Raw genomic sequence first — 144,179 nt, forward strand, 5'->3', positions numbered from 1 at the left:
ACCAGAGTGTGTCCTGTCAGAGAAAAACACACACAGACACACGCACATGCGCACACACACACATACATTCACATGCAGGTAAACCCATGCACATACAATACAGACATGCCAAATCATTATTGTGTAGTATGTGTGTATACACACCTTGTTTCTTTGGGTGAGGTACACACCACATCCATATTCCTTTGGTTTTGGACTCGATGGTGCTGCCCAGAGCAAAGCCTGTGGGGACAGAAGCAGCATAGTTTAGGAGCTGAGTTATCACACACATCTATGTGTTCATTACACGTCCATCATGAATATGAAAGCCCACCTGGGAAACTGCCATTGTCATTGTGACACAGCACGCAGTTTATGCGTAAGGGAGCAGTGCGGCGGGACAGTACCATGCTCAGGACACCTCAGTCATGGAGGACGATGGAGGAGAGCACTGGTTAATTACTCCCAGCACCAACCAGGCGAGTTGGGAGTCAAACTAGCAACCTTTGGGCTACAAGTCTAACGTCCTAACCTCTTACCCATGACTACCCTATGTGAGTGCTTTATTGTGTGTGTGTGTGTGTGTGTGTGTGTGTGTGTGTGTGTGTGTGTGTGTGTGTGTGTGTGTGTGTGTGTGTGTGTGTGTGTGTGTGTGTGTGTGTACCTGACTGTTGTCCGGCCAGTCGGTTCATGAGGTAAGACTTCCCCGTGCGGTAGAGCCCCACCACAGCCACCACCACCACCGGCTGCTGGATCTGCTGCAGGATCTGCAGTGCCCCCTGCTGGACACTCATGCGTCCTTCGGGCCCATTGTCCACCAGGCACACAGGAGCTTGCATTGTTACCATCCTACACACACACACACACACACACACACACACACACACACACACACACACACACACACACACACACACACACACACACACAGGCGAGTGAATTCCTAGAGAATCTTGACTCTCAATGTGAAGAGTCTATTGTTCAACCAGTTTTCAAAAGGGTGCATTGTGGATCAGAGCTTGATCCAAGAGATGAGGACGCCAGGAGGTGTGTGTGTGTGTATGTATGTGTGTGTGCGTGAGTTAGGGATGCAAACGATTAATTGATTAATAGATTTTAATCGATTAATGCATTAACCGATTAAAAAGCGTTAATCACAATTAATCTCCAATTCAACTGACAAGAGACACAGGTAAAATGGGCATGTGAAGAGTATGTGTGAAGAGGGGTGTGAATAGTGGTAATATATAAATCGCCTTTGGATGAAAGAATGTAAATAGAATTAATTTAGATGTAGTATTTTATCTATTTTTTTTAAATTTCAGTATTTATGTTTAGTAGTTTTATTTTCCAGAAACATTGAGATTTCGGGAGAAAATGCCGCTTATCCAGTAATCGTAAGTCGATCGAGAACGCAATCAACTAACGATTAATGAATTAATCGATCATTTGCATCCCTAGCGTGCGTGTGTGTGTGCGCGCGTTCGTGTGTCTATGTGTGTGTATGTGTTTGTGAGTGTGTGTTAAGATATTAACATTTGTGTGTGTGTTTGTGTGCTTGCCCCCGCACGACGGGAGGCTCTGGATTTTCGTATCCCCATGGCCTTTCGTCGCCGCCCCCATCGTGGGCCAACTTGAACACTCCATATCGTCATGATTCATGGACAAAAAAAACCTTCCATTGCCGTTATATGTTTTTGTTTGAGTCTCTGTATGACTTTGAGTGTTCATGTTTTTGTTTCATGCCATATGGTAAAGCGTCATTGATTGTTTAGAAAAGTGGTATACAAAACTGATGTATTATTTTTATTACTTATTGTTAAGATGTTAAGATGCGTGTTAAAATGTGTAGGAATGCGGCACTGAAAAGTCTACACTACAGCAACACACATAGTGTTCCTCAAATAGATTATCACGGGTCTACATTTCTGCTTTTGTTTTGTCGTCAAGTTGCGTGAGCCGGTTGGTTGGAAACCGGTTTGCTCTTTGGATGGTTGGCACGCAAGACCTATTGGCCAGGCCTTGTTTGTGTTTGTTGTTCGCATCTTTAACATTACATTACATTGCACTTAGCTGACGCTTTCATTTATTTAAAGCGACTTACAGTTATTATTTTTCAGGTTATTGGATACAGTCCCTGGAACAATGTGGGGTTAGGTGCCTTGCTCAAGGGCACTTCAGCCATGGATGGAGATGTAGGGAGAGGTCAGGGGGGATTTGAAACTGCAACCCCTAGATTGAAAGACCAACTATCTAACCACTAGGCCACGGCTGCCCCATCTTCTCTCAATCAACATGAAATCAATCAACATTGTGAAAAGAGGTAGGTCTGCACACAACCAATTGTCTGGCACGGCACCCTGCAAAAAGTCTCTTGGGATGTGCTCACCCTGCTGAATATGAATCAATCAACATAGCACATAAACTTGCCTGTAACATACACATTTAGCCTGCATATCAGCCTTTTATATCTGAAAACTCCAAGGTACTACCAATTTAATTTGGTTGGCCTATGTGTAACTTCCCAGCTAGAGGGCAGCAGGCTACAATATGTTGCTCTCTTGCTTTCTCTTTCTTTCTCTTTCTATGTCTGTCACTCTCTCACACGCACGCGCGCACACGCACGCACACACACACACACACACACACACACACACACACACACACACACACACACACACACACACACACACACACACACACACACACACACACACACACACACACACACACACACACACACAAGAACCCACCATTGTGATCTGTACTCTAAAGTCCAATGGCCATCCTTGTATTTAAGGCGTAAATTGCATATGTTACTTTTTATTGCAAAGGTACTGTTGGGCAAACTTCCCTATTATATCTGTAATGTATTGACTTTTTGTACTTTATCTTATGGTACACGTTCCTCACACAAGTTACTATACAGTCTTGTACCCCTCGCACTGAATTAAGGAAAACAGGCTTTTCTTTTTATGCCCCATATCTATGGAATGAGTTGCAGAAGATATTATGTATGGACTGCCCTCATTAGAGACTTTTAAGAGGGGAATTCATACAGTATACACAGAGGAGTGTCATTGTTTCTGACTATGCAGCATATAGGCTACTTTTTATCTCATAATACGTTTTATGTAAACTTNTTAATGTGTTTGTTGTACATTTATTTTCCTTTTTGTCTATGTGTTTGTCTGTGTCTGTAACTATATGTATGCTGCCATTTTGACCAGGAATCCCCGGCAGAAGAGACTCTAGTCTCAATGGGACAATCCTGGCTAAATAAAGCCTAAATGAAAAAAAAAAAACACACACACACACACACACACACACACAATCAGAGACATTGTACAGTTAGGCTATAGCTGGTCCTAGCTAGGTGGCCTAAATTACAGCAGACATTGCTCCATCATCAGCTGACATCTCAGATGACCCCAATAGAACACAGTGGCGGCAGATTTGGCTAAAGATTATTAAGGTAATGTGAAATCTAATAGGTGTGTGTGTGTGTGTGTGTGTGTGTGTGTGTGTTCTCACTTAGTTTTGGTAGAGCACATATTGTTCTGCCCAGTCTAGGCAGGTGTGTCTTATCTTAGCCTAGGCCTACTTGTTGATGATGCAGGAACGAATAAACAGAAATAAGGTAATAACGAACCGAGCCTGTTAATGTCAACGCATACACACTAGTAGGCCTACTACTAGTGTGGGCATACAACGCCAACAGATGTTCTATCACGTGTGGGCCTATAGCTAGTTGCATAGATTCTATTATGGAACATTTCAACCGTGTGTGCAAATGTACTTACCCGCCGTGAGACGCTTGATCAGCCTTGGGAAGTTCGGACACACACAGTCACGTCGGAGTTCTCGGTGCTAGAGTGAAGTTGGTGTGTTGCTGTAGCCTATTTCCTTTACAGACTAGAAATGCAGCTGAGCTAAAAGAAGAACGCAGATTTCTCGGAATCCCCGCTCGCCGGCTACTTTCACTTTCGACTCGTACCTCACTGCGCCGTGGGGTGGGGCGGAGACAGGTCGATGTTTACACGTGATGATTACACAAATGATCTGCCAGATAGGCCTACTTATCTTGTGATTGCCACATTTCTTGCTTTCGTTGCCAGGGCAGCATGCTCTCTATTCTATCATCGGCGAGCACATCCATGCAGAAAAATGCAGAGGAGGAAACGATCCGACGTGGGAAATCTGGGAATCCCCGTAAAGTGTCAGGACGCTCCGATCACTTTTGAAACACTCAAAACTTGACTTGATGCCTGCTTGTGTAACTGTGTCCCTTGTCCACATCACTGGTCACTTAATTAAGTCCGATTGTAGGCTATTTGGAGGCCAGCCAGTAGCCCAAGTTGATAGGCCTATAGCCTATAGTAGGATACACTAGGCCTACAGTAGGCCTAGGCCTATATGGGCTATATATTTTAAAATGTATTTTATTGTTTTATTATTTTAATATATTTTACGTGTTCCATACTGTAGCTAGTATGGAAAATGTTAATTGACTGGAGTTGAGCTCATGGAGGCAAGGCCAGACGAAGATGAATGGGGATTTGTGACACGTGTGTGTGTGTGTGTGTGTGTGTGTGTGAGAGAGAGAGAGAGAGAGAGAGAGAGAGAGAGAGAGAGAGAGAGAGAGAGAGAGAGAGAGAGAGAGAGAGAGAGAGAGAGAGAGAGAGAGAGAGAGTATGTGTCTGTTGGAATTCAATAATCACTCAAATGATGCAAGTATTGTGTGTGTGTGTGTGTGTGTTTCTGTGTGCGTGCAAAGCTCTTTAACTCTTTTATCTGGCCAACATCTTTACAGCAGGTGGGGACTGAGGAGGACCTTTATCAGACCTCACATCATCTAATCTGGCACGTCATGACATTTTTTAAAAATCCACTCAGCAGCTTTATGGCTTTTAAGGGCACAGGGTCCAGACAGACACATGACATTTGTTTACCCAATCATTATGTAACTGTGCCAAAGTTACTTTCGATATTACCTTACCCAAGCCGTCTCTGATTGTGTGTGTGTGTGTGTGTGTGTGTGTGAGAGAGAGAGAGAGAGAGAGAGAGAGAGAGGGAGAGAGAGAGAAAGAGAAAGAGAGAGGGTGGGGGTGGCAAGAGAGAGATAAAGAGGGAGAAGGAGGGGGAACTAGAGAGATAGAGTATGTGACTCAGTTAGGGAAGGCCGAGATGGAAGTTTAGGGGCTTTCACCCGCGTACACAGATAGGTTGGGCCCAAGCATTTGCCCCTTTTGCTCTACTGGACAAAAATGCCCTTTTGAAAGTTCGGGGGCTTTTATGTAGCCTACATTTGAATGTAAATTTCTTTCCCCACAATGTAGGACTGTGGTCCATATGAACATCATCAGTTAGAAATGCTTGTCAATTAAAAGCGTATGATAGTGCCTAGGAGCCACAACAATATTGCATGACAGGAATATTGCGTTCCATCCAAAGACGGTTTTAGTAATGACGGGGGAAAAAATAACTGCTTGGCTGTCTGCATCATCACACAGACAAGTTGGTTTCGGAACATAAACCAGGCCTTAGGCCCCACCAAAGTCTACTCTCCGTAGGGGCCGGCAGTAGTAATGCCCGTCATGGTAAATTCCAGCAACATTCATTCAATGGTGCCTCATGTCTGTATTTCGCCTAGGGCCCCAAAATGGGTAGAGCTACTGCTGGTTTCATCCTCCACCCCATACACAGTATGGACCATGGAGAAGATCCCCTTTTTTTATGTACGAAAAGTGCAATTTTCCCAATACTATTACCAGAATTTGATGGTGGAGGTAAGGATTTGTGAAAAAGGTAACATTAGTGAATGGGTAACATGAATTCTGGAAATAAACAACTAAAAATCTAACATCTAAAAATCACAGTGTACCTTTAAAGGAGAAGTCCACTTTTTTGAACATTAAGGCCATTTTCTGAGTGGTCTGCAATGTTTTAGAGTCCCCCTCACCGTTTATTTCATGTTTGCTGCAGTCTCTGTTATTTGGCTGATTTGGATTTCATCTCAACCAGCTTTAGAATGGCCATCTATGGGCACCTGCAACTCTGTTCTTAAAATCACCTTAAACATTTGTTTTTGAAAGTCTACAGCTCCCAAAGTGGTTAGGGGTCTTCACTAGCAGTCCCTAACAAGTTTCAAGGCGAAATATGGCTTCTGTCATTTTTTATTTGCCATTTTGTGAAAGAAAGTGAAAGTGAAGGTGAAACTTAACTTACAAATTGCTACATAAAACACACATAAAACATGACAGATGCCATATTTTGCTACAAAAATTGTTAAGGAACACCAGTGGATACTGCTGAACACTTGGTGAGTTGCATATTCTTGAAAACAAATGTTAAAGGTGATTTTAAGAACAGAGTTGCAGGTGCCCATAGACGGCTATTCTAGAGCTGGTTGAGATCAAATCCAAATAAGTCAAATAACAGAGACTGCAGCAAACATGAGACAAACGGTGAGGGGACTCTAAAACATTGCAGACCACTCAGAAAATGGCCTTAATGTTCAAAAAAGTGGACTTCTCCTTTAACACATTGTGTCCTGGAGACACACATACACTGCATTCAGGTTCTTGAGATTAGAGCTGTTTTTATTAAAAATGTGGCTAAGTTACAGCTGAATGAACACATTGTAAACTAACAAAACTGCTCCCCAAAACTACTTCCCCCCCCCCGCAAAACAAGATAGGTGACGCCGTGTTCGTTTGCTATGCGCCCAAGAGATGGAACGCCCTCCCCATCGACATCCGATCAGCCAGCTCCGTCAACTCCTTCAAGAAGCAGCTGAAGACCCACCTTTTCATTCTTGCCCACTCCTAGCTGCCAAGGCGTCACAGTGGAGAAGGGTCCAGCTGCGGCGTCCTTACTGTTCACAACCAGCCCTGGCAGGGGGCTCCCCTAGGTGGCCGCTGGTCTCTGCCTGAGGTTTCTTCCTGGCTATAGGTTTTTTTTCTCAGACCTCATTGAGCTTTTCCCCCCTACAAACTTTGAATCAAGCGAAAGGGAGTTTTTCCTCACCCCTGATGCCACCAGGGGCCGCATCTGAGCGCCCAAATTCAGTGTGACTATCTATGACTTAGGCTAGACCCAGCCACTATGGACCTTACGCCTCTAAGAATCCTGGTCCTAACCTACGTTGACCTTATGACTCTACAATCTCTATCTATCTCTTCTTCCTCTGCCTCCCTGCTATTTCTGCCTCTCCTCTCTACCCGTCCTTTTAAATCCATCTCTAACAATGATGTTTTTTTCCCATTTGTTAAGCACTTTGAGTTGCATGCCTTGTATGATACAATGCTATACAAATACAATTATTATTATTAATAATTATTATTAAAACGAGGGTCCTAGCTTTCAAATGCAACTCATTCCATGTTTGTATGTGCTTCGGAGGCTGAGATATTTAGGATTTAATAGGCAGAGGGCACCCTGTCCCAAAAAGGGCTTAGGACAAAATGGGTTAAGAGACAGACATACTACTACAGAGGAAAAGGCCCTCGATCCACTCACTCAGACACTGGGCTAAAGCTGCTCTTCCGACTAAGGAAACCGATGCCCATATACCACACGGTAAAAAAATACTTGTAACATGATTATGTTAATGTTAATGGGCTATTAGTCATAGAGAGTTGAAATTAACTCCATTCAGATAACATTTGGTTCCCACTCAAAAGTGTTAATTTCACTGTTTAGTCATTACAACATTTTCAGAGTCAGACCAACTCGATATTGTGTAAAAAATTTAGAGCTGCAGAGATGAAGTAACACTGGTAACCAGCAGAATTTTAACATTGACTTCTGACCACTTGTAAATGGAGTTGGTAAACGCCGGGCTAGAGAGGAAGCCACAAGTTCAGTGCTCTCTGTAAATGTGTCATTGTGTTGCTGCAGGATGCTACATTGGTAAATAATCAATTTTCACTTGTAAACTAGACTGCCTGTGCAGTCGCCTTCGACTGCTTAAGGTATATCCCCGAAACGCGACGCTTCCAGTCCCCCATCATTCCTACCACTCCCGTCCACCATTTCGTAAACGTATATGATACATACAGACGTGACATGATATGCATAGGCTTAAAACCAAACGACTATTGTGAAAATGAAGCAAAAAATGGGGCAAATGGTAATACTGTTTTAATGGTTCAGTGGATATACCACATTAGGTACAGTGTAATAACCAGTGTAACAATGTTTAATACAATGTAATACCAGTGTAACACCGCCATTTTTTTTTACTTACATCATGTGTTTGTGCGTAAGTGGTATTACATGGTATTGCATATTGTTACACTGGTATTACACTATATTACATGGTATTGCATACTGTTACACTCGTTATTACACTGTACCTGATATTGCATATTGTTACACTGGTATTACACTAGTATTACATGGTATTAAATATTGTTACATTGGTTATTATACTGTACCTAATATGGTAGATTCACTGAGATGGTGAACCATTAAAATAAGGTGTTACCAGGCAAATCAATCCACCCAGTCAGACGTTATGGGCCAAATGAAAATTCCGCCATTTTGAAAGTGTAGTCTTCCAAACTCGAATCAGTTCATGAACCTACCCTAGAGCATTCACACACAAAATCTGGGACAAATCCATCCACCCGGTCAGTAGTTATGAGCCAAACAATAATTCGGCCATCTTGAATTCAGCCATCTTGAAAGTGTTGACCTCCAAACTCGAATCAGTTCATGAACCTGCCCTAGAGCATTCACCCAAAAAATCTGGGACAAATCCAAATATCCGTTCAAAAGTTATCGCGTCAACACGAAAGACCTTACGCGGCGGCGGCGGCGGCGGACGCAGCGGCGGCGGCAGCGGCGGCAGCGGTGCAGGCAAAACCATTACATCCCCGACGCTCCGCGTTTCGGGGATATAATAATCAATCTCAATTTTCTGTGGATTAGTTTGCTCTCAAATACTGACACCCCATTTGTTTAACTGTGCACTATTCAGCATCTATTCTGATGAATGTACTGACAGACGAATGATACACAGACAGAAGCTGAGAAAGATTGTATTAGTTTTATTACATAAATAAGAGTTTAATCACAGCTTCCTGTGAAAGATAACAGTGAAAGTATATGTTGAGAATGTCTTGGTTTTTGGAGTGAATGCAGCTATGTATTTGCATGTTATTACAATATATCAAACTTGGCTAACACTGACAATAAAAATAATTGGGTTTCATTACATGAAACTGGGTATCATTCATCGGTATTGAATCATGAAGATGAGAAGCTTTAATTACACCATTAAGATGAGAATAACTTGCTGACATTGCATTACACCAAGAACTAAAGGAAAATAACATGGGTAAATTGCAAGAACAATCTCTGTAAACATAAGACTACATGCACCGTATAATGCAGGTGTAACCTCTACGCCTACCCCTACCAATGACACAGAACTCACATGGACTAAAGCAGAAAAAAATACCTTCATCTGATGACATTTGTTCACCAACTAATTATGTAAGTGTCTGTGTGTGTGTGTGTGTGTGTGTGTGTGTGTGTGTGTGTGTGTGTGTGTGTGTGTGCGTGCGTGCGTGTGTGTGTGTGTGTGTATGTGAGTGAGGGGGGGGGGATAGAGAGAGATAGCTGACCCCTTTGTCCCCGCCTGTCAGCATCCTTGATCAGGGCCGCTGCCACTTGTATGTATCACTATTATTACTTTTATTATTGTTATTATTTTCAATGTCTTTCCATTTTATTTTATTATTTTATTTTATTTATTTATGTTAAATGTTAAATGTTCAGTTGTTATTTATTAATTAATCACTTCATTGTTGCTAGTTTATCACTTTTACTTGTCCTGTCTCAGGCCCGTAGCCAGGGGGGTTTGAGGGGTTCGTTTGAACCCCCCCTCCCATCCCCCACCCCCACTTGAACCCCCCAACTACGTTGCATCCCCACTGTGACTGGAGGGCCATTTCATCCCCCTCACTAAACTAAGCCTTTGAAATAAAATATTAAAGGTTTGCCTGTTAAAGTAAGGAAATTAAAAATGGTTGTTGCTGTTGTCAGCCTTGAAACCAATGAATAAAATATGTCTAAATTCAAATATTTGAAGTGTGCTCGTGTATTTGGGGGACATTGGAGTAGGGAGCCAAATGAAGTCCACTTTCGGGGGAAAAAGATCCCCCCTACCCTACTACGGGCCTGTGTCTTGCACTTTAATGTCAGTCTGTAAATTCCTATGCATGTCCTGGCATGGTATAGAGAGAGAGAGACGTAATCTAATTTTCCTTGTATGACTTGTGCATACAAAGACAGAGACAATAAAAGCTGACTTGATTTGACACCTCTTGGAGCCCGCCCTGTATCACTATGGTCAGAGCCGTTGAGTGGCAGCATTATATATAAAATATATCACACAAAACCCCACACCTCTTCATCTGCCTTTCCTCTCCTCTTCTCTTGTCTCCTCTCCTCTCCTCTTCTTTTCTCCTATCTACAGATACTCCTCCTGGATGGAGGGGTGGGGGGGTTTCTGGTGGTATCCCTGTGTATATCTCTCCTCTCCCCGCTCCTCTTCTCCTCCTCTCCTCCTCTCCTTTCCTCCTCCTCTCCTCCTCTACTGTATACTACATCCACCCTCCTTGGGGGAGGTCTGGCGGCCTCCCTGCGTATTCTTCTCCTTCTCTCCCCGCTCCTTTCTTCTCTCCTTCTCTCCTCTTCCTCCTCTCCCCCTCTACTGTATACTACATCCACCTCTCCTGGGGGGAGGTCTGGCTGCCTCCCTGCATATTCTTCTCCTTCTCTCCCCGCTCCTTTCTTCTCTCCTCCTCTCCTCTCCTCTCCTCTTCCTCTCCTCCTCTACTGTATACTACATTTACTCCTCCTGGGGGGAGGTCTGGCGGCCTCCCTGCGTATCTGCTCCTGCTGTTCCCTGAGGGAGTTCAGGCTCTGCTGGTGTCTGTTCTCCTGCTGCTGCAGCTGCTGCTGGAACGTGTTCTGCCTCCTCTGCGCCGCCTCCTCCCACCTCCTCCTGCTCGCCTCCATCTCTCGTTGCATGTCCCCGGCCTTCGCATCGAAGCCCATTTTTAGCAGGCGCTCCTGGAGACACACACACACACATAACAAACACACATTATACACACACGTGCACACACACACACACACACACACGGAGAGGTGTTCAGGTGGTCATGCATTCTAGACCACACACACACACACACAGACACAGACACACACACACACCTGTTCCCGTAGCTTGGCATCCACACACACGCACGCGCACGCACACACACACCTGTTCGCGTAGCTTGGCGTCCATGGCGCGCTGGTTCTCTCTCTGCTGCTGTGCCATGTCCTCCTCCATCTTGACCAGGAGCAGTCTGACGCGCTCCTCATTACTCCTCTTCTCCGCCTCCATCCTCTCCGCCAGCCGACGCTGACGCTCCTCCCCAGCACGCACCTCCTGCTCAAGGAGGACGCCACGCTCTCGCTCCTCTACACACACACACACACACACACACACACACACATACACACACACACACACACACACACACACACACACACACACACACACACACACACACACACACACACACACACACACACACACGCACACACACACACAGCACCCCTTAATATCTTTGTGGGGCCCTCCCATTGACTTCCATTCATATTAACCCTAACAAAACTGTGCCAAAAACCAAAACAATCCCTAACCTGAACCTGTCAGTGAGGAAATGTTTTTACATTTCTACTTTTACCAGTAACAACAAAACCACCCCAAAAAGGACAAAAGGGGTCAAAACATGTGGGGTCCAGGACTTGGTCCCCACATGGCACGAGGGCCCCACCTTGATGGTGTGCTCCAATAGCAGTGGCCTCATGAGGGTAGATTGGGGCACACACAAACACACAGACACACACACACACAGACACAATATACATTCCTCCCCGGCACACATGCTCAATGCTCACCCCAGATCTCTCGGTCCCTCTCTCCCAGTGTCTGATCTGTATGCAGGATAAAAGCTGACTCCTCTTTCCTCTGCTGCAGAAACCCATCCAGCACCTCCTCTGCCTGGAACATGAAAACACACACACATAATAAGCGCATGCACAGCACGCACACACACACGCACGCACACACACACACACACACAATAAGCGCATGCACAGCACACACACACACACACACACACACACACACACACACACACACACACACACACACACACACACACACACACACACACACACACACACACACACTTTTATGCAGGCCCACCCCCTTTTTAAACTTTTGGAGTATAAAGTTGGGTTTGTGCATGCTTGTGTGATTCCAGATTCATTGTTTGAGTGCATTGTGGATGTGTGTTGGTGCTTGTGTGACTCTAGTTAATTGAAGGTCAAGGGAGTGTTTGCTCAAAAAAGGTTGAGAACCACTGTCTGCTCTAGAGATTATTTGTGTGGGTCTGCTTGACTCCTGTGTGTCACATTACCTTGACTCCCCCACGGGTTTGGCTGTTGTATTTGCGCACAATCTCCTCCACGTCCTGGCTGAAGAGCTGGTAGCCGCCCACTGCGGTGTAGACACCCTGCTGCAGCTTTTTCCTCAAGTCCTCAGACAGCCCACTCAGGATCTCCTCACACAGACGCGCTGACGTCTGCTCATTCTGCTGCACGAAACTGCCAAACACATTGTTGATAGACTCCTGAAACACACACGCAGACACAGACACACACACACACACCCACACACACAGTAGTTTTTAAAGTGTACAACATAGCAGGGGGCGTTTCCCGAATAACAATGTTTGTTAGCATTGAACCAACGTGGTACGATGTAAGTTCAAGCTAAACATCATGCCCAAAACAACTCTTTCTCGAAAATCTCAAACCAACGTTGTCCGGTGTAAATCTGATGTACAGTTGTCAGCAAAGCCAACTTTGCTGTAAGGCAATGGAGCCATGTGTCAATCTCCCTATTTAACCTCCCTTCCTCGCCTGATGCTTGGCAATGATTTGCTGACACACATGCCTCCATGGAGAAAGCAATGTTTCCCCACAGTCAGCCTAAAGGCACAACAACGCTTGGGGGACAATTCACCATTCACCATACCAATTACAATTACCTCTAGATTCTTGAGGTGTTCTCCCTGGTCGTCTTTGAAGCAGCGCTTCATGAAGATCTCCACAGCGAGGCTGTTGAGGCGCTCGTGCTCCGTGTTGAGGTCTTTGAGGTAGACGGGGAAGTAGATCCTCAGCTGCTCCATGCCCGACTCGTACATCTCCAGGCCCTCGCGCACCGCCGCCTCGTTCTCGATCTGCGCCATGGCGACCACTGCGTTCTCCAGACACGGGATGCCCCCGCTGGAAATGGTGTCCACGTACGACCTCACCAGATGGCTGAAGACTACAGGAAGCCCAGAGGGACAAACACAGCATACAAATTCACCAGATGACAAAAGACTACAAGTAGCTAAGAGGGACAAACCCAGCATGCTACTACAGCTGTTACTATTATTATTGCTAAAACTACTGGTACTCCTACTACAACTACTACTGCTACTACTACAACTGAATAACACTTTCGGCAAAAAAGTGTCTTTGTAATATGGACATGTTGATGAAAGTTCAAGCAAGACAGTGCACTCTTTTTGTACTCCATGTGATGACTTTTATTGGAGGCGTCCCCCAACATCAAGCCAAAATCAGTTTATCTAGGTGGACATCATCCCCGGAGAGGAAAGAAGTGATCTGATTCTAGTGCAGTTGTCTTGGCAGTTGCCACACCTCTGCGGCCGCTATTTGTGGTCTTTTGAAGGCAATCTAACATATGTAGCCTACTTTAAATATCTAGCCTATTCATACACGGAAGATAGTTTCAAACGGGAGATATGCGGGACAACGGACACTTTTTGACACAGAGTCAGCAAGGCTATGTCAGTCTCCTGCAGTGTGTGAGAACCGCTATAATCGGATCTCATTTGCGCTGCGGGAGAGGGAAGGACGAGGAAGAGATGCCCTTAAAAATATACCAGCAACAAGCTTGCCGTCCACCACGTGCAAATTAGTGAATAGTAGGCTAGCCTAGGCTACAAAGTGGGCATCTGGAAGCAAGATATGCTACCGGGTGTCATGCAATTTAAAATGATGGCCGCTTGGAACTGGAATGAGTTGCCTTTTAGTTTATTGGGAGGGAAAACGCAAACCCCTTTCTCGGATTCGCACCCACATCAGACGTTTGCCTGAGAAAGAGTTTCAGCAGCAACGCTGTAGCTTATAGCAGTGGCCTAAAGCAGGCATAAAGGTATCATAGGCCTACAAGGGATTGATTTGTGTGAGGACAGCGCTCGGATCTCATGCAGCACTGGAGAGGGAAAGACGAGGGAGGTGTCTTTACGCACCTATCAGCAAGTTTGCGGTCCACAAAAATGGGAAAATCAATGTCGGCAAAAAAGGCTTATGAAAGTAGGCATCTAACTAAAATGTTGAAGTTGCACAGTGTTCACATTTATCATGCATCATTTTAGTAGGCCTAAGCGAAGCCCAGTCGCAATACACACAGAAATGCACAAATCACACCGTTTCATGCAACGTTGCGCGCTGGCGCTGTCAGCTCGTCATTGCATAGCAACCACAATCAATTCGGAACTATTTTGCTTAGCGGAGCAGGCAAACAAAGTATTATGAAGGCAACTAATAAACACTGGTATTTTGTTACCAATTGAACTATTGTATAAAAGCAATATGACCCTCATGGTCGGGATGATGTGCACTGACATCCTCCCTGGTGTGATTGCCGACGGCTTCAGCCTTCAGCCTTCGGCTTCGTGCCTATGGCCGAACCACACCACAATAATTTCTTTGAAAATATGAGTACATGAAGCAGCAGGAATAAGCTGTGGGACCAATAGGCTGTGGGACCAATAGGCTGTGGGACCAATAGGCTGTGGGACCAATAGGCTGTGGGACCAATGGGCTGTGGGACCAATTAGGCTGTGGGACCAATGGGCTGTGGGACCAATGGGCTGTGGGAGCATAGAGCTGACCCCACTAACCCTGAGATGGAGTGTGTCTACGACTGAAAACTTTACCTCTGCCATCCACTGTGTATCCGTCCTTCAGCTGCTTGGCATGGCTTTGCTCAAACACGTAGGAGCAGAACCGGTCTGTGACCTCCAGGAAAGTGGGTTTCAGGTCGGACAGGGCCAGCGTCTCCAGGTGGATCACATTATCCGGGTCGGTTGGGAACGGGAAGGTGAAACACTTCCGGGACGGGAAGTACTTCCGGATGCACTCTCGAGGTAGATTGTAGTCTTCCACTTTTTTACTGCTGCCTTTAGAAGGGGACAACACAGCTTTGAGCTATTACAGGACAGGAAAAGTATTTGGTTGGAAGTCTAAATCCATGAGTTTATGGATGATATTTTGTTATTGTATCACACCATTTTCACACCAATGGGATTTCAGACATACAATATACACACACTGTAATCACTCTCATTTATTCACTTTTCCATTACCAAGTTTCAGCTTGAGAGCGAAGTCTAAGTATTCGTCTTCTGTTGCATCCTGCCCGTCAATCTTTCGCTCCAAAGTGAAGTCCCTCACTGCCCAGATGAACGAAGGAAAAATCTTAACAAACTCGGAATCATCGCCACGTTTATCCGATGCCTTCACTTTGATGTGCTCCGCCAGTTCTGTGACGTATCTGCAGTAGGTTAAGGTGAACAACACCACCAAATCCCACTAGATGATGCTAGAGTGCTATGCGGTGATTACGCTAACTATGCGTGTACACCAGAAACGACCAAAGCTACCAAATAGCTGAGGTCATTAACGCCCAGCAACGTCTTTTACTTCCTGAGCAAGCTAAGGGGCTACCACATACCCAGACCGCTGCTGGTGAACTTTTATAATTGTGCAATCAGCAGCATTCTGATGTATGGGTCTTTGGTGTGGTTTTCAAACTCCACAAAAGCAGACCAGCAGACCAGCAGCCACTCCAGCGGGTGAAAACAGCAGAAAGAATCACTGGGACACCTCTCCCAGAGATAGGTATCATCTACATCACACCCTGTCTGCGAAGAGTTCAAAACACTTTGTAGGATTGTCACCACCCTGCTTACCACCTGCTCCAACTGCTGCCCTCAGGCAAAAGATACAGGTCCTTACAGGCATGAACTACAAGACTGTGTAATAGCCTGTACGCTTAATTCTAGTGCTCTTACATAGGTCTCCGGACTGATGAACTGTGCTTATTTTAAGGGATAGCACCTAAGATCCTATTGATTTGTTAATTCATACACGGAAGTGTGTGTGTGTGTGTGTGTGTGTGTGTGTGTGTGTGTGTGTGTCTGTGTGTGTGTCTGTGTGTGTGTGTTTTGTGTGTGATTGATTACTTTATTAATTTATTATTACGCATAGGCTAGTATTACTATTATTTACTTAATGTATTATACTTCATGTATGGTGTTATAATCGGGACAAAACATCCACGAGCGCCACTTACGGCACACGCGAGGTATTTTATTCTGCTCGCGCGCGTAGACACTGTCGCGCGCGCGAGTTTGCTCTGCGCGCGCGCGCAAACGCTGCCACGCGCGCGCAAACACCGTCTCACGCGCGAGAGGTGACATGAATTTCCTCACGCGCGCGAGCAGAAATATGAATATTTAAATTATCTCCTCCCACTGGTTAGCATAACAAATGAAGCGGAAGTTTGTTTAGTCCATAATAGTCAAACACAGAGAGCTCAGATCTCAATTGTTGATAGACTATCGTTGCTACGGTGACTGCAACCGACCACCTTTGAAACACAACTGAAACGCAACTCGCGGCTGCTGCTGACAAGGGCATTCACATATTTATTCGTAAAACCATTTTATTTTTGGTGGATGAAAACATTGTGTCAATATGCTATGTCTATGTTCGCCTTATTCACCCGGAACTTTCTAAAGACGTTGAGGGGTACACTTCAGGGGTACATTCGGCAACGCACCAGCTGTCATGGCGCCTCACTTGCTGTGTTGTGTGCCCAAATGTTCGTCCTCAAAGAGAAAAAAAATCCTACCGTGGACAGACTTTCCACCGTTTCCCCAAAGAGCAGGCACTTCGCAGTGGATGTATAAATCACATCTAGAGGGGTCCTGGTCCATATTTCAAGGTAAGATGCAAAATTATGTTCAATCATACGCATTAGCTAGCACAAATAAGCTAGCTCGTCAAACTTGTCATGACTCATGTAACCTAATGACGCGAATGCCTCGGTGAAATAAAAAAATATGAATGTGTAATTACACAACGCTACATTTATATGATATTTCCAGATCGCTATTTCAAGATTAGGCTTTTAATTGTGTGGTAAGCGATCCGATGGCCACTGATTTTGTGCTACCAGAACCAGTAGCATAGGCCTACTTGTGCCAAAATCAAGTTGTTTTGCTAACGAACTAAAATGCATACCCTGGTATTTATGGTTACAGATCAACGCTGAGACCAAGGTTTGCTCTGAGCACTTTGAGAAGCAGTGTTTTGTAAAGACCACCCGTGTTATCACAAAGCTTATAAAGGATGCTGTGCCAACTTTCGCCTGGACTTCAGAGAGGCCAAAGAGGAGAATCATCATTCGCAGACCGAGGTTAGTTTGTTCAGTCAATATTCAACTGACATGTGTTTAGCAACCCTCTAATAATAATAATAATAATAATAATAATAAACTGAGAATAGTTCGCCATAGGAATAGCCTACATTTAAATTTAGACAAGACTGGAGAATTAATGTATGTGCTGGAGATAATTGCACCGTTCCGCGGTGTCTCCTTCAAATGAATGGCAAAGTAGCATGCTAGCTTTGGCTGTGGGGAGGGTTTTGAACAGGACTGGCCTGCTCCTCCCTCCGAGTCCAGTGACTTTTTAATAACTCACTTTTCTAAAGTTTTAACTTGGATTTCTGTCACGTTTAAACGCCACCGCTCCTGGATCTCTCTCTATGCTGTGCCCTGCCTAGTATTTCTGAGTCCCCTGAAATAGGCTGTCTGCATTCTCTTTTTAAATGCACTGGGCCCTTTCTTTCAAATTAGTCAGTTCGTTTCAGATCTTGTCATTTCTGCTATAGGTGACTGCTCAAGATGTGGCTTCCTGTAGTTCAGAGATAGTTTTCAAAACTGCCTCAAGCTTATGTAGTAGTGTTAACAATAAACAGGTGTGGAACACATGGCCTATATTTGAATAGTTGTGGGAATAACTGTGGGAACATGGAGCAGCAAGAATAAGCTGTGGGACCAATGGGCTGTGGGAAACATAGAGCAGCTGACCCCCAACAGGGTCTTCATGGTTGTATGACCTGAATACATTTTCAAAGCGGAGCCACAGGATGCGGACTTCTACTCTTTTCCACTATTAGACGCGCCTTTGTCCTGCACCTGGCCTCAGCGAGGTGGGATGTGCATACTCTTACTTTTATAAAAATGTTGTATATTGACCACTAATTCTGTGCATGCTGTCATACAGAGATGATGACCCATTCCTGAAGTTGGACGCCAGAATGCAGGAAGGTGCTGTTTAAGAGCCTAGGTAGGTATTTGCTCTCAAGACACTTGTTTGCCACAATTTAGGAAACACTGTCAAAGTGTGTGAATGACAAAGACCAGCTTACAATGATTTATCTTCTCTTTTCTTTTCTTTCTGTGCTGTGTGGGACATGTTTGACATGTAAATAGACCACTAGGCTAGTTCAGTTGTTGGCGGTGGATTTATGTTGATTATAAATACAAGTCCTTTAGTAGGCTAGTAGGCTAACTAATTAATGCGAGCATGACCTACTGTGTCATGCTAAACAAGCAGGAAGCTGGGCATTCTTGGCGACTCTGAGAACTACAAACCCCAACTCCGATGAGGTTGGGACGTTTGGTAAACAGTGAATAAAATCAAAATGCTATCATTTTCAAAACATTCAATCCATTCATTAGATGGAGAATAGTGAAAAGACAACATATTAAGTGTTAAAACCGAGAAAAAATATTGTTTTGGGGGACATATGTACTCATTTCTAATTTGATAAATCCAACACGTCTCAAAAGAGTTGGGACGGGGATCAGTGAAAATTAGTAAACATCCAAATAAGATAAAACAGCAAAGAAGAACATTTCAAAATGAATTGTACTGACGGACAATATAGGTGTCCAGGTATAAGATCATCACAGAGAGGCTGAGTCACTCAGAATTAAAGATGCAAAGGGAATAATTACCATAGTGATTACATACATTTTTGAATTCCCTTGGATTTACCACGATTGAGTGTATATAAGACATATTTTTGTTAATAAAATCGTTGTATAGGTTCATGACATCATGAAATATATATTGGCTGTAGTCTCACTCTAGCACACCAGGAATTAGAGCTATTGAAAATTGACCATATTAAGAATGCTTAATGCATGAAAATGATACAGGGGTGTAACATTCTCCTAAGCACCTGAGCTCACTTGAAATAGACCCAGAAGACATGGGAAACTGTCCTTTGCTTACAGAAGTCAGCAGAAGTTGTAGAAGTCCATTCTTTTTGACAATAATAGAGCATTGCACATCCTGTGCTACAGTAAAAATGGACCATCCAACTTGTATTAGTGCTAGCTTCAAAAGTCAGCCTCCATGATGGCATGTGGGTGCAGTAGTGCATTGGTTAAGATGTTCTCACTCATCTGTAGAGTTAAATACAGTGCTGAATGGTATAAATGGGTTTTAAACAGCATGAAAAGCCACTCATGCATTATATTTTTAAGGGAGATCTTCGATTACTGCCACATAGTAAGGTCAAATTGCATTCTCTACTATGTTTTAACAGTTTGGCTCCATCATAAGGACCAGCAGGTGATAAAATGGTGGGTTTTTGGTCAAGACCTGTCACACTGTAAGCACTACAGAAAGGAAAACATTGCAAAACATGACAAGGAATACACCCACCATTTAAGCTGGTGAAATCATGTCCAAGATAGGAATTAACACTGTTTTTTATATAAAATCATCTCATCGGTTAATGTATTTAACTGTTAATTGTTGTCTTTTGTTTTGTTTTTAGTTTTCCTCGACATTTGCTGCCATTTATTGTCCCCGTCCCAACTCTTTTGAGACGTGTTGGATTTATCAAATTAGAAATGAGTACATATGTCCCCCAAAACAATATTTTTTCTCAGTTTTAACACTTAATATGTTGTCTTTTTACTATTCTCCGTCTAATGAATAGATTGAGTGTTTTGAAAATGATAGCATTTTGATTTTATTCACTGTTTACCAAACGTCCCAACTTCATCGGAGTTGGGGTTTGTATAATACAGGCCAAGTCGTCATTGTTATAAGATGGTAATAACATCATCAAATATTTGCCCTGTTGAATGGATGTACGTTTTTGCGTCACATCCTGTTGATGCTAAAATTACGTGCACTGTTACATCAAGATTCATGAACTTGTCAGCAGTGCAGCCAGCCTTGTTTCTATGGCCGCAATGTAATCGTTTACAGCTTTCGAAATGAGCAGACAGCTCAGCTGCTTGGTGCATACTCTTACCAATCGGTCTATATTATTCCCTCTTGCATTATTTATTTTCAGGCGGTGGAAGAAGCACTTGCAGGTATGCTACCGACCAGGCTCCTCAACATCAATCCGAGACGGAAGATGAAACGGGATGAAGCAGTTAGATTGAGGTAAACATCTACACACCCCTGTTCAAATTCCAGGTTTTTGTTACGTAAAAAATGACAGAAAACAAACTTAAAGCTTTAAAAGGGAAGAATAGAAAATAAAACTTCTATTAACATTGTTGCATAAATATGCACACCCTTAAACTAATACCTTGTTGCAGCACCTTTGGCTTCTATCACCGCACTCAGTCTTTTGGGTAAGAGTCTATCAGCATGGCAAACATAGAAGTGACAATATTTGTACACGTATCTTTGCAAAAAGTACTCCAAATCTGACAGATTGCGAATGCATCTCATCTGCACAGTCCTGCTCAGATTGCCCAACAGATGTTCCGTGTCATACAGGAATGAACTCTCCCACTCCCAGTCCAGGTCTCTGCGGTCTTCTGAAAAGGACAATCTCATCATCCCCCGAGCCAGACTCCGTACTGTTGGTGACAGAGCTTTTTGTGTTGCTGCCCCCACGCTCTGGAACAGTCTACCTCCCAACATACGCCAGGCCCCCACACTGGCTACGTTGAAATCACATCTATTCACAGAGGCATATGGACTTTAACTTCACTGGCCCATCCCCTCCCCCTTTATGCCACTACAATGGCCACTGTGGAACTTTTCTAAATTCCAACCTCCATGACTTAAGCCCCGGTTACAACTGAAGAACGATAATCACATAGCATGATGCTGTCACCTTCATGCTTCACTTTACGCTTGGTGTTACCTTGGCAATGAGGTGTTGTTACCTTTTGTAATTATGTCCAAAATGTTAAACCTCGGTTTCACCTGACCATAATACATCTTCCCACATGCATTTGGGAGATTACAGAAGTATTTTTTGCAAAATGTACTCCACCGAGATTTAACTTTTTGGTCATAATTCGAAAGGGTATATTTGGCACAAAACATCACCCCAACAACACCATACTTTAAGTGAAGGGAGCCTTGTTGGGTGATCTGAAGAGGACTGACTTTGGGAGATTGCACTCGCAGTCTTTCTGATTTGGAGGGCTTTGCAAAGAGGGGTGAACGAATATTGCCATATTAATGTGCCATGCTGAGACTCTTACCCACAAAAGACTGTGCTGTAATGAAGGCCAAAGGTGCTGCAACTAAGTATTAATTTAAGGGCGTGTACATTTTTGCATTGCATTGCATTGATTAATAGTTTCGATTGAAGGAGGGAAAAGCTGTGAATTTATTTGTCTTTCTATTTTTTTTACATCACAAAAACCTGACATTTGAAGAGGGGTGTGTAGACTTTTGGGAGCCACTGTACATGTAGAAATTATGTGTTCATATCTCTAACCCTCTTGGTTTAGCATGATAATGAAAAGAACTGTGAGCAAAAATGTGGCAAGCAGAAAACCAGAGTGGCTAGTGACTTGGGAAAACCCAACTGTGGCCGGAGAGCAAAACATTAATGTCAAACCCTTGTCTGTACCCAGACATGGGTTCCTACCAGGTGTACGGATACCCAAACACAACCACATCGTATGTAAAGCGCAAGTCTGAATTAAATTTTCTACACACATGTACCTAAAAAGTGTACCACAGTCACCGTGTAGTTTGAATACTTTTACTTGAAGGAGAGGATTGTGCACACAGGTGCAGTACGAAGGTCAACTGTAGTTTTCAGAGTGAGGAGTCTGCACACTTAGAATCGTTTTTGTTGCGTTTTATTTTTTCATGGCAGGATAACGTACCTCAACAGTCTTCTTCAGATTCTCTACAAACACAGTCTGAGTGGTGATTAGAACATGCCTGGCATCCAAGGGTGTGGCCAGTTTGTTAACCCTTTACACTCTACACTTTACAATTAGAATTATTGTACACTGTCTGGACAAGATGTAGAATACTACTGAGCGACAGTGATATGTCATGTTCTTAATACTGTTATATCCTGTCATTACAGACAAGGCGGCCGGAAACGTTGATGACCTCAATGACACTGGCTAGGTGAAGGACATCAACAAAATGGCATCAGGTCACCAGACATCAGCTCATAATCCACAACATCATCAACCATTTTGCGCCAAAAATGAAGCCGTTCACATACCATGGCATCCTAAGCAGGTAATTTCATACCTCTCAGTAACCTCAGAATGTATTAACAGAATAAACAAAATTATCACTTCCCATAATTTCTACCACATGTTTCAATAGGCAGCACTACACTACTGTGCAACAGTGAGAGAGCGGGCAAGGACAAGTAAAGCGGACCTACACTACAGCAAGACTTTGACACTTCTCCACGTTAGAGGCAACCATCACCCCCACCGTTGAGCAGCGGCTATGTGTAACCCCCAAAAGAGGAGATGATCCGACGATGTGTGTGTGGTGTGTGCGTGTGTGTGTGTGATGTATGATATTGTAACACTTCAGTCCTTCTTTTATACTATACAGTGTATACATATACATTTGTGGGTTTGTTTAAAAACCATAGCTGAGGTTAAGAAATGCATTATGACAAATACATCTGATTCAGGTGTACTGTCTTTTATTTGCCACAAATAAATCACATCCTGGAAACCTGTACGATGTGTGGATTTAAATATCTGCCAGATCTTTGTGACGGCATAGGATGGCAGTGGAACCCAAACATAGCCTACGAACTCCCACGCCATCTCACCAACTGCCGATATGCAGTATGCCTGATTTTTCCTGTACAGCAAAGAAATGTAGAGATTGTGCCTTCATCAAGAATAGGTCATTTGGAATCACAAAAATTATTCAATTTACTTTGTGCGTGTGGTGTTGCTATTGCTGTTATTATTATGTTACTAGTGACCCCTTTAGTTGAGTTCCATAGTCTACATGAAATCTCTGCACTTGTGTTACCACTATTGGGATTGGCAGCTCCCTAAATGAAAATGAGAAAAACTTGCCTGGATGAAATGTTATGAACTGTATGCGTTGTGCTGCTTGCTGAAGTAACATGACACCCACATCACCTTCCAGAAATAAAGTGTATACAGGCTACCTAACCAGAGTCCTAGAGACCTATTGCTGCTGTGTGATGAAATCCAGGCAAAGGCCCAAAAGCTTTGGCAATTGCTGCAACATGTAAATAAGGTAGACAGATTAGGCCCCTGCAGATATGGCATGTGTAGATGGATTCACTAAATTCTTTAACCACTTAAATGGCTTGGGTCAGACAAGCTGGGCTGCACACTGACCTCTTCCATGTTGCCCATGTGGTTTTGTTGGCTGTGTGTGACAACCTCCGTACAAGGGCCGCCGATCAGCAACTGAAGGCAGATTTATTTATTTATTTTTTTAAATGTCTGCACCTTTTTTATTAAATGTATTGCATTGCACTGGTATCACATTGCATTAAATGTACTAGCCAAGTGACACAGAGAGCAGGTAAATACAGTGTATTGATCTGTACCATTTATGTCACTTCTTAAAGATTCAATTATTCAACTCTATATTCGAAGAGGCCGGTATTGCTCTACCATTTTCCACGAACCAGTCAACTTCCTGGGAGTAATTGCAGTACTTTGAGAAAGTGATCTTTCTAGCCTAATCATTAATTGTGCTTGTGTCAGTATTGTAGTGTCATTGTTTATTTACAGTGTGTCGACGCCATCTACTGGATACTCAGCGCACGGTTCATTTTCTAGCCACTTCATCATTTCATTCCAAAGCACAGAGTGAGCTCTTTGATGCAATGTAGGCTAAATTCACCTAGTTGTGTATATCCAATGACTTATGTAGACCTCCTTGTGTATACCCGTTGTGGATCGCTGAATACATAGCTTACAAAATCCATATTTCGGTCTCCGGTCTCAAGTCAACTGCGGCCGTCTTGCCTACTGTCGTCACCAGCTATGGAGAACACGACAGTGGCAAAATGAATGATTGTTCCAACCGATTTCAATAAAGGTTCTCTGATCTGACCGCTTGAATTGACTATCCGGCTCCCTCTTTTATTGCAATGCTTACCAGCAAAAGTATCAAACACACTTGAATCCTTATAGCCTACATTACAAATATCTGACTGGACCATCGTAGGAAACAGGTTTGTACCGGTATGTCTCTCAGTCATGCAGCACACGGAGCTGGATTTCAGTGAAACATTGCACTTACAACATGTTAACTTAAGGTCTCTGTAAACGTGCATTTTGGTCTTCTTTGCAAAACAACTTTGTCATCATGCCAAATGCCTAGCCTGCTAACTTTAAGCTCTTAAAACGCACTCGTCGTGAGCAAAATGAAGCTTGACAGGACACGAACCATAGCATTTGATGAAATGTCTACTCACTTTATTCCTCATCTGCTGTCTGCGAATCTCAACAAGTTCGCCCATGAAATAAACAATTAAAAAACAATGTTTTCATAAAAATGGGTAAGCAATAGAGGTGCAACCTTCAGTCATTCCACTCGTCAGTAAACGCCAGCTGCAGTTACCGTAGCAACGATATCAACAATTGCTCTTGAGATCTGTGTCTGATTATTTCAGACTAAACAAACTTCCGCCTCGTTGGTTATGCTAATCAGTGGGAGGAGATTATTTAAATATTCATATTTCTGCTCGCGCGCGTGAGGAAATTCATGTCACCTCTCGCGCGTGAGACGGTGTTTGCGCGCGCGTGGCAGCGTTTGCGCGCGCGCGCAGAGCAAAATCGCGCGCGCGAGAGTGTCTACACGCGCGCGCAGAATAAAATACCTCGCGTGGGCAGTAAGTGGCGCTCGTGGACCTTTTGTCCACATAATGACGCCATATTCATGATATACTTCATTCATTTAGACTTTTTTTGACTTCTACTTTTCTTTGGCTACTTTTATAATTGAAACGACGCAGTGTTGTTGCTCCACCGACAATTTTGTTGCCTTCATTGACAATGACAATAAAAAATCCTTGAACCTTGAACCTTGATTAAGAAGTTTTGCCATGAATTTGCTGTATTCAATCTGGGCGTGACATTGACACGTTTCATTTAGCTGATCACATAATGGCTCTGGCTTGTCAGCCTGGGACAGTTGAAGATATGAACATCCGAATTGGTTTTGGGCGAACCATGCCATAGAATCTATGGCATAGATCAGGGGTATTCAATTAAATGTCAACGAGGGCCAGTTTTTCAAATTCCTCACAGTACAAGAGCCGAAGTGTACATATGTATTAAAGTTGCCGACTGTCAATAAAAAAAATATGTGAGACTTCATTGAAGTGGGGGGGTCTGGGGGTTCTCCCCTCGAAAAAATTTGCATTTCCTGCATTTTAACATCCCGTGTCCCGTTTCAGCTCTATACAGAACCCATACTTTGATCTCTAAATTCTGAAAAACGATTCTGTATTTCAAGGGACTTGTGGGGGGCCAGAATCTTGCTGTCCAAGGGCCGCATCTGGCCCCAGGGCCGCCATTTTGAATAGCCCTGGCATAGATCATTACCATAGCTGACCTTTTTTCGCTCTGGTTGCCCAGGTCCCTTCATTCCTGGCAAATTTGCTTTGGTCGCTCAATTCGCTGGCCCTTCACAATATAGCACGAAACGTAGTTAAATAGTCACATTTTGAGTTGTACCAATTTTGAAACCATAGCACTTAGTTCTTCAGAGGATACAAGGTTCTTGTTGTTTCCTTAAAAGTAGCCGTTTTTTTACATACGAGGTTTCCGGCCGACAGTGACAATATAGAACATGAGATGTAGTATGTGGCATGCGTCAATTATAGTATTCAGTGCTGCCATCTTCGTATGATGTTTCAGCATCAGCAAATATATTGTTTCACCCCCACCTGGCAGATGAAGTACGCATTACCTTGTCACCAACTGATATCCACTCAATCAAGGTTAAGCTTATCCCGTACAAAGATGGTGGTGATCAAATTGGAGACAACATATAATTCCCATAGATGTGGGATAAACGATACATTTTTATGATGATGATGATGATGGTGTGTGTGTGTGTGTGTGTGTGTGTGTGTGTGTGTGTGTGTGTGTGTGTGTGTGTGTGTGTGTGTGTGTGTGTGTGTAAGGATACTGCAGCTCCTCCACTGCTCTGTTGTCGATGGTTCCTCTGCTGTTGTAGACCAGAGTGCTGCTCAGCAGAACTGACAGGGAGAAGACCTGAGTGTCGTGCTTAGAGTCCCCCTGACATAAGAAACATAGACACATATAAAAATGCAAAATAAGCTGACAAAACAAGTCTCAAAATCACAAACAAAACAAACGTGTACTAGTGTGTGAATATTTGAGAGACGTAAGTAAGTGTGTAAGTAGAAGTAGTGTGTGTGTGTGTGTGTGTGTGTGTGTGTGTGTGTGTGTGTGTGTGTGTGTGTGTGTGTGTGTGTGTGTGTGTGTGTGTGTGTGTGTGTGTGTGTGTGTGGTCACCTTGTCCACGTCCCCCAGCCCCTCAGTGTCCAGCAGCACCAGAGTGTGTCCTGTCAGAGAAAACGTACACACACACACACACACACACACACACACACACACACACACACACACACACACACACACACACACACACACACACACACGTGCAATTTAGGAGGGTGAGCTGTGTGTGCACGTTCTGTGGGAGAGAAAATAAAGACGTGTGTGTGTGCGTCCATGCGTGCGTGCAATCCGTGCATACCTTGTTTCTCTGGGTGAGGTACACACCACATCCATATTCCTTTGGTTTTGGACTCGATGGTGCTGCCCAGAGCAAAGCCTGAGGGATAAGGAGGAGCATGTTGAGCTCTCACAAGCACTTTCTGCATATGTTCCTAACAAGTCAGGAGTGTGTGTGTGTGTGTGTGTGTGTGTGTGTGTGTGTGTGTGTGTGTGTGTGTGTGTGTGTGTGTGTGTGTGTGTGTGTGTGTGTTGCTACCTGTCTGTTCCCCGGCCAGTCGGTTCATGAGGTAAGACTTCCCCGTGCGGTAGAGCCCCACCACAGCCACCACCACCACCGGCTGCTGGATCTGCTCCAGGATCTGCAGTGCCCCCTGCTGGACACTCATGCTCCCATCAGGCCCATTGTCCACCAGACACACCGGCTCCTGCATGTCCCACGGCATCCTTCACATATAAAGGCAGAGGTGTCAAAAGTAAAAGTACTTTGTGGTGTAATTACAACACTAGCACATGGCATTACATAGCTGTTACACCATTAACTCCATTGTACCTGATTGTAGATAGACTTTGTTGTTACTGAAAACACTGAAAACCTAATAGGACCCACCACAAACTTGATCTAACCAGTGCAGAGTTAGCTGATCGTAAGACAAATATGCGGGTCTACTCGTTACTCAGATAAGTTGTGTTGGAAGGAAACTGTTTCTTTTTTTGTTTTACTTTTACTTTTGACACCTCTGTATAAAGGATATGAGAGATGAGGTAAGATATGACAAAAGAATAAAGATAGTCAATCACCCAAGCCAATTAGTCTTTGGTCAACATGTATGCTGGCCATTCACAAATCTTTGATCTTTTAATGAATATTTAGTCAGTAATAAACTAAAATGTCAGTCAAAATGGTCATAGACACATCCCTCCGGGCTTAATATCCTCAAACTTTCACAGTGGGGCGGTAATTACCCCCCTTACCAGGCACGTGCACTCCAATACGGCAGGGGAGGCACGGCCTCACCAGCCAGATCTGAGAATGATGAGCTGCAGTAAATGTGAATAATAATAACAATAACAGCTATTGTTTTCGAGCATCTGCACCATAACTACCATTTGAGCAGTATTTAAACAGTTTCACTCATTTTCAATCATTTCCGTGGCCAAAATCATAATATTTGCCCATTTCATGTCAAATTGCTCCGAATACGGTGAATTTGGGGCAACTCTGAACTGGCCTCACCCCGGATTGCGCAATCCCTCCTTAACAAGCTTCAGCGCATGCGCCATTTTGCTCGTTCTGTGAATGCAACCTGGTAATATTGTATTAAACGTTTTTATACACTTAATAGAAGTATGTATGGTGTGCCCTCAATTCCTGATAATGTTCTACTATTTTCTACGTGTGATTATCATTTCTTTACTCTGAACGCTTTGGCATAACGCCCACTGAAATATACAGTGGTGAGGCCAGCAGTAGCCTGGCCGCAGACTCCTTCTGGCATTGAGAGTAGTTCTATTGCTGGCCAGTTACGTCATAGCGAATCTGAAGTTCACAGCCAGTCGGTGTTGTTGGCTAGCTTGTTCACTTTGTCTGCTACAAGTGGATTTCATAACGAAACTAAGAGCATTCTCAAAGTTGGATTTCCAAGAGGAAAATATGTGATAAAGAATGGAGGACCGACAGAGCTGAAGGGTTTGCTACTGCAGGTGGTCAGAAGGTTATAACTACCCGATCATTTCAAAGTGAGTTCTACAACAGAAACTATTTTTGTTTCCCCTGTGTCCCGTTTGCAACCGGCGAGAATGTGTGGAAGACCATTCGCATGGAATTGTACGACTTAACAATTTACTAAGGACTAAGGAGCCTCACGAAACACAAATCCTCGCGGCTACTCATATTCATATTCAATGCCAAATTGCTTTGGACGTTTGGGGCGTCTCGAATAGATGTGGTTTTGGATGGACAGCACAGGCTAAAGCAACGTTAGCATGCGCAACGCCAAAGTGGAAAAGAGCGGCGCATGGACCTGATGTACGAGATAAAGGTAAGATCAGTGTTTCCTATGTGTGTGAAGCCTGTGTTTGTGAGACCCGTGGTGGTAGCTTTTGTGATCTGAACAGGATTCTCATGTGCCCTAACTGTTTGTAAAGTTGAGTAGGCTACAGGGTGCCGTTGAGGTAAATCAAATATACCCGTGTAACTACAAGACTCTGATCTAATTCCAAAGTGTAGGCATAACATAAAGGACAGTCCCAAAATATTTGGTGACCATATCGAAGCTTGTGTAGTAATCTATGTTTAAATGTTGACATTCGCTTCCTGCCACACCTTTGTCCCACATCGTTTGCCATAGCCTCGTACAAGTAGATGTAGGCCTACATTTGCACGAGAATCCGGTGCTTATCACAAACGCTATCACACCAGTTTGTTCGCCGTGGTGCTCAGCGGTCTATATGACACCATGTTTTGAATCCTGTGTGTGTGTGTGTGTGTCTTCCATTGAGCATCCGCCGTGATGTGGTTTATGTGAGACCACTGTTTGAATCCTGTGTGTGTGAGAGCAGTGGGCTGTGAAGGAGCGTACACTCTTCACTCCTCTCCTCTCCTCTCCTCTCCTCTCCTCTCCTCTCTTTTCCCATCTCCTCTCCTCTCCTCTCCTCTCTTTTCCCATCTCCTCTCCTCTCCTCTCCTCTCTTTTCCCATCTCCTCTCCTCTCATCTTCCCTCTTCTCCTCTCCTCTCTTCTCCTCCTCTTCTCTCTTCTCCTCTCCTATCCTCTTCTCTCTTCTCCTCTCCTCTCCTCTCCTCTCCTCTCCTCTCCTCTCCTCTCTTCACCTCTCTTCCCCTCTCTCCTCTCCTCTCCTCCGCACTACTCTCTTCTCCTCTCCTCTCCTCTCCTCTCCTCTCCTCTCCTCTCCTCCTCTCTCCTCTCCTCTCCTCTCCTCTTCTCTCCTCTCCACTACTCTCCTCTCCTCTGCTCTGCTCTCCAGCTCTCTCAGCCGTGATGCTGCTGTTTGTCCACATTACTGCTGTGTGGTTTATGTGAGACCACTGTTTGAATCGTGTGTGTGTGTGTGTGTGTGTGTGTGTGTGTGTGTGTGTGTGTGTGTGTGTGTGTGTGTGTGTGTGTGTGAGAGAGAGAGGGAGAGATCTAATAGCATTTTCTCTACGGAAATGCAGCATGTTTTATTTTGTAGGCCTGCCTTATGTTAAGAAAGCTATGACATACGAAACTTATCGGTAGGCCTATTTGGTAAATTTACTAAAATGTACTTATACTGTAGCTGTAGTATTATATATTTGCCTCACCAGCCATAAAGCTGACCGCACCTCACTGCTCCTTACATAATGCAGTATACACTCACCGGCCACTACATTAGGAACACCTGTTGCAACTGATCATTGAGGCAAATTTCTGATCAGCCAATCACATGGTGGCAACTCGAAGCAATTGTGCATGTAGACATGGTCGAGATAATCTGATAGAGTTCAAACCGAGCATCATAATGGCGAAGAACAGTTATTTAAATGACTTTTAACATGGCATGGCTGTGGGTGCCGAAAGGGCCTGATTTTAGTATTTCAGAAAAGACTGATCTACTGGGATATTCACACACAACCATCTCTAGGGTTTACAAAGACTGGTACGAAAAAGAAAAAAAAATGCAGTGAACAGCGATTCTGTGGACAAAAATGCCTGGTTTATGGCAGAGGTCAAAGGAGAATGGCCAGACTGGTTTGAGCTGATACAAAGGCATTGTTAAGTCAGATAACCCCTCATTACAACCGAGGTATGCATAAGAGAATCTCTGATCACACAGCACATCAACTCTTGAGGTATTTGGTGCCTCTCCTGTCAGCTAAGAACAGGAAAATGAGGCCACCATTTGCACAGCCTCACCATAAACGACAGTAGAAGATCGGAAAAATGTTGTCTGGTCTGATGAGTCTTGATATCTAATGCAACACTCAGGTGGAATGGTCAGAAATTGGTGTCAACAACATGAAAACATGGGTCAACACTGCTTTACATCAACATTTCAGGCTGGGGATATAATGGCATAAGGATATTTTCTTAGCACAATTTGGGCCAATTGGTAGGCTACCAAATTATATTAAAGGGACACTGTGTGAGATTTGTAGTTGTTTATCTCCAGAATTCATGCTGCCCATTCACAAATGTCATCTTTTTCATGAATACTTACCACCACCATCAAATTCTAAGTATTCATTATGACTGAAAAATTGCATTTTTCATAGGCCTACATGAAAAGGGGGATCTTCTCCATGGTCGGCCATTTTGAATTTCCAAAAATAGCCATTTTTAGCTGCAAAAATGACTCTACTTGGACCATACTTGTAAATACTTACATGTAAATATCAAATTTGGCAGTAGGCAGCCCAGTTTCAATGAGCAGCATAGTTGCAGTACCTTTTTTGACCATTTCCTGCACAGTGTACCTTTAATGGAATGGCACAGCCTACTACCCTATACCCGAGTAGGCTATTGTGGCAGCTCAGGCAGCTCTGAAGGCAAAAGTGGGTCCAACCCAGCACTACAGAGGTGTTCCTAATGAAGTGGTCGGTGAGTGTGGATACAGCAGTTAAAGACCAATAGGATCACACAGAAGAAACCCGCAATGAAACAATCTTCAGCGAAATAAACTAAAACACACAGTTAGAGGGGGGTAGGCCTATCGTTTCTTTACGTTAACAAGTCAACTCCCGTAGGCTACACAGTCTAAAAAGACAGTAGGCCTATTATACCAAGCCGCCTGACACTTTTAGCCTACAACTAGTGAGCACACGCTGTAGGCTACTAGCCTACCTTTCAAACGCCTGTCAGGTTGCCTGCGCCGTGCCGCGGGAGTAAATTGCCGGTCACCTCTGTATCTTCCTCGATAGTGGAAGAGCTCCGACAATGAAGGTATAGCCTAGTTCTTTTCAGTTTTTAGGTGTTGCGTGTAATAAAGGTGTCCCGAGTCCGGCGTATTGATGAAGTGAGAGGAAGAACGCTGACTTCTCAGAAACAGCTGTTTACTTTCACTTTCGGGTAGGCATAGGCCTACTCGTCATGCGCTCTTGGTCGCGGGGGTGTTGGTTAGGTCAGGGGTGCAGTCGGCTATCAGACTGACACAATCAGAGCGTTGTCACTTTGAACACCAAACAGATTAAATGGAGGGGTATTCTAGACGCTGATTCGGAGGTAAACCAGATTTAACTTTGAGGTAGCTATCGGTAAATCATAATGGAAGCCGGGAGTCCTCGTTTTCATATTAGGCCTAACCCATTTTATCCTACGCCTTTTTTGGGAAAGGGCACCCTCTGCCTATTAAATCCTAAATATCCCAGCCTCCGAAGCACAAACATGAAATAAGTTGCATTTAAAAGTCAGGACACTCATTTTGCATTAAAATGTGTTCATTCAGCTCTAATCTACCCACATGTTTAATAATAGCCTAATAATAATAAAAAAAATATATAATAGAAAGAGCCTGAATGCAGCGCATATGTGTCCAGGCTGGAATGGGTTAAATGACGCCTGTAGGATATCTTTTACTTGGGTTTACCACTTCTTTATCACGTAATCGCGTTCTTGCGTTCTCCAGCAGCGAGGCTGGTTCAATCACTCTGAAGCCTGGCTCAAACTACACGACTATCGCGCCGATTCTCGACTGAAAACCCCCCTTACGACAATCGCTGGAACTTTACCCCCCAGGACCATCGCAAGCGATTGTCGGGAAAGATTTCCTCGTCGTGAGCGACGTTCTAAGATAGAACTTTGACAGCTCAAAGAGTCGCCGATCGCAAATCGTATCAAACAGTGTTTGATATTTGCGACTGGAAATAGAACGTCAGGCATTGTCTCGGTGGCTGCGAGCAGCGACAAGATTGACAGTTGCGATTCTCTTCTAGTGTGCGGTGCACCCCGACGCCAAAATCGGACACACAATCGCTAGTCGTGTAGTTTGAGCCTGGCTTGACACATCGCCTTACAAACAGAAAGTGTAACGCTCCCGTCAGGAGAGAGACATTAATGGGAAACTCCAAACTCGGAAATCCCCCAGCAGAGCCACCCGCTGGCTCCTCTGCACTAAAGGCATAGGACACGTGACCACACACACACACACACACACACACACACACACACACACACACACACACACACACACACACACACACACACACACACACACACACACACACACACACACACACACACACACACAAATAGGGATAGTAATCCCTGCCATTTGTCAGTGTATATGATTGCTTTTCCTACCTGGTCTGAATTGAAATGATAAGTAAGTAATGTATTCATTAGCCTTGTTGAATAATTGAATATATCAAAATGTGATGTGTGTTGGTGTGCAGTGACGAAGCCATCTAATAGCTGAATGTCTTTTGCACTGACTGCTGAATCCTGTGTGCAGGTGTAGGTGGGCCATGTGACAAAGTCCAGGGAGAAAGTACAGGTTTATCAGCTCCGTGGGTTTTGTGTCAATTTGATAACTTTGTCATTGTAAAGTAGAATTCCAGCCAATTACATCATGCTTTCTTTGACTCGAAGATGCTACTTTTTTTCTTTTTTTCTTTTTAGCCCTTTAGGAGTGTGGTTTGTAGATAGTATAGTTTGAAACGCATCTGGTCATTAGATGGTTCAAGTCACTGCACAACACTCATTTTCTTTTTATTTCATTCATTCATTTTCATCTTCACATTTTCTTTTCTTTTCTCTGTGTGTATGTACATGTGTGTTACAGAGAGAGAGACTGGGGTGGGGTAGATAGAGAGATACACTGTAGAAGAGATGGAGAGAGAGAGGCTATGTATGTGTCAAAGTGAACCAGAGTGTGTATGGAGAGGGAGACCGTGTGTGTGTGTGTGTGTTTGTGTGTGACTGTCTGTCTGTAAGAGAGAGAGCAAGGGAGAGCGTAATGAATGCAAACACAATTTCAGGAATAAGTTAAAAAGTCATTGGATTGTTTTTATTTTAAAAAAGCTTTATTGTATTGAGACTGTGTCTAACTTTAAAATATATATAGTTTTTTTTCTCTAAAACACAGACCATACAAAACATTACAATATTACAACAAAATATTACAGCATGTTCACTATGTCAGTCACATGTTCACTATGCCCAGCCAGACAGTCTGACACGCCACACACCCTCTAATTGTTTCACCAGCTACCTATGGAAATAAAGAGGGTCGGGGGGCAACCGCCATTCCGACATACCACCATTCCGACAACATTTGATTGTCATTCCGAGCCATTTGAACATTGTTGCAAGTACGTAAAAGCTCGTGAACAACGTTTTAGCTCAATTGACATTTGCAACAATGTTGCTACATGGAGCGTAAGTGGAGAGAGTGACAGCGCAATTACAGGATTAGTGTATCATTTAGTGTCTAATTTTGTCATGGTCCAAATGCCCTTACAGGTAGGGTCTGAAAACAGTTCCTGCAAGCTGGAAAAAATGGTCAATGGTCAATGTCGGAATGGCGGTATGTCTGAATGGCAGTATGTAACCGAGAGGGTCTGGCTTGTCAGGTTACCTGCCCGTAGATTTTAAGTCAGATCCCACCAATAAATTCATGTTCCTTAAAACTATGAGCTCTTACCCTCAAACTCCACAAGCATGTGTGTGTCCACTCCTTACTTCACATAAATCTTCAGTTCATGATATAAACACAAACACAAACACAAGCCTCTGAACAGTGAATCATGCAAATTCACCTAATCACAACCTGCACCAGCATGAAGCTTTTCATCAGCCCCAGACAACTCTAGTGACAAAACAACAAAGACAAGCAAGAAGCAAGTGTGCAGCAAGAAAATCTTTGGTACCGTAGAATCCACCACCCAAATTGGTGCTGTTGCCCCGTTGACTGTCAGGAAATTGGCCTATTGAAAATGTCCCATTTTTTGGCGTAAAATCTGGGAATTATCCAGATTTTTTGAAGTTCAAGGTATGGTGTGTGCGTGCATGCGTTTGAGTGTGTGTGTCAGCGCAATAGTCTTCCCACTCCAGGCAGGAGGAAGTCAACAGGGTTTTTGAAGGTTTCCATGACGACGGAGAGGGCGGATCTCTGCGTCTCCGTCTGCCGGTGCGCCTCCCCACGCAAGGCCTCCAACTCCCTCTCCAGCTCACGCACACGCTCCTCACTCTGCTCCTCTGTGGCCTGCTTATGCTCCTACACACACACACACACACACACACATTCACACATACACACAAAAAAATGCACACCGGCAAACACACACTCACACCATTACCACACACTCAGATGCAAACAGGTAAACAAACACATGAAGACACCATAAGCACTTATCAAACATGCAAACACACACACACGCGCGTGCGCGCACACAAGCACACACACACACAGTAAGGTGCCATCAACTCTGCTGATTTGATTATTAGGATGGAGTGATTTCTACTGTATATCTTTCTGTGTTGCCTTACACTTTGTGTTTCAAAAGACAATTTGGTCTATTATGAAAACAAGTGGTGTGTTGAATGAATGGTGTGTAGTTAGGCACTATAAATGACTCATTATTCACATGGATTGTTCACCTGTACATTTTTTATTTATAAGAGACATTGTATGAGTAAAAGACTCACCTGTAGCTTGGCACCAAGACTATAAATGACTCGCAACCTACTAGTAGCATAAGTGAATTGTGTAAGAGTCTCAACTCCCCTTACCTATAGCTTGGCGCCGATGACTTGTATACAAGACTCATGAGTCACCTGTAGCTTGCCAGCGATTACTCATATAAAAGAATCAGGACTGATGGTGATGTCTCATACAAATGACTTATGACTAACCTGTAGCTTGGTGATGATGACTTGTGACTTGTACGGTTGTTCACGTTGACTCGTATGAAAGACTCATTACTCACCTGTATTTTGGTGGTGATGACGCGTATAAGTCATGACTCACCTTTATCTTGGAGCAGATAAGTTGTTTAATTGACTCATGCCTCACCTGTACCATAAACAAGTGATCCCATGACCTGCTCTGTGTCACTGGCGAATTGTTAAAATTACTTACAGCATATGACTCACCTGTGGCTTGGTGCCCATGGCTCATATAAATCACTCATGACTCATCTGTAGCTTGGTGGCAATAAGTCTAATACAAGACTATTGTCTCACCTGTACCTTGGTGGTGATAAGTTTACATGTACATGACTCAAGTCTTAGCTGTAGCTCGGTGGTGATAATTTGCATAAAATACTATTCTCACTATACACACTATACTATACTACACTACTATACTGTCTCACCTGTAGCTCAGCACTGATGACCCACCTGTACCCTGGCGGCAATGACCCACCTGTAACTTGGCATCAATGACCCACGTGTAACTTGGCAGCAATGACCCACCTGTAACTTGGCATCAATGACCCACCTGTAACTTGGCATCAATGACCCACCTGTAACTTGGCAGCAATGACCCACCTGTAACTTGGCGGCAATGACTCGTTGCTGCTGCTCCTTTGCTCTCTCGTGCTCCCTCTCCATCTTGATCAGCAGCTGCTCCATGTGTGTTTTGAAGCTCTGCTCTTGAGTCTTCCGCTCCTCCTCGCGCCTCCCCAGCTCCTCCTCCTCACGACGCACACGCCGCTCCTCTTCCTCGGCCAACCGCTGCTCGTCTGCGCACACACACACACACACACACACACACACACACACACACACACACACACACACACACACAAATGTTTATAATACAAACACATGCATGATGTAAATAAATAAAAAAAATGCATGAAATAAAAAATAAAAATAAATAATCGGCTTAATATAGACACACTCACATACTATAAAAAAGCAAAAAACCATACTGCGCTCCTCCTCCTCAGTCACCTGCTGGATCTCTGCAGAAGCATGCACACACACACACACACACACACACACACACACACACACACACACACACACACACACACACACACACACACACACACACACACACAGCAACATTTACCCATGAGCTTTTTCTGAGTATCTTCAATGCTGTTGCTGGCCAATAGAATACTCCGAACTATCTCCTCCTTCTTACTCAGGTACTCTCCCAAGACCTCTTCGCTCTAACACACACACACACACACACACACACACACACACACACACACACACACACACACACACACACACACACACACACACACACACACACACACACACACACACACACACACATAATTTAAGCATGGCATTCATAGACACACACAGACATTATATGATTTACATACGTACCTACACACACACAGTCACACACACACATACACCCACACTGACTCACCATAAGGCCTTTGCGTTTCTCCTTCCTGTAGTTGCATACTCCAGCCTGTAGGGCGTCAGTGAGGCGCTGGTATCCTCCGGCACGCCAGAAGCTGCAGCTCTCCTTCTTCTTCCTGAGCTCATGCTCCAGTTTTGCAAACAAGCGCTCCAACAGCCTTTCACACACACGTCGAGACTCGACACGGTTGTCCTTACACCACTGCTCAAACTTCTTACACACACTTGTCTGCACACGTGTGTGCGCGTACATGTAAACACACACACACACACACACACACACACACACACTAGATGCATAAGTATGATTCAATATTACATCTATTTTCATATTACATTGTTATACCTTTTATTTTAGAATATCATTAAAAGGTGTTAATATAAGGTTTTGAGATATGTTTGTGTATGAAAGTGTGTGTACCATCAGTTGGAGCTGGTGCTTGTGTTCCTGGTCGTTAAAGGACGCATTGGTGAAGATGCAGATGGCCTCTGTGCTGGCCTGTGTGTGGATCTTGGACAGCGCCTCCTGTGTCTCGGAGGGCAATCGCACCCAGCGCTGCATCTCCCTCTGGTAGTGGGCCAGAGCCTCTGCCACGGCTCGCCCATTCTGAATCAGTGCCAGCGACTCCACAGCGCTCTCCAGACACGGCACCTTCCCACTGCGGATCGCCTCCACATACGTCTCTGCCAAGCAGCCCAGCACTGCAATACACACACACACACACACACACACACACACACACACACACACACACACACACACACACACACACACGATGGAGATTCACTTAACTCAGAGGAGATCAACATTAGCTGTTCTTCCTCTAACCCAGTGCACCCCTTGCACATCTAGAGGCAGAAAACGCTGATTGTTAAAAAGTAACTTTTTACTTTTATTCAAAGTACATTTTAAATTATTTACTTTTTACTTTTACTTGAGTAGATTTTTTTGACTAGTAAATTTACTCGTACTTGACAACAGTACTTGTACTTGAGTACAATATTTTAGTACTCTTTCCACCTCTGGTGATTGATGTATTATTGATGGGGTATTAGCAATGTTATATTAGTATATTAGCAATGGGATAATGATAATACCCACTCCTGCCAGTGACTCCAAGGCCGCCCCTCATGGTTTTGGGCTGGGCCTCACTGAAGATGTAGCTGCAGAACTTGTTGGCCTCCTCAACGAAGCCCTCCTCAAGGTCATTGTCTGTCAGCTGCTCCATCATCTTCATCTTTTTTTTGTTGGCCGGCCGCTCAAAGACAAAGCAGTGCCGCACTGCGAAGAAATCCCTCAGGCCCTGACGCACCTGGTTGAACCTCCGATCCTCTGGTTTCTCATCTAAAGAACACACATGGAGAAAAAACAAAGCGGTTACGGTGTAGGACTGGTATCCCAGAGATTTCTGGTTTGGTTCCCGACCTCCCAGATCAGTGAAGGCATTAATTAACTGAGGCACTGAGGTACACTGAGTATAGTAAAATCCCGCTGCTCAGCTCCCTTTGCAGCTTCCCCCTGGCACAGGCATTTTGTTGTGTACGGTGTGCACTTGTGTGCTGTGGAGTGCTGTGCCACAATGGCAATGGGACTTTCACCTGGTTTGAGCTTGAGTGCGTTCTCCAGGTACTCATCAGCAGTGATGGGTTTGCCTTTCAGCTCCAGCTCCAGACTGAAGTCTCTGACGGTCCACACGAAGGAGGGGAAGACGCGCATCATCTCCGTGCTCTTGCTGTGTTCGCTGCTCTTCACCTGGATGTGCTTCGTCAACTCTGTTACGTACCTGAGGGGGGCGCTGTTGAGGAGCACAATACACTAGCACAGGGGTTCCCAACCTTTTCCAACATGGGGCCCACTTGAAATTTTCACAAATGTTCGGGGCCCACCTCTGACCCAATTAACAATAAAACTCAAATAAATGAAGAGCAACGCACACAAAAACATGACTTTGTTTTTTCAGAAAATGATTTCAAGGCCCACTAGGAATACCTTCAGGGCCCACAGTTTGAAAATCACTGCACTAGCACAACACTACGGCTGCATTCGAAAGGAAATTCAGTGGTTCGATGACTCCCTCCCTATATAAACAGGTGTCTGATCAGATATTACTTTTATCGTGAAGGTATTTGCTTAGGAGGGCGTTACGAATGGCACTAACAAGAAAGCTGCCCTGCGGCGTCGGTGTGTATTTGATGTTACGGGGATTCAATGGCTGCAGTTACGTTCTTCACGTTAACGCTTAGCTTACGTATGGTAGTTGACCGGTGTGAACCCAACAGGCTATAAATAGATCTAGCAACATCGTATTTAGATAATGCAATGTGGATTTGGCGCTTCAGTCTGTCAGAATAAAAAATATTTTAAGGTAGTGGATTGGGTGGCAGCCATGTTTGTTTTCAGGTTCCACGTTGAGAGAGAGGTGGCACACAGCATTTCGGGTAGCAGGCAGCAGTAAGTAGGCATCTGATGTTGCCCTCAAATATCTCCGTTATGACCAGAAATTCAGGCAAAAAAAATGTGAGATGAGGAAATAAACCAATTTTTCGCTTGGTATTACACTTGATGACTCCATGTCCAGTTAGCCAACTGGAAGGACAGCAACGTTACCCATTTCGAATGTGGCCTACAGCACACTCACAGCTACTGCTAGCAAACACCTCAACACTACAACACACTTACAGCTTATGATCACTAACCGGATTTAATGTCAAACTGTCAACTGTTGGTATTGGAGCATTTTCCAAGCAGAGTATGAACGGCACATTTAAAAGCTGTGTGTGTGTGTGCGTGTACGTGTACAAGGATACTGTAGTTTCTCCAGGGCATTGTTGTCAATGGTGCCCATGCTGTTGTAGACCAGAGTGCTGCTGAGGAGAACAGCCAGACAGAAGATCCACGTGTCATGTTTCTCATCGCCCTGGAAAACACACAGCACACATTATATAGTAAACACACACACACACACACACACACACACACACACACACCTTTTCCACGTCCCCCAGTCCTTCAGTATCCAGCAATACCAGAGTGTGTCCTGTGTGAGGAAACAAGAACAAGTTCATGAGGAACTGAAAGTGTGTATGTGTGTGTGTGCGTGTGTGCATGCGTGCGTGCATACACACCTGGTTTCTTTGGGTGAGGCACACACCACATCCATATTCCTTTGGTTTTGGACTCGATGGTGCTGCCCAGAGCAAAGCCTGTGGGGGGTCAGAAGGAGCATTGTCTAGACCAGGAATGACAAATCTGGCCTGCAATGTCACTTTATTTTGCCCCAAGATCATTTGAAATGTGTATGACAGTTGGCCCACATACAACATTAATATGTAGTAAAAAAGAATTTAAAACATATTTGTGTGTGCATGTGTATGTGTTGCTACCTGACTGTTTCCCAGCCAGTCGGTTCATGAGGTAAGACTTCCCCGTGCGGTAGAGCCCCACCACAGCCACCACCACCACCGGCTGCTGGATCTGCTCCAGGATCTGCAGAGCCCCCTGCTGGACACTCATCTTCCCATCAGGCCCATTGTCCACCAGACACACCGGCTCCTGCATTGCCACCACTGATGCCATATTGCACACACACATATGAAAAACAAATTAACACACACAAAATACATACATACTGTACACTCACACAAACACACACACACCTATAAATACACAAACAGCACAAACATAAACACACACACACACACACTTACTGAAACTATTTGTCCACCAAAATGGCCAAGCCCCTTGTGCATACAGATCTGCTGCTGGCATTGAGACACGTCTATGATTGATGTCTAGGCTACAGCATGTAATTCAAGCACACACACGTAGGCCTATTGCACGGGCGAACACGCAGAGCCTCTGACAGCTTTGGCTGGGCCCAGGACAAAGTAATCTGAAAGGTCCCCCTACTATGAGGACCCCCCCCCAGACAGCAATTAGATTTGGGCCGGGTCCGTTTTCAAGTCAGCAGATCCGCATAGCAGTCACAGTCATTTTGCCGATCAGCGGCAGCTCCGATCCGGACCAGTAGTTTGACAGTCAGTTTTGAAGGCTCCTGGCGGATGCGGGCCAGATAAGCAATCCGGACGCGCCATAATAAAATAATTCAGTCCGATTTGAAGGCGCGTGGCGGGTGCGGGCCACATAAGCAATCCGGACGCGCCAAAACTGAATTTGTTCCCCAACTGTCACTTTCCCGGAACCCTCAGAGAGAGACCGTTCTTCAGTTTACCTCAGCTGAACTCAACTATCCGCCTGTGTCGCGTCTCGTCCAACACTGCACTGTCGTGACTTGATCATGGTAAGTAATTATTTAACTTAATACCAGAGGTGTAGGTTTAGCTTGGAAAATGGTGGGGACATTGCCATGGCAAATTGTCTGGGTATGCTGTTTTTACATTATATTTGTGAAAAAATGGTAGTGACAAGCTAGGTTTATCTCAAAAGTGGTATGGATATGTCCCCACCGTCCACACCTAAAATTACGCCCATGCTTAATACTATGGTAGAGTAAAATACACTGGCTCGCCGCCGTCGCCACCTTCTCTTTCAGCTTTTAGTCCAGTGAGTTAATTACCTCCTCTGTTATGTCGTGAAATGGCTTGGCCGACCACTGAATCATAACACCGCAGCATCGCGCTAACTTGCTGTTGTCTTTGTGGCTGGCGGGCTGTGGCATCATAAGCTTTTGATGAACCCACTCAAAATGTGCCATAATCGGGCTATTTGAGTCCATTTTAGCGGCATTAGCAGTAATGGTGATAATCTTTTATGAAGCTAACATCCCAAACATACCCTATCAACACGGGACAAAGGTAGGGTAGTTTCTAGTCGACTAGCACTACTAGTTCTGTAACTAGGACCGCTGTGATTTGTATAACATTCGCCAAAAAAGCTAGGTAGGCCTACAGGTGCGAATGTGATGTACATGATATGTTCGATTATTTTCAATCAATTTCTGATGGCTTAATCACCGTATCCATGTTGTGCCGCCGGCAGCAAACATTCTGTGTTGTGCTATTCTCACCTTGAGCTGAATTCATTTGACATCACGCAGTTTGTAAAGATTGTTGTAGCCCATTTACACAAATCCTAAATGGTTGTATTGTTATCTTAATAACTGCATTGTGATATAGGCTATAACCTGGATTAGGCTTCATCAAAATACTGTGCATTAAAGCTCATGCATGTTGTATGCAAAACGTTCAAACTTTTTTTTGTCTTTCTTTTCCTCTATGCTTTGGGTTGGGTAGAATTGTACGGTAGGTACAACCATTCCTTGATCGACCCGACACCAACATTAGGCCTACTCGATGTGTATGAAGCAAGCTGCCTCTGCATCAAGTGAGAGAAGAAGCCGCCACTGAAAAGCTTTTTGGACTGTCATTTGAAGGTATGAGCCGAGAGTTGTAAACATGGATGCCAATTGTACAATATATTTTCACAGTGAAATCCCAATAACTATTATTCATAATTATTTATTCTTTTTCTGCTACAGGACACAAATGAAAGGACAGGAATTCTGCTCTGCGGCGTTGGCCTCACTATTTATTCAAGAAGCCCTCGGACACCACCAGAATGTATGAAGTAAGTAGTCTTTACTGTATGTTATGCATTAAAGCCCATGCATGCTGGTGTGCCCCCCCCCCTCTCACTCACACACACACACACACACACTTGTTGTACAGCACTCAATAAGAGCTTGCCTGATGCTGTTGTTTGGTGGCCTGAATGTGCATAGAATACCTACTGTCTACTTGAATAGATTCATTGTATGTTCTATGTATTTCTATGACAAACTTTCAAACTTTTTGTGTTTCTTTTTCTCTTTGCTTTGGGTAGAATTGTAAACAGTAGGCACAGTCATTCCTTCATCGACCTGGCATCAACATCGCTCGATGTGTATGAAGCTGCAAGTGAGAGAAGAAGCCGCCACTGAACACCTTTTTGGACTGTCATGTGAGTGTATGAGCTGACAATTTAACTTCTTTAACTGTTGATTCTGCTAAGACCTATGTAAGTGGCATGATAATGTCTCATTTACACTAATGTATGTCAAGCTGGTCTCAGGCTAACAAGACTACCATGAAATCTTAAAGTTTTGGACAGACGTCCGTCTCAATTTCACCATTGTGTTGTGCCATACTGGACAAGTATTACTTGCTCAGTTTTGACAACCTAATTATTCTATATTCTTCTGCTCCACCACCTCTGAAAACTTTTATCCATCCTTGCTCTGAACATATTAGCAGAACAACTAGATCTACCACCAGAGGAAATAGTAGCCTCCCAAGCCGGGTAACAGCATACATTTGCACAATCTGTGTTTGCAGAGCAACTAAATAATGGAATGCCCTTCCCACCCACATTGCACAGCAATAATGAGTACACCCCTGTTGAAAAGTAACATTTTGAACACACAAGTTATTCCCAAAAACGCTCATAGAGTAAGTGTAATACAACATCTTTTGAGCTTACATAAGAAAATTAAGGCCAATTGTATAACACATTTTTGTGAAATTATGCTGGTGCAAAAGTGAGTACCCGCCTATCATAGTGTCTGAGAAGGGGCCGTGTTGGCCTGAATTGTCTCGAAATTTAAAGGGATTAAAAGGGAGGTCATTGTTGTGCGTTTTATCCTTGCCTTGCATTTAACTTGTACATTTTGAGTCTGCACCTGACTATAATTGATGTGTGTGAGATTCGAATGAAATCCTATAGGGAGTATCATGATCTGTTTCAGTAGTTACAGTACATGTTGACAAGCATATTTCTTTTGGTGAAATTCAGCTTCCTACTGTTGATGGCACCCACACAGCTCCAAGCCATGCCACTCCCACTACCATACACATCGCTTTTTACCACCACACATGTTTGACACCATCTAAAGCCAATTCGTTTATCTTGATGTCATTAGATCAGAGGACATGGTTCCAGTAACCCATATCCTTAGTTTGTTTGACTCTGATGAGACCATGATAAACAAATTTGCATTTGATGCTGTCAAGCATGTGTGCCATTGACTGAAATGTTAAATACATCATTGCCGCGAATACATTTCTAACCAAATATTAAACATTGACATGTTATTTAGAAAGTCGAGAATTTTAACTGATTTGATATGATGATATGACCTGTTTCTTTTTTTCTGAAGAGAATGGTGATTTCATCACAATCTTCTAATTTTGTGAGTTACTTAATTCATGGTTTCTTGAAGCCAAAAATATGCAAGAATAAACAAATTATTGGCATAGTTTAAAATGTGGGTCGTGAATCTATAATCTATGAAAGTGTAAATAAATAAACATTTTCATGATAGTCTAATTTTTTGGCCAGCACCTGTAAGCTTATGTGTCAGTTCATTCACAATCGTATGTAATTTGTGCCTGCACATACATCTGCATATTAAGTCTAACGTTTCCCTTCTGCTTTGTGTGCTTTTTAATATGGGTCATTTCACGTGAAATCAGACGCTTTGGGACCCGACCGATCCGGATTTCAATCATACTTGGTGTTCCTTTTTAGTAGCAAGGTAGCACCCCAGAACTGCATTGGTTTGAATCTGACAGTAATATTAAGGGAGAAACAGACTAGGAAAGGTTCACATTTTAGGGTAGGACACTATACATTCAGCCTTGAATATGTCAGTCAGTGTTAGTCACAAAAAGATGCCTGTGGTATTGTTTGAAAGCTCTTTTCTGGCTCTACATATTACACAATCAGCTTGGAATACAACAACTCTCAGAATATGAATTATGATAAATTGAAAAATTAAAAATTGAATATCTAAAAAAACTATATTTTTAAATGGCCAGTTCCTTGTCCAAACGTAGCCGGCAATGTCATTAGCAACACCTCAAATGCTGGTGTTCGGTTCTTTATTCATTTCAGAGAGAATTTGACTCACAAATATGGCATCATACAGACCACTTACTAATAATATGGTAATACCATAGTAGCATCACATGACAAAACAAAACAAAACAAAAATGGTCAGTTTCCATGGTCCCAGGTTTCAGAAACTGAGGCAGATGTCCATTTATACACACCAAATGATGATATGTGAATGTTTGAACATTCCTTCTCTGTGTACCTGTGTCATCTTCCCTTTACCGTACTTTAAAGAGATAATCAATGGCTACACTCTCATGTTGTACTCTACCAGTGCATTTGAAGCAGCAGCTGTGTCTTTTGTAGATAATGTATAAGTACGTCCCGTTGCAGTTAGGTTCCACTACCATGATGATCCATGACAAGTCTATCTGGTCTGAAGGGAAAAGTGAAGGATGGAGATGGTCCATGAGGATGCAAGAAGTTCAGTTTCACCTCTCCAGTGCTCGGCATACATTCCTCAACACATGCTAGCCACCAGTTGCCATCATATACAGCTACAACATACCCTTTGATGCTTGAAAATGTAACACATTCCTTTACTGAGCTCACTCTTTCAACTCCTTCTCTGAATGCGGAAAATGGCCTAATGTCCATTGACAATGGGCAGAAGCTGTGTAGTTTTTGAGTACCTGGAATAGTTCTTGCCGATTCAAACCTCTTCAACAGGTTCTCAGCTTCATGATGGTGCATCTCTCTCAAGAACATCCATTGCCAGTTTGCCACAACAGAGATGTACCATCATGAAGCTGAGAACCTGTTGAAAAGTTTGGAATCTGCAAGAACTATTGCAGGTACTCAAAAACTACACAGCTTCTGCCCATTGTCAATGGACACAGTGGAAGTTAGGCCATTTTCAGCATTCAGAGAAGGCAGAGTTGAAAGAGTGAGCTCATGGATCATCAGGATGTGCTTCTGGTAGTGGAACCTGTAACTGCAACGGGACGTACTTACAGGTATACATTATCTACAAAAGACACAGCTGCTGCTTCAAATGCACTGGTAGAGTACAAAATGAGAGTGTAGCCATTGATTATCTCTTTAAAGTACGGTAAAGGGAAGATGACACAGGTACACAGAGAAGGAATGTTCAAACATTCACATATCATCATTTGGTGTGTATAAATGGACATCTGCCTTAGTTTCTGAAACCTGGGACCATGGTTATTGTTTTGTTTTTGTTTTGTCATGTGATGCTACTATGGTATTACCATATTATTAGTAAGTGGTCTGTATGATGCCATATTTGTGAGTCAAATTCTCTCTGAAATGAATAAAGAACCGAACACCAGCATTTGAGGTGTTGCTAATGACATTGCCGGCTACGTTTGGACAAGGAACTGGCCATTTTAAAATATAGTTTTTTTTAGATATTCAATTTTTAATTTTTCAATTTATCATAATTCATATTCTGAGAGTTGTTGTATTCCAAGCTGATTGTGTAATATGTAGAGCCAGAAAAGAGCTTTCAAACAATACCACAGGCATCTTTTTGTGACTAACACTGACTGATATATTCAAGGCTGAATGTATAGTGTCCTACCCTCACATGTGAACCTTTCCTAGTCTGTGTCTCCCTTAATATTAGTGTCAGATTCAAACCAATGCAGTTCTGGGGTGCTACCTTGCTACTAAAAAGGCACACCAAGTATGATTGAAATCCGGGTCGGTCGGGTCCCAAAGTGTCTGATTTCATGTGAAATGACCCATATCTTACAGTGTGAAGAGGCAACAAGGGAGAGATGAACGCTATCAAAAATGTGGAGATGGATCTGGCAGCCGACCGCTTTGGCACACACCCAACAAGAAACAAAACAATAAAGAATACTAAAATGCATAATTTGTAACCAGCTCATTTTTTAAAAACATTGTTTGCTCTTGCTTGAAGGTGCACTGTGTAAAATTGTGGCCAGAGTAGGTATTGCATCTATGGTGCTCATTGAAACTGTGCTGTCTACTGCTAATTTAGATTTTTGCATGAATACCAAAGTATAGTGAGTTTTGCAGCTAAATTAGTCCAGCGGATTGGTGAATTGATCATGCACTTTTGAGTAAAAGCATGAAAATTGGTACACATATACCTCTTCCTATGCTTATTAATATAAGCGTTGGAGGCGTCGCGAAAAATGAAGAATTTTCAAGATGGCCGCCAAATCCAATATGGCCAACCCAAATTAATAAAACTACTTGACACGTTGTTGTAAAAGCATGAAAATTGGTACATATATCCTTCTTGATATGCTGATTAATATTAGCATTGGAGGCGTAGCGAAAAATTATGAATTTTCAAGATGGCCGCCAAATCCAATATGGCCAACCCAAATTAATGAAACTACTTGACACGTTGTTGTAAAAGCATGAAAATTGGTACATATATCCTTCTTGATATGCTGATTAATATTAGCATTGGAGGCGTAGCGAAAAATTATTAATTTTCAAGATGGCCGCCAAATCCAATATGGCCAACCCATATTAACGAAACTACCTTTGTAGTAAAGGCCTGAAAATTGGTACACATGTCCTTCTTAAAATGCTGATCAATGTTATTGTTGGAGGCGTCGCGAAAAATGCTGTATTTTCAAGATGGCCGCCAAATCCAATATGGCCAACCCATATTAGTGAGAAACCATCATGCACTGCGTCATAAATGCCTGAAATTTGGTAAATACATACTCTATGATGTATTAATGTTAGAAATGGAATTGTTGCGTAAAACCAAAATTGAAATGTTCAAAATGGCCACCAAATGAAATATGGCCGACCCATATAAGTTAACAGGAATTGTATAGCAGATGAGTGAATCCATTATGCACGTAGTAAAAGCATGAAAATGGTTACACATTTCCTTCTTTTTCAGCTGATTAATATTAGATGTGTAAAACACAGAATTTTCAAAATGGCCAACCCACACTTTGTGGTAAAAGCATGATAATTGGTAGCCTACACAGTTACATCTTTATGTGCATATTAATATTAGGAATAGAGGTATGAAAAAAAATATCAGAATAATCCGAATTTTCAAGACAAATCAAACATGTTTGACCCATATTAGTGTAACCACCATGCACTTTGTGGCAGGAGCATGCAATCATCACACATATACTTATTGATATGTATAATAATGTAGAAGGGTTCACGTGAGAAGTGCGTGCATGCACACAGACACACACACACACACAAGTCATAGTCCTAAAAAAGATGACTCTGGAAGTGATCCTAACATAGCCTAATTTCGAAACATCAAACCCTAGCCTACTAATGTTATATAGGCCTATATATATATGTAGTGTTACATATTGTGTTACAGTACATTAGTGAAACCAGGGCACAATTTGCAGCGAAAGCATGAAAACACATGTATCTTTTTATTGTATTAACATCATGAAAAAATAAAAAGAATTTTCAAGATGGCCCCACATCAAATATGGCCAACCCATAGATGTATAAATGGGCATAAAATAACAAAACAAAATCTTGGGGTTAATTCAAATCTTATCAACTTCACCTTGCATATGATGCATAGTTTGCATACCTTGAACTACACATAACTTACAGAAATGGGGGTTCACCATAAGCCAAATCTTGCACACCATTATTATAGCCAAAAAATGAATCCTAATACTGTCCAAGTAAAATTTCACTCAAGGTTCCTCAAATTTACATACCCAGAGTTGACTTAGCACCAACTGTGCCATTCACCATTTATTCAAAGTTTATGTGTATCTTTAAATTAGGCATTGTTGGCAGTTTGATTGATGTTGGCCATAGGATATACCACAACCTGGGGAATCCCATGCTGCTTTGCACAATCGTTCTGATCTGAAAGACAGCATGGATTCCATCCCTCAGCAAAGTACTAGATCTTGGTCTCCATTCAGAGGGCAGGGAAGGGTGGCAAGGCGACGACTGCAGTTTGTTTGAAAAGATACAACTGACACGATTGGCTTTGGGCTATGCATATGCCAAATGAAACATTCGTAACACCCAATTAACGTCCATGGGCAATTTTAAACCACACCTTTCCTATGAGAAATTGCATATGTAACCTTCAGAGTATCTCACTTGTGAGATCAACTAGTGTTAACCAGGCAAGACATACCCATACAAAATGCATGGGACAGGATTGCAGTTCGTTTGAAAACCTTGAAGTACAGCTAGAAGTAGTAATTAATTATTGGTTTCTTTTTTTAACCATGTCTTAACCATGTCCATCAATTGAACTTCCTAGCAACCTTGAAATCTTGACCCCTTTGAATTTGTAGTCATGAGAGGCATATTAAACACAAGGCCTATGCAGTCGTCACTAACTTCTAGAGGTAATGTATATCCCACAATGTGCCTGGAGGATTAATTAATATGGGTTGGCTATATTTGATTTGGTGGCCATCTGGAAAATTCTGGTTTTATTTGCCATGCCTTCAAATATTAATCAGCATATCAAGAGGTAAATGTGTACCATTTTTCATGCTTTTACTACAAAGTGGGTGTTAAATTCATCAATGGTTTCATTAATATGGGTTGGCCAGATTTGATTTGGCGGCCATTTTGAAAATTAAACTTTCTTGCAATGCCACCATTTCTTTTATTAATCAGAATATAAAGAAGTAACTGGGCACCCATTTTCATGTTTTTACAACAAAGTATCAGGTAGTTTCATTAATATGGGTTGGCCATATTGGATGTGGCGGCCATCTTGAAAATACAGCATTTTTCACGGCGCCTCCAACGATAACATTGATCAGCATATTAAGAAGGACATGTGTACCAATTTTCAGGCCTTTACTACAAAGTATCAGGTAGTTTCATTAATATGGGTTGGCCACATAGGATATGGCGGCCATCTTGAAAATTCATAATTTTTCGCAACGCCTCCAATGCCAATATTAATCAGCATATAAAGAAGTATATATGTACCAATTTTCATGCTTTTACAACAACGTGTCAGGTAGTTTCATTAATTTGGGTTGGCCATATTGGATTTGGCGGCCATCTTGAAAATTCTTCATTTTTCGCGACGCCTCCAACGCTAATATTAATCAGCATAAGGAGAAGGATATGTGTACCAATTTTCATGCTTTTACTCAAAAGTGCACGATCAGGCCCTTTTGTGTGTCTAATCCGCCGGACTAAAATGTCTATTTCTGGAAATTCAAAATGGCGGACCATGGAGAAAATCCCCCTTTTCATGTATGAAAAGTGCAAATTTCCCAGTCATGTTGAATACTTTGGTGGTGGTAAATATCTGTTAAAAAGTTAACATTTGTGAATGGGCATAATGAATTCTGGAAATGAATAACTAACAATATTACACGGTCCACCTTTAAATACAGATCTGGCCCAGGTCCAACCACAAATTCCAAACATGTGGATTGGACCTGGGCCAGATCCATTCCGGATCCATAATCCGGACCTGTTCCAGCTCAGCGCCATTGTAAAATAAGAAACCGGGCCAGACCAGAATTGCGGACTTGGCCCAAATGCCTGCCAACATCTGTCACAGATCTGGGCCAGACCCATTTTGCTATCTGGACCCCTCTCCCTGAGCCAGAGATGACTCTTTGCTGACAAGACAACTGACTCTTGGTTTCGGGTCAAACAACCAAAGACACATGCAGATGTAACCTAGATATCTAGACGCCTCTATTGGCCACAAATGCAGGGGCTTAGCTCGCTATAGGCTAATAATGCAGATGGCTAGAATTGCACAACAGCTGTAGCTGTAGCCTACCTCTCACAGCGCGATCCACCTCTCTCCCTCGGCTGCACTCCCTGACCCGCCTTTCGCGGACTAAAGGTCTACACACTATTTATAACTATAGCCAACAGTATGCTCACACTGGCGCCCCTCTAACAGGAAAACGCCCCATTTACTGTAAGTCAGCCGGGCCCGTGAGCAGTGCACTAGCGTCGGGGTCGCCGTGCAGAAACCTTGTTTTACTTTCGCTTTCGAAACGCACAGAGGAGCCGCAAGCAAGGCAGCCTCGCGCGTGTCGTTGCAGCTGTTGGAAAGGTGAATATTGTCCCTTGTTTGTAAAACGTTTAATTTGTGTTGTATTTTAAAACCTTAACATCGATACTGTTGCTGGAGTTAGATGTTAGATTGTGTTAAAGATGTTTGTTCTTATGAGAACTGTGGGGCGGTGTGTGCAGGGCAGTTGAACACTGCGTGCCACAGTTACAACCCTCTGCGACTTTATTCATTTTGCCTGAGAGACAAATGTGGGCAACTTCTTGGTATGCGAACCTTTTCCTTTCACTTTCAGAAAATCGTATAGGTACAGAAAATACAGGGTATAAACAACGTCTGTACGGTTTGCTTGCATGAGAAACATGCATTTCATTCGCCTAGTCCCACTGAATAAAACAGTTGAAAGTAGTTGATTGACAATAGTTTTTGAATGAGAGATAGAAGAGATAGTAGAGACTACTTACGGTAGTTTTTAAGTGTCGCATTGACTACAGAAACGTTGCTGCACCTCTGCGGTGTGCCTCGGCTTTTCTGCCTGGGATCGTTTATGTTTGCGTCCCGAGGAACACGCCGCCGGCCACGAGCATGACAACCCCACCCTGCACAGTTCACGCAGAGGCCAGGGGCGCGTGTTGTGGTATAGGGGCAATATTATGACCTTGGCAGGTTGTATGGGGGCCCTATCTAATTGCACGGGGGCCCTGTGTGCAATTGTTCTGAAACTGTGACTTGGGCGGCTTGGCTTAGCCATTCTTGATGCAAGTAATTTGACTTGTGAATTTTTGATGCACAATACAACAGAGAAGAAGGTTTGGTTGATTCATTTAAGTATCTGGTGAGAGGGTTTTTTTTAAGCCTTTTCTGATACTAAATTTCAGTGAATTGCTACGTGTACATGATGTTTTTGAATCGGATCTAATAGATCGGATTTAAGTAGATCGGATTAAGAGTTATTTTGCGACGTGTATACATGGCAATTTCACTTAAATGCGATTAAACGTCTGGGGAAAATAAAGTATTGCGATTGGACTGAGGACGCACGTGCTGAGTGAGCCAAATAAGGCGTGGGGGCGTGGTCGCCAAACCTCCAGGGAACTACTGGGACACAAGCTTATCTTCAGCCCGAAAATGAATTCCCTCAGTGGACTCAAGGCTGGTAAAATCCCCTTTGGGTCTGGTTCTTTCAAATGCTAGTTAGCACCCTCCTAGCTTAGAAAAACGAACTGGTGAAAGGGTGATGTGGAGTAACTTTGTTGTGCTTAATTACTTCGTGGGGCACTTTTACATCAATATATGGAAGCCACAACATTTATAGTCGCTTAGGGACTTTAAATCAAGCAAAACTTTCATGTGAAAATCAACAGGAAGTGCCGCCATCTTTTTCTCACTGACAAAGAGCACGGCATAGCACGGGCTCTTGGCGCCATCGTGTGGTCAACGAGCATGCGTGGAACGACCGGATTAATAGTAATTCTGATTAAAAGGTTACATGACAGAGGAACGTGTTTAATCGGATTCAAAAAAGGAATAAACCACCCACTTTAATCGGACTTAAGTTTAAATCGGAATAAACTTAAATCCTGTTCGGTAAGTGTTTACATGATGTTGTTAAAGTGGAATTAAGTTTTAATGAGATTTAAAGTGAGTTAAATCGGATTTAAATGCCTCATGTAAACGTAGCAAATGAAGATTATGGCCATGTGTTAAAACATGTTGTTCATGTGTTGTTCTCGTTATTATAAGGTTTAAATCTTGGAATTAAGTGATGGAAGGGAGTATGATTGAATTATCTTCCTTTGAAAGACATCTTGTAACATTACTAACTATTTTGTTTGGAGCAGCCAGATATTTATTGAGGGCTATTGAGACCCAATCCTTAGTATGAGAATTTCTTGTTGTAAACATCTGTTTGTGCTTCCACTTATGAGATTTTTCCAGAAGCTCACATGGGAAGATTACATTACTTGTGTAACACGACTGCTCTGTACACAGAGTGGAATGTCTAGTAGTAGCAGCAGTATAGAAACTCAGCAGTGGCCCTATACCATGCTCTGGATATCTGTGGAGGAGTGGGACGGGGGCTCAGACGCAATCAAGCAGGAATTTGCTCGATCACAATGAGATCTGCTTGGTCTAATAAAGATGGGGTTGAATGCTTGGCAAACAAGATGGACAGTTTTATGTAATGTGATTTCCCACAAACGCTGCTTCCTACTTGAAGCAGCCAGTGAACTGCCTGACAAGCATGTGGGCTACACCTGCAATTCTCGTCAGACAGATGAATGCCAATCAGGGTAGATTATCGACGGCATGGAGGAGGTCCCAAGCCAGAGCAGTTGCTCTGAGGTGACTGCGCCGCTGCTTAGCAAATATTTTGTTCCCGTGATGACTTGACACTAGGGCTGCACAATTAATCGAAAATAATCGAAAATCGTTATATAATCGTGATGTCGAAATCGTGATTTCAATCGTAATTTAATCGTGGCAATAGTGACCTACAGTATATCACGAAAGTGAATACACCCCTCACAGTTTTGCAGATTTTTGAGTATATCTTTTCATAGGAAAGCATTACAGAAATGTAACTTTGACACAATGATTAGTGACCTTTTAACAACATATTTAACCGCTTAAATTTCTTTTTCTCTCAGAAAAAAACAAAATACAGCCATTAATCTTTGAACATGTACTCACAAAAATGAGTACACCCCAAATTATAATCCGGTAGAGAAGGGGCTATGTTGGCTCGAATCGTCTCGAAATGAAAAGGGATGACAAGGGAGGTCATCAGTGTGCGTTTCAACCTTTCTTTGCATTGAACTATTTTTAAATTTTGAGTCTGCATCTGGCTTAAATAGATTGGTGTGAGATTTGAATGCAATCCTATGGAGAATATCATTATCTGCTTCAGTAGTCACAGTGCATGTTGACATGCATGTTTCTTTTAGGTGTATTTCAGATTGCCAATGTTGACAGCATTCATGCATCCCCAAACCATGTCAGTCCCACTACCATGCTTGACTTATGAGAGGATACACCTTTTTTGTAAAACTCACTTGTTTACCACCACACATGCTTGACACCATCTAAAGCAAATTTGTTTATATTGTTCTCTTCAGATCACACGACATGGTTCCAGTGATCCATATCCTTGGTCTGTTCATCTCTCTTGAGACCAAGATAAACAAATGAATGCTGTCAACATTGGCAATCTGAAATACACCAAAAAGAAACATACATGTCAACATGCACTGTGACTACTGAAGCAGATCATGATATTCTCCATAGGGTTGCATTCAAATCTCACACCAATCTATTTAAGCCAGATGCAGACTCAAAATGTAAAAGTTCAATGCAAAGAAAGGTTGAAACGCACACTGATGACCTCCCTTGTCATCCCTTTTCATTTCGTTTCATTTCGAGACGATTCGAGCCAACATAGCCCCTTCTCTACCGAATTTTAATCTGGGGTGTACTCACTTTTGTGAGTACATGTTCAAACATTAATGTTTGTATTTTGTTTTTTCCTGAGTGAACAAGAAATTTAAGCGGCTAAATATGTTGTTAAAAGGTCACTAATCATTGTGTCAAAGATATATTTCTGTAATGCTTTCCTATGAAAAGATATACTCAAAAATCTGCAAAACTGTGAGGGGTGTATTCACTTTCGTGATATACTGTACCTTCAAGAGCGTCCTTGAAGCCAGAACATACTGACAGGCTGGTGTTTCCATCCAGAAATGCTATTGCCCTGCTATTGCCTTTTACACAATTATTATAATTAATTTTATTTTGCTCATCCCGGATATAATTCATTCTTGATTATGTTTCATTTTGTTATCATTTTTAAATAATTCAGCATAGGTCAATAATCATGATTAATAATCGTGATTATGATTTTGACCCAAATAATCGTGATTATGATTTTTTTTCCATAATCGTGCAGCCCTGCTTGACACCATATGACATGACTGCCGCACAGAGGTCACTTCCATATGCCGCATCATGGACAGAAATTCTAAACAGGATGCTTCATGCGGCTCACAGTGGGCATGCTCGCTGCCTAGCAAAGTTTCTGCCTGACAAAAAAAAAACCTCCATCATGAACGACCTTATTGTCTCTGTCTTGGAGGAGGTTCAGGGGTGGAACAGTGGTATATGTAGGCAGGCACTGCAATGCTTCCTGTGGATATAGTGAAGGACAGATCCTTTACTGCAAGGAGTAATGAGCACTTTATCATTATATACATTGTGTGTGCATAGGCACAAGCAGACAGACATGTAAATAAGACCGATATAATCAGATAGACATAATGCATAGACACACAGGCATGTAGATATAGACACAGACATACATCTGTCAAACAAGCGCTCGCGCGCACACACACACACACACACACGTCAGACAGCTGAACATGCGTGTATTTACAAACAGGAAAAAGACAGGAAGGTCTATGTGAGGTACTATGTTCATGTGCATGTGTATTTGTGTGTGTGTGTGTGTGTGTGTGTGTGTGTGTGTGTGTGTGTGTGTGTGTGTGTACGTGTATGTGACAGATGACATCAGTGCCCATGGAGGGACCAGTGTGCCTGGTGGACAATGGACCAGACGGGAAGATGAGTGTCCAGCAGGGGGCTCTGCAGATCCTGGAGCAGATCCAGCAGCCGGTGGTGGTGGTGGCTGTGGTGGGGCTCTACCGCACGGGGAAGTCTTACCTCATGAACCGACTGGCTGGGAAACAGTCAGGTAAAAACACACACACACACACACACACACACACACACACACACACACACACACACACACACACACACATGTAATGGAGGCCAACTAGCAGAGTGTGGCCCTCCCGAACGAAGCCTGATACAGTATCGGTAGCGCTGGGCTATCAGACTGGTCCTTAAAGTGATACTGTCCCATTTTTGGAAATAAGCTTATTTTACACCTCTCCTGGAGTTAGATAAAAGGGTTTTACCGTTCTCCTGTACTTTCAACCGTTCTCTGGGTATGGCAGTGCAAATTTTACCTCCAAGCTAGCAGTTAACATAGAGTCCTATGAGACCAGCTGGCGGCTAACTGGTCTCATAGGACTCAATGTTTATTGCTAGCTTGGAGGTAAAATTTGCACTGCCATACCCAGAGAACGGTTGAAAGTATAGGGGAACGGGAAAACCCTATTATTTAACTCAAGGGGAGGTGTAAAATAGGCTTATTTCTAAAAATGGGACAGTAGTTGCAACGTGCTGTGACTCCCATTGACGTGGTGGCGAGTTCAAGACCCTGAGGGGGACGGACTACACGGTAATACGTCGGGTTACACACACACACACTTCCACCACTGCACACACACACTTACACATCCCTGACAAATGTATGATAACAGGTGGCAGGTGTGTGTGAGAGTGCTCAGCTCTTGTTATGTGTGTATATTGATGGTCTTCCTTACCCATCAGGCTTTGCTCTGGGCAGCACCATCGAGTCCAAAACCAAAGGAATATGGATGTGGTGTGTACCTCACCCAAAGAAACCAGGTATGTATCACTGTTCACACACACATACACACACACACACACACACACACACACACACACACACACACACACACACACACACACACACACACACACACACACACACACACACACACTTCTCTTTATGGACTGTTTCTTGTTTCATCACACAGGACACACACTGGTCTTGCTAGACACTGAAGGTTTGGGGGACGTGGAAAAGGTGAGTAGCCTACAGTGTGTGTGTGTGTGTGCTAGTGTGTATGCGTGTGCGCTAGTGTGTGTGCGCTAGCGTGTATGCGCGCACACGTGTGTGTGTGTGTGCGCTAGTGTGTATGCGAGTGTGTGTGTGTGTGTTTACTATATAATGTGTGCTGTGTGTTTTCCAGGGCGATGAGAAACATGACACGTGGATCTTCTGTCTGGCTGTTCTCCTCAGCAGCACTCTGGTCTACAACAGCATGGGTACCATTGACAACAATGCCCTGGAGAAACTACAGTATCCTATATATACACGCACACACACACACACACACACACATGCTCACACACACATGCACACACACTGCCCTGGAGAAACTAGAGTATTCTTACAAACTCTCTCACACACACACACACACACACACACACTCTGTAGAATGGAGGCGTTAGCAATGATCTATGGTAGTCTTAACTGTGAAGTAGACAGAGATGCAGAGAATAACAGGCAGAGAATAACTCATTCATCAATTTGGGACGGCACGAAGGGCGTGGTCGCCAAGCTCCAGAAGCTCCCTGTACTACCGGGACAGCTGGTAATCTTCAGCCCCAAATTGGTATCCCCAGCCTGGTTAAAAACTTTGGACCAAACCCCCTGGCCTGGATCAGAAAACATGCTAGCATTAGCTTACCCGGGTAACTTAAAACATCGAGTAGTCAAATAGTAATGTGGAGTCAATTTTTTGTGCAACATCAGTTAGTGGTGTATTTTTACATCAATATATGGTAGCCACAACATGTATAGTCACATAGGGTCTTTAAATTAAGCAAAAAACTTTCATGGAAGAAGTCGTGCAGAGATCTGCCATTTTTTTTGCCTGGAAGTGCTTTGCTGGGTCTTGCGTCAGCACGTGCCCGACCAGCATGCGTGGAACGACCGGAATTTTTGTTAAAGCGGAATATGGCAGAGGAATACGCTTATTCGGAATTAAGAGGAATGAACCACCCACTTTATATAAGTTTAATTCCAAATAAACTTAATTCCGGTTCAGGAAGTGTTGACATGATGTTTTTAAAGCGGAATTAAGTTTTATTTGGAATTAAATGGAGTTAGTGTTAGGGCTGGTGTTGTGCTAGTGCATTGTGCTCCTCAACAGCGCCCCCCTCAGGTACGTGACAGAGTTGACGGAACACATCCAGGTGAAGAGCAGCGAACACAGCAAGAGCACGGAGATGATGCGCATCTTCCCCTCCTTCGTGTGGACCGTCAGAGACTTCACTCTGGAGCTGGAGCTGAAAGGCAAACCCATCACTGCTGATGAGTACCTGGAGAACGCACTCAAGCTCAAACCAGGTCACACACACACACACACACACACACACACACACACACACACACACACACACACACACACACACACACACACACACACACACAAAAGCCATTTCATGTTCACATCATATAATGGATGAGTTTTTTTCCACTTGTGTTGAACAGGAACACAAATGGCGAGGTTCAACCAGGTGCGTCAGGGCCTGAGGGATTTCTTCGCAGTGCGGCGCTGCTTCGTGTTTGAACGGCCGGCCAACAACAAAAAGATGAAGATTATGGAGCAGCTGACAGACGATGACTTAGAGGAGGGCTTCGTTGAGGAGGCCAACACGTTCTGCAGCTACATCTTCAGCGAGGCCCAGCCCAAAACCATGAGGGGTGGCCTCGGAGTCACTGGCAGGAGTGGGTATTGTTATTACTACCCCATAGCTAATATACTAATATCACATCGCTAATACCCCATCAATAATACACTAACAGGCCCTACAATAATATAATATAATTATTACCGGTACACCATCACTACACATTTCCCTGCCACTTAATACCCAATCACTATTGCTCCATCTAATACAAAATCACTAATACACCATCATTATTATTCCTTCCCCATTATTACTGCATCACTACTACACTACTACACTATCACTACACTGCTCCGTCACTAGTGGGCTTTACCATCACTATTGCCCCATCACTATTACCCCATCAATAATACGCCATATGACATTGGCCATAACAACTACCCCCACGAGCCAGAAGATGAAGTGAATATGTACTGTATTGGACTGTCAGGGATCAGTAGTGGTTATTGTGAAAATTTAAAATAAAGTCTGCAGACCAGGCTCCCGTTTCTGTTCATTTAATATGACGTCATATTAAATTAAAAGAAACGGGAGCCTGGTGTGCGGACTTTATTTTCAATTTTCATGTGACTTTGCTAGTCCTGCACCCAAAATATTTGAGACTGATGTGCGTGTTTTCTTTCTTTACTGAGTAGTGGTTATTGTCCCACTGAAATATGCATTGTATCATTTGTGTGTAGCATTTTAGCATGTGTGTTTCACTGCTGTTTGTGCACGTGGGTTGCAGGTCTGGGCTTTCTGGCAGAGACATACGTGGAGGCGATCCGCAGTGGGAAGGTGCCGTGTTTGGAGAGCGCTGTGGAGTCGCTGGCACTGATTCAGAATGGGCGAGCCGTGGCAGAGGCTCTGGCCCACTACGAGAAGGAGATGCAGCGCTGGGTGCGATTGCCCTCCGAGACACAGGAGGCGCTGTCCCAAATCCACTCTGAAGCCAGCACACAGGCCATCAGCATCTTCACCAATGCCTCCTTCAACGACAATCAACAAACCTACCAGGACGAGCTTATGGTACACGCACTTAAGGCCCAGTCATACGCTATGTGATAGACAAAAACAGACATTGTTTAACACATTCTAACCGCTGATTTTGTGCATAGTTTGACACAAAAACACGAAAAAGAGCTTAATATTACAGAAGAATTGGATGAAAACCTTGCAACTCTTAAAAAAAAAGCTGTAAAAAGCTAGCGGAAATGCAACGATATTGATGATTTTACATACAGTAGCTCGTCTTCATTCTGTATGTGTGCCGTTCACTTGTATAGGGCTCCCTAACGTTCGTACGTCTTGTATTTATGAATAATGGACTTATGAACTCAATATCATACCGCTGCACATGGCAACAGACTTTTGGCCGATAATTCTTGTGTTTCGTATCACTCCACAAGGAGTTCGATCACTTCCCGTTGAAAATCGGTAAATTTTGCTGAGCAACACAATTTCACATGCTGTTCCAGAATGGCTAACCAAATTATCCTGACAGTTTCAGTGAGCCATCACGATAACATGCCTGCCTGTAACTTAGCAACCACACTAGTCCAGAAAAGATCAGAAAGCTCCTGGGAGGCAAGGAAAGCTGTCTGTGCCACAAACGCGTCTTGTGGGAGCAGGCCCCAAACTCCCTCTCTCTCGCCCCCTGGACTGTCATGCAGGAATAACACCTTCCCTCTTTGCCCCCCCCAGAGGAAGATGGCGGAGGTGTACGACGACTGGTGCCTGCGTAACGCGGAGGAGTCTCGTCGTGTGTGTGGGGAGGTGCTGGCGCGTGTGTTCGGGCCCCTGGAGGCCGGTGTCTTGCGCGGGGCCTACATGAAGCCGGGGGGCTACAAGGAGTACAAGGCCGCCCTTGACGAGGCCACCGCACAGTACAAACGAGAACAAGCCAGCGAACTCATGGTGAGGAGACAAGAATGCTGTGTGTGTGTGTGTGTGTGTGTGTGTATTGGTGCATGTGTGAGAATGTAATCTTGCTATAACGTGTGTGTGTGTGTGTGTGTGTATTGGTGCATGTGTGAGAATGTAATCTTGCTGTAACCTGTGTGGGTGACTGAAGTGTTGCTATAAATGTGTGTGTCTGTGTGTTTGTGTGAGAATATAGTCTCACTGTAACCTTTGTGTGTGTGTGTGTGTGTGTGTGTGTGTGTGTGTGTGTGTGTGTGTGTGTGTGTGTGTGTGTGTGTGTGTGTGTGTGTGTAGAGAGAGGAGGTACTGTTGTGCTATCTGAAGGACAAGATGAGTATTGGACAGAGCATCCTGGCAACAGACAAGTCACTCTCAAAAGCAGAACAACAGGCAAAGGGTAACACACACACACACACAAGAGATTATCATAAACATTCTCTCTCCTCTCTCTCTCTCTCTCTCTCTCTCTCTCTCTCTCTCTCTCTCTCTCTCTCTCTCGCGTGCTCTCTCTGTCATATGAAGGGCTGAGTACCGATCAGAACGTTTCGGTTCCGGTTTCATGACCTTTGTTTCGGTGCCAATTTCGGTTCCTATTTTATAAATACTCAGGATGACGAAATGTTTAAAAATCATAACCGACCACCGAGCCCCCCTCATTATCCGGTTGAAGTTTAAAAGTTGTTTTAAATCAAGAACTATGATCTGCAATCTAAACCCAACCCTATCCATTTCGTGCTGCACGTCTCTGGTGAAAGATGTTCTCCCAGTGATGGGGAGCTACATGAGAAATCAGAATAATGTGCTAAGCTGAATCTCTGCCTCACAGAACTGGCAGCTAGAACAAGAATCAGTAACAGAGGTGATGTGAAATATTTTTCAATCTCTTAGTGATGCTTTATCCCACTCGCTCCCCTTCAGGGCCCGCTGCTAGAAAGACGAAATCACCCAGCTAAGAAAATTAGTAGTTCGCTAGGTCAAAAAAAGTGTCGGTCCATAATTTTATCCTCACGGCTGTCAGTTACCCTGACAAGCCTGCCACACCCCCTCTAGTTATTCCACGAGTTCAGAGCCGTATGGGGCTCTGCCAGAGATTTTTTCTAAAGGAAAAGGATCCCCTTAGCAACAGTATCTCTGGCTCTGCATCAGCTAGAAGGTCTTGCTTATCAAACTACCTGCCAGTACATTTTATGCCAGATACCGCCAAGAATACATGTCCCTGGGAAATACGAGCTCTCATTCTCGAGCTCCGAACCGTAGACGTGGGTGTGCCTTCTCTTTGCATCGCAGCGTCAGTTCATACAAATGATGTTCATGGTAAACACAGCGAATCGTATGAATATACCTCATATTAATATAACTCATATTTAATTTTTATACTGTACACACGCTCCTTTTAAAACATGTGTTGTGGGGGTCTTGCGCACGCGGACTATCAGTGTTAAATGGAAAAGCATGATGTACTGTCTGACCGGTGACGACTGTCCCATTGACGGTCAGGACTTGGATAGTTGAAAATGTTCCGATTTATGGCTTAAAATAAGGGATTTTTTGCCGTTTGTTGTAGCTCGAAGTTGAGTAGGCGGACTATGCTGTTCTAGCAAAACCTTTTTTTAAACAATAGAAGCTTGTTACGCACGCAGTGAAGCTGGGCGAGCACTATTTAGATTAGGCTATATTCCTTCCAAAAATGTCCGAATGTCACAAGAATCAATTCTATGCACTGTCCATAATTATACCAAACAGACCAAGTATCCACATAGAAGAACTAGACTTCAGTTTTGATAACCCACGTAACAAATCTGCAAGCCGTGGTATCAATGTAGGCCTTCCAAAACAGCTCCAAACAAAGTCTCTCATGACTGAGCTCACCTGATGCAGCTGGTGTGAGTTTCTTTATTATTGAGATGAAGTCGAAACTTTGTTATGATTCACTGTGTAATCAAAAAAGTCGGCGAATGCGCGCATATCAATAGCACGCGTGCTGGACCAAACAAAGATAGGCTAACTAAAGGAAAGTAATGGTCCGCGATGCTTCATGATGGAGTGAGAGTCCGAAATGTGCCATTCCATTTTTGGGAGCATCAAACTGTTTTGCGGACCTTTACTTTCCTGCACGACGATGTAACCATCTGCGTGAGAACCATGCAATTAGGCCGGGAGCTACGTATACCCCTCAGGATGTTTTTTGCTTACTTTTTTTCACTATGATTTCCTGTTAGTATATACCCTGGGCCATAATGAGTTGATAGGGTGCACTCCCAACTCGGCCCCGTTTGGTCTCAGGGCCCAAAAAAACATCTTTTAAGGAAAAGCTGCAGGCGAAATTATATACTTGTAAATATTAAGGTACTGCAACTGCAGAAATGGTCCTAGAACCCTGTAAATTGTCATGGGTCATCCTGTCACATAGGGGAACCAACCTGAAAAACGTTTCAGAGCTTGGGGCTTTTCTTCTGTCAAATATCATCTTCAACATACCCAAAAAGCCCCAAAAATGCTTGTCCGCCTGACAAATTGTCTTCAAATTTGATCATTTTCAACTCTGTTATGATATGCATTAGTCCCTCAAATGTGAATGAAAAACTACCCAAGTTCATGAGCTTCAATTTAAGTCCAAGAGGACCTTTCTAGCTAGAGTAAAACAGCTGCTATGTCCAAAGTTATTCACAATAACCTATCCGAAAATAGTAGCCTACTGGCCTGGCAGGTCACTTTCATTACCAATTTGTATGGGACTTTGAACAACAATATTACATAAACCATACCTTGACTTGAGAATTGCAGGAATGAAAGTATTAAGTGAATAGCTTCAACTATTGGTGGACTGTGAACAGGATGCAACACGTGGTACTATCACACAAAATGAATGAATAAAATGACAAATTTATTTAAGGAATGGTTTGTACAGCAGTAGTTTAGAATGTGAAAAATAACTTTTAATGATCATTTAATAATCCTCATCATCCTGTTCCTAATAAATCCACATTTGTATGACTTTCATATGTCATGTCTTGTTCATCCGTGTCCTCTGCCAATACATCAATCAGAGCTTTTGGGATTACATCACCCTCAAACCATAGTGGTTCAAGCTTCCCAGTTTGTTTATGCGAAAACCATGGTCAAGTGGACTTGGGATCTCTGGGTAATGCTCATGGGCCCTATCCCCTGACCTATCCCTTAATTCTGACACCATACTCCATCTCAAAAATGGATGTTTAGTGGTGCATAAAAACAACAACAAAGTGAAAGGCATGAACCACATGATCAAAGATGCTGAGAATGTGCAACTTCCTCCTCCAGGCCAATATGCTCTCATTCAGGATGAGAGCACATTTACAAGTCTACCCGCATGAGTTGAAACAATATTTAGCACAGACACGTACGTGAACTGTCTTCATTAACCAAAATCAACTGACAGATCGCAGACGTTGTGGTGAACGTTTTATTATGAACGGGCTGAAAGCCTTTCTCACAAACGATGAAAACAAGAAGGCACTCATTCATTTACTACTGGTAAGTGTTGCACTGATACCATGTTTTGGCCCCAATACCGATATCTGATACCTGGCTTTGAAGTATCGACCAATAACATACCCGATACCACTCGGCGAATGAGAACAAGAGAAAGAAGCCACATGCACTTGATGAATACTTTGTCTGAACGTAGTGAGCAGCGGTTTCACTGGAGCTGGTTGAAAGAGCTTTAGGTGTGGCAGTTTACGAACGTATGCTTACTCAAAATTAATTGTGTTAATTTGTGTTAAAGTGTGAAGTTCAAGGCTGCGTTCAAGTGTCATACAATCATCGGTAAATGGTATCGTGCCCTACTTGTTGGTACTCACCAGATTTTTTGCAGGAACACATTGCCACTGTTCTGGCTCTACATACCTTCAATGGTGTTGACTGCATGTCAGCATTCAAAAGCAAAGGAAAAGTGTGACCAATGAAGTTATTGAATCAAACATCAAATTTCCTCGAAGTCTTTGCAGAAGGAGGAAACTCATTTGATCTTGATAAACAGCTCGTCAATGATGTTAAGGAGTTCACCTACTTACTGTATGGATTTAGTCAGCGAGTGAAAATCATTGATCGAAGCAAGAGAAATTAAACTAAAGAAGATGTCTGGGTCAAACCTTCAAGCTCACCAGGGTCTCTTAATTGACCTATCAACTTTCCCACCGTGCAAGAAGGTCCCTCAACGGTGCTTTCCCTGGTGCTGTTCACCCTGTAAACCACAGACTTCAACTACAACTCAAAGACCTGCCATATGCAAAAGTTCTCAGATGACTCCGCTATTGTTGGATGCATTAAAGATGGACAGGAGGGGAAGTAGAGAGGTCAGGAGGAGAACTTTGTCAGATGGTGAAGAATCAACCAGCTGCAGCTGAACACCACCAAAACCAAATAAATGGTGGTTGACCTCAGGCAAAACACCCCGCCCCTGGTGACTGTCTCTATCGAGGGGAGACAGAAGCGACAGTCTGCACATATAAGTACCTGGGTGTACACCTGGACAATAAACTGGACTGGTCTGCTAACTCAAAAGCACTGTACAGGAAACAGAGCAACAGACTACGGCAGATGTTCTATCAGCCTGTCATGGACAGTTGTGGCATGCTGGGGTGGTAGCATTAGGAGAGCAGATGCTGGGCGCCTTGACAGGCTGGTGAGGAAAGCTGTGTCTGTTGTAGGCACAGAACTGGAGGCTCTCACTATCACAGCTGAGAATAGGACACTAAGCAGACTCTACTCTATAATGGACAAATGGACAATCACCCCCTGTACCCAGTCTTTGACCGCCAGAGAAGCCTGTTCAGTTACAGATTTCACACCATCTCCTGCAGGACAGACAGGCTACGGAGGTCCTTTGTCCCCAGGGCCATCCAATTATTCAACACCACATAGACGGACTCACAGAGATCATCATAGGTGACTGGACCGCATAAACCAACCTGCACATTTTATCTTTATGTCCAGAGCTCTGCTGCCAGGATCTTGTCTTTATGTCCAGAACTCTGCTGCCAGGATCCTCACAGGCACTAGACCCTGGCAGCACATCACCCCCATACTCAAGCAGCTTCACTGGCTCCCCATCAAGTCACGCATTACCTATAAAGTCCTCCTAACCTTCAAGTCCCTCCATGGTCTGACACCCCACTACCTCATTGACCTCCTCCATCCCTATGACCCCTCAAGATCCCTGCAGTCCTCTTCCAAGGGCCAGCTGGTCGTCCCTAGTACCAGGCTCAAGACCACCAGTGACAGAGCCTTCCATGTAGCTGCTCCTATTCTTTGGAACAATCTGCCCGACCACATCCAGAATACCCCCTCACTGACCATGTTTAAGCAACGCCTTAAGACACATCTCTTCCTGGAGGCTTATGGCTGCTAGTTCCACAAGCACATTCTTTACATGCACTCACACACACACACGCCCTGACGCGCACACACTCACACTTCCTATACAATACCTTGTGAAGCGACCTTGGGTGTTTTGAAAGTCACTATATATAAAACGAAAGTATTATTATTATCATTATCATCATTATATATATGCCTCCGTGCTTCTACCTGAACTCCTATCCTACGCCTGGGTGTAACCGATTATTATTTTTTTGGGACTATGCAGTATGCACAGTGACGTCTGACACTCCAGGACAATTTTTTGGGCTCCTCTGTGCCACTTAGCTAAGGCACATGTGATAAATCCCTGGTACACTTTTTTTGGACACTAAATGACTAAATGTTTTTTTTTTTTTTTTTTTTGCTGCTCCGTACCACAGAGAGAGAGAGATCTACTTGTGTGTGTGTGTGTGTGTGTGTGTGTTTGTGTGTGTGTGTGTGTGTGTGTGTGAGAGAGAGAGAGAGCGAGAGAGAGAGGAAGTGACATCTGCCTTGGGCTGAATGTATGTATGTAAGAGTGAGCTATATGGTTAATATGTAACGATGTGTGTGTCATGTGTGTGTAATGGGTTTTTGTATTTATGTATGTGACACTTTCATTTCCCCCTGGGATTACTAAATGATACTCTACTCTACTCAAACAACACTTCATACTACAAACTTTCATGTGTGCATCTGAAAGAGAGCCCATGAGCATTACCCAGAGATCCCAAGTGCACTTGACCATGAGTTTCACCTAAACACATATGGGAAGCTTGAACCACTATGGTTTGAGGGCGATGTAATCCCAAAAGCTCTAATGTCTTGGCAGAGGAGGACAGAGATTAATATGACATGACTGATGAAATCCATACAATTGTGGATGAAAATGAGGAAGAGACGGATAATGATAATAAAGATTATAAATTCTGATTAAAAGTTCTTATCTACATTCTAAACTACTGCTGTACAATACAAATCAGCCATTAAATACATTTCACATTTGAGTCATTCCTTTTGTGTAATAGTATGTGTTGCATCCTGTTCACAGTCCACCAATAGGTGGTAACATTAGTTACTTTTGATGCTATTCACTTAATACTTTCATTCATGCAATTTTCAAGTCAAGGTCAAACACTTCAAAAATATGGTTTATGTCATATGTTCAAAGTACCAAACGAATTGGTAATGCCTGAAAGTGACTGAATGCCTGCCAGTAGGCTACTATTTTCGGATAGGCTATTGTGAATAACTTTGGACATAGCAGCTGTTGTACTCTAGCTAGAAAGGTCCTCTTGGACTTAAATTGAAGCTCATGAACTTGGGTAGTTTTTCATTTACATTTGAGGGACTAATGCATAGCATAACAGAGTTGAAAATGATCAAATTTGAAGACAATTTGTCAGGCGGACAAGCATTTTTGGGGCTTTTTGGGCATGTTGAAGATGATATTTGACAGAAGAAAAGCCCCAAGCCCTGAAACGTTTTTCAGGTTGGTTCACCTATGTGACAGGATGACCCATGACAATTTACAGGGTTCTAGGACCATTTTTGCAGTTGCAGTACCTTAATATTTACAAGTATATAATTTCGCCTGCAGCTTTTCCTTAAAAGATGGTTTTTTGGGCCCTGAGACCAAACGGGGCCGAGTTGGGAGTGCACCCTATCAACTCGTTATGGCCCAGGGTATATACTAACAGGAAATCATAGTGAAAAAAAGTAAGCAAAAAACATCCTGAGGGGTATTCGTGGCTCCCGGCCTAAATGCTTTGTTTGTACACCCTGTCTTGCTGTGTCTTGGCTCGTAGTGGCTGTATCGAAGACAAAGTTTTAATTCTGTGCCATCTAAAAACGAACTCGGCTACTCTTCTCTTCTCGGCAGGCCTATACAAAGTAAAGATGGGCTGATGGTAATTTCCCTCGTAACAGCGTTAATATCCACAGATGATTTGACCACCTTTTTAAAAGGGGATGTAGCCTGCCAGCAGTCTCTGCAAGCCCGAATGTGACCACAATTAGTGTTGACATATGCTTAATGATAAATAAGCGACAGCCGTTCTGACTGCGTTAACGTTCCGGGGTTTTAAATGCGAAATGATAACTGACGTGACACATCTGGGAACCGAAATGTGGAACTGACAGACAAGGCACGTTTCGATGCCAAATAGAACCTTAGTCTTTCATTCGGTTCCTTCAAGGAATCGAATTTCGGTACCCAGTCCTACTCATATGTGTTCTTGCATGCACATGTGTGTGTAATTATTTTTGTGTGCTTAAGAAAAAAATTGTCTGCTAAATGCAATGTAGTGTAATGATATCTACTGCAGTTATTTCAATCCCAAACGGGGAGTTTATTGTGCGTGCGTGTGCGTTTGCGTTTGCGTGTGTGTGTAGAGGAGGCTCTGCGGAGAGAGGAGGCTGAGAGGAAACGCGAGCTGCTGGAGGAGCAGGCTGCCTTGCAGGAGGAGGCCCTGAGGTACAAGTGTAGTGTGTGTGCGTGTTAATAATGTGTGTGTGCGCTCCAATTATGTGTGTGTGGAGCCCTATCTCACGCCTTTCGTAAAGTCTTCACGAAAATAATAGATTCATTTTCGTGGTGCATTCACGAAATTGCCCGTTTTTCGTGGTAGGGCAACGAAACGCTGCCTATTCACTTGAATTGCCCCACTGCTGCTATGGTTATCCAAGCGTCTGCAGGGGCGGGGAGGGGGTGCTGACAGAACACAGCTGAACTCACTAATTCGACGCCCTTTCGGTACTTACGCCTTATGTCCCCTAAACCTAAACCTAAACCTAAACCTAACCCTACAGTACTTAACCCTAAACCTAACCCTAACCTTAACCTTAACCCTAACTTTAACCCTAACCTTGACCCTAACCTTGACCCTAAACCTAACCCTAAATTGCTTGTTTGAAATGTTTGATTACCATGTGACGGTAGGCTACCGAAAGGGCATCAAACTAGTGGGTCACTAGGCAACAGTCGGGCAATTCAAGTGAATAGGCAGCGTTTCGTTGCCCTACCACGAAAAACGGGCAATTTCGTGAATGCACCACGAAAATTAATCTATTATTTTCGTGAATACTTCACGAAATGAGTGAGATACGGTTGGTGTGTGTGTGTTATTAATGTGTGTGTGTTTCTGCGTGTGTTAATTGTGTGTATCAGGGCGGTCCAGAAGAGTCATGAGGAGGCGGTGAGGCGGATGCAGGAGAAGATGGAAGAGGAGACGAGACGCAACAAGGAGGAGCTGGACCGCGTGCTCACGGCCAAACTCAAAGTGAGAGAGAGAGAGAGAGAGAGACAGAGACAGAGACAGAGACAGAGCTTGTGTAGGGATGTCGTGGCATGCAAATTCAACCTCACAGTCATTGTGACCAAAATGACAACAGTTTTCAGGTTTTTTTTCAGTTATCACAGTGTGCTGAATATGTTCACACTGATAGTCCTACTCAAACTGAAATAGTTTCAACATATGCTTGTCACTGTGTTGAGCAATGAAGACGAAATTGCCACAGACTGTACTGTTAATTGTACAAAGGAACTGGTATAGCAGTTCACCAGCTTTGCCAACAGTAGGCCCTACACTGTAAAGTGTGACTTTGCTGGTCCCGTTACGGTACGGTTATCCACAGTGATAATCTATTTTTTGAAATCCAAACAGTAATTATTGTCAAAAATGTATCACTGTTTATAATAGGCCTGGGCAAGAATCGTGAATCGAGTTTTTTATGGGAAAAAAATAGGATTTTGAAGGTGAATCAGGATGTGTCAAGGAGGTGTTGAAAATGATTCACCTAGCTCTAACTTATACAATGTATATCTTGTGTAAGAGTAAATCTTGTGAGTAGATAAACAAATTTACTTTAGATGGTGTCAAGCATGTGTGGTGGTAAACAAGTGAGTTTTACAAAAAAGTTTATCCTCTCAATAGCCAAGCATGGTAGTGGGACCAACATGGTTTGGGGATGCATGAATGCTGTCAACATTGGCAATCTGAATTACACCTAAAAGAAACATGCACGTCAACATGCACTGTGACTACTGAAGTAGATCATGATATTTTTCATAGGATTGCATTCAAATCTCACATCAATCTATTTAAGCCAGGCGCACACTCAAAATGTAAAAGTTCAATGCAAAGAAAGGTTGAAACGCACACCGATGACCTCCCTATTAATCCCTTTTCATTTCGAGACGATTCAAGCTAACACAGCCCCTTCTCTACCGGATTTTAATCTGGGGTGTACTCACTTTTGTGGGTACATGTTCAAACATTAATGGCTGTATTTTGGTTTTTTTTCTGAGTGAACAAGAAATGTAAGCGGTTATATATGTTGTTAAAATGTTAATCATTGTGTCAAAGTGAAATTTCTTTAATGCTCTCCTATGAAAATATATACTCACAAATCTGCAAAAATGTGAGGGGTGTACTCACTTACGTGATATACTGTATGTATGTATGTACCATGAAAGTCAAACAGAAGACAAACTTTGTATGTGTGTGTGTATGTGTGCGTGTCTGTCTGTCTGTCTCAGGAGCAGGAGGCGGCCATAATGGAGCAGTCAGAAAAGCGTGTGAAGGAGCTACAGGAGGAGGTGTCGCGACTGCGTGATGAGGAGAAGAGGGTGGCGCAGCAGCAGCAGCAGCAGGGTGGAGGTTTCTTGGACACCACTGCTGATCTCCTGACGAACGCCGGAAATGTAGCTTTATGGGTAGCTCCTGGTCCCTGGAAGGTAGCAGGGGGTGCAGCCATGTTAGCAGGTGGTTTTTTACGCAGCTTCAGCAGATAACTCACGTGCTGCACAGCATTGTAACGCCACTCCACATGTAGTTTATAATTTAGATAAATTAGAGTAGGATAGAATATGTCACCATGCAGGACACATGCAATGTACACTTTTGCAATCTGTTTCAGTGGCCCGACTGAGCGCGATCAAAGACACAGATTGCTGTAGGCCTACAATTGTTAGTTATTAGCTGCTTATCATCGTGTATTCCGTCATAGCTAATGGTTAATAGCAAATGGCTAGCAGTGTGAATCAAAGCCTCATTCTTCTCTACCATCTCTCTGCCGTTTGTAGCGCTGTACGTTTACATGTCCAACAGGGGGAACCCTAACAACATTACAGTCAGAGCCTTATATAAAGAGAGTCTGGCCAACTATGGGTTCGAACGTTCAAGCTATCCCGCTATTTTGATTGGTTCTGGGCTGGTCACATGTTTCATGGATGCCGTTTTCGTTCCCCACGCTCCCATTAATGAGCATTATCAGATATAAAACATAAGGCTTCACTATAATATTATTACATAATTATTATGACAAACTGTTGTGCATAAAACAGCATCGTTTAACTCGTGACAGAAACGGAGGATTTGGGACATACACGGATATAAACTCCCCTTTATGGAATATAAAGGTCAGAATTAATAACCGGAAAGCAGGAGATTTCTCCGTGTTGTGTGAGGTAAATGTATTTTTCCCCCTTCGACTTTTGTTAACAATTACTTTTGAAAGAAATAGTCATGATGATGGCATGCTCTCAAAAACTCCTGTCCGCACTTTGAAAACGAATGAAGTTAGGTTTCTGTCATAACTTGAAATTAGCTTGTCAAATCTCAATTGCCACCTGTAAGGATGGTAAACTGTGAAAACATAACTTTGCCCACCAAGTTATTATTTCTGTCCATTTCCCCTGCAATTTAAACTCACCTATGAATATCCAGACTCATCCTACGAGCATCCCGACTCATCCTACAGTTCTACTGTCTGCAATCGCGATTATGCACTGCTGAGCACATCGTTATTTTTAAACTACTAAATCTCAACACAACTTTGGTGCAAGTATCACCAGGGTCCCTGTACATGAACTTGACCATTGTTGTGAATATTATTTCTGTACATTACTTAAATATCTACTTTGACGTTGGCCCTACCTGGGCAACAACAACACGAAGTAACGCTTGAATGCACTGCTGAGCACATCAAAACTATGCTGACAAAACCCTCTTTTAAGCAAACCCCTTCTATACGAACAAACTTGTTAACTTTTGTTTTCATACCTTGGGATCTTGATAATACTGCAATCCAAGTTTGATGGTCTATGAAGCCTTATTTGTATTTTAAATCCAGCTGCCCATAGGGTTACACTGTAGAATCCTCGCCGTGGGGAACGAAAATGGCGTCCATGATTCGAGTTGGCTCTCTTTATATAGGGCTCTGATTACAGTAATTCAAACCATTTTTATTCAAACTGGAAGCCTAGCCGTTAGTTATAATTAATTTCCGTGTTGCGTTAAGGTTAGTAGGATTTAGTATTCATTATTTATATTTACCTCACATCATGTCAATGAAGTATGAATGTTAGGGATGGTGGTGTGTCACTAAAAGAGTGTGCCATGGAAAGTTACTCAGCAATTCTTTTTCCTTTATATTTTCTTTAATATTTTACTAGATAGCCCTAACTAAGCGTAGCTACTGTGATATTTTGCTCTCACTATCATGCTTAAGCCCAATTGTAAGTGCCAATGTATACTCTGGCCCTGTGTAATGTTTGGCACCGTGCACCTTAGTCTAGGGTAATAGTGGGCAGTGCCTCCTTGCTGAAAAGCTTTTGGTCGGAGACTGCAGCGTGCACATACAGTACACACGAGGAGCTGTGTGACTAGGTCCGGTGACAGCTTTGGTCTGGGCCAGGGCCAATATCATCTGTACTCAATTCAGGGTCCTGCCTCTCTCCCTGGGCCCAGGACAACTGACCCGTTTGCCCAAGTCAGTGCCTCCTTTGTATTGCAAGCCTCAGGTGAGACTGCAGTGACAGCCGTGGGTACTAGGGGGAGCTGTGACCACTTTGACCACTTCCCTGCTGCTGGAACTGCTGAGCTCACTCCATAGATATGACCATGAGGTAACTGACCACACACACAAGGTAATTGACCATTACAATGAATCCCTCAAGTCAGATTGCTGCCATTTCTTGTCAGGATATTGGTGCCATCAATCGGTGATAATGCAATATGCGCATTATCCTCCATGTGGCGATACCATGTATGGAAAATATCAATATACCACCCCAAGAGAGGGCGGCGCCCAGAGCGAGGCAGGCCACGCCAGAAGGCTGAACATGGCATCTTGTGTTCATATCAATGAGCTCACTCAAGTTCTCACATGTACTGTTTGAAATAAAATAAATCTAAAGACAATTTGTTTCTCCTTTTTTATTGTGGGTTCACTTGTCTGACAATGGCACACACACACAGGTTCTTTGAGGATGGGGTTAGTGAGTGTCACACTATGTGTTCTGGGAGTAAGGAGAACGAGGTCGAAAGGCCAATGTATTCACTACGTGTCAGGCAGTTACGGATACGTGTTGAGTGTTTCACACATTTCCATTTCATGTGTATATTGATACAAAATCGAGGCATGTAAAGGTTCAGTCAATTTCAACATGCAGTTGTAATGCTCACACTACCCTGGACTTGTGAGTACCTGAGGATTTTTTTCCTTCTTCTTCAGCCTTTTCCAAGATCCTGGTAATTGTAATGGGGGCAGCGCTTTGTTTACATTTCAAAAAAACATTTTTATTTATTCCCAAAAACATCCGAAAGGTTATACAACATCAGCAGACAACTAGCAAACAGCAGTACCTTTTGGGAAAATATTTGGAGTAGGCCTATATTAATTAAAAAAAGAATGTAAACAAACGCTGCCCCAATTAGAATAGCTCATATCTCGAAAGGGCTGAGCCGAAAAATGTGGCATCACCGGGTACTGACAAGTCAAGGGTAGCGTGAGCAATACAACAGCATATTGAAATTGACCGAAGTGGTCCTTTAACTTACATGTGTAACAGGTCAAAGCCAGACAGAAGTATGAACGCAATGATGTTTAGAACGTACTGTATGAAGTATGAAAACCAATGTACAGATAGTTGACAAAATGTAGGATATGCGATTTAGTGTGAATGGGGAGGTTAGCCCCCCCCCATAACATCATGCCATATTCATGCAGGAAAAAAACATGCTGATTAGTGGGTGGGGACAGCCTGAGAAAGAAATGGAGCAGGAGAGGACAAGAAGACCCTTTGGCAAATAAAGCTATACATAACTTGAGGTCAGTGGAGTAGAAAATAAATATTCAGAAAATGTATGTTGGACAACGATACTGCACTGTTTTCAGAGCATTTGAATGAATTTTATTATGACAACAAACGACTAAACAAAACATGTCCAGATACCCAGAACATTTTGCAGTAAAATTCACAATAGTTTGTATTGGTAGGCACTGCAGGAAAAAGGAACTGAAGCAGTCAAAGCAAAAAGTTAAGATGATGGAATATGCATACATGTAAACATTTATATTAAGAATTTAAACTATGTATAGGGTATCCCAAAATGTATGCACACTTTAAAAATACAAAACGTGTGCTTATTAACATGACAGAACAACAACACAAAAGGTAATTTAATTTGCAAACATCATTATACTCCAATCAACAACACTACAACCTGAACCATTAGCTAACCAGTCAACAATTAAGCTTGAATAGAAACGTTTTAGAATACAGTATATACTGTAGATATGGTTTCTTTCTTTCTTTCATTCATTCTATCCATTCCTTCTTGCAAGCCCTTTCATAAATCTGTGTGCCGGCTCACACATTTCTCATGAAGGGTGAAACTAGACCCTCAGTCCAACATGAAACAAAATGTATATGTTTAACTGGTTTGCCACCTGTAATGGAAAAGAGTGGTCCAGTCCCAACCATAAATGAATATCCACAAGGAAGGTGCCCTTTCTATTTGACCAAAGGCCTAACATACTGCATGACAAGACATTGATGTTTAGATTGACAGAACTGGACATTGTACAAGAATTCAGGATTTTACCTGAAGTCTCTGGGAGAAATCAAACAGTACAAGTAGTCACAGGGAACCAATGCAAAAAAAAACATGTTAATAGTGCATTAACATTATACATGCAGTGTATTTTCAGATTCCTGGTACACCAGAGTAAATTTAGCTTTACTGCCACACTGTAACAGCAGCTTTGGATTGCAAGATCTTAAAAGATGAGCCACAAAAATACGGGAACACTCTCTCTGTGAATGCGTGTAAGGATGCGTGTATGTGTTTGTTATTGTCGGGGTCGGAGAAGGTCAGCTTTCTTCTGTCCAAGTCCAGCTGCACTCTGATCCTCTGTGGTCTCTGTCTCACTACGAGATCCGTTTTATGGGATGCAGCATACATTCCACACTTGTTCTTTCCATAGAACATCACCCATAAGCCTTTTAAGTCCATGTGCCCCTTTCTCTGGTTCGACTCCGTTATCACCCCAAGGGACCAGGGCTCCGCCTCTCCAACCTGGACATCCCAGCAGTGTCTCCCGGAGGTGAAGCCCTCAGAGCCCAGCACGGCAGGTAGCCAGCCGAATCTCTCAGGGTTGTCAGGAAGCAGGGGGAGTGCCAGCTTTCCCTTAACATCGCCCAGGTCCTCGGACAACAGGAGCTTCGGGTGTGCAGTGTTGGGATCCAGAATCACCGGGGCTGCACAGAGAAATGTACACACGCTCAGGCAAATCAATTTAAGGCGACTTTCAACCGATTCTGGAAATGAGCTCATTGGGCAGTGATGTGTAATTAGTTAGGGCACCTTTAAAGGTTTTGAACTTTTTAGAATGTTTTGATGTTTAAAAAAAACACATCTAATCTCTTTATTTATATGGTTGTTAGTTTTGTAAATGTGATATTTTTTTCTATCTGTATTGGCCATGACATAGCCATAGCTGCTGAAATGGCAATAAATGTAAACAATCAATCAATCATGGAATTGGTTAGGGCATCAGACTAGTAGAACCAAGGTTGCCAGTTCGACTCCTGACCTGGGGTCCGTATCTCGAAAGCGTCTTTGCTAACGACGGTAGCAACGTCCTTCGTAAGAGCGACTCAACTCTCTCGACAGCGACGCTCACCACTGAATCCAAGGGAATGGTAAGACGGTCTTAAGACGGTTAGCAACGACAAGAATCAAGAAACGGACCCCTGCTAGACTGGTGGGTGGAGTACATCACCAGTGCTCTCCCCCATCCTCCTCCATGACTGAGGTACCCTGAGCATGGTACCGTCCCACCGCACTGCTCCCTTTAAGTCTGGCAACACAATTTCTATCTCCAAGATAGCATGTACTGTATAATACAAATCTGAATACAGCAACATCCAGCCAATTCTGCAAATAAGTTTATTTTACAAATTCTACCTCCAAACTAGCATGTAGTAGGCCTACTTGCCTATTATCACCAGACCTAATCACAAGTGAGATATGTTCTGGAGACCTGACTACTGTAAGTCCCGTAGATGGAGTGTAGTATACGATTGGCAACGGCTGTTTATTGGGTGTTACGAATGTGTATCATTTGGCATACGTAGCCATAGCCAATCGTGTCCGTTGTATCTCCTCTAACAAACTGCAGTCATCGCCTTTCCACGCCTCCCTGCTCTCTGATTGGGACCTTGATCTTGTCCGTTCTCTGGGTGGACTCCACGCTGTCTTTGAGATCAGAACGGTTGTGCAAAGCAGCATGGGATTTCCCAGACTAAGCATGTACTGTATAAGTGACTCATTTTGCGGCCACCTATGGTATGTCAGTCAACGTACTGGTTTCCACCATTGAAATTAAATGAAACCAGGGTATTCTTTGCCATATTTCATTGGTACTTAGTTATTCTTTGCAATATATGTCTGAAAAGTAGGCACATATCAGAGTAGTGGGCAAAAGGGCTGTAGTATACTGGTATGCATTTAAAAGCCACATACTGTACATGGCATAACTTTTAATGTCATGAATTGAGAACGCACATGGGAAGGCATCTCTATTGAAGAGACAATTTCACATGCACATACTGTACATGCACATGCTGTACATGCACATACGGTATGGGAACTTCTATGGACATGGTATGATAACGAACTGTGCCCTATGGGAGTGTGGACCCACGCACTGGTTATGTGGAAATGTTTATAACTAACCTTCATGGGTGTTGTAGCTAGCGGTTCCCATTGGAATATAATTACACAATTGTTACCTTGGAACTAGAGGTGTGTGTGTGTGTGTGTGTGTGTGTGTGTATGTATGCGCGTGCGTGCGTGCGTGTACTCACTATATTGAACCAAGTCCTTCATCTTCTCCCAGACTCTGAACTTCAGGTTGCCCAGGTGCTTTGCCACATTGACCAGAGCTCCTTGTGGAAGCTTCTCTGGATCCTGCAGTGTGCACTGGGCTCTGGAATAAAATTCATTACATTGTATTACACTTTTTTAAAAATCCAAAGCGACTTACAGTTATTTTAAGTACAGAGCATTGTTTACAGTCTCTGGAGCAGCGTGGGGTTATGTGGCCTGCTCAAGGGCACCTCAACCATGGAATGTGGGTAGGGAGTGCAAGTGTGGGGTTCGAACCTGCAACCCTGCTGTGCTGCTGTGGCTTTTGGTTAAGAACCATAGACAAGGTCCTGCCGTGGCCTAACGGGCACTGGGCTACTAGGCTGGTGACCACCTGGGTTTGATTCCTGCCCGGGTCATTTGCCGAACCTTCCCCGTCTCCCTCTCCCCACTCATTTCCTGTCCCTCTGTAACTCTCCTGTCACAATAAAGGCATAAAAAGCCCCAAACAAATCTTCTTTTGAAAAAAGAACCGCAGACAAGATAGACTGACAGACAGGAGGGACATCACTCACCTTTCCACTGTGCTCCTGTAGTTCTACAGGGATGAAAAAAAGAGAGGTTATATAGACAACTGGTAGTTTTCCTGCAAGTACATCTGCTGTACATAATAATAATAATAATAATAATAATAATAATAATAATAAAGCCATCACACCATCACACATGTCATGAAGTGACAGACAGACAGACATGTGCTGTATAGTGGTGAATTGGTGTGTGTGTGTGCATCCGTAGCTCACGGCTTTCGTGAAGTATTCACAAAAAAAATATGGGGCAAATAACCACAAAGTACGTGGTGCATTCACGTTATTGCCCGTTTTTCGTGGTTGGACAACGCTTCCGCTGCCTATTCATTTGAATTGACCGACTGCTGCCTAGCGTGCCTAGCGACTCGTGGTCGATTTACGATTGAGCCTCGTGGTTGATTTACGCTATGCATGCGTTTGTCATTGACACCGACTCGACAGACAGTTGGTTCGATTTGTGTGTGTGTGTGTGTGTTTTGGGCTTTGTGAATACCTGTAAGAAACTGACGTCATCACTTCCCGTCTCCTCTATGGCCTTAATGCTGTCTGAAAGACTTGCAAGGTCTTTGTCCATCTGTTTGATCTTCTCCTTCATCGTCTGACTTTTCTGCTCCTCTTCCTCCTTCAGTGCAGCTATCCTGACTGCCTCTTCGTCTCGTAGAAACTAGTGAAGCTTCTCAAACTCCTGCTTGATCTGCTTCTCCGTGTGTTGGAACTGGACCTGTAATATAACACGTCTTGAAGAAGGTTTTCTGCAATACGAGGCATCACCACATCATGGGGTCTATCTTACACAGTGTGTCAGTTAGGGGCAAAAAAATCTTCATGACAATGCATCGCGATACTTATTTTCACGATATACTGTATCGAGTCATGACAATCGATTATTTAATAATAATAAAATTGAATTTGCAACCGGTTCATTTTGTTCAGTAGAGAGTAGGTAATATTTATGTTGTAATGGAAGCTCTCTCCCTTCCTGATTTTGTTGGTTTGCCTACTAACAAAGACATGATCTGTCAGTAAATGTTATGATAATATGTATTCTAATATGGAGAGACCATTGACAGTAAATAGAATGGACGTCAAATCAACGCTATTTGCCATTCAACGCTTTGAAGCCAGATTTGGGAACATTCCAACTTACATTCCACCTTAGCAACGCCAAACGCAGGTGCTGATTGGACAACAACAAGACTTCTAACGGTCAATCAAACCATGTTCTGATGCTCATTGGTCAATTTAACTTTTAATATCTCTCTAAAATAAAACATCACCACAAAAAATCACCACCCTGGTAAGTTGGAGAGCAAGGGGACCTACTAGTTGAGCGAAAAATGATCCCCCTGGAGTGGCATTTAAGGGAGATACAGGGTTTTATGTCTCTCATAGGAATGAATGGGATTTGGCCATTTTTTGGTCTTTTTGGGTCCAACCTTGGCTCCAACTTGGCTTCAACAATGAAATAGAATTTTGGCCTCCATTCTATTTACTCTCAATGGGAGAGACAGAATATCAAAAAGAAAATCCAGAAATTAACTTAAAAGAATAAATATTAATTTATTTCCATTTCATCGAGCAAAATAAGTATTTGATCCCCTGCCAACTGATTACAGTTCCGGGCCCACACACAGATTCGTGATAGAATCGCATCGTGGCCATGTGTATCTTGATGTGCATTGAATCGTGAACTCTTTGCCAATACCCACCCCTTGTGTCAGTGGCATTAGTCCCCTTAGACCAGGGGTGCTCAACTGGCGGACCCAGGTCCGGATGCGGACCCAAACGCAATGTCATCTGGACCAAGACAAAATCCATCTGTATTTAATATGTATAAATTATACATGAGATTTCGCTGCCATGCGATCTGTATTTCTGCGAAGCCAGTCTTATGACAAATAAAAGTATCATCACTATGACAACTCAGTGAGTGAGCAAGAGGCCAGTGCGGCCAGCGAGTGAGGCTATTTTCTGCATCGGTCTGTAGCGACTTTTTTGGACCCTGGAAACATACGAAATTTGGCGAGTGGACCTTTTCAGTTTCTAGTTGAGTACCCCTGCCTTAGACTCTGTTCCATCACCACCACTTCCATTTGTTTTTAGCCCCAATGCAGGGGACACATGCAGGCAAAACGAGTGCAAAGTGAAGAGGGGGGAAATTCATTGTTCCGTTCTGACAACTGAATGGTCATCAGTTGCATTGTGGCTAGGCATGCAAATGATTAATCGACTTTAGATTAGTTGTCGAGCAAGAGGTTGCTCGATTAAAATGTATTAATCGCGATTAACCGCTAGAGGGCGCTAGAGACTGTTGAGTGGTTCTAGTTCTAGTCCTACTCAAATCCATGGTGCGCAGATTTTATCTATTAAATTGTCATTGCAACTTCTAGAGTTCTTATGGGTCTTTTGGAGATGTGTACTTGAATCTGTGATTATGCCAAGTCCAATGGTGTAAGTTGTTACTGCTTGAATTATGAGAAAAACGATCTTTCAAGACAGGCAAATGTCACTGCAAGCAGCATTTTACTGTAGGGTTAAGCTTGCTAGGTTAGCTTAGCGTGCTAGCTAGCGAAATCACAAACGTAGTCATTTCAAATTGTGAGCTGTAATTTTAACCACTACACCCTGTCAGATATCAAGACTAGTATTAGCTGAACTGGGCATGAATATATATGACCATGCATGAAGTGGAGCACCATCTGTTCAATTTCAGGTGAATCCATGTTAGCTGTAAGTGTTGTTGTCACAGCTCCATTCATTCTCAATGGAGCCTGTTAGCTTATTAGCTCTCCTTACAGACACAGGAAATAACTTTTTTTTTGTTCAGAAACGAACTTTGTTGACATTACTATCCATTATGGACAACAACACACTACCCAACATATAGCATTTCTTTATTTTGAAGCGTATTAAATTAAAATGCTTGTGGTTGGCTGACACATATGCAGACAAGTCAGTCTGATCACGTTTCACTCAACGTTGTCTGTCATATAGGCAAGGCGACAGAGGGGGGCATGGGGCTACTAGTTCACTCCTGGGTGAAATCAATGCCTCCCCAAAGGTGGTGTGGAGATGCCATAGAAAACAGCTTTCTTTTCCTAATGGATAATTATAATTATATTATAATAATATAATATAACATCATACAATAAAATACAATATGGGCTTAATGATCATAATATAATTCTCATAATATAATTTAATATAACAATACTTTTTGAACTCAGTGTTTTAACTATTTAGCTGATATTTTAAAAGGCCCTATGAAATTTAGGTGAAAAAACGCCGCTTATCAATTAATCGAAAGTCGATCGATAACACTATCAACTAATGATTAATGAATGAATCGATAATTTGCATCCCTAATTGTGGCGTATCAAATGGAATCAAACGTTGATTTTGTCGACGAGATTGGCCACCGCAGGCGAAATTCGCTCCTCATTTGCATAATACTAAACTTGGCCAAATGTTTTCCCTTGGCTTCACTCCTGTTCGCTTGCCTTCTCCTCCCTCATAGGAATGAATGGCGACGTTTGCTTCGCTGGGCCAAATTTGCGTGTATGTTATGTGTCCTTGGCCTAACACTTTTTTTTTGCAGGTCTATGTGAAAGTGTAGTGTGTCACAATACTTTTGAGAGGAAAGGTAAGTGCTTGAAATCCCTTGAAACTTCCCCGCTTGAATCGGAGTAAAAGGGTGACACAAAAGTGTTGCCACTTAAAATCACAACTACAGAAGTGGCTCGTGATATCATTGATTTTTTTGCTTTTATTACTAGGACAGTAAAGTGGCCATTAGGACAGTAGTACAGGCCATGATAGGGCCAGTAGTCTGTAGTATAGTCATTACTCCTACCTTAATGTGCCCGGCAGAGTTTGCAAAGGTGAGTTTTGTTGCAAAGAAATGGCCCAGTTTCTTCTGCAATTGTGTCAGAGTGAGTTGTAGTTGCTCCTGAAATGAAGCCACAAGAGATGTAAATCACACACACACACACTTCTGGCAGTGAAAAAAATTCCAATCCACTCCAATCCAATAACATATCAGGGTGGCCGGGGGGTGGGAAGGGATGGGTACAAACAGGTCACTTGTCCTGGGCCCAGGAGGGGAGGTAGAATTACCTAACCAGCTGGTGAAATTTCAGTTTGGCTGGTAGAAAAGAAAACTTAGGCCTAGTAGCCACTTTGAGCCATTATTTATTAGTGACTGTGTTTGGCTAGTACAATAGCTATTTTGGCTGGTGGGATTTTTTTTTTTTTAAATGGCCCTGACTGTATGAAGGGGGGGGTATTTCAGATGACTTTGTCCTGGGACCATAACATGAACACAATCAAGAAGGTCACGTTTTCATGTTTAGTTACACCACCTGCATAGCCTACCTTATGCTCCTGTGCGGCTTCACTGATGGGGCTGCAGTTGTGGTTTTTATGGAGTTTGGAGTCCCGACACACCAAACACACAAGCTGTTTGTCATTTTCACAGTAGAGCTTCAGCTCTGATTGGTGTAAATCACAGATTGGTTCTCTTCTGCTTCTCTGTCTGAGGAAAGCTTCACACAAGTTCTTGAGGTGTCGATTGAGAGGGGGATCGTGGTTAGAGAGTCTCTCTCTACAGACGGGGCATTCTTCTGATCCTTTGCTCTTCCAAAACTGCTGCAGGCAAGACTGACACACGCTATGGGTACAGGAGAGGATGACAGGATCCTTGAAGACTTCACAGCACACAGGACAGGAGAAATTGTCTTCTGAGAAAGTGCTACGACCTCTAGAATCCATCCTCTGAAACACTTGCAGTTCACTTAGGCCTACCCTTGTAAACACACGACACACTCCGACCCAATCTTGACTAAATGTGGACTTAATATCCCACGATAGATATCCAGTACCTACTGCTTTTTAACTTTCGTCTTTTGAAAACAAAATCCTATGTATTAAAATCGTGTGGGAGCTGTATGCTACGTCTGTAGCCTACATTTTCCCTCCTTCAGCGCCTTCTTTCTGCAAGTACGTCTCGCTGCGAGCCGGGGGAAGGCGTGGCCTGACATCAGTCCCCGCCCATCAGTCACAGGTGCATTCTGGGATTGTATGCATTTTGATCGTTAAACGCATAGAGGGCTTTGGCTAAACTACTTTCTCTGACTACTCATTCATTATCAAGCCCTTCACATCCAAGACAAGGTCACTAGTATCGTAGGTATTTTGATCGCTATAACCACACTGAAATCACAGCACATATCACGTTTTTGTGCTTTTATTAAAGCATCGCACAACGTTGCACGCATTTAACGTACAGTATGCGTTTTAATAAAAGGAAACTTAATCCAGTATGACATTTGATTTTAGGCTATATGACAAGCATTGGTAAAAGCAACTTAGAAGTAGGCCTATGGTTAGCTACCAATGCCATGCTTTCTTCCCCATTAAAAACACATTTTACACCATTACCCAATTAATTGTTACAAAAATAATTTAAATGTGCAGTGTTTGATATTCTTAGTACTTCATTCCATAATTTATGCTTCCCTTTGTTCCCCTTTTCACTTACCAACACCATCAAATTCTTCAGTTCCTTATGACTGGGAAAAATGCACTTATAGTTTTGAGAGGACCATGATCCACTTCACAGTGCATGTTGACAAGCGTGTTCCTCTATGGGAGTATAACAGGGGGCGTAGCCATACTGACTAGATTGTGCCATTATAATTTCACAAAAACACTTAAAACACATGTCATTCAAATTATATTATTAACAAAAAAATTCTGTTTTAAGATTAACAGATGCTCTATCAAACTTACTCTGAGCACATTTTGGAAATTACTTAAGTGCTTATTGAAATATTGTTTCAAATGTGCTTTTCAACAGACGTAGGCTATACTGCAGAGCATTAGATTTAGCAGTACATTTCATCTATTGCCCTGTACTGTATCGTGTGTCGATGGACATTTTCACATTATTAAGTCATGTTTTGACAAAGAAACCCCCTGTTCCTTCCATTCACATCGTATCAGGTCTCCCTAAAAATAATGGCTGCCATTATTGTTGTGAAAATGGGGCCGGTCGCCTCTAGTCTAATGTTCTGACATGAGCACACAGCACTTCTAGTGCTGTTACTGGAAAGGCAGTCAGACATGGGCATATTCCGCTGGAGTAAGGTGATGTCACAACACTACTGCACTCTAGTGGTGATAAGGAACAAGGGCATCGCCACACACTTTTCTGTGAAGATATGAGGAAGATTTCCTGTAGGCCTCGCTTATGTCGTTCATGTACATTATCATTGCTATTCACCCTGGTCCAAAGTTATCTCAGCATAACAAGCCATGCAGCTAGGCCTATGCCACATCATGGCATTAGGTGGAGGTTGTTGTTTGGGTTATTGTGTTCAAATGGTACCCCGCACTGTGTGAGATGTTATCTGCACCTGGTGGTAATGAATGGATGAATGAATGAATGAATGAATGAATGAATGAATGAATGAATGAATGAATGAATGAATGGGCCAAAATGTAGTGGGCGAGACCGTTACAGGAAGTAGTTCGACTACGCCACCCCCGGGGGTGGAGCCCCCGGAGGAAATGAATTAGGGGTAGTTACAGATACCCCGGACCAACACACAATGTACCCGCACAATAGATTACCAGGCAAACACAGGTTCGTGCACAATGGAGGCAGAGACAGTGGTGACAATTAATAATTCAAATCTTTATTATTCTTTGCGTTATAAAAATATATTTTTCTCACTCTTTGTAATAAAATATAAAAAGGTACTCACAATTCACAAAGTGCAGTGGGGTGGGTGTGCTGTCGCAATCACCCGCAGATAGATAAACACTTGCCCCAAAGTATATTCACGGTAACAGTAAAGTGCAGGGGTGGGTGTGCTGCCACCACACCCGCGGATCTGTAAACACCTGCCCCAAAGTATGTTCCTTAATTCACAATAAACAACACACCTGGTAGGCCTAAGGCCTTAGAACCTACACTCAGGTTGTCAGACTTTGCCACTAGGGGCTGGCACGGCTAACCTATAGGGCGAAGCCTTCAGAGCAGGAGACGTAGCTGGCCTAAAGACAGCAAGGGCTAACCTGTCCCAGGGCATCAGGAAAGCAAAAAAGGAATACTCAGACAAAATAACAACACACTTCAAAGACAGCAGAGATGCACAGAGCCTGTGGCAGGGCATACAGGCCATCACGGACTATAAGTCTGCACCACGAAGCTGTGACAACAACACCTCTCTGCTAAACGACCTGAACAGTTTCTTTGCCCGCTTTGAAGCACAAAATGACACTCACCCACAGAAAACTCCCCCTCCCCCCCATGATCAACCCCTTTACCTGTCCTCTGCCAGTGTTAAGAGGACACTGGCCACCATCAACCCACGCAAAGCAGCTGGCCCAGACAACATACCAGGCCGAGTGTTGAAGGATTGTGCAGAAGAGCTGAAGGATGTCTTCACAGACATCTTTAACATCTCTCTGGAGCAAGCAGTCATCCCATCACTTTTCAAAGCTGCTACCACCTGTGCCGAAGAAATCATCACCATCATGCTTCAATGACTACCGTCCTGTAGCACTGACGCCCATAATCATGAAGTGCTTCGAACGGCTAGTCCTGTCACACATCAAAGCCACCCTACCCCCCACCCTAGACCCCTACCAGTTCGCATACCGAGCCAAGCGATCCACGGAGGATGCAATTTGCTCTGCCCTCCATCCAGCCCTCACCCACTTGGACAATAAAGACTCATATGTGAGAATGCTGTTCATTGACTTCAGCTCAGCATTCAATACCATAATACCACAACAACTCATCAGAAAACTGGACAAACTAGGTTTCAGCACCTCCCTCTGCAACTGGCTGCTGGACTTCCTGATGCAAAGACCACAAGCAGTACGGGTAGGGAACAACACCTCGAGCACCCTGACCCTGAGCACGGGGGCCCCGCAAGGTTGTGTTCTCAGCCCCCTGCTGTTCACGCTGCTGACACACGACTGCACAACGACCCACAGCACTAACCATCTAGTGAAGTTTGCGGATGATACAACACTGGTGGGCCTCATCACCAAGGGGCGATGAGACTCACTACAGAGAAGAAGTAGACCTGCTGGCCAGATGGTGCAAAGACAACAACCTCCTGCTGAATGTCAACAAGACCAAGGAGATTATTGTCAACTTCCAAAGGGTCCAAAAACAACTGCCACCACTGACCATCGACGGCGATGCTGTGGAGAGAGTGAGCAGCACCAAGTTCCTTGGAGTGCACATCAGCGACGACCTCTCTTGGACCACCAACACTACAATCACTGGCGAAGAAGGCCCATCAGCGTCTCTACTTCCCTGCGCAAACTAAAGAAGGCAAGTGCTACACCCTCCATCATGACAACATTCTACAGAGGAACCATAGAGAGCGTCGTGTCCAACTGCATCACAGTGTGGGGAGGAAGCTGCACGGAGAAAAACAGGAAGACACTCCAGCGTGTTGTGAACACAGCGAAGAAGATCATTGGAGTACCACTCCCCTACCTGCAGGACATTTACACCACACGCCTCACCCGGAAAGCACTGATGATCATCAAAGACACAAGCCACCCTGCACACAAACTGTTCAGCCTCCTGCCCTCTGGAAAGAGGTACAGGCGCCTCCGTTCCCGTACCACCAGGCTGGCGAGCAGCACAATGCACCAAGCGATCAAGATGCTGAACACTCAACCCACTCTCCCTCGACTGTCAGCCTCTAGCCAGCAAGGCCACTGACAACCCCCCCCCCATCCCCCACCACCATATCTGCGACTGAACATTCCACCTGCACTACTATACTTGTGACTGAACTTTTCAACCTGCACTAACTCAAAACATGCACACACACACACACACACACACACACACACACACCACAACACACACACACACACACACACACACACACACAAGCACACTGCACTTTCTGCACTAAACCCAAACATACACACACTGACACACACACACACCACACACACACACACACACAGACACACGAACACACACACAAGACGCACACCGCCCTTCTACCTGCACTAAACACATACACACACACACACACACACACCACACACACACACACACACACACACACACACACACACACACACACACACACACACACACACTGCTGCTGGTGTACTTGACAGACCTTTTTTAATATTTATTTTCTTCAAAATGCTACTATTACCATGTCAGAACGCTATAAAGGACTTTTTTTTTTAGGAAAAGCACAAAAGCACAACAAATACCTCTTAATGTATGTCCTCTACAAGTCTTCTGTTGTCCAGTCTTGCACTTTAAATGTCTGTATGAGCACTGTCTATGTCCATACTGTCTTAAGTCCATGTATAAGTACTGTCTATGTCTATACTGTCTATGTCCTTACCTAGATTAGTCTATGTCTGTATGGGGAAGCAAGAAATGTAATTTCAAATTCTTTGTATGACCAGTGCATGTAAAGAAATTGACAATAAAACCTACTTGACTTGACTTGACTTGAATGAATGAATGGATGAATGGATGGATGGATGGATGGATGGATGGATGGATGGATGGATGGATGGATGGATGGATGGATGGATGGATGGATGGATGGATGGATGGATTGATTCATTGATTCATTGATTCATTGATGACTTTGCCATTTCATTTGGCATGAACAACACTGGGTGGAACATGTGAGCAGACACAGACCAACTTGATGACTCCACCTGGTAGATGAGGTAGACTTTGATTTGATTTGATTTATTTATTTAAACTAAAAAAAATCTAGACTAATAGCCATGTCAGACATATAGCCAGGGGTCAGTTGTCCCAGGCACAGGGAGAAGGGGGCCCACAATTCCTCATTATATTATATTGCATGTATTGAGTGAGGGGGGCTCTTTCAGATGGCATTGTCCCGGACCTAGCCAAAGCTGTCAGTGACCCTGCCTACCTGTACTTAAACATCTGTAGGCTACTTTGGGTAGACATGTCTATTACCAAATGTAAAATTGTACTTTTCAACAGGCATGTACTCATTATTGCACAGTTCTGTATTTAGCAGCGCATTTCATCTATTGTCCTTGTATTGTGTATCGATGGACATTTTCACATTATTAAACCATGTTTGATAAAGAAGCCCCCTGTTCCTTCCATTCACATTGCTCAGGTCTCCCTACAAATAATGGCTGCCAGAATTGCTGTGAAAATGAATATACGGCTCTGAGGGTTACACTACACTACTGCACTCTAGTGGTGATAACGAATAAAAGCATCGCCACTCACTTTTCTGTGAAGATATGAGGAAGATTTCTTGTAATCATGCTGGTCCAAATACATTAGGTGGAGGTTGTTGTTTGGGTTATTGTCAGGGGTGAAAGTAGTTTTCGTTTCTTACCAGTGCTACCCCCCACCACCACCCGTAAACAAACAATAAACAAACAAAAGAAACATGAGCACTACATATCTATAATTGCTGCATGACTATCTCGTTTGTCTCTTCATGTTAGAACACTCGTCTCCAATGGCATAGTGTGGTTGTATGGGTTTTCCACTGAAACAGCAGACCTTACCTTTTTCAAATGTGGGATTTTGGACAACATCAAACCTACAGGTATTCTCTTACCGGTACTGCGCACACCTGTACATTTTATACTGGTGCTGCGCACCTTTGCGCACCCATACTTTCAGCACTTAATGTGCTCAATGGCTCAAATTGTGTCCTGCACTGTGTGAGATGTTATCTGCACCTGGTGGTAATGAATGAATGTGTGAATGAATGAACGAACGAACGAACGAACGAACGGACTGATTGATTGATTGATTGATTGATTGATTGATTGATTGATTGATTGACTGACTGACTGACTGACTGACTGACTGACTGACTGACTGACTTTGCCATTTGACATAAACAACACTGTGTGGAACATGTGAGCAGACACAGAGCAACGTGATGACTCCACCTGGCAGATGAGGTACACTAGCCATGTCTCTATATTAGAATTAACAATGAACATGAAAATACTGGTAAGATATTGGATATAGACCTACTCTGACTCTGACTATTACCAAATGTAATGTAATGCAATATCAGACAGAGAACAGGTAATAATAACAATGAAATATTTGATAGTTAAAACAGGGAGTGATTATCCATATCACAGAATGAGGAGGTCTAAATGGCTTGTCTCAACCTTGCATCCAACCTTACAGTAACTGGAGGTGAACACTGAGTAGGCCTATTTTAAGAATTTGGGTATTTTTTGCTTCCTTGTTGGCTTCTAAAAGCTTGTTCCTTTGGCCATACAAGTTATTCCAGTTGCTCCGTATCAAGCAGGGCAAAAAATGCTCACAGTCAGTGCTCAGTGCTTGTGCTGTGTCACGCACATCGCACAACCAAAATACTGCTGGACTAACAACAGTATCCGCATTGCATACGACATCGTGCAGTAGCCGGTTGGCCTGAATAGTTTTGCTGTTCACAGCTTGGATTGGATATCTTATCACAGAAGGACCTCCCTTCCTGATACACCAGTTTTCCCTTCAACATGGACAACCTGAGCCACTTTCCACTTTTCTCCAGGAGGTCAAAGGCAGATTTGGCCCTCAATGGATTCTTCCTTTTCCTCTTTCTTCAGTACCCCTTCCTGTGCCCTTGCCAGTCGGACCGCAGCGTTTACATGCTCTACTGTGTCTTCCACATGCTGTTGCCTGCGCTGCTGTGTTTCTTCTTCTCGGTCGTACTAAACGGGCTGCGCGGGGGTAAGTATTGTCTTGTTGCTACATTAGTAATCTTTCATGGAAGCAGGGTTGCCAGATTGGTCTGTTTAGGATGAAACGGGTACAAAAAAGAGTGGGTTTCTGTAGATTTGTGTCCATAGAATTTAATAGAATTTTACTCACAGCGGGTGTGATTGGGTGTGATAGAACCTCCAGACAGTTTTTGAGCATTTATTTGGCTGGAAAAAATGAATTACATCTGGCAACCCACCATCTTGAACAGAGAACAGAAGGATGCCGGTTTGAATCCAACCATAAACCCAGTTGGTATAGTCGGTAATGGCTGAAGTGCTCTCGAACAAAACCCCACATTTCTCTAAGAACAGTAAACACAATAGGACACTGTATACGAAAGTTTACATGGTTTCCCACAGAACAGTCATGGTGGTGGGGGGAAGCCTGTGTCAGAGACATGTGACTGGCATCGTTGGGAAGGCCATTTTATGCAGTTTCCTATGAAATATGATATGAAAAGCTCCATAAACAAATGTGACATCTCTATCTTTTCTGGTTGCTGACCAAGGTAGTTGGTGATTGTTGTGAAGGTGCTAGGGGAAACCCTGAAGTTTTAAGTCCAATATGGTGTGTAGGCTAATGTATTGTAATGTCCCCATGCAGGTTGTGGCAGTGCGAAGCTGTGTTGTGCTGTTTTCCTGAGGGCCTTCTGCATGGGTCTTGTCTGGGTGATTTTGGTGTTCTATGATGGAGACTGGTATGTGTGTTTGATGACGCGCACTGACAAGCCAGATGACCAGCAACTGGCCTGCAAAAAGGAGACCGACTTGAGCCAGAAGGAAAAGAGTGACGTCAGGTATTACGTCAATGTGTCACGAGTAAGTAGCTGACTCAGCAATTCACTTATAATTGTGGTATATGCGGATAAAGACAGTGTGCAGCGTACTGACATACACATATGTGCTGTAGATTTTTTAATGTATTTTTGGGAGATTTTTGGCCTTTATTATTATAGGACAGTGTGAGAGTAGACAGGAAATGACTGGGAGAGAGAGATGGGGCAGGGTCGGGAAATTACCCCGACCGGACTCAAACCGGGGTCCTCGTGGGCAATGTAAGCCCAAATATAGGGGGCTTAGCACGCTGCGCTGCAGCGCCTCCCTATGTGCTGTAGATTTTGTGTAGTTTCAGGATGAGACTTTGTTTGATATTACGATTAATAAAAGCAAAGTAAGCGAATGGTTTTCAAGTTGTTTTATGTATTCAGGGTGTGCCATGCAAGGCCAAATTTTCATTTGCTATTTTTTCCCACTTCCAGAGCCATGCCCTTATGTGGGCTTTGCAACAATAAAGCTGATGTATTACTGACACCAGTTACTCCACCCTTATTTCATCATCTGCAGGTCATCGCCATGGTTTTAACCCTGGTAATGGTGACAGTATGGCTGTGCTGCACGGCAACACAACCCAAGGCTTCCAGGAGACGCAATCATAAGGAAGAGGACGAGGAAGAAAATCAGTTCCTTTAACAACTTCCTTTTCCTTTGTATGTGCACAGATGTGTGTAATATGACTGATTGCAAATAAGTCCTTGAGTCTTGTATGATATCAATATAAACTGTCAGAGGATAGATATTTTCATACATATCTGCATTGCAAATGAAGGAGAGGAGGCACTTGCTTTCAGTGACCTTTTTTGTGTCCTGACCCATTCCCTTTTCTAACTAGAAAAGTATACATAAACTGCCAAAAGCATTCAGGCATGTCATCATTGTACTGTATATCCTCTTGAGCTGTGTTCTCTGTATACCTGAATTATGTATTAATCTCAAAATATGGGGCATGACTATGTGAATGAAAGCCCACCTGGGAAACTAGCTAACAAGTCTGATTACAGTGATGCAAGAGAAATACTTCACAAAGTTCACAAAATGTTTTTATTAGGAGTGCGTCCTGGAGTCAGAAGTGATTTGTGTGAGGTGCTCATTGTATGGTGAAAATTTAGAAGAAAACAGAAAAATTCCAAGGCACTCTCACCAAAATTAAAGGAAAGCTTTCATTTACTTTAAAAGCCCTTCTAGGGACGTTCATTGTAAATTAGTTTCAAATGCTATGGTCTTTGCTGTTGGGCTGTTTCACAATTTTCATGCTATACTGTAGATCTATCCCTACTCAAATAAAAGAACTAACTAACTGAATTGCATTGGCATGGTTACACTAACCTTATTATAAGATGTAATATACAGGGGTTAAACAAAATAACTGAGACACCTGTCATTTTAGTGTGGGAAGTTTCATGTCTCAAGTGGACCAGCCTGTTGGCCAATCTTCATTAATGGCACATTGCAAAAATAAAGTGAAGTGTGAAGGTTCAATTAGCAGGGCAAGAGCACAGTTTTGCTCAAAAATTTACAATGCACACAATATTATGGGTGACATGTCAGAGTTCAAAAAGGTGAAATTCTTGGTACATGTGTAACTGTTGCATCTTTGACCGATACAGCAAGTCTTTGTGATGTATCAAGAGTCACAGTATCCAAGGTAATGTCTGGACACCACCAAGAAGGATAAACCACATCCAACAGGATTAGCCGTGGACGCAGGAGGAACTAAATGACACTAAAATGACAGGTGTCTCAGTTTTTTTTGTCCAACCCCTGTACATTATAACACGTTTAAACTTTTTTTAATGCGTTTTAATATGCGACCTTGCCTCCTCCACTTGCCTCCTCCACTTGCTTCTCGTCATGATGACATCACTGACAACAGCATTATATTTCAATATCTTGCAAAAGCTCAATTGTAAAGTCTTTTTCTCATTTGCAATTGGGATGGTGAATGAAAAACAGTCCCTCAAAAGTTGTTGTGGCGAGGCTGACAGCTGGGAAACTTTATCGTTTTCTACACGGAGGAGGGGCCAGGAGGCGGAACGAGGAGACAAGCACAAGTGGAGGAGGCAAGGTCACATATTGGGATGCACCCTTAAAGTCAAATGGTTCCTCCTAATATCCTAACTCCCATCATCCCTTGCTCAATGGTCTGCTTGTGGCCTCGTGATGACAAAATTTGAAACCAGTCCTAAAAAGAACTAATTTGAGTATTTTTTTAAATAGCTTTTTGCACCTGTAGATCATTATAGTCAGCAAGCCGTGCTGGTGTTAGGCCATTAGAATACTAGCCAGTAGATCGAAATCTTCTGCTCTGAACTTGACAAAACCTTTTCTTAAATAATACCAACCCTACAGGAAATTTGTTTTCATGAGGTTGGTGACTGAAAATTAGAGTAGAATATTTTTTTCATTTAGCCGAATTGACTTAATTCAGGTTTCCCAGTCATCACTTGCATGCAGTCACAATTTAGGTCAGCCTTCTCAGATATTCTACAGGAGTTGGACAAAATAATGGAAACACCTGTCATTTTAGAGTGGGAAGCTATACCTCTTGCGTCCACAGTTAATCCTGCTGGATGTGGTTCATCCTTCTTGGTGGTATGCAGACATTACCTTGGAGACTGTGGCCCTGAATAAATCACAAAGACTTGCTGTCTAGGTCAAAGATGCAACAGTTACTGTACATGCGCACCAAGAATTTCTCCTTTTTGAACTTTGATATGTCACCCATAATGTTGTGTGCATTGCAAAATTTTCAGTAAAACTATGCTCTTACCCTGCTAATTGAATCTTCACACTTCACCTTACTGGTGCAATGTGCTATTAATTATGATTAGCCAACAGGTTGGTCCACTTGAGCCATGAAACTTCCCACTCTAAAATGACAGGTGTTTTCATTATTTTGTACAACCCCTGTAGTTTCTCTGGTAGTGGTAATTCCATGTGGTCACACCCCAAACCTGTGGATGGCAGCAGTGCACCAAGTTTGCCAACAGCCATACAAACTTGCCGAAAAAGTCGAAGAAACACATGTGACTAGGAACACACCACTATTTAAGCTGAAACAAAATTTGTCACAGATTTCTTCATGGTTGTACGATAGCTGTGCAGGCAGGTAACTGTTACAATGGCAAGTTTGTCCGTGTTTAAGGATATATTGAGCTGTTCTGTTTGTCTAGATTTACTAAAGGAACCAGTGAGTCTACCATGTGGACACAGTTTTTGTTTAAAGTGTATTACTGAGTGTTGGGACCAAGAGGACCATAAGGGTGTTTACAGCTGCCCACAGTGCAGAGAAACCTTCACATCTAGACCAGCGCTTCACAGAAACGCAATGCTGGTGGAAGTTGTCGAAAAGCTGAGGAAAACTGAACTCCAGTCTGATGCTGAAACTCCTCGCTATGCTGGACCAGCTGATGTTGAGTGTGATTTCTGCACTGGGAAAAAGTATAAAGCCATCAAGTCGTGTCTGACATGTCTTGTGTCATATTGTGAAGTTCACATCCAGCCTCACTATGAAGTGCCTCGCCTAAGCAAGCACAAGCTGGTGAATGTTATTTCACAGCTTCAAGAGAAGATCTGTTCTCAGCACGACAGGATCATTGAGGTGTTCTGTCGCACAGACCAGAAGCTCATCTGTGTGCTCTGCTCAATGGACAACCACAAGGGTCATGACACTGTCTCAGCTGCAACAGAGCGGACTGACAAACAGGTGGTTAAATATTGACAATCTGTTAAACTATTTGCAATTGTGATGATTAAATGTGCTTTAATGTATTTGTTTTCATAAATGACAAGTGTGGCTCAATGTGTTCTTGTTTTGTGTCTGTGTCCAGAAATGGTTGGTGCAAAGGAAGAGGTTTAGCGAGAACCAACTCCAGCAGAAAGAGAAGGAGCTGCAACAGGTCCAACAGACCCTACACACTCTACAGGTGAATGATTAATGCTTTTTGTATGATTGTTTAGTCATTATATAAATGCCTAGTAAAATAGTAAAGAAATTACATTGTCATTAATCACCATTTTCTAAATTAAACTTAAGTTACTTGTTTTTAAATTACATTCTCCTTTTCTGTTACCAGGTATCTGCAACGAAGGCTGTTGATGAATATGAGAAGATCTTCACTGAGTTGATCAAGTTCATGGAGCAGAAACGCTCTGAGGTGACGGAGTCCATCAGGGCCCAGGAGAGGAAAGAAGTGAGTCGAGCAGAAGGACTCCTGGAGCAGCTGGAGATGGAGATCGCTAAATTGAAGAGCAGAGATGCTGAGATGGAGCAACTGCTACAGACTGAGGATCATATTGATTTCCTCAAGGTAAAACATCCACGTTCGGTCATTTTAAATATGTACATTGTTACTCAATGATTTTGCATTACATTATCTTTCTCTGTCTCTCTCTTTCTCTGTATCTCTCTCTCTGTTCCAACAGAGCTTTGAATCCTGCTGCCCTGCTCCTGTGTCTGACACCTACAGCATAGCTTTCACTCCAAATTTATCCTCAAACGACAGCATCACACCCGCACTCAAGGAAATTGAGAAGATGTTGCTGAAGTTACGTCCAGGTCAGCCATTTTAAAATGCTTTCATCATCTTGCTCTGCTGGGCGGTGCAGGGTTTGTTATTAATTACTAATTTCAGTGACTGATTGTGAAATAAATTTGACATGTTTTTTACAGAATATTGTATTTGCAGACTGTATTATTATTATTATTCTAATTGCAGATCGCAAAGTTGCCCTGGTCTCCAAGTCTGGTGGCAGCACGGCTCCCTTTGCTAAGAGAGGTTTGTGCCCCCACAAAATGTACTGTACATTACGATTCATTCATCTTTCCTTAATTATTTTCATTTGGGGTGTGTAATGCTTGCAAAAATGAACTATTAATCATCATACCAAGAAGAGTGAAGAAATAATCCTACCAACTTGGCACAGTAGGTCATTGCTGGGATTTCCCTCAGAATTAGTGTGCGAACTGAATTCTTCCCTCAAATGAACTTTCGACTACACAGAAACTTCAAAATGGTACCAAACCTATGGTCTCTCTAAAGTTTTGAGGACTTTAAGTAAGTGATGGTCCTTGTCTCGTTACTCATCACTCATATTCTCTGGGAAAACTCCAAGAAAACTTTAATTCTGTATTCTGAGAATGTTGCCATTTGAGCAGGACTGTTGCTTGATATTTTTTTTCAGGCTGGGAATGAAATGCATGGGTCTGATACCTAATCATTTAGTCTTAGGTTCCGAAATCTTTTTTTGTCTATGTTATTATTAAGCTCACTTCATTTTATTTTTTAAGTTTTGAGACCATGATGTACAGTATGGTGATACTGGAATTTGAAACAATAAATACTATAATTATATTATTCGTGTGGAATAACGGTTCTAATCTGATGTTTTCCTGTTTCCAGAGATCTTGAAGGGGGACAGAGTGCGATATACGTCTTCTGCTAAAGTGCCAGCGTATTTGGCAGGGCTGGGCGTCTCTCACAGTAGTGTGGGTGTGGTGATAGGTGAGACTCCCATACTGTCATTGAAATGTATACCCATTTTTCAATATATAGTCAGGCTAATGCTATTATGCAACCATGTTTCTTGGAGAAAGCTGGAAAAATATTGGTGCTGTTGTTTTCTACTTTTTTAATGGTGAAATCCAAGCGTGAATGTACTGTTCAATTACTCGCCACATTTTTAAGAGCTATGATCACTTCGAAGTGATGAATAAGTAACTAAACAGCAGATCTGCAAAATATCCTTGTCCACCTGATGTATTTACATTTTCCACTCAAAATTGGTAATATTAATCATAGCTCTTAAAAATTTGATAAGTAATTGTACGCTCATGCTTGTATTTCACCATAAAAAGTAGAAAGCAACAGCACCAATATTTTTCCTTTTTTCTCCCCCTAAAAAAACTCGATTGCATAGTGTTCGCCTGACTTTAGTTCATGTTAAATGCACACAAATGTAAATAGAAGGGACCTACTTAATGAATATACTCATACACCATCTGTTTAATGTTTGTGTGCACCATCATTTCAACTGAATGAACTGAATGCATGAATCTCACGTTGTAATCTAAAATCAGTGCTACCAATGTGTAGTTTCTAACCTGTGATGCAGCTCCCAACTCTGTGCTGTACCCACAGGTGAAAACACGTTCTTCAGGGGCACGCTGGTTGTAAAGTTTCCTGAGTGCAGTGGCTGGGCCTACCGCTGTGAGCTGCAGCTGGCCATGTGATGCATCCCATGCTGTAAGGGTGCGACTCAAACTAATACCTCATGTCCTTTCTTTTTGCTTGTGGCCTTTTGCCTCAGCGTCACCCTGCCTGACGAGGAAATAATGAAGTTTCCCGCTGTCAGCTAAGGCAGAGCAACTTTTGAAGGGGCTTTTCACCATTTAACATCCCAATTGGCAACGACATAATGACATTTTGAATTGAGTTTTTGCAAAAACTTTGATGATCAATGGCGTCTTAGCATCGCGAGGCCACAAGGAACAGGGAAGGATGGGAGGGACTAGTTTGATGCGTACCCTTGTCTTCAACATGAGGATGGTGGTTTTCTTAGGGCAGAGAAGTGACGTGATTGTGGACATGTCGATGTAGGCAAACGACATTTAATAGTAAGATGGGATCTCAAGGCCTTTGTGAATACACCAACCACTTTCTCACACAATCAAGACTCTTTGGCAGTGCTAGTGGCCGCCATATCTCCAGTCTTCTGTGCACATTTTAATACCCCGCCCTCCCCACTCACACACACCTCATTTCAAAAAGTTGCACTTCTTAATTGATCCCCCTGATTTTTATTGTTTGGAAAGTTATTCCATTTTGCTTTTGTTGAATACCCAATAAAGGACTTTTAGTTAATCGTGTTGAAGAGTGTGTTCTTCTGTATCATGGTGAAAAGACCGTAACACTGCGTTTCAAAATAAATCTATCTTCCCACCAATGAAAGTTAAGTGCTGTGGTATGCTGTGCTGTGTTATGATCAGGGAGCAAGTTTTGGGACCCATGCACAATAAGGTCAAATCTCAAATGGACCCACCCAGCCATATGTCTACATAAATCGGACTGTGTGTGGGCCCCTCTATACACGTACAGTATAGGCTACATGGGGTCCTCTGACAGTCACCCCAACCCCCAACCGTGTGTGTGTGCGCGCGTGCGTGTGTGTGTGTGTGTGTGTGTGTGTGTGTGGGTGTGTGTGTGTGTGTGTGTGTGTGTGTGTGTGTGTGTGTGTGTGTGTGTGTGTGTGTGTGTGTTGCATGACATTCAGTCTGTTCTTCAAGGGTTTTATTGTCATTGCCAAAAAAGGCAACACATTATTTTTGTAGTACAATTTACTCTGGGCTGCTGGGCTGCTGCGTGCCACCTTCTTAACAACCTCAGTACAGTACAGTATGCCATTGGCTAAGGTGAGGAGAAAAAAAATCCCCATTGAGACATGGGCCTATGTCCAAAATAAACATAAAATAAATTAAGACGGTGCAAGAAAAACACAGGGGAAAAAATGTATGTAACAATGCAAGATTCAGATGGTGCTCTTTGGTGCGGCTGTCTTTCCTGGTGGCTGTGTGCCTATGCATTGCCTTCTGGTGTGTGTAAGCCTTGCGATCTGCAGAGAAAAGTGCAGCATGATTAACTCGCATTGATTGATTGATTTCAGATCTTATAAAAAACAGAACTTCACTTAGATGGTATAAGAATGAAATCAACAGCCTCTCTAAATCAACAAAACGAAATCACATCAATAGGGAAAACCCCACTTGACACCTGAAAAGGGGTGGGAAGATGCATAGTTTCAGACAGCATAGCTTCAAAAGAGACATTTCACTTTAGCTCACATACCACTTCAGCAGCCATCTCAAAAAATACCAACGATACCCTAAAACTATTATATCATTGTACGGTATGTAATTTACACAACACTTCTCCATGCCATTTTTTTGCATGCATATTCAGGTTTGCATTTGGCCTTGTCAACCATTATTTGCCCAATCATGTTCATCTTTCTCCTTTTCTTCATCCTCCTACATTAAAGGAACAAGTCGCTGTGTTTTGATATTGAATTATATTTTTCTCCAATGTGAAATGAATGCATCGACAATATGGAAACAGTGACGCCAAAAAAGAGAGAAAATATGTTAAAAGCATCCATTTAGCTTTCTTGAGTCACCACTCAAACCACAACATTTAAATTACTTCTAAAAGGTGTGATCCCTAAGCTGCCCCTACAAATGCTTGGCATACAGCAGTGCCTATAAAAAGTGCACACAAGCCTGTTCAAATGCCAGATTTTTGTGATGTAAAAAATGACAAGATAACTAAGAATTTCACAACTTTTTACACATTCAATATGAACTATAACCTGCACAATACAATTGAAAAATGACCTCAAAGCTTTACAGGTTTTGTTTGACATCACATAAGCCTGACATTTGAACAAAAGTGTGTAGACTTTATATACAGTAGGCTAGGTACTGTACTAAACTATGTGAAAAGAAACATACACACATCAAACAGCACAGGACCTTCTTTTACTTTACAAAGAGGGTAAGACAACCCTTTCTCTCTTCACTGTCCTGTGCAATTATATCCATAAAAAAGTCCAAACACTTAAACTTGTAATGCACCGGGTAGAAAATGGTAAATAATGTATAAATAATAAATAATGTACCTGGTAGATTACGGCGAACACGGTTAAGACCAGCAGAACCAGCAGCAGTGGCAGGGGCACCTGTACCCATTGCAGCACCCTGTCCTGTCTCTCTGCCCGGGTCGGCGTTGGTTCCGGCGTTGGGTTCTCTGGTTCCAGCTGCCGGTTCTGCGGTGCTCTGCGGCCGACGAGAAGCTGGATCTTCGGCAGGGAACAGACCGGTTTCTCTGTGGAACAGGCACAAGTCAGTCAGTCAGTCAATCAGGTAATTGATTAATCAACCTATCAATTATTCACTCAGTCTATCAGGCACAATTCATTTATTAAGTCAGTTACAGTTTTTCTCGATTGGTTTGGCTGATTTCTTGAAACCGAGATGACATTTCTATAAATTTTGGGTCATTTGGCTAAACATGCTTACACTTCTGCACAACAGATCAGATAGCTAGCAAAATGTCATATACCTCCCAAAACAGCTCATTCTTGAATCAACACTAGACCTTCTCCCACATAAATGGTCAGTACCATCAAAATGGCATAGATCCTTCTCAATTGCTTTGGCTCATTTGCATTCATTTAGTCCTTCTGTCAAAATAAACTGGATGGTTCAGCATAACTACATCCTCATGACTTGCTCATATCACTCCAAAAACAGTTTACCCGTGTGTCAAAACTAAATTCCTTCCCTACATATATCATCATTACGCCAAAAATACATTGTCCCTTTGCCATTGTGTAAGCACTGCAAGTCAAAATGGTTAGATGTTTTGTCTACGTTCAGCTAACAGATTTCGACCATGTACGTATAAAAATGAAAAAGTGAGTGAAACCACTGAAGTTTGACAACACAGACAATTTACCGAAGACATTTATCAGTAACTTTCTTTACTGTAAATTCATATACAGAAAGTAATGCCCATATATTACAGGTTTCTCATGGGTTTGGCTCATTTCTCAAAACAGAGATAACATTCTCAAAATAACATGGACAAATCCCAAAACAATAGCAATTGTTCAAAACAGAATGTCGTTTGGAAAAAATGTCAAGAAATTAGTCAAATAACAGAGGAAAATGTAGTATACACGGTTGTAAAATCATTTTCTACAAACTAGTTAAGTTACAATATCATCTGGCTTGTTGGACACTGTCATGAATTTACTGCTTTTTTGATGTCCTTGACTGTTTTGACAATTGTGTAGACTACTTTGCATATGATGACTTACACAATGAATTCATGCTGACAAGTTTTGGAGAGGGCAACCATTAAACTGAGAGTTGTCTAATTCGTTCAGATAAGCAAGATCTTTTTTTTTTTCTTTTAAATGTGCTAAATGTATGGTCAATGTGTAGGGTATCTGTACATAGCCATCTGCAGAGATGTAAACATTTGAGACATGTACAAAGCATTTGATATTTGATGAAAGCAATGAGAAATGCCATTCTGTTTTGGAAAATTGCAAGTTGGTTTGGGGATTTGTCTGTGTTGTTTTGAGAATGTCATCTCAGTTTTGAGAAATTAGCCACACCAATCGAGAAAAAACTGTAATTGATCAATCAAACATTTAATCCATTATTCAACAATAAAACACTCACTCAATCAATCACTCAATCAAATATCAAGTCAATCAACCTGGAGGCTCACCTCTCACCTGGGACGTACACCAGGGTGCCATTGCCTGTTCTCTTGCGATAGGGAGGGGGGTAGAACACCTCCACCTGGCAGCGGTAAATGTCAGTGTCGCCGCCCTTCAGGCCGGAGACGGTGACGTTGAAGCCGCGGTTGGTCATGCGAGTATGGCAGGCGTGTGGCTCTCCACGTGTGCTCCAGCTCAGCTGCGTGCTGTTGAGCTCGCTCCGGCACACCACCTCGTTGCCATGGAGACCTTTCAGCAGCGCCACGCTGAGATCCTCTGGGTGGGGATGGGGGGGAAATGCGTAGCGGCACTCTACCGTAGCCACGCCCTCCGTTGCCACCACTCGGTACGGCTGCACGATGCACACGTCTGTGGGAGAGAGACAAGCAGACAGGTCTGTTGATTAGTCAAGCAGGTGCCCAGGTCTGGACTTGTAATCTGGAGCATTTTCCATACGGACCATTTTCCCGGTGGGCCAATGTTGTCTTTCTTTTTTTCTCCTTAAAGACCAGCCCATCATTTAGATGGGGCAGCCCAGTAGTCCAAATATAATACAGATGATGGACTGAGCTCAGTTCAGCCCAAGCAGGTGCCTTAATCAGGCTGTCCACCCCAGGGCTGTACTGGGACCATTAAACAGCCTGGGCATTTTTGGGGTAGACCAGCCCCTCACTGGAGCCTGACAAGCCCGATCCGCTCTACTACTTTGATTCATAGCAACAAAAAGAGCATTGGTCAATAAGGACCGTCTTACCATCCGGAAAATAGCCCGAAAGGCCAGATATTCATTTTGAATTATTTCGTAATTTGCGAATGTCTGGGGGGCAGAGGCGATTCTAGGGTAAGTTGGGGCCCCAAGCGAAAATTCAAAAGAGTGAACATTCACAACAAATTGCCACTACTGTAGTTTAAAGTCTTAGCTGTAATTCACTATCTTTAGGCTGGGGGCCCCAAGCGGCTGCCTGCCTAGCCTGGTGACAAGATGCGCCTCTGATGGGGGGGGGGGGGTTAGTTGTTCACTTGGGCGGATAAAAAACATGTCATGAACGTCAACTGTCAGCTAGTCCACTCATTTCAAACCAGAGCTGAGCTCATTCCTCCCAACCAAGCAGTCCTGGGCATTGAGGATCCAGACCAAACATGAAATATGAGGTAATTAATGTGGTCTGTCAAAACCAGGCTACCAGGATGCCCCCTGCACTCCAGATGGCCAGTCCAGCCCTTGTCCACTCTGTGCCATTTAGTGAGAGGATTAAAAAGAGAAAACTACAAGAAAGACAAAAAGAAGAATACAGAGTGGGGGAGAGAATAATTGATAGAGGGCATACAGAGAGAGAGAGAGAGAGAGAGAGAGAGAGAGAGAGAGAGAGAGAGAGAGAAAGCGAGAGAGAAAGAGAAATAGAGAGAGAGCAGTTTACTCACCATGTTTCTCTGGAGCTGCTGAGCAGAGAAGATTGAGGAGGATGAAGATGATATTTGCTGTGTACATTGTGGCATGTCTCTGTGTGGCAAATCTGACACACCTTATATAACCTACTGTACAAGAACATAAACTGCTGACAAAGAGAAAAAAAATCCCGCAAATTATGTGAATACACCTTAAAATGGAACCTTCCATGATGATGAAAATGTTCTCTCTCAAAACCCGGAGGCTCTGGGGAAACACTTACAGTTTTGAGATACTTTAGCCGCAGAACATTTTGGAAACTGAGAAATGGTTTGCGGGTAGAATGGATCGCCTTTTACGATGCTCTTTAAAAATAAAAGCATTAAAGCACAGCATACTGAAGTAAAAAAAATTCTCAAGCCTTTTTAAATGAAGGTTAATCATTCATTCTACTGTGGATGTGCTCATGGCGACTTTCAAAAGCTCCTGAAACATTATGGTAATCACTGATTCTTGAAAGTTTGGCAAAAACATGTCCCAGCAGTAAAATGGTAATTCTGTTGAAAATCAACTAAATTTTCACGAACAAAATGAATCCAGGTAATGGCCAAGGGGTCTGTTACACAAATACACAGTTGTTTGAAATATTTAAGTGCAATTGTATTACTTTTCATGGCTATAAACCTGTCCACACCCTGTAAAAACGCCTGTCCCAAGGACAGACATCATCATTTCAATTGACTTAAAATACAAAAATCACTAACAGAATTGAACAATATCACCATGATGTGGAAGAACGTATTAAAGTGGTTCTACAGATGTGCACATAGTGCGTGTACAACAATATTTACTATTATTTTCTGATTGCTCAAAATGTGTCCAGCATATTCGTCACCACCGTCAGATTTTTTCTAAAAGACAATAAAATCAGGTATGCACAAGGTCATTTTCATTACTGAGGACCCCTTTTCAAACCTTTAGCTCTACTGCATACTTCCCCATCACTGAAGCTCCTGTAAGTTTACTATTTTGTCCTCAATTTGTTAATTTGTTTGGACACTGGTACTGTCCCAACCATAAACTGTCAACACCGTCGGGGGTTTTATTAGTATTATATTACATTAATGTTAATTAATATATACTTTTTCAGAAAATGTATGAAGCACCCAAGAAACAGAGCGAAAATGAAATGGCTAATGTGAACAAACAATGCATAACATGTAAAAGAGTGTTTTTTTGTCTCACACCGTCAGATGTCATCACCATCAGATTTTGTTCGGCTCATCATCTTGTTCCATATTTTACAAAATTGTGCTGGTTAATGAAACATTACTAGGCATGTAAGTAATAATTGTGATCCAAAATGATGCTCTAGCCTCCACTGAGATGCATTTGGAGGTTTTTTTGTCACAAAACCTGACGGTGGTGACATCTGATGGAGTTCACCAAAAAACACATATTTTACGTGTTTTTGACATGTTTTAAGAATACATACAATAAGTATCTACAGTTATGTTGAATTGTTAAAGTAATTCACTTTAATACAGTAAACATGCGTTTTTACTTCTAATTCTGTCTGCCGCTGTTGACAAAACAAGAAAGAGCCCATTTTATGAAAAATGTTAAACATGGGGACCTTGGCCAATACATTCACTGCACAGCCAAGACCTACATCTATGATAATACACCTCTATATTTTGGATTTAAACTTAAAACCTTAAAAACTGAACTTAAAACCTGTTTTTGCCACATTTTCAAGAACCAGTGACCTACTTCCTAGAGAATCCAACTAATGAAGAAAAACACATGCACAAACATACTGTGCACACACAAAAATAAGATGTTTATGCAAGATGCCATTGAGTTGAGAGGGCTATTTATTTTGCTAAATGCAGGTAATAATTACCGGTAGGGCACTTTCACTATTCTCAGATTTCTGTCACCACCGTCAGTTCTTAAGTCACCACCGTAAGGAGTTTTGGACATTTTAAATGAATGTGCTTACAACATTTTCCTTAGGAGTTGTTGAATTATCAAAGTAATCGCCAATGTAGGCCTACACGAATATTTGTGAAATTGCAAAAAATTGTTTGTTCTATTTAGGCGCTCAGTAAGAATTGTATGACGGTACATATCTTAAAATTAGAACACATGAAACAGTAGTAAAATAGAACAAAAGTGAATTTTCAACATTTAAAGGCATATGTGTGAACCAAAAAATACACATAATCACAACCCCTTAAGGCGCGGCTTTATAAATTCATTGTTACCTGTATGGTAATGACCAAGTCGTGGTGCATTACTAAAGGGCCTGTGTTGTGTCATAGTATTGTAGTGTTATGGTAGTTACATTTCAATGTCTATTACAGCGTGCCACAGGAGGTACGCCGCGCATTTAGGGGCTACAAACTCCAGATACATATGCAACCAAATAAATACAATTTTAATTACTTTTAATTGTGTCTGACAGTGTTGACAAAAAACAAGGTATGATCAGAGAAAAGCCTAATTTCTGAAAAAAAATACAAAATGGGGAGATTGGCCTTGTGCATTTCTGAAAAGCCAAGACCTTAGTCTACAAGGATATACCATATCATAATTCACTTAGGTTTTTTCTGTCAACATTACAACCTGTTTTAGCCACTTTCTCAAGAATCAGTGTAATAACATTTTCACTTTGCTATAAACGTGCTTTAAAAGATGAAATTGATATGTTGATATGTTTTTCAAATTATTTATTTATTATTTTCGTCATCCATTTACTTTGTACCATCACGTAACTTCGTGAAACCGGCTACTCTGTTTCCTTCAGGAAGTGAGCTCCCTTCTCAGAATTGGTCCCAGTTGGTTATCATGTTTTCTCTATACAGGAGATGACTGTGGCTTGAGTTGTCAGCAAATGTGCAGGGGTTGGCCGTGGTATACCCATGTGTCATAGACAGGAGAGAACAAGAGAGAAAGAGAGCGAGCGAGCGAACAGTGTTTTACTGTAAAGCAGGTGTGCCCACAGTTAGTGAGGTGACGTCACCAACGCTCTGTAGAGTAGCATGATCTGCAGATCTGCCGATGATATGAAGACAGCTACACATCCTGTTGTAGGTGAATGGAAGATAGAATACAATAGAATATTTGAAGAGTTCAAATGCAAAACCCTCTCAGTGCATTTGTCAAAAATCTACAGAAATGGGCTTTATTTCTAATAATTTAGTAGTTAGAAGTTAATTGGTCCACCTTTTGTTGATTTACCTTGAATTGATATACTTGATCATAGAATTTCAAAAGCCCTTTTTAGATGGGTAATATTATTGGAATGTGATTTTAAAGGGACACTGTGCAAGATTTAGTTGTTTATTTCCAGAATTCATGCTACCCATTCACTAAAGTTACCTTTTTCATGAATACTTACCACCTCCATCAAATTCTAAGTATTCATTATGACTGGGATACATGAAAAGGGGGATCTTCTCCATGGTCCGCCATTTTGAATTTCCAGAAATAGCCATTTTCAGCTGCAAAAATGACTGGGTCATACTAGAAAATGTTAGTTTATTACTTAGTAAACTTACATGAAAAGATCAAATTTGGCAATAGGCAGCCCAGTTTCAATGAGCAGCATAGTTGTAGTACCCTTTTTGACCATTTCCTGCACAGTGTCCCTTTAACAATTACAATTTTAAATAACTTCTAGAGAATTATGAAATGGCACTCTTCATTGTATAGCCTACGAGAGTGAACACGCAAAGCAACCAAGTCAACACATTCAGTGTAGTTACAAAAAGAGAAGAAGCTGGGTATGCTATACATAACCAAACAATAATAAGTACTTGGTAAATTGTAAAAAAGCAAACAAAAAAAACCAAATACCATCTATTTTGAAAACATTCATGTGCAAAATATTGCTTGTGAGGAAATACTCGAGGATTTGTAATGCTTGTAGGATTTGAAGTGCTTGATAACAGCTACTGGGGGCACGGGTGTATGCATTTGAGATGTGTATGCACAATCTATGCATCTGTGGTGGTGGTTGGAATAATGGGTGATGGTGATGATGGACGATAATGGTGCATCTGGCATTGAAATGTTTTCCTCTAATGACAACAATGGACGACGCCGGTGATGAATTATGGATGATAAAAACAATGAGATGATGATGATGACATTCTGATTATGACCATGATATTATTACCAGAGTGAGGTCTTTCTTTGTTCTACTGAATTAAATAAACTGCTCCAAAATTAATAAGCGATTAATCATCAAGTTTGTTTTGCTTGAGCTTTAGTTTGTTTCTAGGTTTGATTGTTTTTGCTCTTGTGTGTCATTGCGTGCGTGCATGTGTGTGTGTGTGTGTGTGTGTGTGTGTGTGTGTGTGTGTGTGTGTGTGTGTGTGTGTGTGTGTGTGTGTGTGTGTGTGTGTGTGTGTGTGTGTGTGTGTGTGTGTGTGAAATGAAGGACGTGGAATACAACAGATTAAAAGCCTACTCATTTATCATACAAAATACAATGTAAATATGAATCAGAATAGGCCTATACATGAGTGAAAGATGTGACGACACTTTTTTGTGTTCTTGTGTTCTTGACTGGTAGTTATTCCAATATCAATAACATAACGCTGTTATGTATACGTATATGAACTACCCTATGGCCAGACACTATAAAGAAGCACATCATGGACGGGACACAAGTCTACGTGCAGTGGGCATTGAGGCTGTGTGCCTAGATATCAGAGGTGGAGACAAAATCAAGCGCCTCATACAAAGAGAAATGTTCTGGATTGATCGACTGAAGGCCACAAATTATCCCGGGTCTAAACGAAGACTTTGACCTATCTCCTTTTTTATAAATGTTTTTGATTGTTGTAAATGTTACTGATAATATAATCATGAGAGATGTTTGCTTTACGCAACATTTTTTGACATTGATATCGTCGGCTTGCTACCAAAACCGCCTAAGTCCGATTTTGGGGTTTCCGGAAAACAGGGAAAAACTAAATCTCCTAGGGGGCGTCAAACACCAGTGCCGGTTGTAGGAAATCTGAGACCCTGGGCAAAGAGCAATTGTGAGTCCCCCCTAATAATTTTGGTCAAAAGATTTTTGCAGAACTTTACTCCCCTACCACTTCTGCATCATCCTGTCATCCTGTCTGTGTCATTGGTCTATTACAAACAGTACCGGTCTAAGATGTTAATTTATTTTCTTTATTTATTTTGAGTGAAGTTACAAGTCAAACATGAAACGCCTTCTAAGGAAAACAAAACACTTAACAATAATTTATTTGATGCAGCCCAACAAGAACAATGCACTGCACATTATTTTGATAGTTATACTATTCTTTTTATTTTTATTCCAAACTTTAATCCTGGAAATGGTGAATGACTGGAATATTTCTACTACTTTCAGCCATGTTAGTTTTCAATGATAACACTATTTACATTCCCATCCAAAGTAAAGTACTCTGAGACAAAGCAATTGCCACAATGGTAATACATTCATTACTCATGTCAGGGCAGATCCAACTTGCAGTGTCACACAGAGAAAGCATTGCAGTGGCCTCCAATCTCCATGGGTGCATCCCAATATGTGACCTTGCCTCCTCCACTTGCCTCCTCCACTTGCTTTTCGTCATGATGACATCACTGACAACAGCATTATATTTCAATATCTTGCAAAAGCTCAATTGTAAAGTCTTTTTCTCATTTGCAATTGGGATGGTGAATGAAAAACAGTCCCTCAAAAGTTGTTGTGGCGAGGCTGACAGCTGGGAAACTTTATCGTTTTCTTCACGGAGGAGGGGCCAGAAGGAGACAAGCACAAGTGGAGGAGGCAAGGACACATATTGGGATGTACCCCATGTTGATGGCCCATGGAGGAGGATGAAGGGGTGGGGCACCTCTTTGGTCCTTGCACCTCCTCACAAACTGTCTCCTCCTTGTTTATCATCTTTGGTTAACTTCTGCTCTTCTCCATGCTCATAGAACTGCACCCTTCCGTCCATCCGTCCGTCCGTCCGTAACCCCCCCCCAACCTTGCCCATGACAGAGGTAATCTGGTCATAGAACAGTCCCCACCCACTTCAACGCCATGACCGTGGCATTCGGAACATGGTATAGAACCCCTACTGGATTCATTATACATCCAATTTAGCCATACCATTGAGTGTAAAATGATGTAATGTGCAAATGACATCAATCTAAAAGTGATTAATGTCTACATTATGAGATAATAGATAAATGTATTAAACAACAGATTATCATAGGTTGTTATAGGCTGCTGCAGCCTTCTACAAACCTCTGACTACATCAAATAAAGAACCTGGTTAATAACTGCTCAATTTGTTTCGTATAGCTTAATTTTAAGGCTACAACCATTGTGTGATAATAAGAATATCTCAGACACTAATTATAAGGATGACGTTTTGACACATGGCCATTGTCTTTGAAGAGAGAGAGAAAAAAAATCTAAACATATGTAAATAAACTGCTTCTTCTTGCCCATGTCAAGTTGCTTGCATCAAAAATGGCTATGTCAAGTTACCCAAGTCATTCACACTGGCAGAGCAATTGTGCACAGGGCCCCAGGATGAATAGATAGGGCCCCCATACCACTTGCCAAGGTCATAATAGGGCCCCTACCCCTGCCACCTGCAGGAGGGCCCTAGGCCTACAATGTCCTCCTTGTCCTCCCTATAGCTACGTCCCTGGTCATTCATTTTTTTCATAGGCAGTGTGTGACTTTATACATACAGATTTTTGACTCTGGTGACTGTTGTGGTTGATCAATGACCCTGGCGGAAAGGCAGGGAGATGCAGCTGTGGTAGGGGAGAAATTTTGTGTAAAAATCTCATTTCGACCAAATTCGGACCTAAGCGGTTTTGGTAGCAAGCCGACGATGTATGGAGTACATCTAGTGATCCTATGCAGTATTTAGTTAAATATTGATGACTTTTATTCGCCAAGCTAATTACCCTTTATCTATCTATGTCTTTCTAGTGAATCCTCTGTTCCAGGATAGTGCATGTATCTTGTTTACAGCTATATGGTGATCCTGATGTTTTTAACTTATACAAATTAATCTGCCATGTTGCTATACAAGATGGTTGGTCTTATCACTGCCCCTTGTGGCTTGGAGTAGACCTAGTGACTCTCATGGCCCTGGATACTGCACCTGAGGACACTCATATAATTAGATGGCTGTTTGTTTCTCTTACACACCGTGTGCATCCCAATATGTGACCTTGCCTCCTCCACTTGCCTCCTCCACTTGCTTCTCGTCATGATGACATCACTGACAACAGCATTATATTTCAATATCTTGCAAAAGCTCAATTGTAAAGTCTTTTTCTCATTTGCAATTGAGATGGTGAATGAAAAACAGTCCCTCAAAAGTTGTTGTGGCGAGGCTGACAGCTGGGAAACTTTATAGTTTTCTCCACGGAGGAGGGGCCAGGAGGCGGGACGAGGAGACAAGCACAAGTGGAGGAGGCAAGGACACATATTGGGATGCACCCACCCTGTAGGCCACAGCGCCGAAACGCGTTAGTGTTTTTTAATGCATTTGCCCCTTAAATAAAGTTTGTTTTTTTACTACATTAACCAACTGAGGTGCCTGGACCAAGGATTTTTTTCCTTCTGCTTCCAAGAGCACCAGTTGGTTTTGAGGGACACTAGTAGCGCTCTACCAACTCTTTTTCGATTTTCTGATATGTTGTAAAAAAAAAAAAGAGAGAAAAACGAGATGGCGGCCTGATGCATTTAGGTGTATAATTAAAAAATTCGAAAAAATATTTTGAAACTTTTCCTAACAGAAAAAACCTCCCAGGTGTATGTAAATAATAAATATCAACATTTCTATATGACTAAAATGCCAATCTGGTATAGTGCCACCATGTGGTTGGTGAATTAATTTCATTTTAAAGCACTCCTAAATCATCCACCCGATTTGCCTCATTTTGAGCGTACATTAGCTCAAGATATTGCAGATGATAATATGCGAATATTTTTTTGATATCTTGTAAGATAACAAGATAGATAAAAAAAGATATATTTGGCAATGTTTCCCAACAGAAAAAACTCACAGTTGTATGTATATAATGAATATGAACAACTCCAAAAAAGCCCCTCCCCTTAATCAGCCCAGGGGCTCTGTAGCGCGTAGGCCTATGGGGCAGGGCCAGTATAAAGTACAAGCTACAGACTTCAAAAAATGTTTGGGCGTGCATCTCATTAATACGAACAAAAAAGTCAACAGGTTGCCATGGCCACGCCCAACAGGAAGTGAGATAATTGGACTTGAATTTGAACTTTTGACATACAATGGACTTGGCAAATGAACTGCTGCATAGGTGAAATTTAAAGCACTTGTGATGTTCAGCAGATCTTACTCATTTTTGAATGTACATGAGCTCAAAACATTGTAAACAATAAATTGCAAAAACCTTGCTCCATAGCAGCCCCTACCAGAGAGATATTTGAACCTGGCTTATAGTTGATGCTACAGACTCCAAATTTCTTGTGGTTGTGTATCTCACCACGACATTCACAAATGCTAAGAATGCCATGGCACACCCAACAGGAAGTGAAATAAGGCTCTATAGCGCCCCCTTGCACGGAGATGTTCAGGGCCATATTTGAGCATGTTGCCATGCATGAATAGGTAACTTGGCATGTTTGTTCAGTATGGTGGCATGTACAACTCCAAAAAAGCCAGACTCAATGGAACCCTCTATGTCCAAAGCTGGCATGTATCTAAACTTTGTCGTAGTTGAAGCTACGAACTCTAAAGGTATTGTGGACGTGTATCTCATGAAGACAAAAAGAGACACGTATGCTTTCATTTTCATGCCTGAAAGCTGTTAACATAATGAATACACATATTTCTATGTGACTGCAATGGCAACCAGGTGCAGTGCCACCATGGTTTAGGTGAATGAATTGCTGTAAATGTGGAAATTAAAACATTTGGTGCCTGGTAGGCATATAGTTTTTAATGGCAGTTTGGTGTTTTGCACGTGTCTGTATATGATTGAAATGGCAATCCAAAGGAGACTGAGAGGAAAACTGGACAGGAAGCAACAGCAGTGCTAGGACAATGACACCTTCACCTTCCTCATACTTGTCAGGATATTGTTACGCTTCATCTGTTTTTCACAGGTATGGGTGTATTAGGGCAGGGCGACATGCCACGGCCCCCGGGCCGCAGGTGCAAGGGCACATCATCGCCCTTGCGGCTTTAATTGCACATTGCACCTGTAAGGTGAAGTGTGAAGATTGAATTAGCAGGGTAAGAGCGAAGTTTTGCTCAAAATTATGCAATGCAATGGGTGACATATCCAAGTTCAAAAAGGAGAAATTCTTGGTGTGCGTGTAACTGTTGCATCTTTGACCGAGACAGCAAGTTTTTGTAATGTATCAGGAGACACGGTATCCAAGGTAATGTCTGCATGCCACCAAGAAGGATGAACCACATTCAACAGGATTAACTGTGAACTTGTTTGGGTAGCCTACCCAACAACTGTTATTTTTTACAGACTTAATTTGTATCATATCGCTCCACAATAAAAGCACATTTGAAAGAGAACCTCACATGCACAAAATCAAATGTGAATGTTTGTGAATGTTTGGTTTACAGAAGAAACTCTAAAATCAAGATAGTCAAAGTCATAGTCAGCTCTGAAATAATCTCAATGTAACAGAAATGTTTAAATTGTTAAAATGTTTAATAATGAATTGAATCTTATAATTTCTCATTGTGCAAACCTTTATTTGTCCCCAACCCATATATTATAAGTAAGTAGGTACGCCCTTTATTATCTCACAATGGGGAAATTCATTTGTTGCAGCAGTAACGTACATACAGATGTGCAAAAAGCAGACGGCATACATACAGACATGGGACCAGGAGCTTAAAAAGTATACAAGATAGATAAAAATAGAGATGTTATATGAACAATTGAGATATTGCTGTTAAAAACAAGTACATTAGTAATAGTGCATTAGCAGCATCATAAAGGGAGGAGGTTAAAAAGTTAAGAAGTGGGTGTCATTGGTGTTACATAGTCTAACTGCAGAGGGAAGGAAGGCCCTAGTTTGTGAGGTCAGACAATGGCGGTCTTGCTCAGTGGCTGTGTGGATTGTCTTCTGGCGTGTCTAACCCTTGCGATCTGCAGAGAAAAGTGCAGCATGATTAACTCATATCAGACAAGACTCTTCACTGTAGTTCAAACAATACCACTTCAACAACCACCTCAACATGCCAAAGAAAAAAGAAAACAATGCTATCCCAAAACTTAAATATTGTGTATTTAATTTACCCAGCACTTCTCCATGTCATTTTTGCATACATTTTTAGGTTTGGCCTAGCATTACCCAGTCCTAGTCTACCCAATCATGCTCATCTTTCTCATTCTCCTCATCGTCCTATACATTAGGAACAGGTCACTGTGTTTTGATATTGAACTACAGTACGTATATTCTTCACTGATCTGAGACGAGTTCATCTTCAATATGGAAACATGACTGTTCTTTTGTACCAAAAACAGGCTGATGAAAAAAGCATAACGCTTTCTTGAGTTGAGTCACTACTTTAACGACTTAAATTATTTCTAAAAAGGTGTGAACCTAAACTGCCTAAACCTAAACTACAAATTCTTGGTAACACAGCAGTGCTTATAAAATGTCTAAATGCCTGTTCAAATGTCAGATTTTTGTGATATCAAAAAAAAAGACAGACTTATCATTTCACAACTTTTTTCCACATTAAATATAACATGTACAATGCAAATGAGAAATGAGCTTTACAGGTTTTACATCACATGAAGAGGGGTGTATAGATTTTCTACAGGCACTATGCTAAACTCTGTGAAAATAAACATACACACAACAAACAGTGTAGGACCTTCTTTGACTTTACAAAGAGTGTAAGACAACCCTTTCTCTCTTCCACTTGCTACTGTACATGCATTGTCTTCACTGTCCTGAGCATGTATGTCCATAAAAAAGGCCAAGCTCTTCAAATAATAATGCACGGGGGGACAAATGGTTTAAAAAATGGTTTTGAAAAGTGTTATGTAATATGTAGTATGTAATGTGTGTGCCTGTCTACATCCAGTCAAAAAGGCCTACATTGCACAGTATTGTACAAAAGCAACATACTTTATGGTGGTGTAAATTCCTGTATAGAGCAGATAGATCACATAATATACTTGGTGTAAAAAAGGAATAAAATACCTGATGCCTTGTATCTAAACTTTGTCAAAAAATATAATTGGTCCATGGACTAAGTGTAATTTATGTAGCTGATCGGCATACCCTGGAAAGGACCTCACACTAAAAAAACACAATTTAATGAGGACCCTATTATTGGTCACCCACCTGCTTGTGCCCAGGACAACAGATCTGTTTTAGTTACCCACTCGGTTCATGTACTTCGTGCAAATAAATAATGTTTTTGCGAGGGCTTGCACACCTAGCAAAAAGTCAAAGAATGCGCGCACATCAGTGGCACAGGTGCTGGACCAAACGTAAGATAATTGAAAAGAAAGTAAAGGTCCGCAACACTGTTGAATGCTCCCAAAATATTTATTCGCATAATAAATGTAAAATATTGCCAATAAATATTTTGGGAGCATTCAACAGTGTTGCGGACCTTTACTTTCTTTTCAGTTGGCTTGCACACCTAGAACATTTCTTTGTTAGCAGTTGCAGCTTTTCAGGGTACCATTAGTCATAAGGTATGTATACATGGGCACTTCTGATCCGATTAGAATAGGGATATGTTTCTAATCTGATCAGGAATTCCCTTGTATACGGCCCGATCGGAGTAGATTTCTTTGATCGGATCAGAATTCTAATCGGACTAGAAGTGGTGTAGTCCGATCAGATAGTCCATGTATACACTCTATTCCACTTGGTTGTTTGTGACGCAATTGTGTCACATATTTTAACAACTGAAGCTCTGGTTATCCTAACATTTTCACGCCACATTGGTCGCTGAATTCCTGCAAAACAACTCTTTCCCACCAATCTTGGCTCAGTACTCTCATCCACAGACTTCCTTCTTGTTTGTGAGGTGTTTTAAGTGAACTGGTGACGCTGTTACGCACCTGCCCATAAACGTAAGATTAAGTACAGCAGTGTCGCTTCCTGCTGCACTTTCAAAATAGACTAAAATTCTGAATAAAGCAAGCAATGCTTTCATGTTTACCGCAGTTTCAACTATATCACCCGTCCTGTTACTAACCACGGTCATGGTAACCGCGCGTGGCAGGTATTCGAACATTCGAGGTCAATGTAATGTATACACTTCATTCCGATCAGACTAATCGGATCAGATATATTCCGATCGGCGAAGAAAGCACCATATAAACACAGCTATTGAGATTTTCAGAAGAGTATAACACTGCTTCTTTACAGTTTCACCACTTTATTTTCCGCTTGCTGACATTTTGGCACTAGTAGTGAAACCGTAAAGTGGTGAAACCATTAAGAAGCAGTGTTGTGCTCTTCCTCTGAAAGACAGTAAATAAATAATGTACCTGGTAGATTACGGTGAACATGGTTGAGACCAGCAGAAACAGCAGCAGTGGCAGGGAAACCTGTACCCACAGCAGTGCCCTGTCCTGCCTCTCTTGCCCGGTCGCCGTTGGTTCCGGGGTCCAGTTTTCCGGTTCCAGCTGTGGTGGTCTGTGGCCCACGAGAAGCTGAATCTCCGGCAGGGAACAGACCGGTTTCTCTGTGGAACAGACAAAATCAAATTAGTTAGTCAGTCAATCAATCAATCAATCAATCAATCAATCAATCGATTAATCTATCTATCTATCTATCTATCTATCAATAAGTCAATCAACCAACCAATCAAATATCAAATCAATCAACCTGGAGGCTCACCTCTCACCTGGAACGTAAACCAGGGTGCCATTGCCTGTTCTCGTGCGATAGGGAGGGGGGTAGCGCACTACCACCTGGCAGCGGTAAATGTCAGTGTCGCCGCCCTTCAGGCCGGAGACGGTGATGTTGAAGCCGCGGTTGGTCATGCGAGTATGGCAGGCGTGTGGCTCTCCACTTGTGCTCCAGCTCAGCTGTGTGCTGTTGAGTTTGCCCCAGCACACCACCTCATTGCCGTGGAGACCTTTCAGCAGCGCCACGCTCAGTTCCTCTGGGTGGGGATGGGGGGGAGACGAGTAGCGGCACTCTACCGTAGCCACGCCCTCCGTTGCCACCACGCGGTACGGCTGCACGATGCACACGTCTGTGGGAGAGAGACAGGCAGACAGGTCCGTTGATTAGTCAAGCAGATGCCCAGGGCTGGACTTGTAATCTGGAGCATTTTCCATACGGAGCATTTTCCCGGTGGGCCAATGTTGTCTTTCGTTTTTTCTCCTTAAAGACCAGCCCATCATTTAGATGGGGCAGCCCCGTAGTCCAAATATAATACAGATGATGGACTGAGCTCAGTTCAGCCCAAGTGTCACAGGGGTGACAACGACAAGTGGGGGAGGGAATGTAAATTTCGTTTGGGGAAGACTTTCTGTGCCGCCCCCTGTAAACAAACATGGCGGCCCCCTTACTTTACAGACTGGCTAATCAGGATGAGTGGATGCAGGTGTGAGAGTGGATGCAGGTGTGAATGGAAATGAATGTGATGGATGATTGGCACAAACGGAAGGGGCAAGGGTATTAAGACACAGACGGAGCAGCAAAGAGGAGGACTGACGGAGGAGAAAGACCAGAACCAGAGGGGGAGCCGAATGCAGCCCAGAGGGGGGAGAGACGCCGCCGCCGCCGGGAGCAGCCGTGTAGGAGAGGGTGAAAGCTGACCGGTAACCGGACGGAAGCAAGCAGGAGAAGATGGCACGAAGTGAAACTGATCCTACGGATCTGGATCCATGCAGCCGAGAGGTCGACAGACGGCATAGTACCAGAGTTGAGGTCCGCGGAACGACCTACTCCGATGAACCTGCCGAGTTGGACATGCGGGGGTGATGGAGCACCTCCCCCGATCAGTTAAGTGCCTATGCTTGCTTACCGTGGCCTCCAAGTTGGGAGACCCTCTCCAAATGTGTATGCTACTCCAGGCTCTCTGTCTCTCCCTACCTCTCACTTACTCCCTCGGGTTCACCCTCTCTCTCAATGTTGGAGAAAACTCCATGCAGGACAGACTCTTCCATGTGGCTAGGCAGGCTACCCCCTGTTTATTCACCGTTTGCAGTTACTTTAATGTAGCTTAGATAAGAGCTTCGCGTGCAGTGTTTACATGGTGTGACTATACACGAGTGTTGGGTAGTAGCTGCTTTTGCCATACTTGAGACCACTATACCCTGCGTGGACAGTGACGACTGCACTTGTTCTTACAGAGAGATTGGACCCCACCCGTCCCGTGTGTCAGGAGGCTAGGAACCCCTGCTGGCAATGGACAGGCCAAGCGCAATGAACTCTCGACTGGATTCGGACACTGGTTGAGAACCCAAGGAACGAACTGGTTAAGAAGGACATTAGACCTGCCCATGGGACCTGCGTGAGTGAGAGAGAGAGAGAGAGGGAACGAGTCTGTGTGAGTGAGCGACTGTGTGTGTGTGTGAGTGAGCGACTGTGTGTGTGTGTGTGTGCACGAGAGAGTGTGCTTTTAGGAATCGAATAGTAAATAAATATCGAATTTGATTCCATCTTGGTGTCCTGGCTTGTCTGTGGTGTGCAGTATGTTCCTCGGGGTAGCTGATGGTTAAGTGGGGGTGCTGCTTTTGAAACCGAGCGCCCCCTACCTGTGACTCAAGCAGGTGCCTTAATAAGGCTGCCCCCCCCCAGGGCTGTACTGGGACCATTAAACAGCCTGGGGTAGACCAGCCCCTCACTGGAGCCTGACAAGCCCGATCCGCTCTACTACTTTGATTCATAGATGTCTATGGGTTTTAAAGATGGACCAATGGACTGTCCCATTTATATTGTGAGGGCCAGTCTTTAAAGGAAAAAAACAGCATTGGCCACTAAGGACTATCAGATTACCAGTCCAGCCTTGGTTCACTCTATGTCAAATGTATTTAGTGAGAGAATTAAAAAGAAAATACTACAGGAAAGACAGAAGGACGAATACAGCATAATTCGTAGAGGAGGGAGAGAGAGAGAGAGAGAGAGAGAGAGAAAGCAGTTTACTTACCATGTTTACATTTCTCTGGAGCTGCTGAGCAGAGAAGATTGAGGAGGATGAAGATGTTTGCTGTACATTGTGACATGTCTCTGTGTGGCATTTCTGCACCTTATATACAAGAACATAAACTGCAGACAGAGGGAAAGAAAATCATATGAATACACCCTGAAATTGAATCTTCCATTTAAGTGATGATGAAAATATTTGGTCTCTCTCTAAAAAAAAAAAAACCTCGGAAGGCTCTGAGGAAACTCCTACAGGAGATTGGTGTGGCAAATGTGCAAGGATTGCCTCTATATGGTATAGTACCCGAGAGCGAGAGCGAGAGAGCAGCGTTTTACTGTAAGATGTGCCCAATAATAATTAGTATTAATAAACTATAATTTTGCACTGTGTTAAATATAGACATGTTGTCCATGCACAATTCTCTAATTTATGGATTTAATGCTTTGAAAATTTGAGTATTTTGTTTCACAATTTACCAAATGTCCAACTTTTTCCTGATTTGCGGTTATAGGGACTATGTATGCATGTGTATGTGTGTAGCCTATGTATGTCAATGTCTTATTTAAATGTGTTTAGTCGAACTGCACATTGGAGACTGGTCAAACGCAATTTCAAACTTCTGTGCTAACCCTATTACATAGATTTTTGACAACAAAGCACTCTTGATTTGACTCTTGACTTGATGTATGTATGTATGTATGTAGGCTATGTATGTATGTATGTATGTATGTATGTATGTATGTATGTATGTATGTATGTATGTATGTATGTATGTATGTATGTATGTATGTATGTACAGTATGTATGTATGTATGTATGTATGTATGTATGTATGTATGTATGTACTAGAGATGCAACGGATCCTGATTTTTAGGATTTTTGGCGGCCAATGCCGCGCCGTTATGGAGTTGGCTTATTTTAAGCTTTTTGGCGAATAACGCAGCCAATGCATCACAGCGGGGCCAATTTGTAAATATTATTTTCTGATGTTTCCCCGCTATAAACAACCTCAAAAACGCTACACACTTCATCACAAAGGTCTCGTCAATCAAACCGAGGCACAGAGAAGATCATCGGACCACACAGTCTTTCACTGGCCAGTGTTTTCAGCAGAGAGTTTTCAGCAACTCTCTAGTCTGACCCGGATGCAGGCTACTCAATCAGGTGGCTAGGTAATAATAATAATAATAATAATTCATTTTATTTAAAAGCGCCTTTCAAAAAACTCAAGGACACTGTACAGAGAGAGGCAAAATAAAACAAGACAGATAAACAGATTGTAAACAAAACATAAATATATAGAAAATAAATAAAAATAAAATAAAACAAAATACAGTTAAAGAATCATAAAGAATAGGCTAATTGAAATAGATGAGTTTTAAGTCTTGATTTGAACAGGGGTAAAGACTCAATGTTGCGGATGTCAGGGGGAAGCGCATTCCACAGCTGAGGAGCAGAGCAACTGAAAGCTCTGTTCCCCATGGTGCTGAGACGGGCAGAAGGGACAGAGAGGAGAATGGAGGAAGAGGAACGGAGGGGGCGGGAGGGAATAGCAATATGAATAAGATTAGATAGATAAGGAGGGGCAAGATTGTAGATAGCCTTGAAGGTGTGGAGAAGTATTTTAAAGTGAATTCTAAATTTGATAGGGAGCCAGTGGAGATGTTGGAGTGCAGGGGTAATATGGTGACAGGAAGGGGTTTTGGTTATGATGCGGGCAGCTGAGTTCTGGACCAGTTGGAGCTTGTGGAGAGATTTTTGAGGGAGACCAAAGAGGAGAGAATTACAATAATCAATGCGAGAGGTGACAAGACTGTGTATAAGGATGGAGGTAGAATGGGAGGTGAGAGAGGGGCGGAGACGGTTAATGTTGCGTAGGTGGAAATAGGCAGACCGTGTGATGTTATTAATGTGGGAGAGGAAGGATAGAGAGCCATCAAGCATGACACCCAAACTCTTAACTTGAGGGGAGGGGAGACAGGAGAGCTATCAATTGAGAAGGAGAAACTATTTGCTTTGGATAAGGTGGATTTGGTGCCTATAAGTAGGACTTCAGTTTTGTTCGAATTCAGTTTCAAAAAATTTGAGGTGAACCAGGATTTGATTTCAGAAAGACAGGTGGTGAGGGAGGGGGGAGGGAGAGTGTCAGAGGGTTTGCCAGATAAATAGAGCTGGGTGTCATCAGCATAGCAATGGAAATTAATATTGAATTTGCGGAAGATATTACCAAGGGGAAGGAGGTAGGTGATGAAGAGGAGGGGCCCCAGAACAGAACCTTGAGGCACACCAGAGGTGACAGGGGAGGGCTTGGATTTAAAAGACTTCATTTGAATAAATTGAAAATGGCCAGAGAGATAAGAATGGAACCAGTCAAGGGGTGTGTTACTTATGCCAATTGAGGAGAGTCTGTGGAGAAGGATGGAATGCGAGATGGTGTCAAAGGCTGCACTGAGGTCAAGGAGAATGACAATAGAGAGTAGGCCAGAGTCAGCAGCCATGAGCAGGTCATTAGTGATTTTAACTAGGGCTGTTTCTGTGCTATGTCGGGGGCGAAAACCAGACTGGAAGTGCTCATAGAGGGAGTTAAGAGTTAGATGGGAATGGAGTTGAGAAGCTACAATTTTTTCTAGAATTTTGGAGATGAACGGAAGGTTGGAGATTGGGCGGAGGTTGTTGTAGTCAGAGGGATCAGAGCCAGGTTTTTTTAGTATAGGGGTGACAGCAGCAACTTTGAACAGAGAGGGTACAGTACCAGTGGAGAGTGAGGAGTGGATGATGGCAGAGATGAATGGGAGGAGAGAGGGGAGGCAGGATTTGACAAGAGTTGTGGGGAGGGGATCAAGCTGACAGGTGGAGGGCGTGGATTTGGAGATGAGGTCAGATATTTCAGAGGAGTCCGGGAGATGAAAACTAGAAAATAACTGGTGAAGGGGGAAGAGATCAGCGGGGGAGGGAAAAGAGGGGTTGCAGATAAGATGTTGGTGGATCTTATGGATTTTTTCATTAAAAAAGTCCAGTAATGAATTGCAAGTCTCAACTGAGTACATATGAGCAGGGAGAGAGTCAGGTGGTTTAAGGATGTTGTTAAGCACAGAGAACAGGGTTTTGGAGTTGCCTTCATTGGCATAGATTAGAGTGGAGTAGTAATCAGACTTAGTTCGAGAGATGCAGTCCTTGTAGAGTGATATATGAGCTTGGTACATTTCTTTGTGAACAGTGAGACCAGTTTTCTTGCACAGGCGCTCAAGTTGTCTGCCTTTGGATTTCATGGTCCGGAGTTGAGGGGTGTACCAGGGGGCAGTTTGAGAAAAGGTGACAGACCGGGTTTTAACAGGAGCAAAACAATTAAGGACATTGTGAAGACCATTGTTATACAGAGTGACTAGTTCATCAGGGGAGGAGAGATTATTAGAAATCAGAATGGTTTCAATAGAGGTAGAAAGGGAATCAATGTTAATGTCCTTAATATTACGGAACGAGATAAGGCGAGGGGTCTTGATGATGGAGAGGTGGAGAGTGACACTAAAGGAGACAAGGAAGTGGTCAGATATGTGGAGGTCATCAGCTGAGCAGTTGGAGGGGGAGAGACCAGAGCAACAGATTAAGTCCAATGTATGTCCTTTAGTATGGGTGGGGAAATCAATGAATTGCTGGAAACCAAAACTATCTAGGCAAGAAGAAAAGTCACAAGTAAGGGAGTGATGGGAATTGTCAAAATGGATATTGAAGTCTCCAAGGAGAATTATATTAGGAGAGAGGGTGGAGAGGTGAGTGAGAAGAGAGCCTAATTCGTTTAAAAATTCTTTGTGTGGCTTAGGAGGGCGGTAAAGGGAAGCGATGATGGTGGGGATGGGTCCAGGCAGTTTGCAGGCAATGCACTCCAGAGAGCTGAAAGAGGGCACAGACAGGGTCTGGACTTTCCAAGTCTCGCGGTGAATTATCGCGAGACCCCCACCACGACCGGAGCCACGGGGTTGAGAGATGTAAACACAGCCATCAGGAGTACAGTCATTAAGTTGGGAGAAATCGCCAGGTTGTTGCCAAGTCTCAGTTAAACACAGAAAGTCAAACTTACGGTCGGTGAGGAGATCACGAATGAGATGGCCTTTGTTCGTGAGTGAGCGGATGTTGAGCAGACCGAAGTTAACTGTGGTGTCCTGTTTAACTGATGCGGCGGCGTTATCTGTTGACCTAGCCGGTGTGACTAGTACATTGAGGTTGACAGTACGCCCGGAGAGTCTGCGGGGTCGACGAGTGGTGGACCGGATGGATTTTATGGCTGTGGAGTCATCGAAGTTGAAGGTCCGACGAGATCCCCGATGTGTGTATCTCCGTCGAGGCAGAAGGGCGATGTCCGAATGCAGGTGTAGCGTTGGAGGTGGAGGGACAGCCAGGTAGCCACGTAACCGAAGGAGCTCAGCAGCAGAGTATTGGAGCAGACCAGAAGCAGGATGGTAGAGGAGGCACAGTACAATCCAGGCGAGTAAAGACCAGATAAAGTACTTGTCCAACCGCATTGTGAACCGCGACAGTCATAAAAGCAGGTTCTAATGTTCCAGGGTTGGTTAAAAAAGTAAAAGGCTCAACCGGGTAAAACCGGAGACAACATCTGGGAAAACTCACGACAGAGCAGAGCAGCCTTTTTTAGATGACGAGCAGACGTTAAAACGTCTAAAACTTGCAGATTATAATAGAAAAATATGTCAAAAATAAAAAAAAGAATGATTGAACGAGTAAAATCTATCACTTCCTTAAAAACTTAATAAAAATAAACAATACCCTAGGCGGAGCGGCGCAAGACTCGCCAGCGTCCCCGTTGCTAGGTAACTGATCTGACCTCAGATGATCCAGAGGGTTTTTTCCCTTTTCCTAGTATATTGCAACATTTCCAGGATGCATATTTTTAGTTTTTCTGCTGGAACTACGCTGTCAATTAAATTTTCATGTCTCTGTACAGACATTTGTGACCCTACATAATTTTTAGATGCCAGAATGCCATTTGAATAATTGAAAAACAGGCTGTGTGCTTTCTCGGCCGTGCGGGTGAACTATGGGCTAAAAGGTCTTATTAGGTAACCTGTGTGAAGTTGTATTGCACTCACATACACACGGGCTGCCATTTTTCATAAAAATCACAGTGTCTGGAGGGGATGTTGCTTCTGCAGTATCAAAAAATAAATGAAATTCAATCCAATCCATCCCTTTCCACAAAACACAAGTTCTTTGACTTGTTTACACGTTTGAAAAATGGTGTGAAATTGTGCATTTCTGCCTTGTCTCTTTACAAATTCATATTGTATCCCACCCTCTTCCTCTTCTGTCACCTGCACTCACCTGGACGGAAAGTATTTTGCCTTATCTGACCAGACTGTGAGAGGGAAAATACACCATTAAAAAGAATAAAACTCTGAAAATAGGGGCCCACGAGGCTGCGGGGCCCACCGGCAAATGCCCGCTAGGTAGGCTAAACATGGTCCGTGGTTCTTCACCGGCTGCGGCCGTAAAATGAAAAGCTGGAACCCCGACGTTTTCACCGACTGCCACTGTCTAAACCAGCCATATTACGGGAATGGCTAATAGCATTAGTGCGCAATTGCAATTAATGATTTTTAATCGATTAATGCATTGATCGATTTAAGTCGATTAATCGATTAATCGTTTGCATCCCTAGTATGTACATACAGTACATAGGCCTATGTACACGTATCTATATATTTTTTTGGTAACACTTTAGAATAATGGATGCAAAAAAGCATTATAAAGACTTAATAAATAATTAACTATTGATGAACAAAACATTAAATAACGTTTGTAAATGACTAGGAAATGTAAACAAATGCTTGTAAATGACTAGGAAATGCTATGTTAATATTTTATATTTATCAAACATTTACAAGTTGCTTGTAAATGAATAAAATAAGCTGTTATAAGGTGTGCAAAATCTTGCATATGTCATTTGTAGATATTTTATAAAGCATTAATAAAACTTAGTTAATAATAAAAACATTTGTTAATGTTTTATTCATCATTAGTTAATTATTTACAGAGTCTTTACTAAGGAACATTATTATAAAGTGTTACAATTTTTTTCCCTTCCCTAATTATTGGAATTTATCAAGCCTCACTAAGATTACTCTCTTATTAATTAGTAATATGCACATTTTGATTCAGTTGCAATTATTTCCAGAATTAAAAAGATAAGCTACTCACCATCCTGTCATTCCATACCTAGTGTCACAGCAAACCACAGACAGATGGGAAAGTGATGAAGGGATATAGAGAGAGATGGAGTGAAGTGAAGTGGCGAGAAACGATGGAGCAAAGGTGTCTGTCTGCTCTTTTATGTGATGGTGGTAGTAATGGGGGTGGAGGTTGGGAATTCCTTGTCATAAACAATTACATTGTTTTTGTTTGTGTAGTAGCACATACACACACATGCATGCACGCACGCGCACACATAGAAGCACACATACAAACACACACACACACACTGCCCCAACTGGAGAGTTCCCCTCCCCTCAGTGCATATGTGTTTATAGTACTTGTTCCTCTTTTGGAATGATGTGAAAAAAAATAACGAGAGGCGCATGACAGACAGTGGTTTCGGTAACTCAGCTGAAATGTTGACTTCTGTCCAGTGGCGGACCTAGCAATTTGGGGGCCTAAGGCGAAGTTAGCTAGGGGGCCCATCGGCCCACCCAAGTGTGTATCCACCCCCCCGCCCCCCCACACACACACTTGAAAAAAAATAAAATAAAAATAATAATAGGCTTGCTTAGAGAAAATGCTTAGCTCACAGCATCTTCTGTATCACAGATACACAATTCAAAAACTAAGCTCTCTACAACAGTCAGAAGACATTCTGAACATAATGTGCTTGGGCCAAGTTTTGCTTTAATTTAGACAGCATTCAATGTTGACATAACATTGCAATCTTCACATGCACATCAATCAATTACACATGGGCAACAAAGGCTTCTCTCTCTCTCTCTCTCTCTCTCTCTCTCTCTCTCTCTCTCTCTCTCTCTCTCTCTCTCTCTACCCAGACCATTGCAGTGGTAAACACACACCAAAGTTCAACTACACAAATAAAAATAGACAGTAAGACTGCAGTGTATCATTTTGCCCAAATGCCACCACCGCCACCACACCACCAACTGCGTGTGCACATGACGTATTGGATGGCGAGCAGCAATCATCTCAAACTGAATTGACTACAAAACAAAACACCACGGCGGGTGAATTCCAAACCAACCAACTGAGGCATAGTAGTAGCAATACGTAGTTAAGCGGGCTTGCAGAGCAAGGCCCGATTCTAGTAATCTTTAAGTCCGTTTATTAAGCGGGCTTGCAGAGCAAGGCCCGATTCTAGTAATCTTTAAGTCCTGTTCAGTTATTAAGCGGGCTTGCAGAGCAAGGCCCGATTCTAGTAATCTCTAAGTAAAGTTTATGCTTGCTTGATTCTCTTGTGCAGGGCAGTAAACCACACGCCTCACCCGGAAAGCACTGATGATCATCAAAGACACAAGCCACCCTGCACACAAACTCTTCAGCCTCCTGCCCTCTGGAGAGAGGTACAGGCGCCTCCGTTCCCGTACCACCAGGCTGGCAAGCAGCACAATGCACCAAGCGATCAAGATGCTGAACACTCAACCCACTCTCCCTCCACTGTCAGCCTCTAGCCAGCAAGGCCACTGACAACCCCCCCCCCCCCCCATCCACCACCACCATATCTGCGACTGAACATTCCACCTGCACTACTATACTTGTGACTGAACTTTCAACCTGCACTAACTCAAAACATGCACACACACACACACACACACACACACACACACACACACACACACACACACACACACACACACACACAAGCACACTGCACTTTCTGCACTAAACCCAAACATACACACACTGACACACACACACACACACACACACACACACACACACACACACACACACACACACACACACACACACAGACACACGAACACACACACAAGACGCACACCGCACCTTCTACCTGCACTAAACACATACACACACACCACACACACACACACACACACACACACACACACACACACACACACACACACACACACACACACACACACACACACACACACACACTGCTGCTGGTGTACTTGACAGACCTTTTTTAATATTTATTTTCTTCAAAATGCTACTATTACCATGTCAGAACGCTATAAAGGACTTTTTTTTTTTTAGGAAAAGCACAAAAGCACAACAAATACCTCTTAATGTATGTCCTCTACAAGTCTTCTGTTGTCCAGTCTTGCACTTTAAATGTCTGTATGAGCACTGTCTATGTCCATACTGTCTTAAGTCCATGTATATGTACTGTCTATGTCTATACTGTCTATGTCCTTACCTAGATTAGTCTATGTCTGTATGGGAAAGCAAGAAATGTAATTTCAAATTCTTTGTATGACCAGTGCATGTAAAGAAATTGACAATAAACCTACTTGACTTGACTTGACTAAAAATAGAAAATGAATCTCCTAGGCCCTTCGAGATAGAGACACCGTTCAAACACTAAAACGACCGGCTCGGCTTGGAGATCATTTGTTCTGCTATAGCGTGTCCGTGTCTCTTGTCTTTTTTCAGTTTTTGGCAATTTTGTGCATGTTTGGGTCCCCATTGAAAACAATGGTAGAACCTTCATGAACCAAGGTTCCACCACTCTAGAGTGTAGGAGGCTTTTTCGTTCATAAAACATCAACACTTTCACCTAGAATTTTAGTTGACGCGTTTTTAGCGAGCTCTATGGGATGTCTCCAAATTGTCAAAGTTTTATCTCCCAACTCCCATTACTTTTTAAATGGCAGGTGTGTAAAAACGACAGGGCTTTTACATTGGTTTTCCCATTGAGTCTTGAAGTGCCTTTTTCAAGAGGTCAGCGCATGTTCCACAAGAGGTCCATGTGTGACCGTTTAACCTATAAACTTCATTCAAAGACTGTTAGAAAGATCACACGTATGACTCCAATCTGTGACCAGGACATGTGCCAATTCTTTTAGTTTTTTTACAACGATAATCTAAAGCCCTAGACACTGTTTTGGATTCTGCCCTCTGCCTAAAGGTCATGATACACGGGGCAACTTTTTGGGCAATGTTGCCGAGCAATGTTGCCGGGCGATGGTGCAAAGAGTGTTTCCCATTGATATTCGGCAACATTGCTGGTTTCTGAATATCTTTGATCGCCTCTGGCAACTTTTTGCGAGAAGCCAATCAGAACGCGAGAAAAATGTCACATGACCATCTGTGTGCTTCAGATCAAAATTTCCAAAACAACATGGCGGCCGTTCAGTGGACCGAAGAGCTGGAGAGAGTGCTGATATCTTTTTACATGGGTGGGTCTACGTTACATGTCAGTGTTTTAAAATGGTGATTTATGCATCAAAATGTAAAAATAACATCATACATCTACATTTCAGCGTTCGTGTTAGGATTAAAACAAAGATTTCTTGTCAGCTAAACGTCAACTGCCGTTAGCGAACCAGTTTTCCATAGAGATTGAATGGAGTTGCTAATTAGCTAGTTAGCAAACTGGTAGCGATTTCAGGAAATGTGTAGTTTCCTGTAGTTTTTCCGTGCCATTGTTTTGAAGTTGTGCCACAAATGTAAAAATAACATTATACATGTTCATGTATGGGTTTGGGTTAAGATTAAGACAAAGATTTCTGGTCAGGCACCCAAATGTACAGTGAGTCCAATATGTATTTGATCCCTTGCTGATTTTGCCGGTTTGCCCACTAATAAAGACATGATCAGTCTATACATTTATGATAATATGTATTCAAACATGGAGAGAGAGTGAGGACAATCTGAAAGTGCAAGAGGAGCCAGAGGCACCGACATCACCAGAGGCACCAATATCACCTTGTGAGGGACTCTCACCTCAAAAACGGAAGCCAACTGGGAAACAAAATGGTGCGGGAAAAAAAGCGGCTGAGGCGATGGAGTATGCCATGGGGTTCCTGAAGAGGAAGGAGGCCTCTAAACACACAGGCTTCCTCCACTACCTAGAACACCTTTTAGATGACATACCAGATAGTAAAATAAAAAAAGTGAAGCGGGAAATAATTCAGGTTGCACATGCAGCTCAAGAAGAGGAGTGAGTGATTTTTATTGTATACTTATTGAAATAGTGCATCTATGTATGTACTGTTTAATATTTAATAAATTATTCACATTTGTTTTGAAACTCACTGGTTAATTGTTAATTGAAATAGCACTGTCCTGCCAGCTTACGGCACCATTTGAATTGAAGTACCTGCAATACTCCTCTCTTACTTCCTTAGCATATGTAGATGGATGTCTGTCAGAGGAAGCTGCTATTGGTAGGAAACGCTCAGGTTCCTCTCTCCAGCTACCAGGAATAATCTGGCCGGTCTCTGTGTCTTCCTGGTCAACCAAACTAGGTGGGGTGTACATGTACCTTGATTGTCCAGTTCTTAAATAATTGTGGAGGACACACGCAGCCTTTGTTATGATTCTTGCTTTGCGTGGTGAAAGGAGAATTGGTTGTTTGAACACTCTGAATCTGTTGGACAAAACTCCAAACACATTCTCCACACAACGTCGGGCCCGTGACAGTCTGTAATTGAAAATTTGTTTAGATTTGTCCAGTTGTGACCTGGGGTATGGCCTCATTATCCACGGTTTCAGACCAAAAGCCTCATCTGCCACAATGGCGTAAGGGACAGGCAGTTGACAGCCAGGCAGCTGCTTCGGTGGAGGCATATTGACAGAATTTTCCTCTAAAGCCTTGCAGAGTCCAGATTTGGCCCAAATCCCCCCATCACTGACTCTGTCATTGGTCCCCACATCAATATAAGTAAATTTTAGGTCTGCATCTGCCAGTGCAAGTAAGACAATTGAGTTAAACCCTTTGTAATTATAGTAATGTGATCCTGCATTGGGGGGAGGCTGAATGCTGATGTGTTGTTCCACTCCTCAGCAGTTGATGGCACTTTGAGGTAGTCTGCTTGCAGCATATTGAAGAGCGCCTTGCACGTTTTTACTACAATTCTGGAGATGCTGTGCCTAGACACTCTGAACTGATACTCCAGGTCTTGAAAGGTGTGCCCTGTGGCCAGGTAGCGCAACGTTATTGCTAGTCTCTCACCCACAGGTATGGCCTTCCTCATTACCGTGTCCTGCCTCTGTAAGGATGGAGTCAGTAAGGTCACCAGGAAATTAAAACTGTCTTCATCTATTCGCAGCCAGTTCTTATAACTGGGGGGATCCTCAGCTGCCAGTTCTCTCAGCAACTGATTGTAGCAACCTCTTTCTTTCCTCTGCAGCTATCTTCTGCTCCATATGCGTTTGTCCTTTTCTTTTTTGCTAAGATGAAGGGTTTACATAGTTAGTTCCATATATTTGTCAGTATGATTTATTTTATGTAGGGGCCACAGTAGGCCTAGCTTAGCCTACTTAGCACAGTAGACCTTTAAAGATTTTAAAATAATAATAATAATTTACTTTATATATAGAGTAGAAAAAAATATTTTGAATTCTAAAAACTCAACTTATTAACTTGTGACTAGGTTCTATTTAATTTTGTATTTTTAAGTAGTGAAATGTATACTTAAGTGAAATACAGGCTGAAGCCAGGATAACAGCAACAGCAGCAAATGTTTCAGCATCCATTTTTTGGCAGTTATATCCTTGGCAATTGATCTATTATCTAATTGGCTGTTGCCCATTTTTGGTTGCCCTAAAAAGTTGCCCTGTGTCTCATCTGGTTGCCCGTTGCCGGCAACATTGCTCGGCAACATTGCCCAAAAAGTTGCCCTGTGTATTATGACCTTTAGAGCACCATACTAACTGCCATACAGTCAATCAGAACAGGTGCAGCCAATATAGGGTTCCATCTCAACTGTCACCTTCTCTCAACATTCTATTCTTAACGAGCACCTGCAACTACAATTCTATTCTACAAGTCTATTGTTCAGCTCTTCAATGCAATGTGATATTGTCTTGCTGGAATGTTTAAGACAGCCAGCTGCTTGGCTCAATGGGAATACTGCTGGATTAGAGATATGGAGGTTGGGAGTTCGAATCCCACTGCAATCTAGTTCCAATTGCCATCACACACACAAGCGCGCGCGCACACACACACGCACACACACAATCAATGTGACTTTGTGACTTACTATGAATAGAGTGCGCTGTCTTTTGTCAATCATGTCGGCGTTTCTCCAAGCTGAACTTCCACATCGCCTCCTGTTAGCATCCAGAACTAGCCAGCAATATTCCCACGTAATGCAGTTCATTATTAAAAACTCCAGCATATCTACTGGAGCTATGGCTGACATGTCAGCTAATTCTGCACTTTTCTGAATCTCGCCACATCGCATCAAGTTACAGAATGTTCCTTGAAAGCTGCATGCTTGTTTAAGCCTTTCCCAATTTCGATAGCATGTTTCTGAAATCATTTCAGAGAGATTGAGAAAGTTGTCTGATGACACAGTAACCGATGCACCGTCTGCAAGCGCTTAAAAGGCTGCGTCCTTTTCAATGGAATAACTTACTCGAGCCAATCCCAGTTACAGATAGAGGTATTCATTCAACAAAACCTGATTGGGGTTATCAGTGCCGCGGCCATTCACAGATCCATCAGTGGGGATAGCCACAGTAGTTGACCTGCTAGTGCTACAGTGTAGGGCACTGCTTCCTTGTCGCTGTCGGATCCACGGAGATAGTCCAGGCTTCTAACATGTCATGTCGTGGGTTATCCAAAGTTACCAATGTTGGAGTTTTAAAACATTTACGCACAGTGTTATCCATATTCAGGAAAGCACAAAACTCGCATGGCTGCTTGCAATCCTCCTTCCCCACCACTTCATTTTTGGAATTGGTAATCCACTCGTCATCTTAATGGACATCCACAACATTCGGGCCAACCGGCGTTGACGCATAAAAAAAGCTTATCAGCTTCGGAAGTGCATTTGTCTTTGATTAAGTATCTTCCCTTTCCTCCGTTTGGTAACACTACCAGGGTATTGGCGCTTCATTTTGATAATTTCACAACTTTATCACAACTGACTTGACTGAACTTTACTCTACTTCCTCTCGCAAAAGGAACACGTTCGCGATGCCACATGCTGCACAAATGTGCGCAGGCAGCGCAGCACAACACCAGAGATTTTGATAGGAAGGTGAGATGGGACAGCTATGTAATCGTACATAGAAATGAACGTTGAAGATTCGTAACGCAAATATGGCGTGTACCCACACATCTCCCGCCTTTCTGCTAACAAGAGCCAGTGTGCCTGCTGAGCTGCGGTGCCAGTGATCCAATCATCTGGCTGCATCGGCGCACGCGAAATGATGCGCATGCTCAGTTGTGAAAAGCAGTTGCTCTCGTGCCGTTACGGAACTACTGCGCCTGCGCTCTGTCAAAATAAAAAAGGTGAGAAAAGTGGCTTAAAAAGCTTTGTTTTGACTCGTATAACACAACCAAGCAGTCTAGATTGATCAGTTTTTCACGGTGGTTTCAACCATATGGTTTTCACAACCACTGGGTTCTTCCCCGTCCTATACTCAATTTCCCCATTCATTTTTCCCACTGGTCTACATAATCGCGAAATAGCACCCTGAAGGCGTCAACAAGATGGCCGCCATCTGTCCCGTCTCGATCTAAACCGTCTCTGACGAGCCCTATCTCAGTCATTTTGTGAAGTTTTCATGAAAAAATGGGTAAATAACTTTAAACTTTGTGGTGCATTCACGTTATTGCCCGTTTTTCATGGTTGGGCAACGCTTCCGCTGCCTATTCATTTGAATTGCCCGACTGCTGCCTAGTGACTCGTGGTCGGTATTTTCAGCTCGTGTTGTTGCTATGGCGTCTGCAGGGGCGGAGAGGGGGTGCTGACAGAACACTGTTGATACACTCGGGACTCACCAATTCGACGCCCTTTCGGTACTTACGCCTTACGTATATGTCATATGACCCTAAACCTAAACCTAACCTTAACCCTAACCCTAACCCTAAATGGCTTGTTTGAAATGTTTTATTACCATGTGATGGTACCGAAAGGACGTCAAACTAGTGGGTCGCTAGGCAGCAGTCGGGCAATTCAAATGAATAGGCAGCGGAAGCGTTGCCCAACCATGAAAAACGGGCAATAACGTGAATGCACCACGCATTGCGTTCATTTCATTGTTTTGTTTTCATTACATTGCTTTTCCATGCTGTAAAACGTGTTCTGAGGGATTTTAGACAGGACTGTCGCGCGCTGCATGCGCGCTGTTGTGAAAAGCAGATAGAACGCACCGTCCGATCCATCTCTGTCATCCCGTTGACTGTCAGAATTTGGCCTTTTGAAAAATTCTCGGATTTTGACTTAAAATATGGGAATTTTCCCGGATTTTGGGAGCTCACAGTTGTAATCACTCAAGATAATGGAAAAAGAGAGGCGCACACAAGACTTGTGTGAAAAAGTGTATTGAAGCCGAAATTAAACAATTTCCATTATCTTGAGTGATTACTACTTTTTGGGAGTGCACGCACCAAGCAATACACGACTATTAAAGGGGCATTCCACCGGTGGAGACATTAATATGTTACTGAAAGTGGGTCATATTTATAGTAGAATAGTAACATACATTTCTAATGTGGTGCCTTCTTGGCCAAGAAAAGGCAGAAAATGACTTTTTAGTGCTTGTGGATTTGTGACAACAATCCCCATAATGCACTGCAATGCTCAAGTTCCACAGGCCACACCCAGTTATTTGGGACTCTATGCATCATCCCTCCCTCAGCTTGCAGGCAGTGTTGCCAGATTGGGCTGTTTCCCGCCCAATTGGGCTGCTTAGGATGGTCGTGTGCGGGCAAAAATGGCATTTAGCAGAAAAACCCGCCCAATTTTAGCCATAGAAATCAATAGAATTGGGCGGGATTTTGAGCTTCTAGGCTGGTTTTGAGCATTTTTTGGGCTGGACATCATCCTCATCTGGCAACCCTGCTTGCAGGTGCATCACAGTGGGACAGACATCACTGGAAAGGAGAAGCTGGAGCACACTGCAGCTTAGTTTTCAAGACTTTATTTTGTGCACACACGCGACCAACGTTTCTGTGTTGCTACACCTTCTTCAGAGTCAAATGATAGCAAGAGAGAGACACACATTTCAAGACTTGACATTCACAGGTGATCCTACTTGGTTTGGCTAAATTGGTCTGATCTCATTGCAGGTAATTGACCCCACTCCCCAACACCAGGACAAGATTGTAGACAATTAGACAGCTTGCCAACTTCCCAAAACAAAATAAAAAGTGAAAAAAACAATACACAAAGAACATTGTCAATAAAACCACAGCTACAATTATTACAAGATCACAGCCGCGATGCTGGAACAATTTGTTACATATTGTAGACATATTGTGTTCCTCATTTATGCCCTGAGGCTCCACTGAATTTAGAGTATGAATCCAAAATGCCTATCTACGAAGCCTCTCTGTCTAATTGTCTGCAATCTTGTCCTGGTGTTGGGGGGTGGGGTCAATTACCTGCAATGAGATGAGACCAATTTAGCCAAACCAAGTGGCATCACCTGTGAATGTCAAGTCTTGAAATGTGTGTCTCTCTCTTGCTATCATTTGACTCTGAAGAAGGTGTAGCAACACCGAAACGTTGGTCGGGTGTGTGCACAAAATAAAGTCTTGAAAACTAAGCTGCAGTGTGCTCCAGCTTCTCCTTTCCAGCTATGCCAGTGACTTACTGGCAGTGTTGCCAGATGAGGCTGATGATTTCCAGCCCAGAAAATGCTCAAAACCCGCCTGGAAGCACTAAATCCCGCCCAATTCTATTGATGTCGATGGGAAAGATTAGGCGAGTTTTCCTGTAAAATGCCATTTTTACCCGCAGACGGCCATCCCAAGCAGCCCAATTGGGTGGGAAACAGCCCAATCTGGCAACACTGCTTACTGGAGCCTCAATGCCAGTGATTTCAAAAGCACTGGGACACTGATCTGTGATAGGTCTGTTAGAGCATTAGGTCCAACCCCCTATGGGCGGGGTTGAAAAGGTGGGAAAAAGGCTTGTAGTCTCAACAGAAATCCACCTCTCTTACACTTCCTCTGTCGATGATGCAAAATGACCATTTTTACATCATTGACAGAGGAAGTGTTAAGAGATGAATGCGGATTTCTCCTATCTCGGGGAATTGACAGATTTTTGCAAGACCATTCAAAAGTATGACTGGGTGTCTAGCAATGGAAAGCCTAATGCAAAATGGGTGGAGTGTCCCTTTAAGTTCAGGCACAGACGCCGACCTTTGTTGGTTTTTTGTCATTCAGGGAGCTCAAAGTTGACAGGTAGGCCCTATGCTCCAGATCAAATTATCATTTAAAACCCTCGCATAAACCAGTTAGTGTGTCTCCCTCCCTAACTCCCAAATAGTTTTGCAATCTCAATATGCCAGTTAGTGGACTTAAACCAACACATATTTTCAATTAGGCTAATGTTGTCATAAGAGTGGAAGGTGCTGTTGCGCAACATGCAATGCAATGTATTAATGTGGCGTCTTACAACAGAGATATAAGTTTGACAACACAGTTCATGCAACACGGAAGCGAGGCAGCATCTAGCAGTTATGTTCATAAAATAAATCAAATCTACGTATGAAGTCCGGCATAACGACACGTCAATGCTGATGAACATTGCACAATACGTGTGTGCATTTGAAATGTGCACGTAGCCTATATGTTCGTTCCCACGTGAAAAGAAAGAAGTGTGACCGTCAAGTAGGGGGAGAGTGCAGACGCGACAGCGGGCATAAGTCAACGCTTAGTAGAGGGGGGAAAATATTAGAGGCGCATCTGAACGCAACTTCTTCGACTTGACAACTCACTTCAAAGCTCCTTCAACAACGAGTGTCTGGCAGTGCATATGGCTACACAAATAGGCTACAGTTTTGTATACAACTGCAAACGTCCCCGGTTCTGTATTTGTTTCCATGACTTTTTTCTGGTGGTGATTTACAGTTACTTAGTTTTCCATATTCACTAAAGAGGACAGATATCTGTTTTATAGTTTGTGTGCAATAGGCCTACTACAATATCCAAAATAGGGTCCAAAATATTCCAATACAGAACATTGTGCTAATTGTATTGCACAGTGTATTTTTTTTTTAAACTATTATTATGACCTTTATTTAACCATTAAGATCCCATTGAGGTATAACACCTCTTTTTCCAGGGAGTGTATGATAGTCCACCCTGCAGATTATTGCAGTAGTGCTGTAGCAACACTGCAGTTTTGATATTGCATGGACAACAAATGATTCTCTGTTGTTGATCTCTGGCCTGCCTTGTAGGATACATTGAACATTCAAAGCTAGCTTTTATTGTTTGAAAAGTTCTATTACCTAGAACCTAGGGACGGCCTAGTGACCGGCCGTGACATGTGCGGCCCACCTTGACTTCTTGATTTCAAAATGTGGCTCAATTGAAAAACTAATTGAATAGCCCTGACATAAAAACACACACACACACACACACACACACACACACACACACACACACACACACACACACACACACACACACACACACACACACACACACCCTGTAACTTAGATGCATACCCCCCCTTCACTCACACACAATGCACGTACGCAAGCACGTCATGTACACACGCACACATGTAGGCACGCATGTGAAAACACACACACACACACACACACACACACACACACACACACACACACACACACACACACACACACACACACACACACACACACACACACACACACTTCATGTAAGCATGTATGCACTATGCACGCACATACACACACACACACACACACACTGTACCGGAACATTGTTTTGGGACAGGCCCTTTCTGTTTTCTGCCAAGGTATGGGTTTCATCAGACTGTACATCGCATGCCGGTAAAGTATGATGACAAAGGGCTTGTGAAAAATCTTTAATTGTCCCTCAGGGGGTTGGCTGGGTTGTTTTGTAGTTCCTTGTGTGTAGAGCTAAAAAAAAAAAAAAACATGAAGCAATATGTTGTACATTGTTATCTTGTAAAATGTCTACTTCCTTCAATAAACAGTAATCATAATAGAAGAAATCTTTAATTTTCATCGTTACCATTACAGTAAGACATATAAGTAGAACATTTGAAGAGCTTAATTGCAAAACGGTGTAACAAAACAAAACACAATAAATCAATTTTGGGTAACACTTTCTATGAAGCCCATATCTATAGCGCATTATAAGTGCATTTATAACAAATTATAATGCACCTTATAATTACTTACAACATATTATGACTACACTCGTTATGCTTCATGATGCTTTATATCAACAGTTATGAATAACCATGAATCTAACTTACAATGCTTTATAAATCCAAGGGTGTTATGAGTGCTCATGACTGGCTATAAACTACAGGCTGCCTGATGGGGCTAATTGTAGGCCTACATTATGAGTACTTATACCCCTCTATGCACACACCTAGATGATAAACTGTCATAAGGGCTCATAAGATGCTATAATGTTCCATGTGACATCATAAGTCGTCAATGTGTGCTCTAAGTAAAGTGAAGTTCGTATGGATGCATCTGTACTGCACTGTATAATGCACATCCATAATCCATCATAACGTACTGTAAGCCCCATCAGGCAGCCTGTAGTGTATATCCAGTCATGAGCACTCATAACACCCTTGGATTTATAAAGCATTATAAGCTAGATTCATGGTTATTCATTAATGTTAATATAAAGCATCATGAAACATCATGGGTGTAGTCGTTATGCATTGTAAGTAATTATAATTTGCGTTATAATTTGTTATAAATGCGCTCATAACGCACTATAGATATGGTCTTCATAGAAACTGTTACCCATTTTTTTTTACTTTTGCATTTTATTGTTGGAAATGACTGTCCTTTCATCTATGTGCGAATTCTTGCCATCAGAATAGTTTGAGAACATACCTTTTAAACTTATGTAAAATGCATTTTGCTTGAAAAAGCAATGTATACGACAAACCACTTTGCTTGCAAAACTAGGTATATCCATAGAACATTTTATTTGTATGGCCGGTCGAGATCGAATAAAACAGGGAAGCTGCAAAAACTGCTCTAATCTACCATCGTTCAGCAGACAGAAATAGCCTTCAAAAAGAGGATCTGATAATAAAAAAAAACTGAAATTGGGCTCACAGTCTTTAAACACGAGGATTGCCTGAAGTTGGCCCTAGTGCCACCACGCTCTAAATCATGTGGATTTAAGCTGCTTCCCTTTACTATCACTTCCACTTCCACTTTAACTTCAACTCGTTTGGAGTGAAAGTAAAATAACGAGTCATTCCCACAGCAATAAAGGGAAGTCGAAATTTTCCCTACAGATTGGGACAGACTTCAAGTGGAGGGGTGATGTAGAGGTACTAAAGTATATACACATCATCTCATAAAAGATCTTCCTCCAATAGGCCTACTGTTTCATTAAATTATTATATTTACCAAAGAACGTGGATGTATATAGCAAATACGAATGGAACATTTGCAATTTTCAACAGGAAAGGCGAGTGGGAGTACCTCCAGTCCACACCCACTGTTTACAGCCAGAGAAGAAGCCACTCGTGTTGGCTTACAGGAACAAGACACTGCATTTATCAACAAATCGTTCACAATCACACTGTAAATCAGCATTTGTTGGTGGTTTCGTAAACATGGAACATAATCTGCATTTATTTGTGAGTCATTTCATATCAGGCTGCATCTGATTTCTCAAGAACTTCACTTTTGCAAATAAGCTATTAATACCACTGCCATTTAATTAGCGAACTCTATTGTCCATACTGCTCTGAAGTGAGGAGATCTTGCTCACAATGTGGACTTAAATCTGCAATTTAGGGAGTCATTTATCGTTAAATGCCTCTAATTATTAGGCAGAAGCAAACTTTTTCAAAGTAAACTACCCTTAACTGTCCATAGCAACCGTTAGCTACCGCTAATTGTGCTAAGCTAACTAGCGAACAATAATGTAGGCCAACCAGCGAACTAAATGTGATGTTTTTTTCAGTAAGGGGTTTTTATTTTGTCTTTATATTCTATTTTCATATATTTTATTAATATTATTTTTTTGGTTTTGCTTTTGCCGGTGGGGTTCGCACAGCGTTCTGGGTAATGTGTTCTTTCACTCGGTCGTTTGGGGGGGTCCTACCCACACTCGGTCAAAGTGGATTTTTTGCACTTTCACTCGCCTCCCTAAGAAACGGGACACCCTACACTTAGTTTCACAGGAACGCGCAAAGCGAGTGTAGGGGTCAAAACGAGTGGAAGTGGTAGTAATGGGACACAGCTCAAGTATTTCAATTCAATGATGACACTTAGTCTTTTATGAGCGCCATGACGGAGCACCACTGAACGCCTGACGCAGCAGAGTTGCACATTACACCTGCCGACGTGAGAGTACCAAAAGCAGGTTTTTTGGAGGGTGGGGCTGTGGTAAAACAAATGGATGTGGGTTTACGGTGAAATGATGAGAGAGCACCATAGAAGGGTGGGGATGGGTTTTGGCAGTATTATGGTAGATATGCTGTGTTTGGGTATCAGTTTCAACTCTCTCACACACACTGCGTTATATATAGGCTATGGCATTTGAATTTGGGGCGCAGGGCAAGTCCCTTCAAATATTGATGTGGAATCGTTGAATTACGTCAGCGTCCGGTACATTTCAGTGCAAAACTACTGACATGATGATGTTCTCACATAGCATGTGCCTGTCCTCAATAAATTATAACAGTAGTGAATACATTAAAATCACCTTGGTCAAGCTCCAACATGACCAAGTGACCTGTATGCCTGTGTGTGTGTATGTGTGTGTGTGTGTGTGTGTGTGTGTGCGTGCGTGCGTGCCTGCGTGCGTGCGTGCGTGCGTGCGTGCTGAGCAGGGAAATGGGGTGGAAAAGGTCAGCCACTTCTAATACCTGGGACTCACTAGACAAACTCACTTTTGATCAGCACATCACCATCAGCCAAAAAAACAAAGGCAAGAAAACCTTTGTTCTAGCACAGGGGTGTCAAACTCATTTTGGTCCGGGGGCCGCATACAACCCATGTGGACCTCAAGCGGGCCGCATTAGTAACATCATCGCCAAAAAAAAAAAAAAACCCATAAAGCAGAGGATTAGTGTTCAGTGCTATCACGTTTTAAGTGTGTTGAATATGTAGAAAGCAATGCAATACTGATAATCCTATGCAAAATTTCCTTGACTTCATTCATTCATTGCTAACCGTCAATTAATTAAATAAGGGACAGTTCATTTTGTCCGGGGGTATGGGGGTTTTCCCTCAGAATTTTTTTTATTTCTTAGATGTAATTTCCTGCATTTTCACGCATTCTAACATCCCGTTTCCAGTTTCAGCTTAATAGGAACCAATACAAATCCAATTATATTTATTATTTAATTACAACCAATACCAATACAATACCAATAAGAAATATTAACATTTTATCTCTATATATGAGGTCTATAATATATGAGCTTTATCAAATGCCTGTTACAGTACAAATTCACCATTTTTAATAGAAGTGTGATGTGCACTTTACTACATATATACAGTATAAGAAAGGGACCATTGGGTTAATGTCAGGCATGTCTCGATTTTGTGCGTAATTGCGCATTTCGGTTATTTCATTAAAAAAAAAAAAAGTTAAACATTTTATTTTATTTTTTTTACGTTTTTTTTTTTTCTCCGGGCCGGATGGAACCCTCTGGCGGGCCGGATGCGGCCCGCGGGCCGTATGTTTGACACCCCTGTTCTAGCATCTCCGCACTAAACAATCTCTCCCCCTTACCCTCCATTGGACCCTCCTGGCATGTGTGCATATTGTCTGACTGTCATCGGTGTGGCATGTATGCTGTCTGACATTGTTTGAGCGTATATGTATTTGTTATTAACCCCTTAGCGCAGAGCCTATGTTGTAACCTTACTGTCACCAAAATTGTAATGGCTATGTCTTAATCAGCTACTTGAGATTCTCTGTGCTGTCATAGCAATGTTGTTATGATGTAGTTGAGTATTTTCAGCAAATAGTGAATAGGCCCGCCATCGACCTCATCTGCAGTAAGAGGCTACTGTCATGATAACGTTTTCCCTCCAACATCATGTCCCCCCTTGCACTAGAGTTAAACATACTGTATGTCTAAATGCTGTATGCAGGCCTACTACATTGTATATATGCCCATAGCTGCCATTACATTAGATTACATTACACTTAGCTGACGGTGACGCTTTTATCCATAGCGACTTACAGTTGTTGTTTTTTTTATTGTTTTTTTTTTTTTTAACAGTGTATTGGTTACATTCCGTAGAACAGTTAGGTGCCTTCTGAAGAGCACTTCAGTCATGAATGGAGGTGTAGGGAGAGGTAAGGGTGGGATTTTCATATGAAGGGTTTATTTGCAAAACGGTGTATCTCCATTTTGTAGAATGTTGGGAAATTGACCTTTCGTATTGGGCATTCCATTGAATTGCATTGCAAAATGCATTTTATATAGATTTAAAAAGTATGTTCTCAAAATATTTGAATGGTAAGAATTCTCACATAGGTGAGAGGCCCTCTGAACAGTCATTTCCAATAATAAAATGCAAAAGTCAAAAAATGGAGATACACCGTTTTGCAAATAAACCCTTCATATGCAACCCTCTCTGATCTCAAGACCACCTCCCTAACCATTGGGCCACGGCTCCCCTACCGAGAGCACTGTGTCCCAGCCAATAAGTGAGTTCGCAATTACCGGCGCGAAATGCATTGTGGGTAATATTCGCCATTTTGAGAGATAAACAAAACAGCGTTGCCCCGGGATACATATAAACGCGCATGATATTTCATCTAGCCGGGTTACTCCGAGCATGTAATGTTGACAACAAACAATTCACACAACCATTTAACAACCCCAAATTACTCAACATGTCGCTGGTAGGTCAAGGATGGTCTTGGGGTTGAAAACAAGACAATTTTGAACTTTTTAAGTGAAACCAGAATTAATTAACGAACTTGTTTTGGAGAGATCTCTGGTACTAGCAGAATGCTAACTATCCGGGTTGCTAGTTAAATCCGAGTACCGGTATGTAGTGTTGACTACAAACAATTCACACAACCATTTAACAACCCCAAATTACTCAAAATTTCGCTGGTAAGTCAAGGAGGATATCGGGGTTGAAAACAAGACTTTCTTGAACGTTTTAAGTGAAACCAGAATTTAATAACGAACTTGTTTTTGAGAGATGTCTGGTAACTAACAGAAGACTAACCATCCGGGTTGCTAGCTAAATCCGACTATGTAATGTTGACAACAAACAAGTCACACAACCATTTAACAACCCCAAATTACTCAAAATTTCGCTGGTAGATCAAGGGGGGTCTTGGGGTTGAAAACAAGACATTTTCGAACTTTTTACGTGAAACCAGAATTTAATAACGAACTTGTTTTGGAGAGATGCCTGGTAACTAACAGAAGACTAACCATCCGGGTTGCTAGCTAAATCCGACTATGTAATGTTGACAACAAACAAGTCACACAACCATTTAACAACCCCAAATTACTCAAAATTTCGCTGGTAGATCAAGGAGGGTCATGTGGTTGAAAACAAGAGATTTTTGAAATTTTTAAGTGAAACCAGAATGTAATAACGAACTTGTTTTGGAGAGATGTCTGGTAACTAACAGAAGGCTAACCATCCGGGTTGCTAGCTAAATCCAACTATGTAATGTTGACAACAAACAAGTCACACAACCATTTAACAACCCCAAATTACTCAAAATTTCGCTGGTAGATCAAGGAGGGTCTTGTGGTTGAAAGCAAGAGATTTTTGAACTTTTTAAGTGAAACCAGAATGTAATAACGAACTTGTTTTGGAGAGATGTCTGGTAACTAACAGAAGGCTAACCATCCGGGTTGCTAGCTAAATCTGAATATGTAATGTTGACAACAAACAATTCACACAACCATTTAACATCCCCAAATTAGTCTAAATTTCGCTGGTAGATCAAGGAGGGTCTTGGGGTTGAAAACAAGACATTTTTGACCTTTTTAAGTGAAACCAGAATTCATTAACAAACTCGTTTTGAAGAGATGATGCCAGTTAGCCCACACATAGCTATGTCTTCAGTACAGCTTTACATGTCCTTCTTAAATTGAATGTTTCATTAATTTATTCTACCAGTTCTTGATACAGCTTCATTAATCACCTGTGGCCACTGTCTGTCATCGTCTATCCATGAAACTTTATTCAAAACTTAATTCAGGCTGTCATTTTGATGGTCCAGAATTGATAAGCGCAGCAACAGATGGCATAACGGAGAACGGCACACTTCAGCAATGGCGACAGTGCACAATGGCGACGCCCATGAATCGCAATGCAATCATTCTAAAATATACAGAAAGCACCACTTTTACCCCACTACGAAATCCACAAATTATGACATTTATTTACTTCGTTTACTGGTGTGCAGCTCAGTGTCCTACCGCTTTGGGAAGGCAGGATCTGGTATCCACGCATTTGTTTATCTACCGTTTTGCGTTGCTAGGTCAATTTCGCGCAGGCGCACTAGTAATTGCGAACTCACTTATTTGGTACTATCCTAATTCAATCCATGGTATTCTCCTGTAATTTCTGACATCTCAAGTCATGTGTTTCACAGCAGTTTGCTACTGATTTTGTTGATAATGTTGGCATGTCTGACCAGGGATGTTTTATGACTGTGATATGGACCCCTCGGCCAGACAACAAGAAAGGCCCCCCTCCATTGGTGTTGCTAGTATACAAAATGAAGGATATTAAAGGGACACTGTGTGAGATAGTTGTTTATTTCCAGAATCCATGCTACACATTCACTAATGTTACCTTTTTCATGAATACTTACCATCACCATAAAATTCTAAGTATTCATTATGACTGAAACAAATTCACTTTTCTTTCATGAAAAGGGGGATCTTCTCCATGGTCCACCATTTTGAATTTCAAGAAATAGCCATTTTCACCTTAACAAGGCCGACAGGCGGACAACAGATGCGTCCCTCTATGCCAGTTCCAACTATGCCATTTTTCCCCCCAAACGCCCCCCTGGCCTCCTCCTAGCCTGTCAACGCCCCCCGAGGATGTACTTTTTGTTTATTGGTCATCATGGACACTCCAAATATTGTGGCAGGCAGCAAGGCAGCAAAATGGCGAGACATGGCTTTATTTTTTGCAGTTTAGGGTATAATAAGCTTATCATCATTCTTGGATTTGGAAAAGAACCATAGGCTATGATTTGAAATTTCACATAGCCTAGATGAAGTAGGCTACATTACAAATTACCAGACATTCATTAGGCCTAACAACCTTTAGTATCACGCCATTTCAGAATTATGTGCATGTGGGAAAGAATCTAAACATCGACAAATAATAAATAAATAAAACCGTTTGGGTGAATCATGCGCTATATGGGTTGACCCTTTAGGTGAATTATGGACTTTTTTTTCAATACCAGCTTCACCGTCAAGGCACAAAGCAGTGAACTTCCGTGCCAGAGTTTATCAAATGCACACGACTGCAAAGCAATTACGAAAGACGCGTTCTCTCCTGTACTCTCTCTGAGCGCAACGAAAAGCACCATTGCCCTTCCAAATGGCAGTTGGTTTGATTGTTTAAACTCACTGCAGCATTATTTTTAAAAACACGCATTTTGGGCATTAATAACGTGAAACTCAATTACCCAGAATGCTGCACGTGAGCTCTCTACCCGGGTGATTCTGGAAAACAAACATGGCGGCAACTCGCTTTACTACCTTAATAATGTGTTAATCCGACGCTAGATTTCTTAACTGATGAAAATCGAAGGCAGAAATCAACATTGTAGTGTCTAAATATGAGGTCGATTGGTCTATTTGTGGCGTACATCACGATCGGCCGAGTTGTTGGCCTCACGTTTGTCAGTTAGCCTGTGGCTAGGCTACTTTTCGCCAACGTTAGCATCCGGTTTAGTATAGAAAGGCTATGCTTGTCGGTGCCCAACGGGTTCTGCCTGCCTGATCCGTTCCCTTTGCACACTGCACATGCGCAGTATGACGTATACGGAAGAGAAATTGCCCGATTTGTTCCGTTAATTTTTAACTTTCTCGTTTTAAGTGTTTATTTTGCAGGAGGAAGTTTGCGTTTTAAACTGTATGTTTTATAATAATATATAACCGTTACAGAAACGCTAATAAGGTCACCCACTGGTCAGCTAACCAACTGACTATTCAGAGCACAATATTCTATTATTTACAGCGACAAACGCGTTTTATGTAAAACAACGATATAAAGTAAAGATAAAATATAAATATATAACATATCTCTCTGTGTTAATGTTCTGGCGGCTGCAAAATAAACATTTAAAACGTGAAAGTCATAAGGGAACGGATCAGGCAGGCGGAACGCGTTGGGCACCTACAATGCTCCTTGCACGCATTCGCTCCGTAGTCTGCCGCCTTGTGGCCACAGGAAGGAACAATTTAATGGAAGCTTTTCAGACGGACAACAATGTAATGAAAGCGTTTCAGACGGACGGAAATTTAATGAAAGCGTTTCAGACGGACGGACGGACGGACAGACAGACCCTGTTATAGAGATGCTGGACGCATCTAAAAAATGACTGTACTTAGGCCATGATAGAAAATATTACTTTTTTACTTAGTAAACTTTCATGAAAAGATCAAATTTGGCAATAGGCAGCCCAGTTTCAATGAGTAGCATAGTTGCAGTACCCTTTTTGGCCATTTCTTGCACAGTGTACCTTTAAGGCTAGATCTGAGAGTCTATGTTGTCGGGGAGTAGGCATTTGTCCCCCAAGAAACATTGACA

The 144,179-nt window shown here is 42.6% G+C and overlaps 7 protein-coding genes and 3 long non-coding RNA genes across 14 annotated transcripts in view; 4 read left to right on the forward strand and 6 right to left on the reverse strand.

The window, feature by feature from the left end:
* The window catches only part of LOC134461091 (guanylate-binding protein 1-like), an 11,507-nt gene extending 7,478 nt beyond the window's left edge, over window positions 1–4,029 (reverse strand). Inside the window, exons 1-4 of the mRNA XM_063213857.1 lie at window positions 3,783–4,029; window positions 644–828; window positions 145–222; window positions 1–13 (exon numbers count right to left, since the gene is read on the reverse strand). The exon at window positions 1–13 is cut by the window's left edge and continues 37 nt beyond it. Coding sequence (XP_063069927.1) covers window positions 1–13; window positions 145–222; window positions 644–827 — 275 coding nt within the window. The 5' untranslated portion in view covers window position 828; window positions 3,783–4,029. The remainder of the gene's footprint in view (window positions 14–144; window positions 223–643; window positions 829–3,782) is intronic.
* A 6,780-nt stretch (window positions 4,030–10,809) lies between these two features.
* Window positions 10,810–41,112, reverse strand: LOC134461090 (guanylate-binding protein 1-like). 2 transcript variants are annotated; one of them, XM_063213855.1, is made up of 12 exons: window positions 32,055–32,261; window positions 27,489–27,676; window positions 27,252–27,329; window positions 27,008–27,057; window positions 26,658–26,767; window positions 15,498–15,685; window positions 15,069–15,311; window positions 13,104–13,384; window positions 12,471–12,683; window positions 11,947–12,049; window positions 11,264–11,463; window positions 10,810–11,067 (listed from the first exon to the last, which is right to left on the reverse strand). In XM_063213855.1, exons 2-12 carry the CDS (start codon window positions 27,673–27,675, stop codon window positions 10,828–10,830), a joined length of 1,893 nt encoding a protein of 630 aa, XP_063069925.1. In that variant the 5' UTR covers window position 27,676; window positions 32,055–32,261; the 3' UTR covers window positions 10,810–10,827. The 2 variants fall into 2 exon arrangements, with proteins under 2 accessions (XP_063069925.1, XP_063069926.1); XM_063213856.1 differs by lacking the exons at window positions 27,489–27,676; window positions 32,055–32,261 and adding an exon at window positions 40,926–41,112.
* LOC134461094 (uncharacterized) lies at window positions 16,963–23,202 on the forward strand. 2 transcript variants are annotated; one of them, XR_010037218.1, is made up of 6 exons: window positions 16,963–17,140; window positions 17,460–17,614; window positions 18,486–18,548; window positions 20,581–20,675; window positions 22,363–22,742; window positions 22,833–23,202. It is a non-coding gene; the product is annotated as an uncharacterized LOC134461094 (long non-coding RNA). The 2 variants fall into 2 exon arrangements; XR_010037219.1 differs by having other exon boundaries at window positions 22,582–22,742.
* LOC134461095 (uncharacterized) lies at window positions 23,342–25,381 on the reverse strand. Its single transcript, XR_010037220.1, has 3 exons — window positions 24,937–25,381; window positions 23,846–23,917; window positions 23,342–23,723 (listed from the first exon to the last, which is right to left on the reverse strand). It is a non-coding gene; the product is annotated as an uncharacterized LOC134461095 (long non-coding RNA).
* Window positions 41,113–41,470: 358 nt separating the features above from the next.
* Window positions 41,471–43,676, forward strand: LOC134461733 (uncharacterized). 2 transcript variants are annotated; one of them, XR_010037382.1, is made up of 4 exons: window positions 41,471–41,842; window positions 42,795–42,934; window positions 43,040–43,128; window positions 43,384–43,676. It is a non-coding gene; the product is annotated as an uncharacterized LOC134461733 (long non-coding RNA). The 2 variants fall into 2 exon arrangements; XR_010037381.1 differs by lacking the exon at window positions 41,471–41,842 and having other exon boundaries at window positions 42,647–42,934.
* A 7,503-nt stretch (window positions 43,677–51,179) lies between these two features.
* gbp2 (guanylate binding protein 2) lies at window positions 51,180–71,362 on the forward strand. Its single transcript, XM_063213854.1, has 13 exons — window positions 51,180–51,442; window positions 55,958–56,147; window positions 56,855–56,932; window positions 57,085–57,134; window positions 57,301–57,410; window positions 58,279–58,463; window positions 58,608–58,844; window positions 59,535–59,815; window positions 60,491–60,703; window positions 61,004–61,106; window positions 68,486–68,567; window positions 69,261–69,372; window positions 70,632–71,362. Exons 2-13 carry the CDS (start codon window positions 55,958–55,960, stop codon window positions 70,884–70,886), a joined length of 1,896 nt encoding a protein of 631 aa, XP_063069924.1. The 5' UTR covers window positions 51,180–51,442; the 3' UTR covers window positions 70,887–71,362.
* A 2,738-nt stretch (window positions 71,363–74,100) lies between these two features.
* Window positions 74,101–82,807, reverse strand: LOC134461092 (zinc-binding protein A33-like). Its single transcript, XM_063213858.1, has 6 exons — window positions 82,215–82,807; window positions 81,694–81,789; window positions 78,334–78,561; window positions 77,826–77,848; window positions 77,250–77,371; window positions 74,101–75,638 (listed from the first exon to the last, which is right to left on the reverse strand). Exons 3-6 carry the CDS (start codon window positions 78,433–78,435, stop codon window positions 75,118–75,120), a joined length of 768 nt encoding a protein of 255 aa, XP_063069928.1. The 5' UTR covers window positions 78,436–78,561; window positions 81,694–81,789; window positions 82,215–82,807; the 3' UTR covers window positions 74,101–75,117.
* A 10,653-nt stretch (window positions 82,808–93,460) lies between these two features.
* Window positions 93,461–97,339, forward strand: LOC134461734 (E3 ubiquitin/ISG15 ligase TRIM25-like). The gene is made up of 7 exons (XM_063214610.1): window positions 93,461–94,182; window positions 94,307–94,402; window positions 94,553–94,786; window positions 94,902–95,034; window positions 95,195–95,254; window positions 95,879–95,980; window positions 96,617–97,339. The coding sequence occupies exons 1-7, from the start codon at window positions 93,598–93,600 to the stop codon at window positions 96,706–96,708; spliced, it is 1,302 nt and encodes a 433-aa protein (XP_063070680.1). The 5' UTR covers window positions 93,461–93,597; the 3' UTR covers window positions 96,709–97,339.
* Window positions 97,340–97,912: 573 nt separating this feature from the next.
* On the reverse strand, window positions 97,913–102,252 carry LOC134460512 (T-cell-specific surface glycoprotein CD28-like). Its single transcript, XM_063212897.1, has 4 exons — window positions 102,186–102,252; window positions 100,779–101,132; window positions 99,150–99,355; window positions 97,913–98,087 (listed from the first exon to the last, which is right to left on the reverse strand). The coding sequence occupies exons 1-4, from the start codon at window positions 102,250–102,252 to the stop codon at window positions 98,004–98,006; spliced, it is 711 nt and encodes a 236-aa protein (XP_063068967.1). The 3' UTR covers window positions 97,913–98,003.
* A 9,643-nt stretch (window positions 102,253–111,895) lies between these two features.
* On the reverse strand, window positions 111,896–123,599 carry LOC134461735 (cytotoxic T-lymphocyte protein 4-like). 2 transcript variants are annotated; one of them, XM_063214611.1, is made up of 5 exons: window positions 123,504–123,599; window positions 117,297–117,415; window positions 115,041–115,394; window positions 114,682–114,878; window positions 111,896–112,308 (listed from the first exon to the last, which is right to left on the reverse strand). In XM_063214611.1, the coding sequence occupies exons 2-5, from the start codon at window positions 117,385–117,387 to the stop codon at window positions 112,243–112,245; spliced, it is 708 nt and encodes a 235-aa protein (XP_063070681.1). In that variant the 5' UTR covers window positions 117,388–117,415; window positions 123,504–123,599; the 3' UTR covers window positions 111,896–112,242. The 2 variants fall into 2 exon arrangements, with proteins under 2 accessions (XP_063070681.1, XP_063070682.1); XM_063214612.1 differs by having other exon boundaries at window positions 115,034–115,394.
* Window positions 123,600–144,179: the final 20,580 nt, after the last annotated feature.

The sequence above is a fragment of the Engraulis encrasicolus genome, chromosome 13 (assembly GCF_034702125.1).
Source record: "Engraulis encrasicolus isolate BLACKSEA-1 chromosome 13, IST_EnEncr_1.0, whole genome shotgun sequence".
Lineage (NCBI taxonomy): Eukaryota > Metazoa > Chordata > Actinopteri > Clupeiformes > Engraulidae > Engraulis > Engraulis encrasicolus.

Coding starts and splice junctions, on each gene's coding strand:
- LOC134461090 (XM_063213855.1), bottom strand. CDS start 27,675: ATGCCGTGGGACATGCAGGAGCCGGTGTGTCTGGTGGACAATGGGCCT. Junction 15,312..15,497: donor CGCTCTCAAGCTGAAACTTG/GTAATGGAAAAG, acceptor CCCCTTCTAAAG/GCAGCAGTAAAAAAGTGGAA. Junction 11,464..11,946: donor GAGGGACCGAGAGATCTGGG/GTGAGCATTGAG, acceptor GTGTGTGTGTAG/AGGAGCGAGAGCGTGGCGTC.
- gbp2 (XM_063213854.1), top strand. CDS start 55,958: ATGACATCAGTGCCCATGGAGGGACCAGTGTGCCTGGTGGACAATGGA. Junction 56,148..56,854: donor ACTGGCTGGGAAACAGTCAG/GTAAAAACACAC, acceptor CTTACCCATCAG/GCTTTGCTCTGGGCAGCACC. Junction 59,816..60,490: donor CCTACCAGGACGAGCTTATG/GTACACGCACTT, acceptor TGCCCCCCCCAG/AGGAAGATGGCGGAGGTGTA.
- LOC134461092 (XM_063213858.1), bottom strand. CDS start 78,435: ATGAAGGAGAAGATCAAACAGATGGACAAAGACCTTGCAAGTCTTTCA. Junction 77,372..77,825: donor TACAGGAGCACAGTGGAAAG/GTGAGTGATGTC, acceptor ATTTTATTCCAG/AGCCCAGTGCACACTGCAGG. Junction 75,639..77,249: donor GAAGGACTTGGTTCAATATA/GTGAGTACACGC, acceptor TTCTCTGTGCAG/CCCCGGTGATTCTGGATCCC.
- LOC134461734 (XM_063214610.1), top strand. CDS start 93,598: ATGGCAAGTTTGTCCGTGTTTAAGGATATATTGAGCTGTTCTGTTTGT. Junction 95,255..95,878: donor GGCTCCCTTTGCTAAGAGAG/GTTTGTGCCCCC, acceptor TCCTGTTTCCAG/AGATCTTGAAGGGGGACAGA. Junction 95,981..96,616: donor TAGTGTGGGTGTGGTGATAG/GTGAGACTCCCA, acceptor CTGTACCCACAG/GTGAAAACACGTTCTTCAGG.
- LOC134460512 (XM_063212897.1), bottom strand. CDS start 102,252: ATGTACACAGCAAATATCATCTTCATCCTCCTCAATCTTCTCTGCTCA. Junction 101,133..102,185: donor AGCAGCTCCAGAGAAACATG/GTGAGTAAACTG, acceptor TCTCTCCCACAG/ACGTGTGCATCGTGCAGCCG. Junction 98,088..99,149: donor TGTTCGCCGTAATCTACCAG/GTACATTATTTA, acceptor TTTTCTCTGCAG/ATCGCAAGGCTTACACACAC.
- LOC134461735 (XM_063214611.1), bottom strand. CDS start 117,387: ATGCCACACAGAGACATGTCACAATGTACAGCAAACATCTTCATCCTC. Junction 115,395..117,296: donor TCCAGAGAAATGTAAACATG/GTAAGTAAACTG, acceptor TCTCTCCCACAG/ACGTGTGCATCGTGCAGCCG. Junction 114,879..115,040: donor CACCCTGGTTTACGTTCCAG/GTGAGAGGTGAG, acceptor TCTGTTCCACAG/AGAAACCGGTCTGTTCCCTG.